This window comes from Dermacentor silvarum, chromosome 7 (genome assembly GCF_013339745.2).
Source record: "Dermacentor silvarum isolate Dsil-2018 chromosome 7, BIME_Dsil_1.4, whole genome shotgun sequence".
In the NCBI taxonomy this organism is placed as follows: Eukaryota; Metazoa; Arthropoda; class Arachnida; order Ixodida; family Ixodidae; genus Dermacentor; species Dermacentor silvarum.
In genome coordinates this window covers 89,346,364-89,490,542 of record NC_051160.1, presented here as the reverse complement: position 1 = coordinate 89,490,542, position 144,179 = coordinate 89,346,364, and the positions used below count along the sequence as shown (strand labels likewise).

At 47.2% G+C, this 144,179-nt stretch overlaps 3 protein-coding genes and 1 long non-coding RNA gene across 4 annotated transcripts in view; 2 read left to right on the top strand and 2 right to left on the bottom strand.

Annotated features, from left to right (window-relative positions):
• LOC119459009 (kinesin-like protein KIF20A) overlaps window positions 1–35,996 on the bottom strand; it is a 92,563-nt gene extending 56,567 nt beyond the window's left edge. Inside the window, exons 1-6 of the mRNA XM_049671544.1 lie at window positions 35,869–35,996; window positions 34,932–35,073; window positions 27,560–27,711; window positions 15,529–15,735; window positions 13,586–13,776; window positions 10,625–11,177 (exon numbers count right to left, since the gene is read on the bottom strand). Coding sequence (XP_049527501.1) covers window positions 10,625–11,177; window positions 13,586–13,776; window positions 15,529–15,735; window positions 27,560–27,711; window positions 34,932–35,049 — 1,221 coding nt within the window. The 5' untranslated portion in view covers window positions 35,050–35,073; window positions 35,869–35,996. The remainder of the gene's footprint in view (window positions 1–10,624; window positions 11,178–13,585; window positions 13,777–15,528; window positions 15,736–27,559; window positions 27,712–34,931; window positions 35,074–35,868) is intronic.
• A 35,450-nt stretch (window positions 35,997–71,446) lies between these two features.
• On the top strand, window positions 71,447–84,690 carry LOC125946859 (uncharacterized). Its single transcript, XR_007467933.1, has 3 exons — window positions 71,447–71,511; window positions 74,875–74,949; window positions 84,637–84,690. It is a non-coding gene; the product is annotated as an uncharacterized LOC125946859 (long non-coding RNA).
• A 4,155-nt stretch (window positions 84,691–88,845) lies between these two features.
• LOC119459008 (malate dehydrogenase, cytoplasmic-like) lies at window positions 88,846–121,709 on the bottom strand. The gene is made up of 8 exons (XM_037720856.2): window positions 121,692–121,709; window positions 120,210–120,311; window positions 113,073–113,169; window positions 110,262–110,437; window positions 106,362–106,484; window positions 103,818–103,994; window positions 91,835–91,948; window positions 88,846–89,205 (listed from the first exon to the last, which is right to left on the bottom strand). The coding sequence occupies exons 1-8, from the start codon at window positions 121,707–121,709 to the stop codon at window positions 88,993–88,995; spliced, it is 1,020 nt and encodes a 339-aa protein (XP_037576784.1). The 3' UTR covers window positions 88,846–88,992.
• A 10,483-nt stretch (window positions 121,710–132,192) lies between these two features.
• Window positions 132,193–140,201, top strand: LOC119459626 (NPC intracellular cholesterol transporter 1). Its single transcript, XM_037721309.2, has 2 exons — window positions 132,193–132,333; window positions 139,154–140,201. The coding sequence occupies exon 2, from the start codon at window positions 139,300–139,302 to the stop codon at window positions 139,978–139,980; it is 681 nt and encodes a 226-aa protein (XP_037577237.1). The 5' UTR covers window positions 132,193–132,333; window positions 139,154–139,299; the 3' UTR covers window positions 139,981–140,201.
• Window positions 140,202–144,179: the final 3,978 nt, after the last annotated feature.

Sequence of the window (144,179 nt, the reverse complement as noted above, 5' to 3'; positions counted from 1 at the left end):
CAACAACCACTATGGTATGAGGAAGCGCGATGTTGCGCGAGAGGATCAGGTCTGTGAGGGGAGCGACCACATATTCACCATCAGGGACCGGTGGGAACGGTGGCATAAGGACGTAGGTAGAAGCCTACGCGGGTAGTCGTAGAAACTCCATGGAACGTAGGCGACTGTGACTTGATGCGGCGTAATCAGGACACAATGGCAGTTCGAGCCGCAAAATGCCAGTAGAACAATCGATGAGGGCAGAGTGGGCGCTCAAGAAGTCAATACCAAGAATGACATCATGAGGGCAAGCGTCCAGAACAGCGAAAAGAACTGAAGTGTTGTGACCGGCAACAGTAACGCGGGCAGTGCACATACTAAGAACCGGTGTTCGGGTGCCGTCAGCTACTCGCACAGTAGGAGAGAAGGCAGGTGTCAGCACTTTGCGTAGGCGGCGTCGGAGCGTAGAACTAAGAACAGATATGTGGGCGCCAGTATCAATGAGAGCAGTAACGGGCACACCGTCGACGAGAACACCGAGCAAATTGCGTCTGGAAGTAGGGTTCAATAGAGGTTTTTCTGTCCTTGTCGTCAATGCAGCCTCACCTCCCGGAGCTGCACTGGCTAGTTTCCCGGGAGGTGGCCAGAGGAAGCCGGAGAAGGAGAGCGACGGCGTTGAGGGGAGCGCGACTGGTGAATTTGAGGGGACGGCGATCGGCTGGACCAGTGTCCTTGTGCGGCAACATCGGCGTAGGTCGATTCAGAGCGCGAAGACAGACGGTGAGGATCACGGGCCGGAAATTGGTCGTCGAGAAGAGGTGTGCTATAGTACTGGCCACGATCTTGGCGGCGGTCACTAGGGAAGCTTGGTCGGTAATTCCGACGATTGCGGCAGTGGCGTGAAATGTGGCCGACGCGAGAGCAAGAAAAACAGATTGGTCGGTCGTCAGGCGTCCTCCACTCAGAAGGGTTGCGGTAGCGGGGTGTGAACCGGGGAGCGGAAGCGGCAGCAGCAACAATTGGGGCGGTGTGGTGTTCAGTGGGAGGACCGGACGCGCACATGGGCGGAGGGGCGTAACTAGGGCGCTTGTGGAAATACGACGCCCATATTGGCAACCTCCTGACGTACGACGGCCTGAATGAGAGAGATTGTCGCCAAATGGTCGTGAGCAGGTGCCTGATAAGCGGCTGGAGCCATGGCTTCGAGCTCCTGGCGAACAATCCTGGCCAAGTTGTTAGGCGGCGAGAACGGAGGGGGCGTCACGGGATCATCGCACGAGGATGTCGCAGCTGTATTCGGGAGTCTGTTAAAGCGCTGAGTAATCCGCCTGCTTTTGGCTTGTTCAAACCGCCGGCATTCAGTGATAATGGAGTCAACCGTGGCGCAGTTCTTACACATGAGGATGTTGAAGGCATCGTCAGCTATGCCTTTCAACACGTGGCCAACCTTGTCCGTCTCTGGCATGTCTTTGTCAATGGTACGGCACAAGGCTAGTACGTCTTGAATGTAGGCGACGTACGACTCCGTGGACGTCTGAGCTCTGGCCGCCAGCTCGTGCCGGGCTGTCATTTGGCGCGCGGCCGATCGGCCAAACAGTGCACGCATCTTCTCCTTGCATAGGTCCAAACTTGTAAGTTCTTCTTCGTGCGTGTTAAACCACACCCGAGCCGTGCCCCGTAGGTAGAAAATGACGTTGGCAAGCATTAGAGTCTCATCCCACCTGTGGTGCTTGCTGACGCGCTCGTACAAGAGGAGCCAATCGTCGACGTCTTTGTTGTCCGTGCCGCAAAACGTGCCGGGGTCGAGGGGCTGCGAAAGGACCACGGTCGGCGGCGCCGCAGGCGCGGGCTGCGATGACTGCGTACTGTCTTCGGCCATGGAGGCGGGAGATCCAGACGCTGGCTCGCTGAAGACGCTGGCTCGCAAGAAGACGCTGGCTCGCGCTCACGGCTACTACGCCACATCGTTCTTCTTGTAGGTGGCGTCGTGAGTCTTCATACGCGGTGATTCGCATATTGTAAACAACCAGCGTAGTGGTTGCCGCGTTGAAACGAAGGTGTCTCAGCGGAACACAAAGAATCTTCTTAAGGAAATCAAGGTGTCCCAACAGAACTCCAAAGACGGACCCGTGCTTACGCATTTCTAACGAACCTGCGACAGACGATCCCAAATTTTATTTTAAGAAACATTACAGGCTGATATACCGGGTGTTCAAAATTAAGCTTTATGGTTTTCTTAAAATTAGGCACTGGGAGGCACTTGAAGACCACCTGCGCAAATAAGTTGTGTGGCCAGTGGGACACAAAGTGAGATTATAATTATCGCTGTCAGCAATCGAATGAACTAAAATTGAATAATTAACTTTTTATTGACTGCAGTAAGTGTGTATGTTTGCATTCAAAAGTTAGAGGCAGTCGTGTTTCTGCACAGTTTCACTTGGAAGAATTCTTCTAGCATGTCTATGCTCCCATATATCCAACTCCAAATTTTAATTGTCGTTCGCATGATTACGCATGCAAGAGAGTGAGGATCAGCGCAAAGCTCCTCCCTGATGTGACGCGGCTGTTGGGTGCAGCGTTTAGTCTGACAACGCGGCGGAGGCATTCGCAAAGATAATAACTGCCCCCATTCCCCTCACGGCTGGCGAAATAAAAAGAAATCGAAGAACCCGTAACCGCTGTCGTAACATGCGACCGCGCAGCTTGTAAAGATGGCGGCAGCTGCCATGCCGAGATAATGGCGCGAGCGGAGAAGCCGGAGGGCAGTGCGCGTGCGTAATGGTGACTAGACGACCGGGCATGGTCCTTGTTTGGGCTACGCAAATAAAGTGACTGCTGATTTCCAAGTATTGTAAGTTTTATTGAAATCAAAAGCAATAACTGCACCATCAACAGCAGAAACCTTTTTAGCTATGCTAACGAATATTTCATACTGCCTCTTTAACTTTGGTGCTGTCATGCACAAATCTCATGACAACACTTCACCCATCAAGATGTCAATGCCCTAAAAATGTTCAAAATGCCTCCCTTCCACAGCAACGCAAAGCATAAACCGCTCTCGCGTCGAGTCGATAATTCTGCGCAGTGCAATTGAAATTTGGAGTCGGATATCTCGGAGCACGAACACGCTAGAATAAGTCTTCCGACTGATACTGTGTAGAAACACGACTGCCTCTAAGTTTTCAATACAAACATACCCACTTACTGCAGTCGACAAAAATAATTGTTCAATTTTAGTTAATTGGGCTGCTGACAGTGATAATTATCATCTCGCTTTGTGGGCCCTGGACACATAACTTATTTGCACAGGTGGTCTTCGCGTGCCTCCCAGTGCCTAATTTTAAGAAAACCATAAAGCTTAGTTTTGAACAACCTGCATTATCAGGCACAGCCGCCAAGCACATGGCTGTATTGGGTAACGTCCTTTTCCTATAAGCTCGGAGAAACCGATACCTGGTTCTTCGCTATAGGGCTTCTTCCTCTTTCTGGGGTTTTACGTGCTAAAACCAGTTCTGATTATGAGACACGCCGTAGTGGAAGACTTCGGATTAACTTTGACCACCTGGGGTTCTTTAACGTGCACTACAACGCAAGCACACGGGCGTTTTTGCATTTCGCCTACATCGAAATGCGGCCGCCACGGCCGGGATGCGATCGCGCGATCTCGTGCTCAGCAGCGCAATGCCTGAACTGACTGAGCCACCACGGCAGGCTACAGGTGTTGCTCTAGCCGTATAAAACGCGGGTTTATCGTGAGCAGAAACGGTGAATTTCGGTAAATGATAAAGGCTACTATCATCATCATCATTGACAGAAGCTGACCCCCCCCCCCCCCCCCCCCTCAGAAAAAACCTGGATCCGCCCCTGATGGCATTGACCGCCCAAAGTGCCGGGGGCGACAACTATAACGTATTTTCTGTTTCCGCCAGCAAAAGTATGGCCCTTGAGATCCGTATTTGCTATATAAAGATGGTTTCGATGACGCGTTGTGGCCCTAAATTTGGTTTTGGCTCATAGATATTCCGTATATAAGGGTACGGCCACGCTAGCCGCAAAAAACGCGCGCGTCATGCAGCGAGCGGCAAGTTGCCGCGCGTCAGCGCCTTGCCGCGAGGACACCGTGGCACGCGCGTCTCGCCACGCGGCAGCGCGATAAGATCTGCGCTACGGTGTACCTGCGCTCTCCGAACGGGCGAGCAACACCGCGAGCGCTCGTTGTTTCATGCCGGAGACGACGATCGTCGATTGAAAACCCGGCGCGGACCGGCGGTACAGTGTACTAGAATGTTTTCTAGTTCACTATACCGGCGGCGTTCCGGTTGTGATGGCTCCGTGACGTCAACCTCGTCGCTCTTGATTGGTTCTTCATCTCGCGGCACGCGGAATTTGCCGCAGAACGCATTTAGCGCGGCATATCGCAAGACCCCCGATCCCTGCCGCTTTTGCCGCGCGCGGCATGACGCGCGTTTTTGCAGCGTGTTTTTGCCGCTAGCGTGGCCGTACCCTAAAGTCCAAGGGCGATAACGCAGTCGCCGCGCGCCGTATGCTGTATGTGCGAGTGAAAACGTGCGAGGGTAGCTGACTACCGCGTCTAAATCTCGCGCGCGCAAGAAAAGCAGGGAGGAAGCGCGCCTTCCGTTGCGCTCGAGGCACCGGCGAGGTAAAGATCAAGGGTCTTTACGGCGAGGGAGCGAGGGGGGAGGGATAGCGGGGCGGCGCGCGGTCGCGCAGGCCGTATCTTGAAAGCGATCTGCGTTGGGGCAGAGTGTAGGTGCGTCGGCGGCTCGTAGCTTTCTGCGTGCTATGTGTTCTCGGCGCTCAGTTTGCGTTCAACGGAAGCGATAGACAACAGCACGAAGGTCACTTCGCTCGCTTCTCCAGTGGCGCTTCCACACGCCGCCAGCGTTTGACAGCGCATGTCCGCGCTCATCGAGTCTGATGTGCCACAGCGTGTACCAGCGCGTCGGCAACGTCAGCTGGAAAAGGAGAGAGTGCCGGTTTGGCGAGCTAGGCCAGCTGCAGCAAGCGGCAGGATCAGATTTGAATGAAGGGAAGGGGAAAGGTCACGCCCGGGGCGGCAAGATCGCCGGGTCGAGGGATGCAGGGCCGCCTCGCACACGCACGCACGCACACGTGCGCTCGCTTCGCATTCCATCGAGGCGGAGAAGGTGCGTCCGGTTGCTGCTCGCGCAAAAATGACAAAATTTGGGGCGAAATCTCTAGGCGGTCGGAGGGGAAAATTCGTTATATCGAGGGGGTCTCCCGCTGCCACTTCGTTACGTAGAGGTCTCAAATACATGTGCTTCTATGGAGTAACGGCGGGGAATCGAAAAACTTCGTTATATCCCGGAATTCGTTATATGGGGGTTCGTTATAAGCAGGTTTAACTGTACTACCGAAAATACGACTATATAGTGCTATCGCAGACTATTGTCTGCTAATGCTCGGCCGCACCCGCGCGCATAGGAATGAAACATTGGCCACACAGCTTATCAGTGCCATTAGTTGTCAGGTCTCGCTAATTTCAGTTAGTTTTTAACACTGAAACAGCCTTGAACCACATGAAACTTAAGGTCAGACCACCACATGCACACATGCCAGTGCGCGCTCACTCCTGGCCGTTCCTGGCTAGATGCCTTGGCAGACATCGCTTCGTATTGAGCTATTGACGGCACTTCAAAATGCACAAGTTCGATGTGGCTACTATTCGTAGGTCAAGCTGGGACAGGAAAAAGGCAGTCCGCATCACGGTGTAAGAAGAACAGGTGATCTGACGACACGGCGACCGCTGCTGCGCAACGCGTCTCACTAATGGTGGAGTTTCACGTCTGCACCGCTGCACGGCAGCACACGTCAGGAGGCTGAAAAAGCGGGAAATTCGAATGTGTAAATAATTGTAACTGTGCGTAAAGCTCGTTCAAAATAATTAAAACTAATTTTTTTACTGTTTCTGTGTGCCACTATACTAATTGAAATCCCTCAGGCGCCGAAACAGACGATAATGTCTCCGGCATTGCGGTAGCGTCGCTGGATCTAGCAGACGGTGCTTGAAAATGCCTAGAAGCAGTCGCAGAAAAGTGGTGCGGGCACACGATAAGTTCTCTTTTCTTAATATTTTGCAAAGTTTGCTTTACCGTTGGGCAATCAGTCACCCTTGTTCTTGGTAAGCGCTTAATAAAGTGTTCCCGTGGTATACCTAATGGAAAAGGACGAATCCGTTTAATGGCAAGAAAGGGTAGAAGAGAGATTTGCCGTTTGAGCCGCGACGTTGCCTGGCGGAGACGGATCTAGCCTGATTATGGGCAAGAAGTGTTTCGTTCCAAACTGCAAGAGTGGATATGACTCGTGCAAAGACAAAGTATGTATGTTCAGTGTTCCTAAAGAGACGAGTCGACTGCAAGCATGGCGGGATGCCATACAACGTGAAGACCGAGTCCTGCGACCAGTGGACTACGTGTGCGAAAAGCACTTCGACCCAATGTACGTGTCAAAAACATGGACGGCAATGCACAACGGAGTTGTTTTAGCCAGCACGACCCGAAGAGCTTATCTAGCTAGAGATGCTGCGCCGAGTCATTTTCCGGCTACTTCACACTACACTTTCAAAGAACTGTGTTCCGTGACAACTGACGCCTGCGAAGCGCTCCCGAAAGAAAGAGCAATAGGCAGAAAGCACAAGCGAAAAAGAAGAAACAGAAAGCCAAATGTAGTGAATCACGAGTTACTAGAGCTAGCAACTGACGTGCCAATAGAAGACGGCCAGAACCAGAATAGCGAAGCCAACACAGAACAGACTCCAGCTGACGACAAGCGCAGATCAAAATTAACCTGAAGGCAGTGAACTACAAGAACCGCAGGCAAAAGTATATGTGATGCAAGAGACAAGAGCTCAAGAGACTTCTCGTGTGGACAAGGAAACGTTAGCCATAGCAGCTCAGCAGTCTACAAGACCTCACAAAATTCAGGACTTCAGTGCAGCATCACATGACGGTAACACCGACAACATCAACTTCAACACGCTCTTTGAAAATCCGTCTCGCCAGGAATAATGTCACAGCTGGGTATGTATATTCTACATCGATGGACTTCCTTTCTGTTGGTTTGCAAGTTGGTTTCATTTGTTTTTCTGCTGCCTTGTAATTTTGAATAAAAACAAGAAAAACGATCGGCGTCTTCTATCATAAATATTTTATTAAGGAGCATGCGTATAAGGATATATGCATGCAAGGTGCCGCATGCTTCGTAAGAAACAAACAGCCTTTAAATTGGTGCTTTATGGACCTAATACTATGCAAGGAGCCTGTATGGGAAACGCGCAAACTAAATTTTCATTGAGTCTACAGAACAATGATAGCACAGTTCACCACATTAAGCGAAAGTGCTTATATATACACTCAGGAGGGCATTGTACGCGGTACTCCCCTACGCACTGTTTTCGCATGAGAAATGAAAACGCGGACGCAGCGTATAGTGACGACAGATTGCAACTCGTCATCGAAACGTAACTTGCAAAATCAATTGTCAGCTGCTCCAACAAAAATGCGTACTGTTAGCGCCGCTTTGAGCGAAATATATGCTTTTGATTTAAAAATGCAGCAAGCCTAGCGACACTCTCAAATAACTCTAAGCTTTTGGGAAATTAAGATGATAACCTCAATATGAGAGCGTTAGCACTAACAGGCGCTCTGAAAAACGCTGGCTGAAACAGCTGAAACGCGCGCGCGCTCAGGGTATGTTTGCCCCCGGCCCCCATGCCCCGACGCCCAGCCTCCTAGTTGGCGTGCGCCACCTAGCGGCATCCCAACATTAGTTAGACACGCCGGGCGTTTCCGTCGGATCACCTGTTCTTCTTACACCGTGGTCCGCTCCGTGTAGCGCGGCCAGGCTGGAGCATACGAGTGCGAGCTTGCACTCAAGCCCTGTCATGCAAAGAGAAAACGCTGTGCATACGCACTATAGGTGCATGTAGCTACGGTCTGCTACGTAGCCTAGATACCACGGCTGCCACGGGCGAGTCTGCTCGCTGAGGAAAACTGCATTTAGCAAGTCGTAGGCGCCAAAGTTGGAACCACGTTCAGTTGCGGGCACGCCCCCCTTCGCCGTGCGAGGCACTGAAGGAGCGGGAACAGTGCAAAGGGGACCATCGGCAACCTTTTATTGCCAATAACTGCACTTCTGATGAATGCATTGAAGTATTTTTTTTTCTGGAATAGTCTGTTTTAACTTGAAATGCATTTATCGACTTCGATAAAAAGTGGTTTAGGGCCCCTTTAAGAAGTCTGTGTGCTTTACAGAAGCCTCAAGCTAACAAATAAATGGACAGATCTTATCTGCAATTTATTGTTTGTAGTGCTCACTGGATCTACTTTGTCGGTCGAAATTTCGTACTATAAAGGCCATGCATCTGGCGAGATGCCGACCCTGCAGACAAGCAAAAGGCTGAGGTGGAGGAAGGGGTGAAGCAGGCAAAGAGAGCTTTTGTTTTAAAGGAGGACACAGGTTCCGGGGAAAACATTGGATTTTAGCTTAGACAGATGACATTTTGAAATATTCAATCTGGTGCGCCGATTGCAAATGTGCCATTAGCTTTTTTAAATTTTGTGCAATAATTTTGGGAGACGAGCTGCAAGAAAAAAAAAAGCGAGAGCTAAAATTAAGCAGGTATGTTTCTGACTATCCAAATTCTTAAGTGGCAACAAAGCAAGCATGAATTTTTGTTGAATAATTTCTGCTAGATTTCTAAATTTTACCATGTTATAAATCGCTACTACTAGTATACCATAATGGTTATGCACCTTATGACTGGCATTCAGGCAAATAAAGAAATTATGTCATTTCACAGCCGGCCTGCATACCTTACCTTTAAAATATTTTGTTCCTTTTATATCAGGCCATATTGGCCAGCTGGCCAGTATATCAGGCCAGCTGCAGTAATGGTTTCTCTGTATGCCTCAGGAAATCAGCTGTGTCGAGGCCAGTACAGAAGTAAAGCAGCATGCTTGAATGTTAACACTTGTAAAAAAATGCAGCATAGAGCGCTCACCGAGATGGCAAATAAATTTATTATCGATCGTAAGCACATGTGCAGTCATTGCCATCAATCAAGATTTAAAAGACCCCCCCCCCCCCCCTCCTCTTAGAAAGAATGTCTGGATCCGTGCCTGATACCCGCCTAGACATGTCTACTGCTGGTATTTCTCGTGTTCCTAAAATGCGACTGTACAAGAATGTAACAAGTGGCTCACAGTAAAAAAGTAGAAAGTTAGATCAAAATTAGAATATGCTTCCTCCAACTGCGATCTTTCTAATGCCACATTAATAAGTGCCCTTTACTCTCTTGACATGCCCTTTACTCGCTCGTTAAATAGTCTAACTACTCTTGTTTTGCAAGTGCTTCAGTAATGAAAGTTGGCTTAAGCTTGCCGACACTTCAATGCTGCCGCAAATGCTCCCGTCTTAAACCTCTTTCGAAAGATTTATTACACTAACCCAGTTCTTAAAAATTACCTTTTTCTTGCCTCAATCTATGTTTCCTTGTGGAACAATTCCCAATTCAAGATGGAAGTTCCATCATGCCACACTAATATCTGCCATGCTTCTTTATTTCCACAAACACCAACTGGAACCACCTTTCTGCCTGCGTCACTGCAACCTATGCTACTGCCGCCTTCAGGAAGGCAATAAGCGATATATTTTGTTAACCACTCCACTCTGTTGAAGGCTCTGGCCACGAGAGTGTGTAAACAAATAAAAAAAATGTCACAGTTTCGCCCTAAGGGCGAAGCAATGAATGCGATAGCAACACAGCAATGCCATACGAAGTAAGGTGAGCGGCTTTGGTAGCAATATGAATTGTAGTAAACATGAGTTGATTAAGTAAGCAGGTGTGCTGCGCCGTAAGTAGACCGACATGAAGAGAGACTCGATGACCACGAGAAGGTGCCTGTGAAACGGTGGTGTTCATGAGAAGCGCTTCCCGTGGGCAGCGCGTGCGAAGGGACACACCTGTAGCGCTGCACTGCCGATCCGGGCAGCATTGCATGTGTAGCGTGCGTTGGAAAATGTGGCCCGACTATTACTAACTGAATGAACAAGCGTGGTGTGAGCGCGCACAAACAAACATGAATAGATCACACTGAATGACTGCAGACAACGACTGTCAAAACGCTGGCAGCAAGCAGCGGGCGAAGGTACGTGTGGTCTATCGCTTCAATGGAAACTGAGCGGCGAATGCACGGCGCATAAAGGTCAGAGCCGTGTGGAGATAAGCGACGGTGCGAGCGAGCGACGAGCGCGGTTGCTGGCAGAGTAGAAGTGCCCCCCCCCCCCCCCCCTCAGCTCCTTCCGGCGCTGGCTTCCCGCTTCCTTGCTTGCGCGTGGGAGATTGAGTGCGTTCGCTCTCCGTGATAGCGCGCGTCCCCGCACACTTCCGCTCGGGCATACGGCGCGCGGCGAAGATTTTATCTATAGGGAACCTGACGGCGACGGCGACGCCGACGGCAGAAATCCGGTTGAAGTGTCCATATAATTGCTATCGCAATAAAATAAAATAAATGAATGCTGCTTGATGTCAAGCAGTAAGCCCATGAAACGGTCAGAACTAAATCTCGGACCAGAATGTCGGCCCATGACAATGCAATCATACCTGGGTGAGCTTGCTCTCTCGAAAGGGCACGGGGGTCTTCTTGGATGCATCCTTGTTGTTACGCAGGCCCTCCAGGCAGCGGCCGAGCACCATCAGAGAATTGTTGATGCTGCCAGCTTCGCGCAGGCGCGACCCATCGGTGCCAGATTTGGATGGCCTCTCCGAACCCGCCAGGTCGCAAAGCATCAGCGTGCTGACGTGCCAGTTCTGGCTGCCGTGGTGCCCGTCCACCCCAGAGGCCACGAGCCGCACAGTGAAGACGCAGTGGCTGCGGCTCGAGCTGCGGTTCAGCTGCGTCTCGGCAAAGGTCTGGTTGTTGCGCGCCAGGCAGAGCAGCCGATGCGCCTCGTCGGCCGAATGCACAGGCACTTCGACGAGCCCGCGCACGAACGCTCGCTTGGCCCGGTCTTCGCCCAACTTGAGAATGGTGCGACGCTGGCCCCCTTTTATCTCAGTCGACGGGAGCAGCAAGTCGTAGATGCACTCGTTGTAAATTTCGTAAAACGAAAGCCACAGCATTACCTGTTGAAGACCCATGGGCGAAAAAAAAACACTGTTGATTAAAGAAAAGTTATACAGCAAAAGCATCCCATTCTAGGGTTTTCCATGCCACAACCATGATCTCATGAGGCATGCCATAGTGGGGGAGTCTGGGTTAAAAAAAACTGCGTAGAGCAACCCTATAATGACCTATAACTGACACTTCAAACACACTTTCCACAGTGGCTCAGACACGAGAGCGTTTGAACCCGTCATCCGTGTGCCAATGCTCCTCTCTTTGAAGTTCAGAACCGACCCAGAAGCTTGACGACATCACATCCAGGATGTTATGGTGCTTCCTCATATTTGGACCACTTTTATACAGCAAAAGCATCCCAAGGTTACGGGTTTATTCTTGTTTGCTTTCTAAAGGAATGCATTCTTGCACATTCATAAAGATTCTTAGCGCGGAGCACATGCTGTCTAAAGCAATGAAATATTGAGAGCTAGTAAGGCAACTATGAACTGGTGCCCATCTTTACAGAGATCCTAGCTTCCTCCGCCTCATGGCAAGACATTTGGCATACCAGCAGTATAGTACTCATCACTCTAGATCATCACTCTAGATCTAGATCATCACAACTACAGTTTTGTTTAAACAGACACTAAAGAGAAAAATTATTTGAGCTGCAATAGTAAATTATCCATCTACAATACCACTAAAGCCACTTGCAAGAAGAGGACTGAGTATGCCAGAAAAGCCAAGTGGCGATGTCACCCCTATTTCCCCACGCAAGCCCTCCGTGATGTCATCGCTGTTGATGACATCTGCTCGAACCTATAGTTAATCTTTTTTCTATCGGTAAAGATGGACTATACCATATAAACCCCTAGATTAACCTTATCACTACGGAAAAATAATGTAAGCTAACAAATGAGTGACCGTATTTTAAAGCTTTATTTCGTACTATTCGAGGAGATCACATGGAAAAGTTTGGCGACATAAAAAGCAATTTGAAACCAAAAAGCCTTTGCCCACCAGATGTGGACACAAGTTGCAAAAACATCTCGCAAGCTGCTCAGAGTTTTTTTTTTTTTGTAGCAGCTACCTCAGTCAACATATGGCGCCCTTTTTTTGGAAGCTTGGTAAATCATGATGCAATGCCATTTGAATGCCTCTAAACGCTTCACTCTGGAGTACTACGTGGCTTCAGAAAAAGCGTCCACAAATATGGGCACTTCTACGATACCGAAAAGGGCACTCCTACCAAGAAATGAGGGTTAGTAAGCCATAAACTTCAAGGATAAGGATTCCGAAATGAAACCTTGCCTTATATTCGAATAAGTACGGTAAAATAACTATTCTAGAAGAGCCAGAGGCTGGACCTGGAAAGCTGCAAGAACATCAACAGAGCCACAACAACCCAAATGCAGGAAAATATACTTTGAAATCTGCGACTTCACACTGACACACCACTGCCAAGGTTACAGCACAAAACTTAAAAGAAAAGAGAAACTGATCTCCATTCTCTTTTCTAATAACCAATTTCTTATCACAAATTTAATGAAAACAGATTTTTCGAATAATAATCTATCAGTCTGGACTGATTTAGCATTTTTCTTTAGTGTCGCCAATGTCGATGCCACTGCAGTAACAAACACCTGCGTGCACAAACAACACACGAAAGTTTACAAACAAGTGCAGACTCACAACTCTATTTTTTTAAAAGATGGTACAGTTAAACCTCTATATATTGAGGTCGATAGAATCGGCACATCACTTCGTTATATGGAAATTTTATATTGTAATTTGACCTTTTATGCTAATAAGCACAGCTGTCAACGGATTTACACGGAACAGGCTAATGTTTGCCGAATTATCGGGCAATCGAAAAAAAAATGCAGAGGGGAGCAAACGCTTCGTCTGCCCCTCGCGCTTCAACGCATCTCCGATACTCGAGGTTACTATGCGACCTCAACCGCTTTGACAGATTTATTCACAAGTAGCTGCATGCAATTAAAACATTTGTCCGTCTGTGTCTGCGGGAGTTTCTCTTTATTACCCCGGTATTCTTTCGCAGTGAGAGTGAAATTTCGGGACATTTAAATTGTGTAAGCACTTCGTTACATAGTGTTCTACGGACAAGAAGTTATAAAAAGTTACTTCGATATATCAAGAATTTCGTTCGACTGAAGTTCATTATATCGAGGTTTAACTGCACATATACACCCCAGCTATCGACAATGGGCATATGCAGAACTATTCAAATAAAGTTAAAAACAGCAGCAAATAGCAAGAGGTCCCGTATTGTTTAAAAAAGCGAATTTTTAGTCAGCGAGTGCAACATATGGCTCTCATTTTTTTTAGCACTTTCCTGCATCCGTCTTCTGTGCGTGCTGCCGCTCAACCAGCGAATAATCACCAGCTTTCGGTTCTCTTGAAACGCACCTGCGCTCTGTCGCCGTAGCTGCCATTGCTGCTATGCGACTGGGAACAGCGACCAATCGCTGTCATTGGCGGGCATATGGAAGGTGCTGAAGTCCGTAGCACTCCGGGCTCCCTTCTCGCCCAACAATTTGCTTTTCAGTGAGAGCACGGAGGCTTCCTCCTTAGCGGTGAGCGGGACAACGTCATCGAAGCAGTCGGGGCGCACTGGTGCCCCCTTGCACACCTGAGGGGAGAGAAAGGGAGAAAGTGGGAGACATTTACACACCGGCCAACCTGCGAACTTGAAAATTCCTAAATTTTTCAACGTTTGCCCTTAGCGCACACTGTTTGTTGGCAATCGTAATTAACTTTTATTAACAATGATTTACCTGTAGAGGCGCAGCACACAAACAGCAGTAAACTTGGAAAAGCACGAACTGGCAAGCAACACACCTGCTTTTTAGGTTGCAGCGACTTTTTCAGCGATGTTGTAGTTGCGGAGTTTTGCTTGCTTCAGAAACTTGTTTGAAAGAAGTTGCTTCAAGCAGCTACCCCTGTGGTGTCTGTTCACAAACTAGACTTCCATGGGTATGGTCAAAGACAGTGACAAGTGTTTTCGTAAACAAAAGTAATTTTTCACTAAACTTGACCATACATTTATAAAACCATATAGTACTGAGCCCGAATTCGTAAATTTTATGAATAATTCAGGGGAGTTCAAAGGTATGCATTTAAAAGATCGACAGACTCTGATGGGAGTTCGTACCTAAGCAACAAGAGGTCTGCGAGACACTGTAGTTGGAGGGATTTAGATTGACTGTGACCACCTAGGGTTCTTTACAATCAATGCTTGGCAAATGAGTTCCACGTCCCATTGGAATGTGGCTGGGAATGAAACCCATGACCTTGTGCTCAGCAACCGAGAGCCATAGCCTCCATAGTAGGTGGGAAGAAGAAACAAGTGCTCTACACAACATTAGCTCTCTGTTATGCACAAGGTGTCCACAAGGCCATTAACAGACCACTCATGGACAACTGCAGAGTAACAGCTTAGAGAATTCACAAGACAAGGAAATGCCAAGGACTGGACACTTGAGCGAGTTGGCATCGAGCTTGTCGTCCATTTATTACTTTGGTCCGTGCATTATCTGCGCAACCCACTCGACCTGCCTTCGCGGTCGAGGACAGTGGCCCTTGAACAATGTAATTTTGTGCCGCTGCAACACATGTCCTACAGTATTGGGTAGAGACTCCGGAGGAAAGATAGCTTTTCCTTCCCGTTGAATGTGAAGGTTATGGCTATGCATGCACCAATTAATGACCGTAATACAGGGGTTGCGGTATTGGCTCCTTACCACCCGCAAGTTGTTTTTCGTCCGTTTTCAATTCCCTTTAGCTCACTGCACACTTGGGTTAGAATTTAAAATAATTTCCTCTATGCTTTCCTTGGCTTCATTATCTGTTGGCCTGTAGAGAGAAAGTTTCTCTAGCACAATCTTTCGCACAAAGGGAATAACAGAAAGGGGCCAGTTGCTGCTGCAACTGGTAATTCACGTGATGCGAATGGTAATTGTGTGTGCAGCCAACTTTGCTGCGTGCCGACTGAAAGGCCAATGTCAAGCAGAAGTGATCGACAGCGGTTTAACAGCGAGAGTGAATGTTTGGACAAGGGGACTGACTCATCTTCAACACGCCTTTGAACGGTTCCCCTGTCAAAACATTGGCTATGCAAAGCGAACTGTCCCTGACTGTGGTTTGTTAAACTGAGCAATGGGACACATGCGAGAACACCGTCCGTGCACCCAACACCGCCACGCACTTTGACCCGACATGCAGCTCTAGTACTGCCTAAGAGGAGAGCAAGGTGGGTCCCCGCAACGGTGCCAGATGACTGGCACATTATATACATACAGCTGCGTAACTTAGACAAAAATAAACTGCTTTATTAATTAGTTCAATCCAACATGCTGCAATTAATGCGGTACACTTCACTGACCTGAGGCCCCAGCAGCCTGAACAGTCTGTCGAGTGTGCGAGGCACCACTCCTGGGTCGGTGGGTGGACCCTGCATGGTGTACGTCTTGCCCCCAGCGGTGGGACCGTACACAAAGAGCAACACGTTGGCTCCATTCACAAAGGCATCCAGGGGATCCCGCACCGCCTCCTGAAACAGCTGCTCCTGGCTGCTGCCCTCTGGAAACACCTGGGCACCCAGAAAAATGGGAAGGAAATGTGAAGACAGAACACAATGAGGAAACAAGGCCGACAGAAGAGGCTTATTAAAGTGAAAGCCTTATAAGGCTCATCGTCCGGTCGACCTTCAAAGTTCTTGAGCGAAAATGCGTCGACGACACGAAACATACAAAAACTATCATCATCAATGGCTCATACCACCTAAGCACTCGGCTGTTCACTGCGCACCGCGGAATAAGCAGCAAAATCGGAACGAAATTGGCTAAAAGTTGGTACGCAGCTGAAACTCGAAAGCTACCGCGAAGAACAAGGGTTGTTGCACGTGCGCGAGATTGCAAGTTAGTACCCCAAGTTCTGTGGTCTCCGAAATACAAGATTTCATCAATGAATTGTTGCATAAATGGGTGCCATCACTGCAATAATAGCACTACTGACACATTTTACGACTTGGCTTGGTGAAAAAAAAAAAAGAAAGCCTGGCACATGCAGACAGCAAAAGCATGGCCTTCGAGATCAGTTTCCCACTTAGAGGGAGCCGTCGCTAGGGCGTAGATTCGGACATCACCTATTATTGTAAACATAATTCAACGCTTTAAAAAACATGAACCGCAGGAACATCATCGGCTTCATAGACAAAATATTGCTTTCTTACAGCTAAAGCCGCACTTGTCTGCCTCCTACCAATGGCAGCGTATAATTGCTATCGCGCTCGCCTATCACTGTTTCCAGCATGTTTTGTGAGCATGACGACATCCTCAATGCAGATCATAAAATTCTGATAAAAATGTTCTACGGTGTTTTCTGCGTTACCAGTGTACGAAAACAAACAAACTACGGGTACCATGAAAACTGGTTGTCAGTCCCTTTAAAAATGCTGTTGCTTTGCTTTAGTGGTGCTGTGAAATGCTACGAGGACTCCTTTAGAGCAATTAAGGTACTACCCACGTCAAATTAAACGCAAACAGCGGAGTGTCTGGCCCAAGCATAACTGAAGGTATATAGTGCGCACCGTCCAGTCATCACCACTGACAGGTGCGCACATCCGGTTTGAGTGCATTGCACGATGATGCTCCCTCCTTTATGTACTGCGATATATTCGTTTCTGTTGTGGTCCTCTGGTATTCGGAAGTGAGACAAGAAGACTGTGCAGTAATGATGATGGTGCAAACTGTAGCATGCACTCTGCTGTTTGCGTTTCATTCAATGCCGATAGCACACATAGTTTCGCCGCACTGTGCGATAATACTCTAAACTGCTATATTTTAGCATCCATTTTCATTACTTTTTCTTTTCTCCAGAATAGAGAGACAGAGAAATAAACTTATTTTCTGAAACGGTAATTCGAGTCAGGACCCGGTTCACCCTAGGTGGGAGGATTCCTTATTACAGGAATCCTCTGGCTTGGGCTGCCTCCTTGGCCCATGCGACAAGACTGCGTTGGTCGTCCAGGTCATCAGAGGAAAGCTTCGCCTCCCACATTTCATTGGTGGCATTGAAGTGCGCCGAGTTTGGGTGCTCTTCAGCCTCTATGAGGCGTCCTTGGTTGGAGTCAGTCTTATTGAGCTCTTGAGCTGGGGTCTGGGGATGTGTCACGCAGTGGGCAATCCTGGACCATGTGTTGCAGGGTGTCTGGGAGGTCACAGTCGGTGCATGTGTACCAGTACTGCGTAGGATAGAGTCTGTGAATGATTACTCCGTGTACATAGGTGTTTGTCTGTAGGCGGCGGAGGATGACTCCTTCCTCTTTGCTCAGCTTCTTGAGTGGCGATGAGTACATTCTTCTGCTGAGTCGGTGGTGTTGCAGAAGCTCCGAGTACTTTAGGGCGATGTCATCAACGTTGGTGGCCGGCCTGGATGGCAGGAAAGCCCGGCTGTTATGTTCGCGGGAAGCGGCGTGTGCTGCCTTATTTCCTGTCTTGCCCCGATGGTCTGGAATCCAGTTGACGTGGGTGCCGGGGAGCGGGGTGCGTGCGATGCGATTTTAAGTATCTTGGAGTGCGGTTTCTGATATGCATCCTTTTTGATATGAAAGCTGCTGCTTGAAAATCAGTGAGGATTACTGCTACTTCAGGGCAAGTTCTTATCACCAGAGCGATTGCCGTTTCCTCTGCAGTCTCGGCGGCTCTTGCCCGAATGGTGACAGCGGCGAGTTCTTTGCCGTGGTGATCCGCGACTCTTAGGGCAAAGGCATTTCGTTTACTATACCGGGCAGCATCAGTTGCCCTCGTATCAGGGATTGTCACTCATTTCTTGCTGAGTGGGCGGATTCTCCTTCGTAGACGCACCTTATGGCAAGTCGGATGCATATTGTGCGGTTTATGCGCAGCGCTGATACACTCACGGAGTGCAGGCGGGATTCTTGCTTACTGGTCTGTTTCGGCAATGTAGCTTTCACTGCAGTTGAGGTAGCGCAAAACTTCACATCCGGTGAGTGTGAGCCGCTCTAGTTGGCCGATTTTACGAGTCTTGGAGAGCACTGCTCACGTATTGTGGACGCCGAACTTGAGGAGTTTCTCCATTGATGCCTTGGGTGGGAGGATAAAGGCTACTTTCATTGCTTTTCGAATAATGACATTGAGTTTCTTGATTTCAGCTGGCTTGAGTGTAAGGTAGGGAGTGCCGTAGGTGATACGGCTAGTTAGGAGGGCTTGAATTATTCTTAGTGTCTTCCTCCTAGAGTCAGCTTCTTTGGTTCGTCATCCTCTTGACGAGGTGCACAACTTGCGACAGTGTACGTTGGAGACGAGGAAGAGAGGCTACTCCAGGCTGCGGAGGTTGCAGACGCCCACTTTGCTGTTCGGTGTCAAAAAGCTGCTGATGTAGTTAAAGATCCGGGCTTCGCAGCCTGTACCTTCGAGGTTACGGAAGATGGCTTTGTGGCTCATGATCTCGAATGCGCTCTCTATGTTGATTGCCAGGATTGATGATTTGCGTCTGTGATCAAGGTAGTCTATCAAGTCTTCCTTGAGGAGCAGGAGTACGTCCTGCGTTGTCAAATGCTGTCGGAATCCGAACATGGTGTGCGGCAAGTATCCATTGTCCTCGAGGTATGGCGTTAACCGGTCGTGCACCATGTGCTTGAGGAGTTTACCCACGCAGGACGTGAGGGAGATGGGACGGAGGTTTTCAATGCGAAGGGGTTTGGGGATCATGGTGACCTCCGAATGCTTCCAGGCTGCTAGTAGGTCCTCCTTTTCCCAGCAATCATAGTACTGGAGCAGTGCTGTTGCGGCCAATTGCGGGAGGTTGCGTAGGAGCTTATTAGCGATTCTGTGCTTGCCGGGACTGGTGTTTCTAGCGAGTTTGGCTAAGGCTGCGTGGAGCTCTGCTTGCGTGAATGGTCGATCAAGGTTGGGTTTGGTGGGCCGTCGTACGTCTTGCCGCGCACCGACGAAGTGGGTTTGTCGCTGCCAAGTTTCTGCTGAAGTTCACGAAGGAGATCGTGCTCCGATCCAGCGTGGTTTTGGATTAGTCTGCACAGATCTTGCCTTTGTTGCGTTTTGGTGCAGTCGGTAGTTAGGAGAGCGCGTAGAAGGTGCCAGGTTTTCTTGGTGCCGAGTGTTCTTTGTAGGCTGTCACAAATAGTGTGCCAATTTTGCGTGATAAGTTGCTCCGCGTAATCTTGGGCTTGTATGGCGAGAAGGGCGATTCATTGCTTAAGTTTTTTATCGAGTTTCTGCCTCTTCCAACTCCTCAGGAGGCTTCTTTTGGCCTCCCAGAGATGAAGGATATGCGGTTCGATTGCGGGGCTGTTGATGCTTAGTTGGATGTTCTTGGTGTGGTGTTCTGCAGTGATGAGAAGGCCCTTGAGCCAATGGTCGATGTCGTCGATTGTTATATTACCACTGAGGTTGTCTCTGAAGGACTTCCAGTCTGTTAGTCGGGCAACTCTAGTCTTGGTCTGTTTCTGGTTGTGGGAGATGTCAAGTTGGAGAATGTGGTGGTCGCTTCCGAGTGCCTCCGAGAGTCGGCTCCACTCGGCCCAGACGACGTTCGATGTGAACGTTAGGTCCGGGTTTGTGTCCCTGGAGACACTGTTTCCGACTCTCGTGGCCTGTAACGGGTCGTTCCAGAGGGTCAGCCTGGGTTGTTTGGCAGTGTCGTGCATGCGGGCTCCCTTCTTGGTATTTGGATAAGCCCATGCTGTATGTGGGGCGTTGAAATCTCCCATGATGACAACTTGATGGCCTTTTGTGTTTCCCGAGTTCAGGAATAAAGTGGTCGAATTCCGGAAATTGGTTCTGAGGAGGGCTGTATATGCTGACAATAAAGAAGCTTTGCTGCGTTTTTATGTCTGGTAGGCTCTCCACTAGGGTGTGCGCGATGGGGATGTCTTCTATTTCATGTTCTTGCGTTGTGAGTTTTCCTGGTTAGGATGGCTGTGTGTTTATGTATGAGCGCTGTATTCTTGAAGTCGAATGTTGCGGGTGTTGGTTTCCTGTAGCGCAATGACATCGGGGTTGTCCTGTTTGATGAATTCTTGTAGGTTTGCATAGCAGGGGCGGAAGGACCGACAGTTCCATTGCCAGATGCGCAGGGGTTTTTGCGGGCTCTTTGTTGTGGTTTTAGGTGTCGCCATCATTGGCTCTTCAGTTTCACAGGAAGAATCACGGTTAGGCGAGATCGAGTGGGATGCATTGTGACTGTTCGTGCGAGCCTTCTTTCTGCCCTGCTCGGTGGCGTTGAGAAGGCTGTTGAGGTAGGACTTGGTGACGTAATTGTTCTTCGCATGCGCTATGAAGTTCTTGAGCTGGGCTGTTAGACCGGTCACCTGGCTTATGAGAGTGGCGACTTGATTTGTGAGGGAGGCGACTTGCGTGGTAAGGGTCGCAATCTTCTCGACGATAGGCTTGGTGATTTTTCCATCATGGCGAGGATGTTCTTTGTAAAGACATCCTCGAAAGCCAGGAGGTGCTTCTGAGCTCTAGCTTCGATCGCAGCATCAACTGCCTCAGTGGTTAGCGTTGTAGATGGCTGCTTGTTTCCATGTTCATATTATTTGCATCTTTGGAGTAGTCTGTATAAGAGGCTTGGTTGATTTTGCAGTTTGCTCTCGAGGGCTCTTGCGGCTAACGCTTCGGCGTAATTCCTGCGTTTTTGGGAAGGCGACCGCGATCTTGATCTTCACGTGGGTCTGCTACTTCTTGTGGTGCTACTGGTGGTGTTACTTGAGGCAGCGCCCAGTTCAGGGAAGTCGTCGCGGTTGGAGCTCCATCAACAGTCTCGTTCTTGGATCCTGTTTTGCCATTGCTGTCTTACTTGGTAAGGTGGTGGGTTAGGCTTGAGCTTTTTTTTTTGCAATTATTCCCGGCTGTTTTGTGTCCATCCCCGCAAATCTGGCACGTGGGTTGGCAGTCATGCTTTGAGGGTTGGTTTGTTTTGCCACATTTGTAACAGAAATTTGGGGTTGGTTTTGGGCAAATGTCTTGGTGATGTCCGAGGTTGCCACAGGTTCGACAATATTGAACTCTGCGGTAGGGCTTGCATCAGTAGTCGCCGCTATGACAAATGATGCTGTAGGGAAGGTGTGGGCCCTCAAAATAGATAACCGCTGCCGTAGACTGTCCAAGCATGCGGGCGTTGAGGACTGTATAGTGCGCTGGCATTCGGATTCCAACCATTAGCTCCGCACTGCAAGTCTCAGGCATGATGCCGTAGATAACAGCTTTGCCAACATCTTTGGGTAGACGCGAGTTGGCTTTCACATTGTAAAGGCTGCCTCCAAGCTGTATGCTGGTGATCTTGGCAAAGTTTTGAGCGTAGGTCTTGTTGGCTGTACTTGCAATAATGAGGTTTTCTTTTTGCAGTATACTGGTGGTTCTTCCGACTGCGTGAGTGACTGCGATGAGTGACCAATTGGCGAGTTCAAGGCCAGCTTGTGGGCGTCCAAAGGTGGGGGGGGGGCATTCTAGACTTGCACGACGCTAGCGGCGTGGCTGGCTGTTGTGTGGATTGGGTGACTGCGGGGGCCAGTGGCGCACCGACGGGGGGGGGGGGGGGGGGAATTCGGGGGTTGTAACCCCCCCCCCTGAGGCCGAGTTAACCCACCCTTTTATATAACCCCTTTTCTTTCCTTGCGCCTTTGAGTACTGCAGCTCAGATGTAAGAGGCGCAATCGTCTGCGAGTACACAAAAAGCGCATTTTTTGACAATTTCCCCGTGAAGAAATTGAAATTAGTGCTGTTTAGATGGTATTGGCAAACTGCTACCCCCCCCCCCCCTGGCAGAGATCCTGGGTGTGCTACTGGCGGGGGCTTTGATGTGCATGATTCCCTTGTGGCCTTTCCTATGTCAGCCATTGGTCATTGAGGTCTATGGTTTTTCCGCCGTTCTTGTCATAGGTCCAAGATCGCATGACGTTGGTTATTTCCGCCGAGTCTGTTTGCATTGCGTTTGTTTCTTCTTGTCATTCACTTGACTTCGTGCCTGTCGCAGGTGTTTCTTGGCCCATCTCAAGTATTGGCTGTCAGCCGCAGCGCCGGCGAACACTGAGCCTCTTCACCGGCACACAGTGCACGTACGGCACCTACTGCAGTGTTGCGCGTGTAGCTGCGAGCGCTGTTGGCCTCCTCTTCCGCGCCCCGTGTGGCTGTTGCACGTGCGACGGCGATTGTCCCCGGCAGGCCGGTGTGGTCTCGGGCGGCGTTAGGCTTAGCGAAGCAGGAGATGCTCGGTGAAGTTGAAGCATAAAACCTTTACGAAAAATGCACTCACTTTTAAAGTAGGTGCTATTCGCCGATTTCTTGTAGCTTGCCGGTTCTCGGTGTGAAATGAAAGGGGTGAGTAGCCTATTTCGTAGAAATGAGAGCAAGACGCAGGAAGGAGCCTATGTGAGGCACGTCAGTACTCCCATGACCCCTTAGTGGAGAGTCTCCAGAATAGAAACGAAAATATTGCAGTATAGGTGGAGCAACATTGCGGAGTACCGTCAAACCATATGTGTGCACCTGTAAAGGCACGGCTGATGACACAATGATGATGACTGGACAGTGTACGCTATACATATGTAGTTATGCTTCAGTCACATGCTAAACTGTTCGCATTTCATTGGACGCCGATAGTACATTGAACTGGTTCTTACTGTCCTACAACTATGCTTGTAATCATGTGAAACCTGCTACAAATCTGAGCCTGAGAAAGCCTGCCCAGGCCGAGCATGAAGCTGCTTCCAGAGCCAACGGAGGAGCCACACAACTGGAATTCTATCAGATTTAAATTACACACTCAGCTCAAAGGTAAAAGCACCTTTGAGTGCTCCAAATAAAACAAGGAAATGCATCCCGAGCACTCTTGCGGTAAATTGGTGCACGTGCATGCAGTGAAAATATTGTGCGAAGTGCTAGTAGCAGGCATCAAAATCCTTGTACTGGTTCGAATCAACTGGTAGGCAAGGCATTCTATTGATATCAGTACCTCAAGCCTCAATTGTTGAATTTACCAGCAACTTCGAAGACTAGAATAACTGCCGCCAAACTGACTATTGACCCTTTTCACGGAGCAGTTTTTTCTCGAGAAACGAGATAGCACTTGGGGCGGTGCACCATATGTCTGCGCACGAATACGAAACCATTACCGCTTCTACCTTGCTTCTGTGCGATCAGCTGTCGGAAATGCAACTGAGTTTTCGCCAACGTACTGTGCTCCAATCATGCTGGATTTAATCATGTAGATTGAAGACGTGTGTAGTAGTTGGCTGCTAAAATAGTGCCTGGGATATTAAGGAATGTAATGAATATGTGGGGCCAAGTTCGCGGACTGCTGCTGCAACTGTCCGTACATGTTTCCGGCACTTCGAGATGTGCGGCTTTCCTCGAGGATACACAAGTTTGCTCATCTACCAGTATTGTATTGCTAAAAGGGCTTCAGCCCCGGTACATCGGCAAGAGTGAGTACCGCTCGTTAAACAATGATAACGGGAGTAGCGCCACTTCCCGTCATAGTAGGTTTCGCACACAGTATCTACACACATCTACCCGAACCAGCGCAGAAACTTATGCCCACTCTTTCTCCAACATGTCAAGAATAAGTGAATTGGCGCACACTCGAATACATGTGCACTATATACGCACAATAAGTGAAGGTAATACACCGATAGTGCACGAGTGGTCGAAGCTGAATGTTTCGCGACGGTCCACAAGAGTAAGCTAGTTACTAGCGATAATACACATTTGCTACAAGGTACAGGATATAACAGATATAACGAAATTGACAAATTCCCGAAAAACTTCGTTATAAAGAGGATTTTGTTATATGCAGGTTCGGCACGAAAATTGGAAAAATAAACGCTTACCGTATGTACTATCGCCCCCAATACACTAAAGTTGCGATGAACACAAAAGTCCCAGTTTCGCCCAAAAGGCAAAGGTCTTTGCAATTGTGACAGCAAATTAGCAGACAGCTATACGAAGTAAGGATAGTACAGTCAAACCTCGTTAATACTTACCCGCTTAATGCGTAATTGCGGTTTAAACGTAGTCGCGAAGATTCCCCCACCCAGCCCACATTGAAACCCATGTATTGGCCTACCGCTTAAGCCGTAGTCGCTCATTGCGCACCAAACGGTTAGTGCGTACTATTTTTGTTGTTCTACACGCACAGGTACAAAATCGGCAAAATATCATGTGCGTAGACGTTCGATTCTCGAGTTGTGACGCCCGGACGACAGTCGCTAGCGATAGTGAACTTACAACATGGCCACCATGACGTATTTTCTGCCGATTGCCGCGCACAAAAGTATGGCCTTCGAGATAAGTTCCCGGTAACACGGAGAAGCGGCCGGTAGGGGGTGCGAATTCGCTGTCGCCGTTAAGGAGCCTCCATCGGAGTAGTAAAACCGCGCAGAAGCAAATTTTATTGCGATAGCAATTATATGGGCACTCAAAAGCAGATTTCTGCCGTCGGCGTCGCCGTGAGGTTCCGTATGACGTCAATGAAGATGAAATCGTCGCCGCGCGCCGAACGCTGTATGTGCGAGTGAAAGGGGGCGAGGGGCGCGCGCTTTCACGGGGAGTGAACGCACGGCGGAGAACAAACGCGCGTTCTGCGCCGTGCTGGCTTAAGGGCTGCAGAAGTAGGCGTCTCTTTCCTCCTTTACAATCACCTATATGTAGAGCAAACGCGCCTTCTTCCGACGCGTGAAAGGCCGGGGGGGGGGGGGTGAGGGAATGGAGGCGACGTTTAGCTGCGGCACCAAGTGCCTATTTATATCAGAGGCTCCGGCAACAGTCAGCAACGCCGCACACATTTTAAAAGAACGCGGGCAAAACGCCGACGGCGTCGACAACAGTTCTGTGTGTTGCCGGTGCTGCTGCATGTCCAAGTTTATACAGCTGATAAAGCTAATATCATTACTCCGTATAGCTCTCTACAAATTTGCTATCGCAATTGATGCTTCGCCTTTCAGGTGAAACTGCGACAACTTTTTTTATTGTTAAGCGCACTTGTGCCGTCCCCGTGCACGTCGCTTTGAGGTTCTGTGTAAAGTCCAAACACGGCAACATCGTCGCCGCGCGCCGTACCAACGTTTATAGATATCTTGTACTTGTACGCTCTTTCAAGTTTATAGATACTTTTTCAAAAAGTATCGATAAACGTTGCGCCGTACGCTGTGTGTGCGAGTGAAAGCTTGCGGGGGTCAGCCGACTCAATCTCGCGCGCGCGAGGGAAGCGAGAAAGGGAGGCGTTTATTTCCGCGGCGGCCACTGTATCTTGAAAGCGATCTGCGATGTGGAACAAGTGTGCGCCCGCGCGGGCTTATCTTCAAAGCGAACTGCAGGCAAGGTCAATATCTCGCGTTTCTCCGTCGAAGCACTCATCCTTCGAATGTCACACCAGGTGCTGGATGCGTGGACGCGTGTCATTTCGCACAAGCGCGAGGCGTCGGAAACGTAGAGCGAGCGACACGATGGCGTCGTATAGTGTCACCTTAGTGAAGTGAAGCGCAGTAACCAGAGAGTGACGCAGCCAGCGCGCTGAAAAAAAAAAAAAACTTTTCTTTTTCCTTCGGCAACATCAAAAGGAAAAGGAGAGTGCCGGCTTGATGGGCTGGGCCAGCTGCAGCAAGTGACGGGGTCAGGTTTGAATGAAGGGAAGGGGAAAGGTCACGCCCGCGGCGGCAAGATCGCCGAGTCGACGGATGGAGGCCCACCTCGCGCACGCTCGCACGCACGCACACGTGGGCTGGCTATTGCGCCGTGCATTCGAGCGCGCCAAGCGCGACGCTGCCGCTTCGCATTCCGTCGCGGCGGAGAAGGTGCTTCCGGTTCCTGCTCGCGCAAAAATGACACAATTTGGGGCGAAATCTCTAGGTTGTCGGCGGGGAAAATTCGTTATATCGGTGGGGTCTCCCGTTGCCACTTCGTTACGTAGAGGTTTCAAACACATGTGCTTCTATGGAGTCACGGCGGGGAATACAATAACTTAATTTTTTTGTTATATGGAGGTTCGTTATAAGCAGGTTTAACTGTATTACAATGTGCAGAACAGCTACGTTTCAAGCCTTGTGCACAGCAAGAACAAATCTACCGGAACTGAGCAGACATACGAGCAATTTGGCAGAAAATGATCAAGCCTTGTGCACAGCAAGAACAAATCTACCGGAACTGAGCAGACATACGAGCAATTTGGCAGAAAATGATCAGATAGTGACCGCACAGAGGAACCTTACCGAGTCATAAACGTGACAAGACGCTGCTTGAAAATATTTGCCCAGATAAAGAACGAAGACCAAAACACCATAATCCTGATTCAATTCATGAGCGGAAAGTTTGAATAGCTTCGAATACATATTTAGCCCCGCTTTTAGAGCAAGCACCATATATGCTGCTCGCGCCATTTGGACATAGCTTAATCAGCTCCGAAAACGCTTTTGCATCTTCTCTGAAACTGCGGCCAAAGCTTCGTGTCGTTCACCCAGTCACTGTCTACGATATCTCCCAAAACACAGGTTTGCTAAGCCTGTTACGTTCGGCAACCAGCGAGGGCGGCAAACTTGAAGTATCTCCCGATTGCCTGTGACAAATCGCTTCGGGAAGCTGAAAAGCGTCCCACGGGAAAAATCAGCGGCAACACCATGGATGGACACGTACAGGCAATGACAACGGTTACTAGACGGACGCCGACCACGACGTTCGGAGCAAGAAACTCTTGGAAAAGGGCCGCTTCTACAACACGGCCGCTCGACAGACCTGCTGGCCGCCAAGGTCGTTCCCCAAACGAACCCGTCGATGGCTGGCCCTTCCCTCCTTTCTGTGGGGGAGTGAGCAGTGCGTTCCCGAGGGCACTGCTCCGAATGTGTTCGGGGAACGAAGGCGCTGGGGGATTATGCGCACCCACGCCCTCAAGGCGGACCCTTCGGTGATTCTCAATGCTCCGATTGGAGGATGGTGAGACCGCAGCTTGGCCAGAGGGCTTTTAAGCGGACTTTTGCGGCTCTCTGGTGTGCTTCGATCCAGTCATGCTAGACTGATGAGATGTAACGTTATCATGTAAATGTTGTAAATAAACCCAGTACTCTTCGTTCTCAATGAGAACCTGTTCCTGCCTTCAACGTCTTCAGCGAGGATGAGGCGGACGACGGCATGGGCCAGCTACCCCTTTGGATATGCCCGACCCCAACTCTTACAAGCTGCACTGGCATCATACACATCCATTGTAAACACGGAGGCAACGGAGGCAGTTGAGGCAAGCAATGGACGCGTCACCACGTGATCAAACATGGCAGCGCCCACAGGATGGCCGTGAAAAGGGTCAATACTATTAAGCAACTTTACGCACAAATTTGTTCATGTGCAAACACATCATGCACTTTCGCATGCACTGGCTGCAAAACTCACCTTCGTAAAACTGAAACGTTTTTGATGCTGGTTTTCCAGGGTAGCAGTTGTGGTCACAACTGTCGTGTCATCACAGGGTTGGAACGCAGGATATGTAAATGTCCTGCCCCCAACTCTAGGTCGGAGACGGAGGTACACCTTCAGTGCCGAGCCTGCAAATAAAAGCAGTGTTCTCACTGCATGCACCAACTTGGAGCAGACGACTTAATGCAACACTTTATTATCCCTAAAAGCAATGCCCTCTCTCAACTAGATTATAAGTCTCATTGATGTGGCTGCACTTTCTGAACCAGTTTTTAAGAGTTACATGCGCAGTGCTGAACAACTTTACATCGAGCAACTGCACAGCGACACCAGTGTGCCTCATGACTATGTTGCCAATTGAGGATAAAAGTGCAGCCACAAACAAGATCTGTGTTGTGCAGTCAGTTCAGCCTTTTTGACAAATGCATATGTCACAAATGGGAGGGTATTGCCTTTATTGAAACAAATGTGGTGCTTCTACAAGTGAAGTGCAACGAAATGGTGGGTGTGGATGCTGCCTTTTCATCATTAAATGCATCTCAAGAGAAAGCTGTTAAATTGAAACCAATTTAGTGCATTAAATCCTTTACCAATGTACTCCGGCAGTGGTAAGGCATTGAACTTGTACCCTGCCTCCTTATGCCCTCTGGAGGGACTGTTGTAAGCATAGCAGGAAATATTGAAGAAATCAACTAATGCAGCTGCATGTTGTATGCTACCAAGAGCTTGCGTGTCGCCTGAACTGCAAGTCAAATCGAAGAGCACAGTGCAGGATGCGCTCACTGCACTGTCAAAATTAGAACAAAAGTGCTGCATTGGCTGAACTAGTGTAGGAAACACAGCCAAATCGAGAAGACTACATGCAAGTGACATTGCACTCGATATAAAATGACCAACTGGACAACAAAAATGAATATTAATGCATCGCTATGCACAATCAAGAAGCCCAAAGTGAAAAAAAAAGACACTCCAAGGAGCGCCAAGCAAATCTATGCTGCAACCATTTAGCAAGCACACACAAAAGTGCTTTTAAGCATCACTTCCCATCAATGAACCCTAACACCTAATGAGCTCCCAGGCACCTTCGCACGATCCTCCATTGGTGCAAACCCGCATTGCAGGCATCGCAAAGAAAGTGACTGTGCAGAAAATGGAAACAGCTTTATAGTATCCCATTGCGACACCAGACATCACCACCTGAGAACCCCAAGACCACGAGATGACAAGCACAAGCAGCCTCTCCAAGTGCTCCGCAGATCTTTGCTTACTCCAGGCTGCTACTCCAGTCATTTGACTAAAATCCTTTATTCAAGTACGTCAACTGTTGCAGCAACATTACGAAACCACCAAGAACCCCCCGTAGCGCACATGTGGCTCCTCGTCTCCATCCTCAGATCTTGCGCTGTTCCCACATCAAGAGCACCAAGAATGACCAGTCCAGCTCTGTGCAGCATTTCGGCTAATCAGCTACATGAATAGCACTGAATGCCACTGCTGGCATATCCTACCGCTTTCCATTAATGCCGGCGTGCAATTGTTATAACGCTCACGCATCACCATTTCCACCATACAACTTCGCGATTGCAGGTAAAAAATTGAAAAAAAGAAATGTTATAAAGCTTTTTCTGCGTTGCCACTACAGAATTGGACACAGACTGGTAAGTTTTCCATTGCACAGGTACTACAAAAATTGTGGTCAGTCCCTTCGCAAGGACCCGCAGTATGTCCAACAAACTGACACCTGAAGGGGAAAATGTGGGCATGCCGAAGAAAAAAATAAACTTAAGAATGTCTGGCGCTCCATAACTCCTCCTAGCACAAGAGGGAATAAAACACTTTTGTTCGAGTGCTCCAAGCTGTGTGAATTTCGCTTAAAAAGTTACGATTTAACTACATCGAGCATATTGCCACCTGTAGGTAGTGGGTCGAGGGCAAGAGTGGGTCGAGCCTTTATGAGCGGCAAGCGAACAACATGTCCGCTGCTGACATTTTCACGGCCATAGGAAGCAACGGTGACTGTCTGCGAGAACTCATCCGCTCTGTAGTGCGTGAAGAGTTGGAAAAGGCCGCCGTACCACCGCGCCCTACGGTAAGCTCCATAGCGAGCATTATTAAGGACGAACTGCACCAGGCGCTCCGTGACACCTTGCCTCCTGATAACGCTGCGGCAGTACCTCCTGAATACCCCCGGGCGACCTACGCGGAAGCGCTGAAGCGCCCTGCCTCCTCTCCGCCGCTGTTCGTTCGTGCTCCTCCTACGGTGTCAGTTCAGTCGGCGCAGCCGATACCGTACTACGTCGCTGGGTGTACACCGCCGCCCGTTGTTCATGCCGCTCCATTGGCCCATCGTTCGGAGCAAGCAGTTCACTACGTCGACGACAGACGCCCGTCCCCTCGGAAGTCGGATATTTGGCGCACACCTGATCATCGGCCTCTGTGTTTCCACTGCGGTGAAGCTGACCACTTGTACCGCCAGTGCCCATACCGGCGCCTTTGGATTCGCGGTTTTCCGCATACTCGCCGCCGCCCCGATACGGCCAGCGACCCCGGGACATTGAGGACTACCTCTCTCAGCAGCGCTTGCCACCGCCTGCCAGGCGGCAGTCGCGATCGCCGTCTCCGAGACGATTTACACCGCCGCCCCAGCGGTATTCTCCCGAGCGTTCGACTAGTCCCCGCCGGGAAAACTAACTGAGGCGATCTTTGGGGGCGAGGTCGCTGACGGACGAAGCGCTGAAGACCTCCGACGGACGCAGCTACGGAAACATAGCGATCCGACATCACCTGCAGCTGAACGGGACGACCGGCTTTCGCTCGATATACCGGTCACTATTGACGGTTATGCCGTTAGTGCTTTAGTGGACACCGGCGCAGACTACACGATACTAAGCGGTAAAATAGCAACGCAGCTGAAGAAAGTGATCACGCCCTGGCATAACTCGCAGATTCGGACGGCTGGCGGCCACGTCGTTACTCCGCTGGGCGCCTGCACGACTAGAGTTGATATTCAAGGATCTACATTCGTAGCGAGCTGCCTTGTCTTACGCGAATGCTCCCGCGACGTTATTTTGGGGGTTGACTTCCTGCAGGAGTACGGCGCGATTATCGATCTGCAAGAGCGTCGTATCACTTTCTCTGCCGAACGAGCAATCGACGTGCAAGACGGCCAACGGCGCGACGACGTACTTCGTGTTTCTGCAGAGAGTGTAACGCTTCCTCCACGAGCCAGTGTCCTCGTCGACGTCACATGCTGTGGCTTACGCGATGGCGAAGCGGTGGCCGAAAGTAACTTGGAACACCTACTGAAGCAAGGTGTTTGTGTGGCTCGCAGTGTTATACAGATTCGTGCTGGTCATTCGCAATTGCTTGTTACCAACTTTATAGCTACGAGCACCGACACCTGTTCCGCGGCACTTCGTTAGCGTTTGCAGACGCAGTAGCAAACGTTAACAACTGTTTCACGTCTGAAGTAGTGGAGACAACAGACACGTCTCTGGGCCATCTCGACATCAATTCTGAACTGTCCACCGATAGCCAGACAGCACTGCGCAAGCTCTTGCTTGAATTCAGGACCTGCTTCGCACATTCTTCCAAGGTACGCCAGACTTCCATCACTAAACACAGGATCATCACGTACGAAGACGCACGCCCGATACACCAGCAGCCTTACCGCGTGTCGGCAAAAGAACGCGAAGCCATACGTACGCAAGTCCGCGAGATGCTTGACGATGGCGTCATCGAACCTTCCAACAGCCCGTGGTCGTCTCCGGTCGTTCTTGTGAAAAAGAAAGACGGAACGCTACGCTTCTGTGTCGACTACCGCAAGCTCAACAACGTGACTAAAAAGGACGTGTACCCGCTGCCGCGTATCGACGACTCGTTAGATAGACTACGGCGTGCCCACTATTTTTCTTCTCTCGATTTAAAAAGCGGGTACTGGCAAATCGAGGTAGACGAACGCGACCGCGAGAAAACAGCCTTTGTGACTCCAGATGGGCTCTATGAATTTCGAGTGCTTCCTTTTGGCTTGTGTTCAGCCCCGGCTACTTTCCAGCGAATGACGGACACTGTCCTTACTGGACTGAAGTGGCAGGCCTGTCTTGTGTACCTGGATGATGTGGTCATCTTCTCTGAAACGTTCGAGCAGCATCTTCAACGCCTACGGAGTGTGCTAGAAGCCATCCGATCGGCAGACCTCACACTTAAGCCCGAAAAGTGCCACTTTGGTTATGAAGAGCTCAAGTTCCTCGGGCTTGTAGTAAGCGCCAAAGGGGTCCGACCCGATCCAGACAAGCTTGCCGCTGTGGCCGCGTTTCCAGCTCCTGCCGATAAGAAGGCCGTCCGGCGCTTCCTGGGTTTGTGCGCCAACTATCGCTGGTTTATTAAAGGCTTTTCGAAGATAGCGGTACCCCTGACACGCCTTACAAGGGACGATACGCCATTTGTGTGGCATAATGAGCAACAGGCGGCTTTTGCTGAATTACGACAGCGCCTTCAGTCAGCACCCGTTCTTGCACATTTTGACGATGATGCTGATACTGAGGTGCATACCGACGCCAGTAGCGTTGGCCTTGGCGCAGTGCTCGTCCAGCTTCAAGATGGAGTGGAAAGAGTTATAGCGTATGCCAGCCGCTCCCTGTCCCGTGCCGAGGCGAATTATTCGACTACGGAGAAAGAGTGCCTTGCGGTCGTGTGGGCGATCATCAAGTTTCGCCCCTATCTCTATGGTCGTCCCTTCAAAGTAGTGACGGACCACCATGCCCTCTGTTGGTTGGCAAGCATGCGCGACCCTTCAGGACGACTGGCACGGTGGAGCTTGCGGCTACAGGAATTTGACATCACCATCGTTTATAAGTCCGGCCGCAAGCATGAAGACGCTGACACGCTGTCCCGTGCACCCATTGATCCTGCCAGTCAGGAAACAGAGGATGATGACGGCTTCCTGGGCGCCATTAGTTCGTCGGACTTGAGCAGACGGCAGCGTGACGACGCTGATATTCGGCCGATCATCGATCATTTAGAGGGTCACGACACAACCATACCACGCCATCTGTCCCGCTCGCTGACGTCCTTCTGTCTGCGAGATAACGTGCTTTATAAGAAGAATGCTCGTTCGACCAGCCGTGCTTACCTCCTGGTGGTTCCAAGGGACATTCGCGACGACATCCTCTTCGCTTGCCATGATGAACCAACATCTGGTCATTTAGGCTTTTCACGAACACTCGCTAGAGTAAGCGAAATGTACTATTGGCCCGGGCTTTCGGCACGCGTCAAACAGTACGTTAAAGGCTGTCGTGAATGCCAGCGCCGCAAGACGCCATCCCTTAAACCGGCTCGCTTACTTCAGCCAATTGAAGCACCTCACACGCCTTTCGACCAAGTCGGAATGGACATTCTCGGACCGTTTCCTCTGTCTGCCGACGGCAACAAATGGGTGATCGTGGCGACTGATTATTTAACACGCTATGCTGAGACGCAGGCGATCCCACGAGCCACGGCCTCAGAGGTAGCGCAATTCTTCATGCGCCACATCGTCTTGCGTCACGGTGCTCCCTCTACTGTAATAACTGACAGAGGGACAGCATTCACAGCGCAGCTTATGGACGAGGTTTTTGAATTGAGCAACACCAGGCATCGCAAGACGACCGCGTACCATCCGCAGACCAACGGATTTACCGAGCGACTGAATAAGACGGTCACAGACATGCTCGCAATGTACATCGACGTTCAACACAAAACATGGGATCGGATCTTGCCTTACGTGACCTTCGCGTATAACACCGCCGTGCAAGAGACGACGCGCTTCACGCCCTTTCGCCTTCTCTACGGTTGCGAAGTCCAGACGATGCTGGACGCTATGCTGCCGTGTCAAGACGGTGGCCTATCGACAACTGACGCCGAGGAATTTGCAGAGCGTGCTGAAGAAGCTCGGCAGCTCGCGCGGCTGCATATCGGCCAGCAGCAGCACGCAGATGCACGACGCTACAATATCCGTCACAGGGACGTGTCCTACAACCCCGGGGACCAAGTTTGGGTGTGGACCCCCGTTCGCCGTCGTGGCCTCTGTGAAAAGCTGCTGAGCCGGTATTTCGGTCCGTATAAGGTGCTCCGCCGCGTCAGTGACGTAAACTACGAAGTAGTTCCGGACACATCATCGCAGACACGGAGTAGGACACAAAGACAACCGAGCTCAGACATAGTTCATGTTGTGCGCATGAAGCCGTACATTGCGCGTTCGTAACATTTTTTTGTTTGTTTCGTTTTTTCTCTCTCATTGCCTTCTTTGTTTCTATTTTTCATTTATCTTTGGGAGATTGCTTCTTCGTTCATTGACTGTGCCGGCGTGACGGCTACTTTTTCTTGTGTACTTTCGCTTTGCCTGCCTTCTTCTTCTTTGTCTTCTACGCTTATTTTTTTAGCATCGAGGCGATGCTTTTGTTCGAAAGGGGGGATAATGCCACCTGTAGGTAGTGGGTCGAGGGCAAGAGTGGGTCGAGCCCAAGAGAAGAAAGAAGACCGCGCGCTCCTTCTCGGCTCGAGCCAGCCCCGACGGTCGCGTCTTCCGAGAGTCAGCTGCTCTACGGGCTATTAAACCCTCACGGCTACATCTCGAGGCTCGTGACAATATCAGTCAAGAATGCAGAAAAGATTTTGAATTGCATTTCCTACTCTTGTGGAATTATTTGCTGCATGAATTTTGTTGCGAGGTGGCACACACAGGGAAACTCAAGAAATTACAGGGCTGTCTTGAAAACCAACAAGAGATCGAAATGATTTGCACGAAGAATTTACCAGCGAGTGGTTTCAGGCATGTGATAAAAAAACAAAACAAAATGATGGCAAGTGGACGAGATATAATTAGATCAAAGTGATGCTCCAATTTATCTCAGTCAACGTCCGAATAACCCACTCCTTGCTCAGCAACTTAGTTTTTCTAGCCTAAATACATATTCTGCCCCATCTGCTAGAAAGTATTTGTGCTGCATGACTGGCAGTGAGCACGGCCCACGACCTGCCTGCCACAAGTTGTAGAATAGCAAGCATTGAATCCTCCCGCCCACCTCAGTACTTAGTACTGCAATATTGTACTGGTATGCTGGGCTACCTTGGCCTACGAGCTCGTGTGGCACAAAGTGCCGTTTTTTACTTGACAATTGTCGGCACTGAATGTGTAGTCTCGTTTTATCTTCCTTGTGTAACATCGCTAAGTACCTACCAACGGACTTATAGGGGCACGGATTCCATCCAAGTCACCATTCAGTACACCTATCGTTATACTCCCATCTCTGAATCTGGACCAAGTGCCACATTAAACGAAGAAATTTTCTGGAGCAAAGTGAAGACTCACTCGCAGTAAGGTTGGAATCCAGCTGTTTACACACTGTCTCACCTGGGGGCTGAAGCTCTGTGCTTGCAGACTGCGCAGACTCCGCCGAGTCCTTGAAAGGTTTTTCTGGCCTTTCCATGGTTGTGCGAGTGCGTACTACAAGCTGCAAGATAGCATTTCAAGTATATGTAAGCATTAAGTTGTCGCTGTGCTGGCCAGTATCGCACTCTTGTGCACGGGACGGTAAAAAGCATATCTTGCGAGAAAATCGCCTGCAATACGAAAACTGGGGGGCCTATTTGAAGCGAATGTTTCTCTGCATCATCCCCAAACTTTGCGGGCGCAGGTTTCGCACGGTGTGCCGGTCTTGGAGAGAGTGTACAAACAGAGGCGCGGCCCGGGTCGCAGACGCGAGCTCCAACACGAACGAAATGCGGCCGAAGCATGTACCGGGTGTGCAAGACTCGGGAGATGCGCGTATCAGAGCACGAATGTCTTCGACAGTTGCGAAGCGCGGTTTGCAAACGCAAGCGAGAGCAAGTAAACGCGAAGCGGACCGGTGTGTTAATTTAACGAGAGTGTACGCTTGCTCGTAAACGCGAAGCCGTGCGGCGTCGACACGCGGTTACGAGAAAGTAGTTGAACCTGATCATTTCATTATGGGTGTAATCGAGTACTCTAGCAAGCACTGCCTGCCCTGTCAGCGCGCTAGGTGTTGGCTCGGCACAAGTTTACGTTGAGAGAGGCGTCTTTCGGTAAAAACGCGTCTGACTTCGTAGCGTATGCTAAAATGCTTGGAAATGGTCGCTAAACCAGAAGAGAGTTCCTCGCAGACACCGAAGTAAGCTTCGCTTAAACCCACAGCGCAAATGACCCGGGTTAAACCGACGAAAACAAGGGGGCGGTTAGGAACCGACAAGCACCACAACGGTTACGCCGAGAGTTGGAGACCACTTACTTGTACTCGGGGCGGCAGCGAATTCACTGTCGCAGGCAGTCTGTCTGGTCTGTCCAAGAAACGATAGTCACCTGAAGGCACACGTTAGCAGCGCACCGTGTGCCGACAACGTGTGCTACCACAGAGTCGCCAACCGTCATTTAAATCTCGAGCGTCTGGTTAACGGAACGCCACGTGACCTGCAGCGTTAAGTTTGATTGGTCCAATCTTTTTCTCTTTATGATTGGTCTTAAGAGCTGGGTGAAAGAAAAAAAAAATTTTTTATCTCTAGGCCACATATTGAATGCAAGTTAATAGCTAGCTACAATCAATAAATAAAAAAATAAACGAACATGGCATAAACGAATAATAATAAACGAACATGGCAGTAAAACGTGTTTTCGGCTCCCGCGATCCAGGGCACAAGATCATAGCCTTCGTGATTCGTTTCGTCATAGTAATAAAAGTTAATCTCGAAGGCTATATTTTGGTCTACTGCAGCTGCCAGAAGCACATAGATTGTATAATGGAAGTGTTTGTCTTCACCCGGTCGACGGAACGCAGGCGTTAGCAACGTTAGCAACGTTCGTTTCATAACCGCCGCGGCTGTCACTGGAACCATCAACGTTGCAGTCCCGTTTTTTGTCACGTGCCGCGCGTCGTCTGCTTCTGCTGCGATGCGTCGTTTGCTCCAACTACCCCAACTGGCATGAACCGCTTTATTACCAGTATTTTTTCGTTCGGGGCCATTCTAACTGTCCAATTTTTCGATTAATCATTTAATCACGATTAATCGGTTAATGGAGACGAATTAGAACAAATGATTGAGGACCTTAATCGAGAAAGGGTAAGAATTGGGTTTAAGATGAATATGCAGAAGACGAAGATAATGTTCAATAGCCTGACAAGGGAACAAGAATTCAGGATCGCCACTCAGCCTCTAGAGTCTGTAAAGGAGTACGTTTATCTAGGTCAATTACTCACAGGGGCCCTGATCACGAGAAAGAAATTTACAGAAGAATAAGATTGGGTTGGAGCGCATACGGCAGGCATTGCCAAATCCTGACTGGGAGCTTACCAGTGTCGCTGAAAAGAAAAGTGTACAATCATTGCATTCTACCGGTGCTAACATATGGGGCAGAAACTTGGAGGCTCGAGACAAAGAAGCAGAAACAAAGAACGAACAAAGAAGCAGAAACAAAGAAGCTCGAGAACAAGTTAAGGACCGCACAAAGAGCGATGGAACGAAAACTCTTAGGAGTAACGTAAAGAGACAGGAAGAGAGCGGTGTGGATCAGAGAACAAACGGGGACAGCCGATATTCTAGTTGACATTAAGCGGAAGAAATGGAGCTGGGCAGGCCATGTAATGCGTAGGATGGATAACTGGTGGACCATTAGGGTTACAGAGTGGATACCAAGAGAAGGGAAGCGCAGTCGAGGACGGCAGAAAACCAGGTGAGATGATTAAGTTAGGAAATTTGCAGGCGCAAGTTGGAATACGCTAGCGCAAGACAGGATTACTTGGAGATCACAGGGAGAGGCCTTCGTCCTGCAGTGGACATAAATATATGCTGAAGAAGAAGATGATGATGATGAATCGGTTAATGTTAATGATGATGATGATGATGAATCGGTTAATGCCACATGACCAAAAATAGGAAAGGAGGTATATGGTCATACTGCTGCATGCACGAGGCACTGCACATGACGGTCACCACCCTTGTTCGACTAAGATTCTTGGCACAACATACTGTTTTATGAGCCACTTGAGCGTGAAGCTACCTTCTCGTGAATTAGTGAAGGTTCACCTTGGTTTCTTTAGGTTACCAGTTAATTTCATTTGTTAAGTTGTGCATTATGATTGCTGTTGTATACCAAAGGCGCACCGATTTTGTCCACTTTTGTAGGTATGTGTGAAGCCATAAAATATATTGTTGTAGTGCCTGAGGTTGTCAATGAAGCAAGGCAGCTAATGTTCCGTGTTGCAGCCAGACTTAATAAAGCGAAGCTTTCTATGTCTCACTGATTCATCCGTGAGCGCCGAAAACGCACTGCAAGAAAGCCAACTTACAGATTGGGACTATCTGTGCATATGCGTACACAATAGAACAACGGCTGCTCATCTGCGCACACAATAGAACAAAGGCGCACGACATACGTAACGTAGAACAATACAGTTTACATTCGCAATTGTACCGATAAGAACTATATGAACTGGAACGCCGCGCTACCCGAGCGAACTGTATATATCTGCACTGCATTACGCGCGTCACGCAATGCATTCCCGGCCGGGTAGGCCGCGGGTGCAGCGCACGAGAGAAGAGGTTGCCGTACGCGAACGTAAGTGCGAGCGTGGTCGTGCCCGTAATGCCGAGCTATCCCGTGTATCGGCAACGGCAGAGCCTCTGACCCTCTACCACAGCGATCACAAAGCAGTTCTGTGGAAATGTAGAGTCGTCCGTGAAAGTGTGAGTGTGTGCGTGTAATCAACGGCTACATGATCTAAAATAAAGGCTATGCAACTTAACGACCCGCCGGGGTGGCTCAGTCAGCTAAGGCGTTGCGCTGCTGAGCACAAGGTTGCGGGATCGAATCCCGGCCCCGGCGGCCGCATTTCGATGGAGGCGAAATGCAAAAACGCCCGTGTGCTTGCGTTGTAGTGCACGTTAAAGAACCCCAGGTGGTCAAAATTAACCCGGAGCCCTCCACTACGGCGTGCCTCATAATCAGAACTGGTTTTGGCACGTAAAACCCAAGAAAGAAGAATGCAACTTAACGAAATGTATCTTCGTTCAACTTCAACGTTCAAAAAATTTGTCGCAGTTTCACCCGAAAGGCGAAGCACCAATTGCAATAGCAAATTAGTAGAGAGCTATACGGAGTAAGGATAGTAGTTTTATCAGCTGTATAAACTTGGACATGCAGCAGCACCAGCGATGCGCAGAACTGTTGTCGACGCCGTCGGCGTTTTGCCCGCATTCGCACCGAACGCGCGCGGCATTTTTATATAAATACGTATTTGGTGCCGCAGCTAAAAATCGCCTCCCCTCCCTCCCTCTCTCCCTCCCGTCCCCTCACAGTCTTTCGCGTGACGGAAAAAGTTGCGTTTGCTCTCTATATATGGAAAGGAGGAAAGAGACGTTTAATTCTGCAGCCCTTCAGCGAGCACGGCGCAGAACGGCGCAGAACGCGCGTTTGTTCTCCGACGTGCGTTCGCTCCCCGTGAAAGCGCGCGTCCCTCGCGCCCTTTCACTCGCACATACAGCGTCCCGAGCGCGGCGACGATTTCATCGCCGTTGACGTCATACGGAACCTCACGGCGACGTCGACGGCAGAAATCTGCTTTGGAGTGTCCATATAATTGCTATCGCAATAAAAATACAATCCTAAACAAGCAATCAAATCCCATATGCATCGCATCGGGTCGCTCAGGATATCGTGGGTTCCTTGCGTGGTCCTTGGCTTTGGACTTTGATTCAGTTTGCATGGGAGAAAGCTTTGCGTTCAACCATCTTTCTTTAAGAAAGGGGCTTCGATTTTTTGTTTTATATCAAGGCTACAGCGCTTTTGGTCTACGTGCTCGGTCTACGCACGCAGCGATCCGCTAGAAACTAGCGCTTAACAGCTCCGCTGTAAAACAGGCTAAGCGTAGGTTTCAGTTTCGAATTAGTATATCCATTGAGAATGTCATCCGGAGGGATATTCCTAAGTGCAAAAGCCCATTGGCATGGCTTCATTCATTCGTGGCAGTACATTCACGTTTGCGGTTGTGTGTTGCGACACCACGTACCCGAGCGCACCACCCTCTGGACCCTCCCGCGTTTAAACGTACGTGGACGGCTTAGCCGTGTCAGGAAAAAAAAAGATCCTGGGGGTTGAGCCAATGCTGAGTGCTTGGAGGCCTTTATGGCCCCCTGGCAGAGGCAACACACTCCTTTGGCCTCGGCTTCGCGCAGATGGCACCCCCGGACTGACCCACCCGGGGGAAATCGGTATAGTTGCCTTTTCCTGCACTTCTCTCCGATCTTCGTCTTCGTCTCTCACTTTCAATCTATCCTGTCTTCTTTCCACTTCCTTTTACTTCTAATTTCCCAGGGTTAACCTTGTGTGGGCAGCCAACCTTGGGTATACCATATTTGGTTGTTCCTGGCTTTTCCAGGTCCTGCAGCGTCTCCTCATTGGGCTCCATGGTAGGTGGCTGGCGTCGCTGCCGAAAAAATTCACCTATACTTATGGCTAAATCATTCCCCCGCATGGAGGAAGGAAAAAAACTGAGGAGGGGCCCTGACGTCCCTCTTTGTGAAGCGAAGTGACGGCGGAAGTTGGCGTTACTCTGCCATCTTGTAGTGGCAGATTGTCCTCTCGTGTTTGCATTTCTCGCGAAACCGCGCCGCGCTGCGCGTGACCGGGCTGCTTGGGCGCACGTGCTACGCAGCGATCCTAAATCAAATATGTAATCGCGATGTGTCGTCGCATTGCTGTTGTGGACGTCATGTTGAAAGAAGTTCGTAATGAACTTCGCAAATTCGACCGTGCGGTCGAATTCGCTGCTTTCGCTCCACCGGCACACCTGTGCAGGTGTGTATGGCCCTCGAAAGCGCTCTCCTCAAACGAACTCGTGCTGTCGCGAGTACTGCGAGAAACAAGTAACAGTTGAGCAACATGTGTTTTAATATGTCCAAAAGCAAGTTGTTACTGAACACAAAGTTCTAAAGGCAGGATTATGCATTCTTGCATAACGTTCTACGTTATCGTCGTAACTTGTCAAAAGAAGGAATGCTGCACTACTGTCACTGACCTGCAACGCGTTCATTGTACACACTCTCAAACACAGTGGTTTCGGTCTACAATGACACGTATATCATTCCGCCGAAGAAGGCAAAATTTCCCGCAGATATTTCTTAGTCCGTGGCCATTGCCTTGGCGCGGTACATTGCGTACAGCATTGCATGCGCATTCATCTCACGCGTTTGAGTTCCTTCAGTCCCACCCGGCCACAGCATCATCCGGGAGAGCACGGTCCAGATAAAACAGCGCAACAAAAGACTAACGCAAACCTGCCCACACGACGCCTTTGCCACAGTACGAAACATACGGCGCAACACGTGAGCGCACGCTCCATAACAAAGCCGCTATTGTGCCACGGCAACATAGCCGCTACACCGCAAAATCGTTAAAAAACAAAGAAAAATAACCATGACTACGTCACTATGACTACGTAACTTCCTCCACACTTTTCTCCTAGCACGCGGAGGGGTTAAGGCCTCTCCTCAGTTTTTTTCCTTCCTTCATGTTCCCCGGCTCCCTGATCGCCATCAGAAAAGAGGGTGCACCGAAGACGTCTTCCAGTTTTTTGGACGCCAAATACAGAACTTCTCTCGATTCCATGTCATTCACTCTGAAAAGCCAGACAGATCAGTACGAACAAATTCACATTTCCTTGTCTCAAAAGTCTTTGACTGATATTTTCGGTCCAGGCTATAAAGCATCCAGGATGGCAAGCGGTCATCCCGCCTTGGAGCTCCGTGATCTGAAACAATATGAGAAACTACCCAATCTAGTGTTATTTGGGGACGGCCAAGTGACAGTAACCCCGCACCGTACTATGAACACCACCCGTGGCGTTGTCTCAGATGATCATCTGTTAGAGCTGACTGAGGCTAAACTCTTGGAGGGCTTCAGTGAGCAGAATGTCACCAACGTTAAACGAATTAAGATGAGGCGTGAAGGGAAAGAAATCCAGACCAAGCACATAGTACTTTCGTTTCAAGTGTTCTGCCCGAGTCCATCGAGGTCGGGTACATCAAACTTCGAGTTAAGCCATACGTCCCAAATCCTCTTAGATGTTTCAAATGCGTAAGGCTCGGTCACAGTTCACAGAACTGTTGAGGCTGGCCGACTTGTGCCAATTGTAGTGACAATGAACATTCATCTGAAACATGCCAGAACACTCCACACTGTGTAAACGTTTGCGGTTCATTATTGGATGGATGATGAAGGCAATTCTTGCATTTTAGAGTCCTGAAGAATCGCATGGAAATATTCGCCAAACTTCGCATCATGGAGCCATCTCGCAATTCCAACAAAGAACGATGGTGGATGTGGCCGGTGTTGCCAAATGACTGCATTTTCAATATATCTCTATTGTTCGCATATATGCGCAAAAAAGTTATCACAGAGTGCTTATCTTCAGTGGCCATTAGCTGACGTCAGTTGCTACAGCTAGCGCATGAGTTAACTCCATAGCGCGCCATTAGGATGGTGACACCGTGAGGTGGGATGCTTTCTTAAAAGTGCAAACGAAGATTCTAAAGGAAAATGTGAGATGATCACAGTAATAACTAAGGCATTTGGCATGGGAATGTCCGAGCGCTGGATGTAATTATCGAATGTGGACAGACATTTATAATCCTAATGGCGCCTTCCACGAGTCCCAAGAAAAGTTCAATGGAGATTGTGCATTGAAAGGGCCAAACCCTTTAATTTGTACATGCAAGGGAACACAATAGGCAATTGATAACATTTGCTTAGATGTATCATGCCATATCAACAGGAACGAAACGAACTCCGTTAGACATAGGATGCAGCAAATTCAAGGACTAGATGAAGCTTCAAAGAAGTAACTGCATTTCATGTAGGATAGGAGTGAATGACCTTTGTGCGCAAGATCAGTGACAAAAAGACTCTGGCGTCTGGCGCTGTGTGGTGTGTACTGTGGCGCTGTGTCTGTCATCTGGCGCTGTGTGGTGTGTACTGCAAGCACATGCCACGGCAAGGAGGGAGCCAGCACCGTATCTACACCAGCGAGAACATCAATGCTGAAAATAAACATTTCATGTCCAATAGGATGCAGAAAATTGCTGCATCCTATACCTGCTTGAATGTATTTTGTCAGGACCCGGTGCTGTTTTCTTACCCGAACAGATCACTCTGTTTATTTCATTGAGCGTTAAAGGGACATTAAACGGTCTGTCTGAACTTCCCGTTGTCGGAAGCTTTTGTTTTTCTGCGGACTGTTTGTGTTTAAGAAATGTTGCGGAATAGCTTGCCGAGCTAGATATGGTCTAGAAGTGCTGGCCTAATATGTGTGCTTGTTCCTGCAGACTTGTTTGCGTGCCTGGAGTTGAGAGTACGGGGATCGTGTAGGGAGCATAGTCGCCCCTAAACTTGCGAACCTGATCCCACATTCTCTCGGATGTTATTGAACTGTTAATCGATGAGATATAGTTTTTCCATGAATTTCGTTTTGCTTGCCTACGGATATACCTCGCCTTTGCTTTCGCTTTATTGAAAGATAACAGATTATCTTGGGTTGGGTACGTCCGGAAGATACCCCACGCTTTGTTTTGAAATTTTTTAGCTTCTGTGCATTCGTTTGTCCACCAGGGTATTAGTTTTTTTTCTTAAGAATCCAGAAGATTGGGGAATAGCCTCTTCCGTCGCAGCAACTATGCAAGTTGTAATTCTCTCATTCGCTTCGTCTATGCTTAGGTCATCTAAGATCAGTTTATCTAGACTAGCTTTTTCGGTGAAGAGAGGCCAATTTGCAAGGTGAAGTTTCCAACGGGGTGGTCTAGAAGGTAGGATAGGTAGCTTGGATGTTGGTTTTATGATTGCAGGCAAATGGTCACTATACCATAAGGATTATCTATAATAATCCAGTGGAAATCACTATGCAGAGACGGAGAGCACAGTACTAGATTCAGACAGCTCGTAGCTCCTGTGCTTGGAGATCAGTAGGTTGCAGCACCGGCGTTTAAAAGGCATACGTCATTTGCTAGGATAAAATCTTCAAGTGTTTGTCCCCTGGTGTCGTTTGTTTTACTAACCCATAGCGTGTTATGTGCGTTAAAATCACCCGCTATTAAAAAAGGTTCAGGTAGCAGGTTTAAAATTAACTATAGGTCTCTTACTGTAAAATGTGATTGTGGTGGAATGTATAGCGAACATATGGTGATGTTTTTGTGCGCTAAAATGGTGACAGCAACGGCTTCTATGTGACTGTTAATGCCAACTTCTCTAGCTGCGATACCTGCCTGCAGAACAATGGCTACACCACCCGAAAGCCGGCTCGCCTCGGTACGGTCGCGCCGTACCACAGTGAAGCCTTTTAAAATATTTTTATGTTTTTCGCCTAGGTTTGTTTCCTGCAAGCACAAGGCCACAGGAGAGAAGTTACTTAGCATGTCTTTGATGTCACCTAAGTTGCGTAATAGTCCTCTGCAGTTCCAGTGGATAATAAAAGCCATTTTAAAACTTAAAGGTAAAAATGGCATTACGATTGAATAAGATATAAGGTGTTAGATGACATAGATGTGGAGAAGGCTAATACAAAGGAGCGATAACCTTTAGGTTATCGCTTTCTTAATTAGTGTGGTTATTGGGACTTTGTCCCTCTTTGCGCGCTCGAGAGAGCGCTTGTTCTTCGGCGTCGACGACACCGGGGTTTTTGCGTCGACCTCCATGGCTTTCTCAGAGGCGCTGGAGGATCGAGAGTTGGGCGCCGGGGCACGTGTCTCGGGCCGTGGAGTTCGATTGAGTTTAAGGCCTTGCGAGACTGGTGTCTGCGGGCCTTTCGAAGAGGATGGAGCAGCACTGGCTGCTGCGACCACGGGGGCGGGAGGGGTCACTGCGGGACCACTGTGCGTGGGCTCGGAGGACTCCCGAGGCCTCTGTGACGATGCCCCCACATGCGTCACATCGGCATAACTTCTTGAAAGGTAAGACAAACGCTTTCGTGCTTGAAAGAACGATATTTTTTCTTGAACAATTAGTGCAATTATTTCCTTTTCTTTCTTCCAGCAAGGGCAGGACCGCGAGTAAGCTGGATGGTCCCCTTTGCAGTTAACACAGTGTGGAGAAGAAGTGCAATTGTCAGATTGGTGGTCATTGGAGCTGTATTTAGCACAGGTTGTTTGTCCTCGGCATGCGTGGGAAGCATGTGCAAACCTTTGACATTTGAAACATCGTCTGGGGTTGGGGATATATGGTCTGACATTTACTTTTACGTATCCTGCATTCAGAGAGGTAGGCATTTCGCTTGCCCCAAGGTAAGTATAACATGTTTTGTCAGAATTTCTTGATCATTTCTGCGGGTGACAATTCTTTGTACTTTAGTCACGTTTTGTTCTTGGAAACCCTCCAGCAGTTCCTCATCACTCAAGCCAAGGAAGCCCTCCTCGGATATCACGCCCCTGCTTGTATTTAGTGTTCTGTGGGCTGAAATTGTAACTGTTGCATCGCCAATGCTGGTAAGTTCTGAAAGTTTTTGCACTTGATCTTTGTCATTTAATTCCAGGAGGAGGTCCCCGATAGACATTTTTGAGGCTTTGTATGTTGATCCAATGTTGTCTTTCAGGTACTTGGCCACCAGAAATGGTGAAAGCTTTCTTACGGGTATGTTATTTTCACTATGGTATTTGGGGAATGCTGGGGCGTTGTTCCGAAAGGAGAACTGAAACGTTGCTTCGGTGCGGCCTCTTTTCAGAGGCCGATCATAGAGAAGAGAGGTTTGCGCTACCATAAGAAAATGTTCGAGTTCGGCAACAGCGCCGACCGCCCACCACGGAGCCCAGCGAGGGGACGCGGCAGAGCTTGTACACAAGTCTGCGTGACGCCAGTCGTACGCCACTACTATAACCAAATATGGTGTACCCAAGGTAGGATAGCCACACATGGTTAACCCTTGCCGCCATGGAGAATGGAAGTAAATGGAAGAGAGCAGAAGACAGGAAAGGCCAAAAAGTGTGAGAGAGAGACAGGAAAAGGCGACTACCGATTTCTCCCGGGTGGGTCAGTCCGGTGGTGCCGTCTACGTGAAGCCGAGGCCAAAGGGGTGTGTGCCTCCGCCGAAGGGCCGTAAAGGTCCAAACACCCGGCACTGGCTCAACCCCCAGGATCCCCTTTTCCCCGGACACGGCTAAGCCGCACACGGTTAAGCGCGGGAGGGTCCAACCCTCGTGTGCTCGGGTACGTGGTGGCGCAGCTCACCAAACGCCTGCTGACGCAGACGCCCCTGCGGGGAGAAGAAAGAGGAGCATGATATGATTTAAGACATATAACAAGCAATTAGGAGTACTCAAAGCCTATAGTCCAGACCCGTTGCCTTTAAAAAAAAAGTCTAGTAAGGCCTGTATGGCCTGAAAATAGATTTAACATCTCGCCAAGGACCTAAAATAACGTCCCCCAACAACGGTGCGCTGTTGAGGCGCGTAAGATCATTGTTCAACTTTTGTCGCTATTCCACGTACTGAGGGCAGTCACACAGCACATGACCTATAGTCGCATTCACATTTCACAGCCCAGTCTGGAGACCGTGCGTCGCATTAGATGCACGTACCCGCGCGTTAACGCCACCCACAGCCTAAGTCTGTGCAGAAGACTGGCATGGCTGCACTGAATTTTATCACAATATGGACACTCTAGGCGCATTTCTTTCGTCGGCGCCGCCGTCGCCGTGACGTCCCGTATAAAGTCAAAGAGTGACAAAATCGTCGCAGGGCGCCGTATGCAGTATGCGCGAGTGAAAGCGTGCGAGGGTGAGCCGGTGATCGCGGCTCCATCTCGCGCACGCAAGGGAGCGAAACGGGAAGGAAGTGCGCCTTTATCCGTCGCCGCGTAAGAAGGGGGGGGGGGGGGGCGGGGGGCGTTCTACACCGGGCGGCCCCGGCTGCCGCGCGCGCCCTCCCGGGCCGCTGTCTCTTGAAAGCCACCTGCTTCGGGGACACAGTCCACCGTGCGCTGTGTTTACGCGGCTTAGTCCGTGTTGATGCGAGACGCAGCACGAAGGCCAATTCGCTCGAAGCCGCGCTTCCTCACTCCAGCGTTTTGACAGCGAGTTTCCGCGGTCATCGAGTGAGTTGGCTTGTGCGCGCGTGCCATGATTGTTGTGGATTTCGTTAGTATGCCTGTGTTTACAATTTTATACGGCCGCTAAAAATAATTTACTATCGCAATAGATGCTTCGCCTTTAGGGCGAAACTGCGACGTTTTTGCTGGTGGGTTAAATTTTATGCTAGGGTCCAATCTTTGGAGTCGTCTGTGGGGATTATTCGGATTGTCCCGGTGCTTCTCTGTCGCTTTTCGGACGACATCTGAGAGATAGGCAGTTAGCAACCGCTCTTGAAAAAGGAACTGCATGCAGTAGCTCTGGTTCTTAGAGTGCCTTCTCATCACCTGTAATAACTATGCCGTAAGAAGGTGCAGAGGCTGAGCTTGAATCTTGTAGAAAAGCTTCAGAAGAGGCTCGAAAATTCGTATGATGGGTAAATCACCTTGTATCTGGCTCTCTTCATATGAAGTCTAGACACATAACCCCAGTCTCGCTTTGTAAAACCTGTGCCCTTGTCCTACCCATGCATTTACTTCACAAGTGTCCTTGGTGCTCCCAGTCTCAAAGGTAACGCTTAAGCAATCTCTGATGCGGATGTCTGCTCCAAGGCTACAGTTACTAATTATAGTAGCTCCCGCATGGGATTTTGTAACTCTATAATTAACTGCACAAGCGCGTGCAGTACTATCAGCCTGGCATGGAGTCCATATGACATGTACACAACTTCACCTCTTATTTTTCTTCCTTCCTTCCTTCCTTCCTTCCTTCCTTCCTTCCTTCCTTCCTTCCTTCCTTCCTTCCTTCAAATTTCGTAAGCAGTACATAACCGGTAGTATGTTAGAGTAACAGAATGGGTGCCAGAAAAATTTAGCCTTGAAAGTAGGCAGGTAATTAGGTGTTGTGGGGAAATAAGTAAAAAACCAATCGCAGTTCATCGACTGAGTTGATCGAATGGTCCTGCATTTGGCAGGATTGAAACGAACTACAGCAGGGCATGGCAACCGTGGCAGCCTTCACAATATTGCAATCTCTGCATTAGATATATGTGTGTCCATACACACCATGACGTATGTTGATCCCTCCAGCTGTTTATTCAATAAAGCCAAGTTTGCGGTTCAGCACACACCTAGATTACTGTGTCCACATCATACATTGGCAAACTCACTCATGACTCTACTCACTCAGATCGACACGTGAGTCCGAGTGAGCCCAGCTGAGTATAACTTTGCCCAGATTGCATGAGAGATTTTGTCAAACCTATGGTGCATGTACGTTTGAAATTCAGGAGTGACACCAGCGCTTACGTCGACAAGCTTCTCACCAATTGACTATTGCAGAAGTAATCAAAGAGCTAGGAGATCGATACTCCTTGATGCACCGCATGGCGCGGGATAGCGCAGCGTGTGTGCTGCGAAGGCGTGGCTGGGTGCGCGTTTGAGAAATAAAAGGATTTGCGACCAACCCACGGATAATTTCCAATATGTCTTGCTCTAGTGTATTACTGCGATAGCAATGATATGGACACTCCAAGCGAATTTTCGCCGTCACCCTGACGTTCGGTTTAAAGTCCGAATGTTGCGATAAAAAGTGATAGTGGCCGGCGCATGTCCCTTGAAAGTGTGCTAGGGCTAGCCAAAACGGATGGCAGCTTTGTGCACGTCGTCTTTCCCCGTGATCTAGTGTGCACTAAGGTATAAACGAGCCTACGTCTCTTCTTGCCCGGCCGTGCCCGCTCATGGTTGTCCGCGCGTGGCGGAGCTGATACGCGGCCCGCCCGCCATACGTCCTTGGAAAGTATCTGCGGTGGGTGCAAAACTAGCAAGCCGAGATGGCTGGTGGCTTCATGAGCGCTAGAAGTCACGTTATCTAAATTTCGAGCGAAACAGCGACTTTTTTTAGAGGGACCAATATTTTGTGGCGCATGCGGCACGTACAGAAGGATGCAGCATTTTGGTGTAACAAAGTTTTGATGTAACAAAGTATAGTGCCGAATTTTACGTCTTAGTTACATCAATGTTAAAAAAAGAGTACTGAGTAAATCAGCTGGACGCTTGCAGCCCCCAACTTAACAACGAAATGATTTGCGAAAACGTAAAGTAGACTGTTGTATAAATCCCTGCCTGCAGAGATTCCTCAAGTTTTTCTTAATGTGTTGCCTCCGCGCAGCACACTGCGAAATTTGCTTTAAGAAAGCATTGAGATATCTCTTACAGCCAATTAAAAAAAATGTATCCTTCACTATATAGACGCACTTCCTAGGCTAAATAGCTACGACGGGCAGGAAACATACTGTTTCGCTAGGTGATTGACTCACCTACGCACTAAAGATGTACTGCTTCTACGCTTTGTAATAACGCACACCGACAGCAGACATTCTTGCTTGTTTAATTCTCATCGGAAAGGTAGACGTCGCATATACAGAGTGTCCCAACTATCATGCCCCAAGATTTAAAAGTATGTAAATGTCACGTAGCTGGACAGAATCATAGTCCCTTAATATTGAGGGACTATGGTGTATTACTGCTATAGTCCCTTAATATTGAGGGACTATGACAGAACCAAAGTAATGTTGTTTGCCGTCGCTTGGAGATGCTCAGATTATTTTTGCATTCCACCTAATTAGATAATTAGTCTTAATTAGTTAATCAAATTCTCAAATGTTATATAGTTAGATTAAAAATGTCCATGAAAAAACTGTAGAGCAACATGAAAAAATCCCGATACAGCTTTATGTTGCTCAATACGTGCTACACAACAGTGTTTTTCCTAGCGCGAAAGAAGCCCGCGAATACACGCAAAATTGCCGCACGACTAGCCGCTCGAGGCATTCGGCGTGTATTCCGGGGCTTCTTTCACACTCGGAAAAACTGAGAATCTCAGCTTTCCGGATCCTGGTCTCCAGCAAGCTCGCAGGGACCTAAATAATTCACGCCCTTCATATCAGGGTGAATTCGCGGTGCGTATCAGCTGTGACGCACAAAGCCTGGCATGCAGAGGGGACGAAATATCGCTGCTCTGAAGGTTCTACAGCTAGAATGCTGCCTACGTGCTTGCTTTCGTGCGTACTTGCCAATGTTCTAAGCAAGCGCAAAGGCTGCGAGATGGGCGCTGGTACTATTATGTCTCTCGTGCCTCAATGTCGACAGAAATACTGACGGCCGATCATCGAGTCGGGACCCTGCGTACATAGAAAATGAAATCAGTTTTTCAGCACTCGCGAAACCGCGAATGCTAGACAATGTCTCGGCCGCTAGGTGCACCAGATAAAAAGATAGGCAGAAAACATTGACAATGATTCTCAATGTAAGCAGTAGCCGAAATCTTCGAGAAATCGTTCGCATTATTAAAGGAGTGACGCGCTTGAAAGCGTATATTTGTTGCAGTCGTTGATATTTAGGCACCATTAGTTGTCTTATTACGTAACTAAACGCACCAGCCTAAGTGCCCTACAGCAAGCACGTCTCGGAGACATAGTGGCCGTACGAACTAATAGTTGAATGGACGAGCAAGCAAATGACAAAACGAACGTGCGTACGAATATACAAACGAGCAAACGACTTAACCAACGAGCTAATAACTAAACAAGCCAGAGAGCGACTAAACGAGCGAGTGAACGACTATAGCGAGTAAATGGCTAAACAAGCGACGGCTAAACAAGCGACGGCTAAACGAACCAGCGAATGAGCGGGCGACTGCACGTTTTCATTGCGAATGTTCCACTGTCGCATCAAACCTTAAGACAATTTAAAGCTTACGCGAATCAACACGTTCCTCTCTAAGACCTATGACGCTGTCGTTCGGCGATGAACGTGCCCCGTAACTCGGTTCGGGATAGCCAACTCGGTTTCGGGAGTGCCCTTGTATTCCAAATCCACCGGCCGACCGCTATGGACGAACACGAACGAAAGAGGCAAACATAGATATTCGCTCTAAAGAAGACTAGTAAGTAACCACAAAAGGCCGAGAGTTGGTTTCCTAAGATAATTTCTGATGCTCGAGCCTCAAATTTCGTGAAAAGGACTGTGCTGAATCTTTAAAAGTTTCGTGATAACGTTTTCGCACGCAGCCGCGATCGCGTGCCCGTGAATTCAAGCCAGGCGTACATAACGATTAAGCCCACAAAATACGACCACGTAGTGCTTAAATAAACAAAATACACGTCGCGTGGGCATTGTGTTAAAACGTGCAGATAAACGGCAACATGCCCACGGAACTGTGTCATATCTACTACGTTATGAACCGCATCAATTTACGCAAGCCTCGACACATACTGTACCATGAGAGACTCGCAAGCTACCTGGCATAGTTGTGTGGAGGATGCCGGTGTGAAGTTCTCCATCACAATTCGTTGAACCAACGTCTGTCTTCTTAACCCGTCGCGCTTACCGGACTGTATAGAGAAGAGCTTGTTGCCATCGCTGAATATATTCTGACAGGCGCAGCAGCTCATTGTGATGAATCGTCGCACTTGCCATAAGCTTTCGTTGAGGGCGTTCGCAAACAAACACAACGCCAGTGGCGCACCGACGGGGGGGGGGGGGGGGGGGGAGGGATTCGGAGGTTGGAACCCCTCCCCCCCCGGAGGCCGACTTAACCCCTACCCTTTTTTTTAACCCCTTTTCTTTCCTTACGCATTTGAGTACTGCAACCAAGATGTAAGACGCGCAATCGTCTGCACACTCGCAAAAAGCGCATTTTTTGACAATTTCCCGCGAAGAAATTGAAATTAGTGCTGTTTAGATGGTATTGGTAAAATGTCAACCCCCCCCCTGGCAGAGATCCTGGGTGCGCTACTGCACAACGCGCATGGAAGGGCAACGGCGCAAACATGCGCCCCTCGCCCGTCGGTCGACGCTGCTGAAGCATAAATGGTGGTTGAGCACGACTGTAAACAAACGAAGCCCGCGCGAGGTCACACGTGACACCAGTGGGCCAATAGTGACACGGCGTCGGCTTCGGCGAGGGCGCGCGAAGAGGAGGTGGCATTCTTCAAAGCGTGTCGCTAGTTTCCGAAGTGTCAGCGGCTTTACCACAGAGCGCCGACGGCGCGCTCCAGACAAGGCTGCTCACATCTGTACATCAGCACCTTATAAAGTACATGGAAATTTATGAATGACAGTATGACAGGTACACAGAGAAAAAAAATAATATATTGCATGCTGCCATCAATGTTCATGTCTCCATTTCATTGTGAATGTTTTTATCAGTGAATATGTGCTGTATATATAGTGAATGTCATAACATCACAAAAGCGAAGGGCAAGGCTCCTTGCTTTCTAAACTGACAAAGGCGCTTTTTATGTTTCACCGCGATGCACAAAATGTGCATTGCAGTGAAGCATACTAATAGTGGCAGAGGTGAACCTGGCATGTAAGGTATTAACGAAGAGAAGTTTTCAAAGCATCGTCCTATCCCGAAAACCTGCTTCGTTGAGATAGAGAGAACTTATTTGAAGAAAGGCAGAGAGGTCGGCCTGAGCTAGCGTGCTATAGCCTGCTACTCGATCTGCACAGTGGGAGGGGTGAACGGGGACGTAAAGGCTGGATGACGGGTGATGATGACTTAGAAGAAGGATGCGCAATGATGATGGCCAGTTCGGCGTTCTCATGGTTACCAACAAAATTCCATAAAGTCATTCAGAGGTGTCATCCGCCTTCCAGAGCATGGCTTGAGTGACGAATTCAATTAACTTCACAGAAATGCACAACGAAGAAGCTTGTTTGTGGGCTTCGTCTGCGTGAGCAGCACAGGTGCCAAGAAAGGTCTTTAAATTGTGTAAAGAGCCGCGATAAGCGGCCCCAGTACGGCGAGGACATGCACGGCGCTTTCAGCGGCCGGAGTCTGCAGACCACAGAGAATCACGCGCATTGATTCTAGTAGGTGCTTCAGCATTTTTCAACGCTTTCCTTGTCATTATTTTTGGCTCCTTGCTTGCCTTAGGGTCGTCGGCTTTACTAGCCCTAGCGTCCACTCTTTGACGTAGCGGAACACTACGGCATCATGTCGTGCCCGTGGGTCTACAGGGTAGCGAAAGCCACTCTTTGTGCCACCCAGGGGCGACGAATGTTCGCCTTGTACTCTCAGCCACCCTGAATTTGCAGTAGGCACAGTTATCGTCCTCGCTGCCAGCACAGGCAAAGGTTGTCAAGGCCCCTGCGCCCCGGAATGCAGTTCTTCTCAGGTCACTGAGTGGCGCTTGTTACGCGAGCGTTGTCTGTCTCGGCGAACAGACTGAGCACACTCTCTATGGGAAGGCTTGTCTCTAGCCATTTTTGGGAGAATGCCAACTTCCTATTGTATGCTCGGGCAATACTTCGACGTTGCTTCGTGAGAGCCAGGACAGTTGGGACATTTCAATGAAGGTCCCACCTGAATATCACGAGCGGCGATATTATGGAGCCCCCCCCCCCCCCCCCCCCCCCCCCCCCCCGCAATGCTGGCTAGTCACTTTATTTCTGCACACAGGGCTTACGTGGCCTATTTTGAGACACTTCCGACAACGCAGAGGCCTCTGGACGAATGATCGTTGGGAACATTCGTTGAAACAAGAACATTAGGTTTGTCGCTGACCAAAACCCTACACGCCCAATTCGCGTGAACCCTTCCCACTAATAGTATGCTTCACCACAATACACAAGTGTATTGCGACGGTTTAGCAGTGGTCGAATAGGCTAGTGCAAACGTTTCAACAAAGGAGCTTGCTTTTATCAGGGCAACTATTTTCCTTAGCAGTGTTCATATATGGGACCCTCCCTCACTCCCGTCGGAGGAGAATTACCTGGCAAGACTTAGGCAAAGCGACTTTCTGACAAGCCTTTGATAGTGGCAGTGGCGCACCGACGAGGGGGGGAGGGAGGCATTCGGGGGTTATAAGCCCCCCTGAGGCCGAGTTACCCCCCCCCCCCCCCCCCACGCGTCCAGCCCCATCAGTCCAACGTCTACCTTCAGTGCTCTGTTCACGTTGTCCTTACAATTCAGGAGGTGGCTTGAGGTCGAATTTTCCTGATTAACAAAAACAGTCTATCATTGTCTTGTATTTATTCAATCACTCTTAAGTTACATTGAATAAAACGCTGTAGAAATTAACATAGTCAGCATCCTTGGTGTCATTTTTATTATAATTATTAGGCCTTTTATTTGCTGTTGGATTCCTCTGGCTAAAGCAAGGACATTGCATTTTATGGAAAGTGCTTCCTCCCCCCCCCCCCCCCCCCCCCCGCACCACAAAATTTCACCACCCCACTGGCAGAGATCCTGGGTGCGCTACTGGATAGTGGCCGGCACGGAGTCAAATGTCCGACACGTTGCAAAATTTGATTTTGTAAAATTAGTTTTGCTGCAGTACAAATGTGTTATGTGGTGAGGCACACACAGTGTATTGCAGTGAAGCATACCAAAGGTAGAAAGGGGCCACTGGGCAACGCATTACGAGTTAAGCAAAAAAATATGCGTCAGACTCAACTGTCGACTCAACCGAACCAGCTAAACCGCGCGCTCAACTAATACGATGATAGTTTGCCAGGAGACCTCGCGCGTGTGCACTGAGCTCACACCACCGCCAACCACGAAGTGCGACGTCCGTCAAATCTAGAGCAAGGGTGCCTGGCCTTTGATGTGACCGGGCTAATAGGGAATATGCGAAATTGCCGGGACGTCTGGAAACTGTGAGCCGGATGTTTTGACTCGCCATCTTGGTGTTGTCGAGAGGCTGCGGCGTGCACTTGCAGTGGCAGTGGGGTTGTGCGTAGCATCTCGTGTTTCATTGCACTAATTTAGCCGCTTGTGGTGACCCTGCTGCCAAAAATGGCTCATCGGCTCCGCTTTCCAATTCCCGACTACGTTCTAGTTTCCATTCTAGTTCACATTAAGATAAATGATTAGGGCTGGGCATGCCATGTAATGCGTAGGCCAGATAAGCGGTGGACCATTAGAGTTACATAATGTCTGCCAAGGGAAGGGAAGCGCAGTCGAAGACGGCAAGCATTAGATGGGGTGATGAAATTAGGAAATTTGCAGGCGCAAGCCGGAATCAGCTAGCGAAAGACAGGAATAATTGGAGATCGCCGGTAGAGGCCTTCGTGCTGCTGCGGACATAAATATAGACTGACGATGATGATGATCGGTAGTGATGCGACCTTTCACGGGGGCTTCCATGACGTTAAAAATTGAATTATGCGGTTTCACGTGCCAAAACTACCATGTGATTATGAGGCACGCCATAGTGGGGGACTCTGGATTAATTTGGACCACCTGGGTTTCTTTAACGTGCACCTCAATGTAAGCACACGGGTGTTTTCTACATTTCGCCCCCATCGAAATGCGGCCGCCGTGGCCGGGATTCGATCCCGCGACTTCGTGCTCAGCAAGCCCAACACCATAACCACTCAGCAACCACGGCGGGTGCTTCCTGACTCCATAGGCTATCAATGAAACAAAGATGTTTCAATATAGTTGATTGTACATATTGTTAAGCATGATTTACCGGCGCCAAATAGAGTAGGTGTTTGTTCACTCTGTATACGCGTATATCTTCGTGTCGTCTAAATTTCGTGCTGCCAAATTATGTTTCACGACATTCATAGATTGTTGCAATGTTTGAACGCAGACAGCTGTTATATGGTGATTAACAGAAATGGCTTCATCGAAAGCGCTAGCGAACGAAATGCCAGGATGATAATTCTCAAGAGGTTCCCTACGCGAAAAAGAAAGCCGGGTATAGGCTGTATCATGGACGCAGCCGTAAAGTACTTGAAACGTCTTGTCAGTTCTGAAGAAGATATATGGACACTACGGGTACCTAAATGACGTAGCCAAATGCACAAGTTCATGCATTAGAAACCTTAAATTCCTAACTAGAGGAAAGCTAACGAAAGTGTACGCGCTCTGCAGACGGACACGTTCCAGAAAACAGGAGCGATTTACGCACCGGGCCTTAAATGACTGCCTGCGAAATGATTTAGCGTGCTACTTGGTACTGACAGCCGTATACGCTCAAAAACAAAAAGCGAGATTGATAGTGGGGTTCTTGTCGCCACTTCGTCCGTTAAAAAGAAATATTAATCATGGAAACAAATAAGGAAGAAGCAGGCGTGACTTACACAAAGCTAATAAACACTCGCAGTTCTGCACTCCGTGCGATGTACAAACAGAAGCGATCGGTGGCGAATGCCGCCTTTCGAGACATATATGTTGCAGAAAGAAGCATGCTCGCAACGAGGAAATCGGTGAAGACTGATGAGGATTGCTACTTGTTTTCTCTCCATACTTTATATGAAAGTAGAACTTCGCACTTGCCACGTCAATTCTCCAAGCTACACGGCAGGGTAATTCTGCTTTGTGAAACACACTGTAACAACAAGAAGCTTAGCCGTTTCGTAGAAAGTTCTGTCGTCTGATTGCTCGCATAAGTATGACTACGCAAATGACAGTTCTGCTGGTGACACTTCTGCTGTCACTTTCGGTAATTTGGTCGAGACCTCTGGACCCATGCTATTCACAGATGAGTACGACGTTTTCTGATCATTATACTGCACAATGCGTCCTGTTCTGTCTAGATGTACCCACTCGGCTTGTAGGCGAGGCACAGGTATAATTTTCTATATAATGGAATGTTTCATTCGTGTTTTTTGCCCGGCAATTGATGTTCACGGCCAATATACGATAGGTTGACATCTATCTCGTCGAAGTGTCTGAAAATATGTCTGCTGTGAGAAAGAATACTTTGTGGCACGCAAATTTTTCTACTGAAGTGGGAGACGTACTGAGTTTGGTTTTCTGAAAGACACTCCTGAACAGGTCCAGCAAGTTCTCACCCTGGTGAACAATTCCATAAAAATTCGTTGCAAAGCATGCATTAAGAGCTTGCCGAACTGGCCCGCGCGTGTGTTTTTTTTGTGTGTGTGAGTCTGCTCTTTCTGCGCGCTGGTTCTTTCTTTGGTTTCTGATCCCCCCCCCCCCCCCCCCCCCCCCCAAGAAATTATCCTGACAGGACAGATCGCTGGGGCTCAAACTTGTAGGGCATTAAAAACCGCAAACGAAATCTCTACCACGGAAGGACTAATAAAACGATTAGTGATAGACGTAACATTTACAGACAGAAAGATGTCAGTATGAACGAACAAGCGTGCAGCAGACACTTATATTGTGGTTAAAAGGAAGGTGTAGAGTCGAGCGCCTCGTGTACTGCGCAAGACCGACAGAATGGGTTCCAAGGGGAAGGAAGCGCACCTGAACTAGATTGTTTTTCAAGCGAAGCTTGTATTGGCTCACAAGTGTCCGCGGCGGCAGCGGCGGCGGTGGCGGTGGTGGCGGTGGTGGTCCGATTCTGACGATAGTGCAGAAAGGGTCCAAGCTCAACGGGACATACCCCCGTGGGCTCGGGGACCTTGAACTACTCTTGTCACACGTGGGACTCAAAGAAACACAATCGCTCAACATCACTTCAGTAGAAGCAAATATATCTCTATCGTAACAACTGTAGGTCGAACTTTGCAGTTGTCACGCTAATAATCACACATGATATTACAAATAAAAGGAAACAGCAAAAATGCATGGCTTTACTATATCTATAACAATGTGTGACACTAAAGTAAAACAGTAATAAAAAAAAAGAAACAGGTCGGCCTTCGTGCGTGTGAAGGGTTATTATGTTATGTGCTCCTATCTGAAGCCCCAATTATGAAAAATGTATCTGTAATTTCGTACCAAATGTCACACGCAGTTTCAGAGTAGAAACAGGTTCTTGCCTCGTTGCGCCGCTGGTGCAAAGCGATCGATGACTTTATGCTTGTCTATTGTCACATCACGATGAGCGCCGAGAAAGTCGAGACTGTTGAGCCTTTCTTTCCCTGCACCGTGACCTTTTCCAAATTTCTACTCGTCGGAGGGTAGAGAAAGAGCGCTCAGCAATCGTTACACTGAGTGGCAATTTAGCGAAGATTTGCAACGGGGTCCTTAGTTTGGATACAGTTCGGCATCACACTGCTCAAGAGCTTCCATAGCTGCTGGCGGCGGAAGAATGCCCTTCGCATTGCCGGGGTATCTCTTCATTTATATTTTTCTTTTAATCCCAACATGTTATATGTCCTATACCAATAAGCGTACAATATTTGTCTGCAAGTATATTAGGATTGTTCTTAGCAGTGACATCACTCACACTACTTTTGCAACTGCGTGCGCTAACGGTAAACATCGAGCGCTTCCTTCGGTAGCTGATGTTTGAGATCTTCAACAACAGACTGGATTATGGGAATGTATACTGCGGAACGGAAATACGAGTACGCGTTTATGGAAAGCACTTCTGACCACCTGGGGTTCTTTAATGTGCACCAAATTGTTTGCGCACGACCATTTTCGCATTTCGACCCAATCAAAGCGTGAAGGCCGCGGCGGGGAAATGAACCCGTGACCTTAACAGCGCAATGCCGTAGCCACTAGGCTACCGCAGCGGATCACCGTCGCTACGGCTTTGTGTATAAGGTGTTTACCGTTGTTAGAAGTGCTATGGCTTCGAAGCAAAGTGGGATAGGGTTAACGGCGTGTGGAGCGACAGCGGCAGCCGGCGGTGGCCATAGGGAAACCAGAGGGCGCTAGCAGGACGATGTTTTTACCTAAACTGGATACATGAGTCTAGGTAGCGTAGGTCTTGATCACTTTTAATCGTTGAATAAAAGCCTACCGACACAAGGGCCACTCGCAAAGTCCGGGCACTTCGTCCTCATCTATCTATCTATCTAATCTATCTATCTATCTATCTATCTATCTATCTATCTATCTATCTATCTATCTATCTATCTATCTATCTATCTATCTATCTATCTATCTATCTATCTATCTATCTATCTATCTATCTATCTATCTATCTATCTATCTATCTGTCTGTCTGTCTGTCTGTCTGTCTGTCTGTCTGTCTGTCTGTCTGTCTGTCTGTCTGTCTGTCTGTCTGTCTGTCTGTCTGTCTGTCTGTCTGTCTGTCTGTCTGTCTGTCTGTCTGTCTGTCTGTCTGTCTGTCTGTCTGTCTGTCTGTCTGTCTGTCTGTCTGTCTGTCTGTCTGTCTGTCTGTCTGTCTGTCTGTCTGTCTGTCTGTCTGTCTGTCTGTCTGTCTGTCTGTCTGTCTGTCTGTCTGTCTGTCTGTCTGTCTGTCTGTCTGTCTGTCTGTCTGTCTGTCTGTCTGTCTGTCTGTCTGTCTGTCTGTCTGTCTGTCTGTCTGTCTGTCTGTCTGTCTGTCTGTCTGTCTGTCTGTCTGTCTGTCTGTCTGTCTGTCTGTCTGTCTGTCTGTCTGTCTGTCTGTCTGTCTGTCTGTCTGTCTGTCTGTCTGTCTGTCTGTCTGTCTGTCTGTCTGTCTGTCTGTCTGTCTGTCTGTCTGTCTGTCTGTCTGTCTGTCTGTCTGTCTGTCTGTCTGTCTGTCTGTCTGTCTGTCTGTCTGTCTGTCTGTCTGTCTGTCTGTCTGTCTGTCTGTCTGTCTGTCTGTCTGTCTGTCTGTCTGTCTGTCTGTCTGTCTGTCTGTCTGTCTGTCTGTCTGTCTGTCTGTCTGTCTGTCTGTCTGTCTGTCTGTCTGTCTGTCTGTCTGTCTGTCTGTCTGTCTGTCTGTCTGTCTGTCTGTCTGTCTGTCTGTCTGTCTGTCTGTCTGTCTGTCTGTCTGTCTGTCTGTCTGTCTGTCTGTCTGTCTGTCTGTCTGTCTGTCTGTCTGTCTGTCTGTCTGTCTGTCTGTCTGTCTGTCTGTCTGTCTGTCTGTCTGTCTGTCTGTCTGTCTGTCTGTCTGTCTGTCTGTCTGTCTATCTATCTATCTATCTATCTATCTATCTTCTCGTTCATTACATAGCGAGGGCTCGAGTCCGGCAACATTGATGCCTTCAGGTAGTATACGTGGGTGTATTGACCCGTTGCCTTCACCCATAAAGATCATGTACTCGTGACCCCTGCGGCAGAAAGAATGTTCCACATCCGCTGCCATGGTTTGTGAGTGGTGGCGCTGGCTAACACTCCCAGGATTAGTTCTAGTTGTAAAACATAAATACCCCAGAAGAAAGTGGATGGGAAAACGGCTCCGTCGTAGCTCAATGGTAAGAGCATCGCACGCGTAATGTGTTGACGTGCGATCGTTCCCCACCTGCGGCCATTTGCAGCTATTTTCATTTCCATTATTTTTTTCGTTAAATCAATTAGTATGTACAAGTAATTTCCCCTATATGTTGACCTTAGTGTCACTGTTTGGTGGCTTCTTAAGATATATATATATATATATATATATATATATATATTTCAGCGGACACTAAAAAATTCTTGAAAGTTGCCTGTGGCAGATAGCACAATTCTAGTTCATGAGCTGGTCTACTCGAAGAGGTGGACATTACTTGCACAAGAAATTGAAATGCATAATCGAATAATTAAAAAAATCACTAATTAAAATTGCAACTAATTACCTGATGGCCCATATTGCAATTTACAAATTGTAGCCGTGGAGTTGGCAAGGCGGATCCACTTGGAACGCATTTTCGGGATGACACCAGTTTCGAGATATTAATTCCCGAACTTTGCGGAGAAATGCGTGGGTGTTTCAATTAGGTTCTTAACAAAACGTCGCTTTATGCATTGAAGCACAAGATTAACTGGAATGCCAATGCATTTCTCCGCAAAGCTCTGGAATTAGTATCTCGAAAACTGGTGTCATCCTGAGAAATAATTCTAAGTGGATCCGCCTTGCGAACTCCACGGCTACAATTTCTAAATTGCAATATGTGCCATCAGGTAATTAGTTATAAGCTTAATTAGTGAATTTTTGTTAATTAGTCTATTATGCATATCAACTTTTTGTGCAAGTAACGTTCTTCGAGTAGACCAGCTCATTAACTAGAATTGCGCTATCTGCCACAGGCAACTTTAAATAAATTTTCAAAGTGTTCGCTGAAACACCCTGTATATATATATAGCCCCGACATGCTTCACGAATGGCAGAAATCTCTGCAGCCATCTACGTTTTGTTGTATAATTTTCGAAAAATAGGCAAAGCTGGAGCAACGAAAGCAGCACGGAGGCTGATGAGGACGCCGGCCAAGCCGTGTGGACAAGCACTGCACGCGCTTCAGAGACGTGTGATAGCGCTCGCTGGCTTCAGGCCCCATATGATGCCATTCTTGATTTATTATTGAGACCAGGACTTGAAAGACGCGCCAGTGGTCTTGATAGCAACCATGTTGGTGAGCTTGAAATTTTAGCCAGAGAAAAGCTTGTAGGAATGAATCCTTCGTGACGGGTGATAGCTCGGTCACATACCACGGAACATTGTCAAAGGTGATGAAAAAGAAATAAAATTCTGAAGTTTCACGCTCAGAACTACGATATCATTATGATGCAGGCCATGGCGGGGGACTCCGGATTAATTTCGAGGAGTGCACCTGGGGTTTCTTGATGTGCGCGCATTGCACGGTGTGCGGAGTTTTTACATTTGCCCCCCCATCGAAATGAGGCGTCGTGCTTAGCAGCGCAACACCACGCCACCATGGCGTGTGTCAGAGGGTGGTATTCGTGACGCCTGATCAAGAGCAAGACGGAGAGGTTCACATGAGCGCGGCATACATCGCTCGGATATACACCTGTAACCACCACAGCAAACCTTGAGAAGAAATTCAGATCAAAATAGTTTGCGAGTCTACGGCCGCTTAACTCTTTCCCTACCATTTGGAAAACAGGTGTTTTATGTATGTTACGGCAGATGTTTTTTTGTGAAGGATCTACTGCAATAAATATTTAATGTAATACATAAACAGAAAGCAAAATGCATGCAGTTCTCATGCATAGAAGTTTTATTAACGAGATGTATGTCATAAAAAGATATAAATTGTTAAAATCAAGATTGTGCGATAAAATTGAACAAAGCTTGTAAAGACATGCTTGTATCTACTAAGAAAAAACGTTACGAAAATTATGAGATGTACAAAGTGTATTGCCGTCTATTAGGCACTATCTGCGATAAAATGAAAATTTTTTCATTGAACAGATATTTCGCTACAAATATTTCACTGCAAGCACTAGAGTTAGGCGTGCCAGGCTGCGGTCGCCGATGCTCCGGGCTGGTTCGCGTCGTCGTCGTCGCTTTCATACTCAAAGTCTGAAAAGTCAGCGTCCTCTGACTCGCTGCTATTCGATGTATCGATAAGATCAGCCGCAGAGGCAGCGGAATCGCGATATCTGCGATCTCCAGAAGCGCGCGCGCCGTTTCCGCAGTCGGATACTTTTGAAGCGAAAGCTTCGTTACGCTACCTCGGGCATCCGTCGGCGACTCAACAGCTTTCACATTGAGAGCTAGAGGTCAAACCACAAGAGAGAATTAAGGTGCGTTTATAGTCCGACGTTATCGGCACGCGGGCGAGCGTCATCAGACGCCGGGCGCGTCGGAGCGCATTGGTCGCGCGTCCGGTTACGTTGGCGGCGCCAGTACGTCGAACCATCGGTCGAACTATAGCCACTGTTCTCGCCAATGTGACATAACGTGTGTGCGCGTTCACGCTACGTCGGACCAAAGTTTTTTTTTTTTTTTTTTTTTTTTTTTTTAGAAGGCATTGGTCGGACTATATTGTAATCCGAGCCCCTGTAATCCAGCTCATTGGAGGCTGCGTGAGTGGAATCTAGACAGGTTGCATGTGCGGTTGCTTCAACCGGTGCAGGAGATCCACACAAGTCACAGGTGAATTCGCTGCGAGAGGTGGCACTCTCGTGTAATCCAAGCCGGTGATCTGGATCAAGGAAGCGCTGCCTGTGTCTAAACTCGCCCCCCGTCCACGTGGGACGCCGCGGGCAACACTGTAAAGTGGCTAAGAGGGCGAGGAAGCGAAACCAAGCCTTCGGGTTTGGGAATAGTACCGTAAGGTGACTATCGGGAGTTTCCTGATGCCAGGACTCAGGCCTCCTGTCACTGATGCGGTAGGCCCTCTGGTAGGGCCGGCGGTCAACCCTACCGCTTTAATACTAGGGGAGAGATGGCTTCCCAGCCAGAGGCCTGGTGTACAAGGGAATCACCAAGCTCGAGGACGCTACGGCGCCCGGCAGAGGTGCCTTTCACGGGAGGCATTCGGGGAGTTAACGCCCCCGCCAACTCGAGTACGTGGGTCGCCCACAACATGACCAACGAGGTGACAGTAGTAGGGTGGGCCGTCACGCTCGATGGGAGGACTTCGGTCCGACGATGACCCAACGTAAATGGGCACAGGACGTATAGCTCTGGCTAGCGACCCGGCCCTGGGAGGTGGCTCGGTAGGCCGGCATGCCTTGCTGCACCCAGTATGAGTGAAGGTCCTGGGAAGGGTGCCCGGCCCTGACTGAACCGTGTAAGGTTGGGGGGATACTGTTTGGCGGGCCAATACTTCTTGCACCGCAGCGATGGCTTAGCGGTAGAGCATCCGCCTTGTATGCGGGAGGTACCGAGTTCAAATCCCGGTGCCGCCGGGAACCCACTGGTTTTTCTCATGGGTAGAGATGTCCCCTGGCCTGGTGCTCGGCTGTCGTGGGGGTCCACATCTCGAAAGAGGGCCCAATAGAGATTTTAGCTGTTGTCTCTGGGCGCCTCTTATCCAACCACAGACGGCCTTGTAGACGAGCATCCGCCGCGGCTGTGGGAGGCAAGTGCTGCCGCCGGGTACCTACCGGTAAAATAGGTACAAGCGCGCTCCCGGCCTGGTGCTCGGCCATTATGGGACCTGAACGCTTGGAAAGGGGTGTTTGACCCCAACCCGAAGGTGCCCCCACCTCAATAGGTGCTTGGGGCGCCACATGGGAAATGACCGCCATGGGAGCGGCCCAGACACCACTTTTTTTCCGTGCTCACTTTGGTTTCGACGGGAATTCAGGGCGCAGGCTCCTTTCCCAAGCGTATCACCCCTGAAGGAATCCGAACGCCAGGCCGGGGTACGCTTGTACCCTTTTGAACCAGTGGGTGCCCGGCGGCGGTGGGAATCGAACCCACAGCCTCCCGCAGCCGAGGCGGGCGTTCTACCACTAGGCCACGGCTGCGGGCGTTCGAGGCCTTTACGGAGCCCTGAAAGGAGACATTGTCGCCGTTGCCCGAGTAGAGTTGAGGTCGACTGCGAGTTGCAACCAAGTCTCACTACTTTACTGATCACCGCAGTGTGTTTCAAAGCATAAAAATGATGAATAAGCTGTCCCTACGTGGGAGACGCCCACTACGCCCTAAGCGCGTCCTGCAGGAGCCAAATAAAGTTTGTCCAGTCCAATCCACTGTATTCATTGCAAACATGTCTGTATAGGCTCCGTACAGTGAACAGAGGGCGCTACAACCGAATACGGCAAAACGCCGTGCAGCGCCAATGATGGTAGGAATGTGAAACACTGAGACGGCCGCTCCGAGCCCCGCGGCAGCGTCTGAACGTGTCTCAACGTGCGCGTGACGTTCAAAATGTCGCGTGTGTTGTTTTGCGGCTTTAAGCCGATAAGCTGTATTGAAAATTACTTTCGTGCGCCTATACTCGACAAAGGACAAAGCTGTATGTGGCGGGCCACGTTTACGACGTGAAGGAGACCGACGGCGCCGACTTGAGGGCGCCGTCGGTCACTCTCAGCAAGGGAAACAAGTGTACGACGTTTCCTTGCAGGTAGGGAGAACATGCATGAATTTGTATATCAGCAAGTGGTTTTGACGCATAAGTGGAAGCGCACACGCTACCACGACTTATTGGAGGAAAATCTGCGGTGCAAGTTTAACGAAGACGAAGAACACACAAACAGGACGGGAGCTTGCGGCGCATTGCAACTAGCTCAAACCAAGATTATGCTACCGCGACGTTTTTTGAATGAGAACAGTCCCAAATCGACATTCGGTGATTACACGTCGTTTTTGCTACGTTGCCGGTGCGTGGTCAAAGAAATGTCCAACTGCAGCTCTGCTATTTACAGTATTTCGTTCATTTCGTGGCCGGACGTGCGCAGAAACGCATTTTTGCAAATATATGAATGAAGCGTTTCTACGTGTTGATTTTTCCTCTATTGGCTACTCCGCCGTTCACGAAGTGTTTGGAGCAGATCCTGCTCGTATGCTTTGGGATCCACGGCGAGCCGTCATTCTCGCCGAAGAAAAGGAGCATGATTGAGAATACTACGCAGTTCATACTGACGACACAGTGCCCTATGCATGCGGCCGCAAGCAAGAGCGCACATGCAGTAACCGAATGACTTCTGCACGAGACGGTAAACGAGGCAAACACGCCACAGAGCGCTGACGAGAGAGAGCAGTTTCACGGCGGGCGCCACTTGGTGAAGGCATTTGAAGTTGACATGTTACACGCATCATCACTACCCCCAAAATCAACGCAAACCGAGTTTACTTTCTTCGCTGAAAGTATCACAGAAAAACGCAATTTAGCAGTTAATTACCGGACTGCAAGCATGCAAGCAAATCAACAAAAATTCGCATGCAGCCTACAAGAGCATTTGATGCGCAAATTCGCGCGTAAGATTTCGCGCTACGCAAGCTTGCTGTGCAAAACGTGCTCCATACACTTCCAACCGCGCTAACACACAAATGCAGTTGCAGAACCTCAAGCAGCTAGACCTTAAAGCATATAGTTACATTGACACTAGGAAAACGCTGTTTTCACAATTACTTAACTCTTCGAACAGCAACAATCCATCTTTTTCGTCGTTCTTGCTCCCACGGGCGGCCAGGAAATCGGTGCAATTTCACGCCAGGCTGGCCTTCGTGGCTGTGGCAGTTTTTTACGCAGCAGTACCGGCACTTGTTCCTCTTCCTTTTCCGTACGCTTTCAGTCGATGGATTCGGATTAGTCGAGCTGAAGGATGACATTGTCTCAACGCCAGAAAAGACCGAACAGCCCCATCGACGCCGCGCCTACGAATACCCCTGCGCGCTTTGGCCGTCTCATTATTGTTGGCGGCGCTGCGACAGATGGCGCAGCAATCGCAGCAAACGTCACTGTACGGAGCCTATATCATTGCGAAACCACACCTAGGCCACAGCTCGACAATGGGCCTAGCCAGGGCAGTGAAGCTTTCGCTATCAACCAGGGTTAACCAAAGCTAAACCACACCAATTTTTGCGTTCTGCTTTGACGATCGCGAAACTTCTGAGCGCGTTAAAAAATTGGCGGGAAAAAAGCGAACTGCGTCGAAAACAAAAATGCAGTTTCTCCTCTTTCACGACGGATGGCGCAATGTGTCCGTGAGTGGCGCGGAAGCTCTCGAAAGCGGCGTTTCAAACCATCGATAGAGGCTAACAATGCCCAATGGGCGCGGTACGGAAAGAGTTAAGGCCCGGCCAGTACTAATGGCATCGTAGGAGCAGCCTTACGATCACTGAGAAAAAAAAATGTAGTTTCACCAGAAATTAAAGGCGAAGCATCAATTGCGATAGCAACTTAGTAGAGAGCTAGACGGAGTAAGGATAGTAGCTTTGTCAGCTGTATAAACTTGGACATGCAGCAGCACCAGCAACGCGCAGAACTGTTGTCGACGCCGTCGCCGTTTAGCCCGCGTTCGCACCGAACGCGTGAGGCGTTCGGTGCGAACACGGGCTGAGTAGGCAAGATTATTCCTCCTCAATGCTCCCGAATGCTAGCTCTTTTTAAGCATGTTTCATTAAATGATTGATGACGTTATTGTTATTTTTTGCAGACCCTCGAGACTTGGCAAAAGCTGGTAAAGAAGCTACAGATACATTTTTTGCTTGCAAGAGGGACATAATAAACATGGACATTAAGCCGTCGTTTATATACGTGAGTTCAAACGTCGAGCTTGCGCAAGTGTAACGGCACATGCTGGTGCACTGTATACGCGGACCATGCTTAGTACTCGCCACCTTGGAACACAAAACCAAGCTGACTAAAAGAAGCATCGTTAATCTGGGCTTCGTCAGCGTGTACAGGAAAGTGCATGGTCATTGCATGTCAAAAATCTACCACAGTAAGTTGTCTTGCCTCTCGAAAGCAGGATACCTTAAGCGCGCTCTAGTGTCGGTGGCCGAGTCCTTGCTGAAAAATTCGTCTTTGCATGACGGCATCCGAGCTCATTCTAACCAAGGTGACTGTAAAGGATTACCCGCTGTTACGTGCCTACATGCAATTCTGCACAACCTAGGAAAGTTATCCAGAAAGCGCTGTCATCACAGTCGTCTTTTCCGAGCCATACACAATATTGGCTGACCTTTGAAAAACTATCGATTACGTCGCAAGGCTGTGGCTTGACCCTTTCAGACGCCAATGAATACTGTTGACTGAAAACTTATTTTCACCGCATTTCTTGCATATTCATAATCATAAAAAGCATACAGCTGCTGAATAGATTAAGAATTTTGAATTCTTTAGCGAGTTTGCCAAGTTTACAGAGCATGGACTCTATGCTAAAGCTTACTGCAGGAACATTACATATTAGATCATCATATACTTCATGTCTAACAGGCTTGAAAAGCAGCCACCCAGCCACTCGAAGATGTTGTTGTTGGTGTTGCCTCAAAACATGGCTAGTACCCACGAGGGGGATTGGCCACACTGGATAAAATAAAACATGCACTTGAAGATTATGCCTGATACAACACACTGTGAAAAACAATGAAAGGAGTACACCCACTACATACAAGGTCATTGTAATTGTAATAAAGGCAATGTATATGCCTTTAATATCATATTGCATTGCTGTACGCACAGCAAAGGATGAGTACCTAACTAACGACCTTCCACAATTACTCAAGAACAATCCAACAAAGTTTTGGAAAACAAAAAGTTGTCACAGTTTCACCTGAAAGGCGAAGCATCAATTGCGATAGCAAATTTGTAGAGAGCTATACGGAGTAATGATAGTAGCGTTATCAGCTGTATAAACTTGGACATGCAGCAGCACCGGCAACACGCAGATCTGTTGTCGACGCCGTCGGCGTTTTGTCTACGTTCGCACAAAATGCGTGCGGCGTTGGTGACTGTTGCCGGAGCCTCTCATATAAATAGGCACTTGGTGCCGCAGCTAAACGTCGCCTCCATTCCCTCACCCCCCCCCCCCCCCCGGCCTTTCACGCGTCGGAAGAAGGCGCGTTTGCTCTACATATAGGTGATTGTAAAGGAGGAAAGAGACGCCTACTTCTGCAGCCCTTAAGGGAGCACGGCGCAGAACGCGCGTTTGTTCTCCGCCGTGCGTTCACTCCCCGTGAAAGTGCGCGTCCCTCACGCCCTTTCACTCGCACATACAGCGTTCGGCGGCGCGCGGCGACGATTTCATCTCTATTGACGTCATACGGAACCTCACGGCGACGGCGACGGCGACGCCGACGGCAGAAATCTGCTTTGGAGTGTCCATATAATTGCTATCGCAATAATAAACCCTAGTCAAGAGAGTAACCGCATTCTGTTACACAATGATATAACGCAATCGCTTTTTCTGAGAGTAAGTGTTCAACGCTTTTCAATTCCTTTTTCACGCTTGTCTTCAGAAGTGAGGATAGCTCAAATGTACCCTTTGTACATGATTTCGACTGCGATTACACGGCACCGATAAACATCACGGTAGAGGGTATTACTTCGCTAATCAACAACCTTAAAGTGGCTTCTTCTTGTGGCATTGATGGAATAAATTCTAAGATACTAAAAAATACCACTTCTATTTCAAGCGTCATCCTGTTCCACATATTCAGGCAGTCCTTGATGTCTGGTATGCTTCCCTTCGACTGGAAGATCGCAAAAGTGGTACCGATTTACAAAAATGGAAGTAAAACCTCATGTGAAAATTACAGGCCCATCTTGCTTACCTGCATTTGCTGCAAAATGCTCGAACACGCAATTGCTTCGCATATTTATAGACATCTCGAATAAAACAGCTTTTTTTTTCATGCAATCAACACGGTTTCAGAAAAGGCTTTTCGTGCGAGACACAATTACCCGAATGGACAACCGATATCCACCTTAACATGAATCACTACTTACAGACCGACTGCTTATTTCTTGACTTTTACGAGGCTTTTGATCGTGTTGCACATTGCCATCTCATATCGAAAGTTTCTGCGTTAAAATTGGACTCCTGTACATTTTCATGGCTACGTAACTTTTTGTCTAATCGAGAGCAATTTACATTTGTTAATGACTTCGATTCCCCCAAATCTAACGTCACTTCTGGTGTGCCGCAAGGAAGCGTCCTTCGTCCTCTGTTGTTTTTAATCTATATAAATAATTTGCCTAACCACATATCGTCTTGCATACAAATATTCGCCGATGATTGCATAATCTACCGCCATATAATCAACAATGATGATCACATAGCGCTCCAACAAGACCTAGATATCGTGAACCAGTGGTGTAATGACACTAAACGTCTCAAAGTGTGAAACAATGGCCTTCGCCCGTAAACCTGTTAATTCGCAGTTTATCTACCACATTAACAATAGTATTATAACACCGACTGCACAATATAAGCATATTGGCGTGCACCTTACACCTAACCTAACTTGGTCTGAATACACTACGTGTGTCTCCGCCAATGCATGCAAATCTCTGGGGTTATCGCGCCGGAACTTGCGCAGTGCTCCACCTGCCTTGCGTAAACTGGCTTATTTAACATTCGTACGACCCCAGCTTGAGTACGCGTCTCCCATTTGGTCACATCAGAAATGCCTAATTGACGCATTGGAAATAATTCAGAATAGGGCAAGTCGTTTCATTACTCATAATTACAGATCCCAGTTTAGCATAACGCACATCAAAGCCGAAATATCGTTCTAGTCGTTGAGTACTCGCCGTGATATTGCATTGCTGTCATTATTGCATAAATTCATTCACACTGACGGAATATTCATACCCAAGCTTGAAACACCACGTCTTCACATCACACAGATTGCACAATCATTTCAGCTATGCCCGCGTATATGGCGTGACGAAAGCGTTTAACTTTTCACCACTGCCTCGCGCTATCCGTCTCTGGAACAGCCTTCCGGATAGCATTGCGTCGCTCACAAATTATTACGCCCCTTTTTGCTGTAATTTGACGAAACATTTTTCTTCACATTGATAGGGGCCGTTAGCACATGGTTACTTGTCAAACCGATTACGTTTTCAATGCATTGTCATGCGTGTGCATGTGTTACTTTTTGTTTTTTATTCACTATTTCTTTTTGCTCGCTTTTTCAATATTATGCACTGTATTAGGTCCTTTTTAACTATTTAACATACAATGTAACTTTTTAAATTCTTGCTGTTTTTTTTACAGTGCTTATCTGTTCATTTTTCTTTCTTTTTTGAAGATCTGTCTGGTTTTTTGTTATATGCAAATTTCTTCGTTTTGTGCCAATGTTCGACTCCTTGTATCATCGATATTTTTAACCGATTGTAATGTATCGGAACATACGCCCCCCTTACCCTGTGCCTCTTGGTACGCCTGTGAGGTCTTTCTAAATGAAAAAATTAATAAATAAATACTCGCATCCAGCAAGTACACACAACCATCTATCTTCCAACTCGGTTTACTAAAACTCTTTGAGCCCGCTATTCAAACTTACAACACGATTCCTATCAGAACTGTTTCAAGATGTATGGAGCACATTGTAAGTACCATTGCTTTCATCAATGCTACTACTGTTGATGCACTTTCTTGGCATACACCATTGTGTACGCAGCGTCTCAAAGGGTAATAAGGCACAAAATACGCTTTGCGAGCTGTAGGCAGTGCGTGCTCGTCCCTGCATTACGTAGTACTTAAAACCGCGCTCGCCGAGATGGCAACGGCGCACCTTTTCTGCAGCCATTTCAATCATCCGTAGAGAACGTAGCCAGGAAAAGGGGCGTGGCCGCCTCTCTCTTGCCACCGCTGCGTTCGAAGCCAATAGCTGTCACGTGGAGGAAAGCATGAAAGGCTGGGAAAAATGGGGCGTGCTTAAGAAAATGTCTCGCATCGCGCATACCACGTAGAAAAACAATCGCTTCTCAGCCTTTCGGTCAAGATCAAAGTTAATAAATCACATTGTCACGTTGAACAGCATTTGACGCTTTGGCCGTGGATCGGCATTAGTCAAGAATTGCTTTGTATGCACCCATGTTCAATCTATACAATTTTTTTCTTTTGCTGAGCTTGCCCGTGCAATTTTCAAACTGGAAAGAGTAATGAGAACTCAGCTCAAAATTCATCTGTTCCTTCTGGCGGAAGGCGACACGGTGATAAATATGTGTCCATATACTTGCAGGCAGAAAGAAGAAATGTGGCAAAATAATTTTTTAAGGTTCCTAGCTTTTTCAACTAAAAAAAAAAAACGAAAACTTATCAAGAAATGAAGTCTACAAACGGGGTTGGCGCATGCGTCAGCACAAATGTATCGTCTGTCAATCATTATGTAAAACCGTTGTCTTGTCAACTGCCAATTCTCACAAAAAAACACAATACAACAAGTAATGTTCGCTCGACCAGCTCCAGCCACCAAATCCAATCAAACCATTTTGGGCGCAAGCCTGCGCACAAAACGCAAAAAAAGAATTGATATTGATGTTGACCTGGATGTATAATTTGTTTTTATTCATGTCCCTTCATTCGCAATGAGGACAATGATCTAGGGAAAGCGTATTAGAAAATATGCAAAATGAGTAGCAGAAATATACATCGTAATACAAAAGGCCGTTACGCACACTATATTTCACTCGAATGCTGTCGATAATTCTTGCTTTCTGGAAATGACGAAACTCTGTAGGTTGTACAGCAGATGAAAATATAATTTGCAGTGAAAGTGATAGAAACGTTCGGCTCGTTCGTTACATGATGTCTGTTCACTTCTTCTAACAGGAACTTGACCGTGCATGCGCCGTAGTACGACTATGTCATGCAGAAAATGAGGAGCATTGGAAGGTGAGTACCACATGCCGAATTTCCTGCTGCATATTATCGCATTTACTTCAGCTTTGCATATTGCATTTATTCGATTCTAACGCATCCTCGATCGTCACACGCACCATATATTACACGACAGGAAATTAAAAAAATGCTAAACGCTCAATTGTAACAGGCACCCGAGTAAGGCGTGCATTGAATGACAGTGTACTTTTTAGCAACTATGACGAAGTTTCGGCCGCCGTAGTACGGAAAAGGAGGGCCTTCGAAATCAGTTTTAATTTTAAGCTAAGGTCGGTGGAGATGCGATTTGTGCAGAAGCGATATGTGGTATCGAATAGCGACCAACTTCCTGCGCTGGCAGTAGCTTGCGGCACCCGCAGTACGACAAGCCCGGCCTTTGAGATTGGAAGGGAGGATTCGAGATCAGGATGCTGCATCTAGAGACCAGTATTTGTGTCGTAGTTCTGCGCACTTGTGTGTTTGTGATAGTGCGTGTGTGGTGAGCAGTGTTTTTTTTTACAACATAAACCAGGATCTACTTCTTTCGAACTTGTATCTGCCGCCTCGGCGATATATTTCATTGGACGGATGCATAGGCTGCGTAGTTGCACCCTCGTGGAGAACGGACAGGATTAAATATAGCAGTATGTGCATGCTAGCCCGAAGTGCCCACTTGTGCAGCTACTGCCCCTTGCGACGGCCGCAACTATTATGGTCGCTATACTGTGTCGGTTTGCAGAAGGCGCTCCGCTCTTCTTTCCTAGAGGAGATAATTTTAGTGTTACTGTCGGTTTGAGTTTACTTTCACCTTGAGTCCTTTTAAGTGATTTATTTATGACATCTGTGGACTTAATTATTTGCGCATCTCTATGCGAAAATGAGTAGACAAGGTGACAAGATCTCCTGACCACCATATAATAATAAAATAACGATAATAAAGTAAAATTTCCTTGTGACGTCGGAGTGCTTTTGATGTTGTGGGCGGTGGTTGGAATAGGTACCTGCCGAGAGCACTTTTAATAAAAACGTTCTTTGTGGCGAGGTCTTGTGGCCGGTGGATGTGTGGTGGTTGGACTTGGAGGAGTGAAAAAGTAGCGGAGGAGAAAGGCGAGAGGGAAGATAGCAATGCATGGTGACTGGTCGCCTCTGGCAAGGGCTTCAAAAATTGAGGGAAGGGGACGGCGCTGATTGGTTGGCTCAAGCGATGATGCCATCAGGCTGAGGTGGTGTAGTGGAGGCAGCACGGGCGCCGGGGTGGCCTGATGGACCAGCGCTAGGTCGGCCGCAGAAGCGGAGTGGATGCAAAAAACTTGTTAGCATGGATTTTTATAGTACCTGGGACCTGCGGGAGTTTTATGGGGCCTTATAAGTGTGGCTGCCTTTCGCGATCCCGAATTCGAATTTCAAGTCACCGAGCTTCAACCCTAATAGAAAGCTTGCTTGAGGGAATTCACGGCTGTATGTCACGTGATTGCCGTACAGTACGAGACAGTGTCTGTAACGCTACGGAGCGAGGGTGTACCTTTGCCAGCCCATGAGAGAAATTGCTCGGCGGAAATTGGCAGCACCTTCAAAAGGCTTGTAACCGCATTTTGGAATCACGTATTGAAGCCCAATTTCTAACTTTTACTCGCTGCGGCAATCTTCACAAGAGGGCGTTAAACGTTAAGTACAGAAACAGCATGCTGCTAAAGTGCTATTCGGAAGAAGCCCGCGACAGAACGATACCGAACAGAAAATAATGGGACCGGAAGGCTGAACACTTTGACAGTAAGTTTAACCGCAGTGCCCTACTGGTCGTAACCACATCAGGGTGTTTTATGACTCGGAGTTATGAAATTGAATGACCAATAATGAACTGTGCAGATACCATTGAACACGTTTTGTCAGCTTGCCACCGTATTTGTTGAGAGGCAAATCATAACGTGCTTACGCTGCAGCATAAGGCTGTGGATTCTAAAGCGGCACTGTAAATGACTCAGCTGCGAAGAATAGCTAACGGCTAGAGGATTGGTACCCTAAATGTAGTGGAACGCATAGAATAAAACCAAGAATAACTTTTAATGTTACTAAATATTTAAAATTTTTATAGTTTCTTAGCACGAAACACCAATTACAAACGCAGAAGCAACGTGAAAATAATAAACTTGATAAGGGTGAATTTCGTCGCAGCTGAAATAAATTGTTGCTGGAGGTTGTTAAACTGCAAGTTTCGCGAATGAAAAATTGGCACTGGTTCCCTCGAGACAACACCTCGCGTAAAACTGTAGTTCAGGGTCCAAATTCACAAAGATTTTCGTTCGTAAGTGTACACTCTTATTGGCTGGCTGTGTTCGCATATAATACGTCGGATATGTCTAGCGGCTGGCGCTCGCGGTAGGCGCTCTTACGACCTAGGAACAGTTTGGTGAATACGGGTCCAGTTCAGAATTGCTAAGCGTGTTCATTGAAGAGAGCTGTTAGTCAAGTATTTTGGCTGGCAGGTGTTTGTGAGGCTCGTGATGATAGTAGTGTCATGCAGGCCAAGTGTTCGGTCGCTATACAATATGACAATCTTGCCGCCACAATTGGAGTTGCTTCCGTGGTCATCCAAGCCACCCGCCTGCGTAGCTACCAAGACCAGCCTGGTGACATCATGTACCACCTTATCATCGTATATTCCGCCAGGAGAGGTAGATAAGAATCTACTGCTCCATATGGTAATATTTCTGAGTAATCATCTACGTATCTATGCGGACATCCTGTAAATTTGTTGCTTTTAATGGTCAAGGGCATTTGTCAAACTTTGAAACTTTATATTGCGGTTGTCACTGCTGTGTTCTCCTTGATAAGTATGTGCAGTATACAATACATGTTTGGTCATGCATTATATACAAGCGCGTGCGGTGTTCATCTTGTGTGCGGTTACATGCTGCGCCTTTATTTTCACCTTTTTTGTGCTTGTCCCCTTTGTGCCCTGCATTGCTGTAGCATGTTCCCAGGGGGTTGAGGGTTTTGAAAGCATCTCGAATTTTTTCTCATCCACTTAGGGTTTTGAAAGCACCTCACAGTTTTTTTCTCATCTACTTACATAGGCAAACGGCAAACAAAAAGCGACTGATTGATTGGAAAGAAAAGCAACCATTGAGAAGAAACATTAACCGGCCCTTGATTGCATCACCAATACCTTGAGGCTGACAAAAAAATTTAATATTTTAAGTGGTTGGCTAGCTAATCGCTGTTGAAAAAAATGCACGTGGTAAAGGACGAAATACACTTTTGCAAATTGAGCTTCTGAAAAGTTTTGCATTGCATTTTTGTAGTAAATTGTGCACTGTTAGGCTTCCTTGAATGCATGTCGTAGATATTGATTTTCTTATGGTTCCTGTGCTTTTGCAGAACAGGACTGCTTTCAAGAAAGCCATGGGTGACTGCATGCTCAAAGCGGGCAGCTACTATGACACTGTGCACCCGGTGAGAATGAAAAGGCCGACTCATACGATTTGTTGAGCAACATGTCAGGATCATGCAGCGTGGTGTAATACAGCCTGCTCATGACGCTTGGTGTAGCCTAGCGATTGCATTACGACGGCAGTTCCGCGTCTTTCTCTTTTCTTGTAGGATTAAGTAGAAGTACATGCACTATGCGTTGTTGCAAGGAGAACTCACAGCTAGTGTCCCTTAGTGGGAGAAATTGGAAACTGGGAATCTGTGACCTGGCTTTTTGGATGTAGGCAGACGTGAAATAAATGTGGTCGATCATGTGTGCACGAGCAAATAAGTTCTGATCGAGCAGAGGCAGATTATTACTTCATTTGCAAAGCCTCAGAAGTGCCTGTCTATACAAATTAGTAAGGTTATTTTCGCTGTGTGTTGTTGGAATGGCGTTTCTCGCACCAATTTCGCCGTTCACGTCAAGTTCCAACCTCGTGGCAGCGTAGACAAACTGGAAAGACAAACTGCTGCTCTACGAACAGGTCATGAAGCACTGCAAAAAAGATGATGACATCCACGGTGCGCTTTTACTTAGCTTTCGTGGTCAGGAGCTTATGACCGAATAGTAAGGGTTCACCTTCACGGACAAAAAGCCAAAGATCACCAATGTCACCGTGCTGTTCCATCAGCACTTCGAGAGGTAATTTAATACGAAGAATGGCCTGTTCATGTTGCGCAACATGTGACAATCGTATGGCGAAACATTTGAAGAAATAGTGGACGCGGTGAGGAGCAAGCCAACCAGGGTGCATAGGGTGATGCATGGAGTGGCATGATCTTTGAGCAGATTGTGCATGGCATTAACGATAACGCATTCAAAGAACTTTTCCTCCGCAAACTGTTAAGGAGCAGTGCATGACAGCACAGCTGTCGAAGACATACGTAAACCGAGAACGATAGTTCGCTGCGTATATGCCTAGATTCATGCAAGCTAAACAAGGCTATCCGGCGCCCCCGTGATCAGATACCATCTTTGGAAGCCGCATGCGTCTTCAATGTTCACACTACTTGGTCCCTCGCACGCCATTCATGACGTTAAGCCTGATGACGTCAGTTCTCGGATTTACTCATTCACAGCACCTTTTGGTCGCTATCGATTCCTGGTTATGCCTTTTAGCCTAAGGTCTGCACCCAAGTTGTTACAATACACAAGGAATCATGTGTTTGACTCAGAAGAGAACATAAATGCGTACTTCTACTATATATTGGTTGCCTCACCGCTCATATCCACTCACTTGAAAGCAATATGCCATGTACTGCAGAAAGCACGCTCTGCAAGCAGAAAATTCAACAAGGATAAGCTGAAGTTGGCAGTGTCAGAAGCGAAGTACCATAACGATGTGGTGAGTGCAGGCGGAATTAAAGCGAACACAGTAAAAGTTGAATCGATACAACCGTATCCCGTACCTGCCAACAGACAAGATCAGCAGCATTTTCTTGGGCTGGTGAATATTTTGACTAAGCTCGCACCATATTAGCCCAGCGAACGTATTCACTTAGACAGCTGTTGCGTAAGGACACCCTGGGAGTTTGGGACGCGAATACACAGAAGTGCTTCGAGGATTTGAAGATGTTGCTCTGAAAACCGCCCATCCTAACCTTCTTTAATGCAAAAGAGCATCCAACATTATCTGTCGATGCCATCTCATGTGCCTTGGGTCCAGTCCTTTTGTAGCAGGGTAAACCTCACGCTTCCGCATCGGCAACACTATCAAGTGCTCAGAAGAAGCACCCGCCGATAGAAAAGAAATTGCTGGCTATTATGAATGGTGCTGAGCACTTTTATTACTGCCTCTATGGGAAACCATATGTAGCCCAGTCTAATAACCCGCTCCTTGTAGGCCTTGTTAAGAAGTCAATTGATGCAGTCACACCCAAAGTGCTTCGGCTGCAGCAATGCTACAGTGAACGGGTGCATGTCCCAGGGAAAGAGCTTGTTGCAACAGACGCTCTCTCCAGAACCCCCTTGCCATTGGCCACTGCTAACACACAATCTGTAAACACCACATCTCATTCACTTTATCTTCTCTCTCACGCATCCAGTGAAACAGTGACCGCATCAAGATGTCGACAGAGGCTCATTCAACACTTAAACTCGAGATGGAGTACATACAAGATAGCTGGCCAGAGCGACAGAAAATGAATCTTTCAGCGCAGAGATTCTGGAACTGCAACGAAGAACTTCATGTGGCTGAATTACTGCTTTGTAAAGGTGTCCGCTTGGTCATTCTACAGGTTGCTTGCCCATCAGTCCTTGCAAAGCTTCATCCTGGGCATCGCAATATGTCCGCATGCAAAGTCAGAACCAGAGGGGTTGTTTAGTGGCCAGGGATGAATGAAGATATGAAAAACATGGTGAAACATTGTACTACATGTCAGCGTCACATGTCAGCTAAGCAATCGGGAACTACTGTCAGGTGTCCTACTATTGTCCTTATCATGGCAAAAGCGGAGAATGGACATCGCCCCCCTTAATGTGTTCGATCATCTGCTTGCAGTTCACTATTTCTCAAAGTACGTAGAAGTTGAAAGACAGCCATCGACATCTGGTGTCTACGCTCTGTTATTAGCGTCCTCAAAATATACGCGTGGTTCGCCATACCACATGAATTCAACTCGGACAACGGGTCTCCGTTTCATAGCAGCCAGCTTGCAAGCTTTCATGCCTCATAGTCATAGACATTAAGCATTGCCATTGGTCACCTCACTATTCCAGATTGAATACACAAGCAGAAATAGCAGTCACACAATGAAGAACACACTGTCTAAGACTCAGGAAGTAAGGGAGGAGTTGCACATGGCTGTCCTCAACTAAAGGGCAAATTCTAACGTCCGCACTGCCCTCTCCAGCAGAAGTGTTGGCGGGATGAAAGGTTCGCACCCTTATGCTAATGAACCCAACACTGGTGAAGCCAGGCTACCCTACTAAGGCCCATCATCATGGCATGCAAGCTCGTCAAGCTGAAGAACACATGCACAGTGACGCTGAAACCACTGGGATCTGTACAGCATATTTGAATCAGGTTCCCAATCAGTGAAAACTGGGTTATCACTGGTTGGGAACACAGGTGCTATCCCAGAACTGTGCTTATTCATCATGAAGAGAATTGAAGCAGGAACATATCGAAGAAGCCGTTTCGACATAAGAGCAGCCAGCTTGCTGCCCTGAGATGGCGCTATACCAGCTCGAGCCCAAAGATGTGCAGGTTATCTCTACACTGCCTTCAACACGGACACAAATGGTGCAGCACTAGGGACTGTGCCGCATGTTCTCGTGCATTGTGGTGCCAGCAGTAATGTTGAAGCTCATCCCACCCGTTCAGGACGTTCTGCCCGGCCTCCTACTCACATGACCTGATAAAATAAGCGAGAAAAAGGAGCGTGTTGTATACAGAGCTAGCAGCTCGTGCCCCCTAGCGAAATAACTTTAACATTGAGAGCCTGTGAACGAGAATTGATAGATGTAGCCGGACATGAAATTAACGTGGCTGTGTGTGCACGTGCAAATATGTTCTGATCGAGCAGAGACAGGCTGGCTAATATAACATCTGACATGCGTAACCTAACCACTTTGTGTTATCTAGCACGGATCACTTCCCGAGCCTACAGTTCTCGGATTCTTTTCGTGCATTACTTTCACCATAGAGAAAGAAAAAAAAGTTAAAGAGTGGACACTGCCATAGACCCCGGCGGCCCAATCGACTCTAGCGCACCTGGTGGTTGGTGAGAGCAACTGGCCTGCGCTTCCCGTTTCGGTTTCACTCGCGCGAATTTTGGATTACTGTGCGCAACCGACGTTTGGCTATGGCGAAAGTTAATGATTTCAGACCACTTTTCTCCGCCCAAATAGCAATGCTATTGTTTGTCGTTTTGATTTAGCGATTCCCTATTTGTTTTAGCTCAAAACTGTGCGTGCGAATTGAGGTCATGACGTAATCTTTATTTCGACTAAGTTATAATAGAAAGATATGCAGGTAATCATAATGCACTACGGCTTTATTCATCGCGCTTTTCTTTTGGAACAAGCGGTCAATCTATATATGAATCAAAGAGACAGAGTACCCGCAATGTTTTTATTCCAAGGCAAGGTAGAGGCTGAGCATATAAAAAGCACAAAATGAGAAGAACATCGCACAGAAATGCAAAGTAGACAACAAATGCATCTAGACTTACAAATAAATTCTAACAAATAGAGTGAGAACACAGACAACGCACACATCGCTAGAGTTGGCAGTAGCCGACAAGCTGGTGAAGAATGACGCACTGGGCAAGTGGGTAAGGATCTATATGGATCTATGGCAAAAACTCAGCGCACAAAGTTGATAAAGAAGGAAGAAGTGACGTATACACAGCAATAAAGTCCCGAGTCACGACTCGGGTTAACAGAAGTAATGCACAGAAAAGAAAAAGCGTACAGAAACCACACGACACAATATATCAGAAAAGCAAAAATACAGTGTGTTGGCTGTTCTTAAGAGCAACTTGCCCAAAATGAGAAAAAAAGCGAACTTGATGCTTCAACGTTGCCTGTTCGTCCTCGGAAAGGTAGGGCAGCTTGCCCACAATGTGAAAGACAGACTTTATGCTACAACACTCGCAGACCTGTTGCCCCTTCTTATGTGTCGCTCTCATCAAAAACTTAGAGCCCAAGTTACTTGCGTCTGGGCGTTGCTGTGACGCTTCCAAGTTGAAATAGATGGTAGTCATCACTTATCCAAAATTGTGGACCTTAATTGGTGCTAAAAAGCGGTATCAGAGGGCTAACAGCCGAAGAAAACCACTTTCGCTCATTATTTTTCAAAAAGGCTGCACACAGTGCATTATCACTGTCATTGTTGTTGCTGTGATTGGACGTTGTTGTGACCATTTGCTGTAGGGCACTCAGGCGTGGAGCTGTTGGAGGACACATCTTCTGGAGAGTCTTGTGAAGCTTGTTCAGTACCTCGGACACTGCTGTCGGAACAATCTTGCGAGCAGCCTGCGGAAGTCTCTATATCAATAGTCTGTTGAAGTGAACATAAGTGTTGAAGCAAACAGTAAACTCACCAGTCACACATGTTCCCTTTGGGACAACTGAGCGACTGCCCAAGGTTTCCTCCAGCAAGACGCAGTCAGCAGGAACTCCTTCACCAGCTACATGGGAGCTGCCACCTGTAGAGGTTTGGTCAACAGTCAACTCAGTTCGAAAAAAAAGACAAGTCGACACTGTACACACCCTGCTCCTCGGGGCACTTCAATGTGTGGGAGCCGCTTTTCGAAGCCTCTGCCGCAGACCCTAAAGAAAGGAAACAACAACAATTTGTCAGTAAGAGGCTTAACATAACAAAAACTGAAGCACATCCACACCTTGCAGTGCGGCTTCTGCAGTCATGTCCCAGTCACTACTTGAAGCGATGCTCAGAGAACCTGCATATATGTGTAGTTGGTACAAGTTACAAAGCTTGTAGCACAGGGAAATTTAAACCGCCCTTTCAAACGCATGAATTGGTAGGTGGAAGAAAAGAGAATGCATCAACAGAGAAACAAGCAATTTGTGGTTTGTGGAATTATCGACAGTGCCAGCTTTCTTTGATACGAGGTATATGTGTACATGTGCATGAAGGCTTCAAGTTAACGTTAAATAGCCCTTCAATGTATTTCAAAACAAGTTGCACAGGTCAATAGCATAAAAGAATGACAGGAATGTAAAGCTGTTAGGAAGGTATTAGCCCACAATTCACAAAATTTAAGACTTTCGAAGTGTTACTTCTACAGCGAGGTTTCTCCATCGGCTACAAATATCTTCCAGGTTAACTGTCACCACTGATTCAAAAGAAGTGGCTGTATCGCAGATAATTGAGTTTCTGTCAATCACTTACATGGTGCAATTGGTTGCACACTGGGAACAGCCATTCTTGTAAGCCTTGTGTGCCCAGGGTCCATGAAACTTTCAGCAGTAAAATGGTCGCTGCAAACCCTGTACGTTGGGTACAATAGCCTGGCCGGCTTACTCAGGAGATCATCTCGTCCGGCATACTGCATCCATGCTGTCATCCTGCATCGGCAATGAACTATCAGCTGAAGGCGAAGTGCTCGAACAGTGATTTTGTTATTGTTAGCCTCACTGAGCAAGCACGAAAAGTAACCTTGAAGACATGCAAACCATACAAAAGCTTTAGCGCACCTGCCGTCCCGTGGTATGCGGAAGAAACTCGTCCCTGGCTTCTTGTGGGTTCTGCCATTGTTCAAGCACCACGAAACACAGCAGTAGCTGCCGTAGCTTGGACCGCCGGACGGCATGGCATCAGCGCGGTCTGAAAATGTCAGTAAATGCACACCAGGATTTATTCGTGGTCCGAGGCTTCGGGAAACGCGTCGTGAAGCATGCGAGGCCCAGCGACCGCTCCTCAACAGGGAGTTTTCGAGTTTTCGAATAGCGAAAGCAAAGCTTGCGGGCGTAGCGTTGCGGGCTTCACTTAAGGGGAGCCCGCGAGCGTACGACGCGTTCGCCGCTACGCCGCAAGCTTTTCGTACGCTATTCGAAAACTCCCTAATGTTTCGCACCGAGCTCAGCGCACAGCACGCGTCGCCTCGGCTTGACGCCGTGCCCCAGTTTGCTATACTAGGGCGAAATCTTGTACGCGTTCTTGTACGCGTTCCACGATGGGACGGAGGCGTTCCGTTCCATCGAGCCGAACGCGATTCTGCATACGTTGCACAATGTTCACGTCTTGCCGCCGCATACAGCCGCAAACAGTTTTTTTAGCAAACCTCGCCGTCCTCACAAGCTCCAGAAAAAGATTACAACTGCGCGAATAAGACACCACGTAAGAAACACAGAAACGCCCACCCACACGAAGCGCAACGCGTGTGGGCGTGTTTATGTTTCTTACATGGCGTCTTATTCGCGCAGTTGTAACCTTTTTCTGATTCAATGACCCAACTAGCCCAACAACATGTAATTCAACAAGCTTCGCTTGAAAACGTACCTCACCTGCTGTCTCACACACGAAAACACCGAAGCAGCCGACGTTGACGAAACCTTCCCGCTGTCATGCCTATGGTCATGCCTGGGCTTGTCGCATGCTGGTATGGCGAGTACTCTCGGCGCGAAATCGTAGATGCTGCTTATGGCAGTGCGGCTGAACAAAAAAAAATGTCACAGTTTCGCCTTAAGGGCGAAGCAATGAATGCGATAGCAACACAGCAATGTCATACGAAGTAAGGTGAGCGGCTTTGGTAGCAATATGAATTGTAGTAAACATGAGCTTTAAGTAAGCAGGTGTGCTGCGGCGTAAGTAGACGGACATGAAGAGAGACTGGATGACCACGAGAAAGCGCGTGTGAAACAGTGGTGTTGATGAGAAGCGCTTCCCGTGGGCAGCGCGTGCGAAGGGACACACCGGTAGCGCTGCACTGCCGATCCGGGCAGCATTGCATGTGTAGCGTGCGTTGGAAAATGTGGCCCGACTATTACTAACTGAATGAACAAGCATGGTGTGAGCGCGCACAAACACGAATAGATCACACTGAATGACTGCAGACAACGACTGTCAAAACGGTGGCAGCAAGCATACGCCGCTGCGGGCGAATGTACGGCGCATAAAGGTCAGAGCCGTGTGGAGATAAGAGACGGTGCGCGCGAGCGACGAGTAAAGAGCGCGGTTGTTGGCAGAGAAGTGCGCCGCCCCCCCCCCCCCCCCCCCCCCCGCTCCCTCTGGCGCTCGCTTCCCGCTTCCTTGCTTGCGCGTGGGATATTGAGTGCCTTCGCTCTCCGTGATAGCACGCGTCCCCGCACGCTTCCGCTCGGGCATACGGCGCGCGGCGAAGATTTTATCTATAGGGAACCTCACGGCGACGACGACGGCGACGGCGACGGCAGAAATCCGGTTGAAGTGTCCATATAATTGCTATCGCAATAATAACCACGTAAGGTGCGTTGAATAAATTGTTTTTGTGTATAAATAACATGTCAAATATAGGCGCATAATTATTATTTTGTAAAAAAACATTCTGTTTAATTGATGATAACTTTTTGTTTTTCGCACTTGCGTCCTCTGGCGTTTGGTGAGAGCACTAGTTTGTTACGTGGTCGTGACGTACTTCCTGAGGCCAGATTTCGCGGAGTGTCCGCTCTTAACTTTTTTTTTTCTTTCTCTATGCTTTCACTGCCACGATGATTGTCTAGGTCCACTGTCTTGTGAATCCCAGGCACGTTAGGCGTTATGGGCCTCGATCGTGTGTTGTATATCGAACGGGATTTCCTAGGAGATTCTAGAGGTAATTTCTCTTATCGTTCAGGGCAGGACTCGCAAGAACATGCGTTCAGTGACAATTTGTGCAAAGTTCAGTCAATCTTTCTCAAGTTGCCAAGCATTTTTATTCTGATTGCTTTGGTGTTCTACATTCACTGTTACCCGTCAGCTTTAGCTTCGCAAAACCTACGAAATGCTGCTTGAAAGTACTTCTCGTAGAAAAACGTTAAGTGTTTCTCAACATCCGGGTTCATTGGTGATCATAGGTAGAGCGAGAGATAAATGCAATGCTAAGAATGACCAAAGCAAGAGGAAGACTAATTCTGATGTTTTTACGTATGTAGATAACTTCTCGTACATTGAATGTGTATTGTATGCTTTTTGGATATATGTGAAATCCCTATTTACCCCTCCCCACAATTTATTGATATTGTAACGTTATATGTGTTTTGTATTGGCCTTAACTATTAGTTTATTGTTATTTTTTAGCGCGTCCTTTCAATTGCTGTAGCTTTTATATCTATAGTGCACAAGGAAAATGGAAATACGCTTTGCTCCTTCCACCATAAAGTTCAGTATACCTAGAGATCTCGGGATATATATATATTTTCAAATATGCTTCTTAATACACACTGTTGAAATGTAGGTGGGGCTAACACGGACAAAAGTAGGAAACCAAACGCACAACACAAAAACCGTTCCTTACTTACGAATGAAATACCGTTCCTTACTTACGAAAAGCATAAAACATACGCCGTCCGGGAGCTGTACCTTTCGTGCCATCCACACATCTTCGTCAATGATGCTTCTATGTCCAGCCTAGTAATCTATACAATGGGTATTCAATGTGAAGCAGTAAATACATCCTATGAAATAATTTTAGCCGCTCAACAACTTTTAAGCGCTGCTATTCGGCCACGTAGATACAATAGTCGTGTCAATATTTTGTATAACATTTCTATCGTTTTTCTAGGCCAGTTATTATGAAATACTTATGTGTTTTGTAATTTTACAAACCCCTACTTTATTTGTCTTCACAGTGCTTGCGCCGTTTGAAACTTCGTGCCCCTAAGGCTTCACCGCCGTTATAGTGGTCTTTGTGGATGAAGGTAGTTGTAAAGGACCCTCGGATACCTTAAAAAACAAACCGGCTTCATTTTATTAAATAAAGACCGAGTCGCTAAAGTGGGGAACTATAAAAATTCCGACTGTAATAGTCGGCGTGCCCGCTTCCCAAAAAGGCAAATAATTATGACAGCAATATTGCAGTTCAAGCATATGCTACTAAACCTGAAATAACACTGTATGGTTCTTTTCATTGTAATTTAGAAATTGCAATTTTTTTTTGAAGTCCGGCTGCGCTTGCAACGAAACGCGCTCCTCTCTTTGAATAAATTTGACGCATGTAATCGTCTTTCTCTTTCTCTTGTAGGATTTCAAAGAGAAGTACAATGTTGTATTCGGAGAAATACTGGCCAAATTTAACGTGAGTGACGTTCGTTGAGCTTAAATATTCGGCTGATAATGTACCCGAAGGATCGCATAACAGGGTCGCGGCGTCACGTGGTATATCTGCCGCTTTGGGCAGGCTAACGTCATGTGCTTTTTTTTATGAAAGCAGCATTGTCAGGTCTGACAGTGGTTTATCATCCCGACAGGTACAAATAAATGAAAGAAGCTCGGAGAATGCAATCAAATAAGCCCTTCACCTGATAATTAATTTGGTAACACCTTGGGTTCAGGCTGTTTAGGAGGCCAAGCATTGTTCATAATTTGGCTTGCGACAGCCTCAGGCGGACTGTTCATTGGTGCGGAGACGAACGAGCTGTGTGTGGTCATTCGAATGTCTGTCGGGACTTGAGGCTTAGCCTTGGTGACTCATACGATCGATAACTTCCCTCCGCGCCCTCCTTCAACTTGCCAGCGTAGGCGCGTTGTTGTAAATCTTGGCTAGCACTATGACGCTTGTTCTTTGAATGATGCGCAATCAACCGCTGAACACGACTGCCAGAGCCGAAACTAGAATGCAAGCCACAAGGATTATTTTAGAAATTGCTTGCGAGAGGTTTTTGTGGTTTAGGCTGTAGAACGTAAGGCGCGGAACAACAGTATAGTATGTTCCGCTCTTCGACGATCCTCTTTGACGCCACCGTAAAGTACTGGATATGTGCATTTGCCGATCTTCCATTACGAAAGCGTATTTAAAATTTATCCGGGGCTGGGTGAGATCGAACCTGCACCATATATAATAAGATAATCTTAAAGTATTTCACACACGTGCATAGCGCGAACTTCGCGGTGACGGTGCCAGATGGCGCCGCGTGTCCAGGAGGTAGCGCGGGAGAAATTGTGTAATCCGTTCTTTGTTTATTCATAACCGCAATTGACGCCTTTTTATTTATATATTATTGTGTAACTTAGACCAAGTCCTGCTGCAGTTTCTAACTATGGGAATTCTGTCTGTATAACTTCTGCTGCATATATGTACCGCTAATGAAACAATGAGCCCAGCTTCATAAACGCCTCGCACACGATATGTCTATGCATTGGCAATGCGGTGTCTCACTACGTTGTTGCAAAGCCAATCCAGTTAACGTTGACATTCATCGTTACATGGGTTCTTCTGGAATTTTTTACGCCTCGACTATGCGTTATGCGTCCTACTTATGATAGTGTGTGAACATGCTTTAAATTAGCTTGACACAAAGAAGATGAAGTGGAAAGAAAATTTAAGGCTGTAAAGTTATCGTGTTTACTATAAAGTTTACTATGACTATGAGAGTACTGAATATTCTGGCTTCGTAACGTTCGTAACCTTTAAGGGTTACACTTTCTGTATGAACAATCTCAATTATTGGGCATATCGGACACCTGGCTAGTGGCTGCACGATGTACAGAGCGCTACAATTTGGTTACATTTCACGATTTTGCAATTTCTTTTATTTATGCATTCGGTTTATGCCACTGGATGTGGGCTCATTCTTGGTCAAACATGCAGGATGCGTACAGGCTGTTATGACACAATGGGGCACTAAATTTAGAAATGTAGTTGGATATGCGTCCTACTTTTCCGTGCGTTCACCTGTAATCACCATTCTGCTCTCGGCAAGCATCATACGTCACGTTGTCTTCGTGACGTCACTGCGCAGATGTCTCGCACTGTGTATCTTCTACCTATTGTGGCATTTGCATTTCATTATAGCTCGCGAGCCGTGTCGGGTATGAACGTTAATACTACATTAGATTAAAGTTGTAACATTTGAGGCAGATGAACAAACATTAATGAAGACATCCCTTTATTTTGGATGAAAATAAACACAGTTATACGCATCGCTGTTATTCGTATATGATTTAACTAAAGCTTCAGTTCGCATAAGATTTCTACGTGTGCGTTGGACCTCTGCAATTTTTTAAAACAATGAGTCTTCTTTTAGTCTATGTAACAGTCTAAACTAAAGTCATGCTTTGTGAACATTTTCTCGCCATTCTTGTTTCTAAAATTTTAATCAGCGTTGTAGCCAAATGCGTCGTTTTCTATAAGGGGCTTGTTCGTTTCGCGCTCGAGATTGTTAGTCATACCGAATGTATCTGTCGGGTTAAAACGAGTTTATATTGCCAGCCTCTACAGTAGAAAATGCAGATCGAAGGACTGCAGACAAAAGATGTCAGAGCCCTCAGCCCCTTTCAAAACATTTTAAGTAATTCATTCATACAGACGTTTCTTGTTCATTAAAAATGTATTTCATTTCAAAATTCTGAGAGTCCATCCCCCGCTTTAGAAGATGGTCATTGAAGTCCACCAAGCATTTTAACTTATAGGTTGCTTAAATCAGGAACGAATGGTACTTTGTAATGCAGTGAAAGAAAGACAAAGATAAATGATCTGCGAAAGATAGGGAGGTTAACCGGAATATATATATCCTGTTTGCTACCCTGCACTGGGGAAAGGGGAAACTGAAAGATAAAGAAGAAACGCACACACAGAGAATGACAGGGAGATGAAAAAAAAAACGCAAAGGAACGCGGGAGTGTCACAGTCATTCATCTAGGTCGCTCGACCGGAGGAACTTCAGCAGCGCCTTCGTAATTCAGTGAAAAATGCAATAAAACATTTTACGGAAAGTTCGTTGAGGCTTAGGCACAGTTCGACAGCGCCATAACTTGAATGCATGAGGTGACTACTTCTCTCATTTCGTGAGCATAAAGCTTTGGAGATCTGTTTGTTGCAATGAAAGGGAATTCTATATTTTGTTGCTTTTCAATTTAAACGAAGTTGCGCTTGAAGAGGAGCAACATTGTGCGAATACTTGCATATTTCACGTAGAAATGAGCAAAATAAAAGCTGACCTTAGGCAGTATAGAATGTTTGCTTGCCTTTTCTTTTACTAAAAATTGTCCAACTATTTCAGAACTGCTACAATTGGTCGAGTGACGTGAGGTACATCCTATTCGCCGTCAGGTGGTTCCGAAACCTGATGTCGGGGTGAATTCCGTATCCAGGAAGACAGTTCGGCGCAGCTCAAAATAAAGACCTCTAAAATGTTTTACTACTTGTGTGTTGTATTTATCGGCAGCTCTCTGGTATAAGTAGACGCTTTCCTGATAGAATAAACCAGCGATGTAGGCCACAATGGTGCTATAGAGTGAACACATTTGATTCACCTGCCGAAAAACACCACCAGTTGTGATGGTAATAAATGTGAGCCTTTCGGCACCGCAAACTTGTGTTTTCTGAGAGTATTCATATCTTTGAGCTGCGTTTTATTGCGATAGCAATTATACGGACACTCTGATCGGATTTCTGCCGTCGCTGTCGTCTTTGCCGTCGCCGTGAGGTTCTGTATAGAGTCCAAGGGCGATAAGATCGTCGCCGTGCGCCGTATGCTCTATGTGCGAGTGAAAGCACGGCGGAGAGCAAACGCGACGTCTTTCGTCTTGCGAAAGGCCGTGGGGGGATAGGAGGGAGGGAGGGGGGGGGCTACGTTGTGCTGCGGCACCAAGTGCGTATCTGCATGCGACCGGGCGCAAGGAAAACTGGCGGCTCAATCTCGCTCGCGAAAGGAGGAAAGCGGGAAGGCAGTGCGGGAGGGAGGGGGTGCGTAGATCACTGCACGGGCCTCATTTTTCGGCCCGGGCCCAGCCCAGGCCCGTGATACCAAGCCCGCGCCCGGCCCGGTCCCGGGTGCACATGACCGAAACCAGTCCGGCCCCAGCCCATGGTTCCAAGCCCGGACCCGGCCCGGGCCCGTGCGTTCATTACTAAACTTAGCCAGGGCGCGCGTATTCATGACCAGGCCAGGCCCGGGCCCGCTAGAGGATATTTGTTGTTGATGATGATTATTATTGATGCCTTGCGCATTGTAGAGGGCGATCAGACGGAAAATCTGGTGTGTACATGCATGGAAATGTTGCTTTGCCTGCGGTGGTAGCTCAGCGGTTAACCTGTTACGCTGTTAAACCCTAGGACGCGGGTGCGATATTCCCGCGGTGCATAGAGTGTCCATTTAATTGCTATTGCAATAACAGCAATTATAGCGGCCTCTCACTTCTACGCACTAGGGTACGATTGTGCTCAGTAGCCACAGCGCTGTTAGCAAACTTTTCGGGCGTGGCTGTCAGTACGTGCCACAGTATGCGCCGTCACTCAGGAATCCAGGGTCAGAGAGAGATTAAACAAAAGCCTCTTATGCTTGATAGTAGTTAAAGCGGCAAGTGACGAGACCCGGGTATAGAAGGAAACGATGAACGTCCAGAGCGTGCTGTGTAAGTATGCATTGGTTCTCGGCCCTCAGTCCTTGCAGATAGCTAGGGCTTCGTTTCGTTCGTCGACGAGCTCCTTTCCCGAGGCTTGGATCATTTTCCGGGCAAAGTCTGACAGCACTAGTCCGCCCACGACGTGCCAGCGACGGTGAGTATCGATCCGAACTGGGAAGCTGAAGACCACTCCGGCTGGGGCACCATACGAGCCATCGCTCATCACCGCCATGGACACCCACTCATCCTGCGAAGAAGACACGGGCGCCCGCTTGTCCCGTTTTAGGAACAGCCTTCTTTACAGAACTACGTTAATACAATAGTCAATGACGCCAAGGATACGTCAAGGGGAAATTAGCAATGGTTTTATTATGCTAGAATGACAAGGAAAAAAAGGAAATGAAAGTGGGCGAGAAACACAACTTGCCGCTGTACGCGGGAGCTGTGTGTTCGGCTCACACCACGCTGCAAGTAGTTTTTTTTTTTTCGTCCACTTCCATTTCCGTTACCTTATCATTCTTAAGTTGCAATTGAACACCGCATTTATTTTACCATATGCTTTTCTTGGCTTCAAGCAATTGCATTTAATTAAAATTAGAGCCCCTCGTTTATTCTTCAGTTTTCTTTCGTGCAGAGGCATCCTCCATGGGTTTGCTTTGACGCAGAAAAGCTGAATTCGGTTCGCTTGTTTTACCAACGCGCAACGGTGGTATTAGGAACGAGATGTTTGTAACAAGCGTAGAAAAGCTGCGACATTTATTCCACATCACGGCGAAGATCTGATACACTTGCAGACAATCGCTACTTATCCATAAAGACAAACTGTGTGTTTTCTTTTTTTTTCGCTAAACTTATGGGATATAAGGTGCCAAAACTGGCAAAGTGAATGTTGGCGGATGGCGTAGTAGAATCCGACGGACTAATTTTGGTCACCGGGAGTTCCTTTACGTACAGCTAATCCAAGTGGACGAGCATTCTCGCATATCGCCTGCATCGAAACGCAGCCGTCGCGGCAGCAAATCGGACCCACGGCCTCGTGTTTAACAGTAGAACGTCATAGCCACTGATCAACAGCGACAGGTACATTTTACTCATGAACAAATAAAAGTGCCATAACCAGTGATGACGAAAAAAAAGTTACGATACAACGATTCATCACAATCACCCAACGCAAATTGCACAGGTCGTAAGGAGAAAAGCACATATTCAAGATAAGTCGGTATTCAACTGGTCTTTGCTGAAGAACTGTATCGGAAAGCTTGAGCAGCAAAGCACATTGACAAATGAAGGAAGGCACGGCTCTATTGCATACCACCGACACCACTAACAAAGCTAGTTGTTGATACAATAGCAATAGCCTGTTCATGTACATAAGTTCTTTTTCTCGTTTTTAGGGGCGAAGCTCCTTAGGGTGTGGGTCTGTCCCTCCTCTGTAGTATGTAGTAGGTAGCCACGTCTACTTTTATGAAAAAAAATTATTCCGAAAGTTGTGTCCGTAGCGCGGAATCGAACCAGGGACCCCTCGCTTCCGATCGCGCGGCGCTAACCACTACGCCACGAAGCGCACATGGACGCACGCACCACGATGACAATAAATACCCAACATTAACGAAAGACTGCGCATTTCTAACGCGTTTGTGCTAGCGCGTTACGGCCCGTGTAAGAAGCTGGTGTAAGACACTGTGGCCTCTCCGCCTTACCCCCGTATTCATAAACGCTCCTCGACTTGACTTGCCACCGCCTTGGGCAGCGCGTTCGAAACGCGTTGAAGGCGTTGGCAAGTCAAGTTCAAGTCGAGGAGCGTTTATGAATACGGGGGTTATACTCTCTCAGCAGTCATGTGATGGCGTCGGCAAACGCGGTGCACGTTCCGGCATGTGTAAACGGCTGCGTAAGACGCTGTGGCCTCTCCCCCTTACTAGAGAGTACTGCACGTTTCTAACACGTTTGTGCTAGCGTCCCCTTAAGCGGGAGATGGCGCAATTATAATGAAGGGCGCTGTTATAAAATAGGAATGACGTCACATATGGCGCGTGTCATTGGTGTTCGATTCGTCGAACACCAATGTTCGATTCGCCCAGTCTCGCCGCACTAAATCGTTCGATTTAGTGCGGTGAGACTGGGCGAATTACACAGAAGATTCACGGTTTACCGATGATTCCCTCCGGAGCTTTGCCCACTCATCATCATTCACCCCGTGGATATGCGGTGTTTTTTTGTGTGAGACCAACAGACCAGGGTTGATATTACTTCCTACCAGCCTGTTTTTGCCTACAATAAGTCCCGAAACGATTACTTTCTCGACTCGCACTTCGAAGTTATTTTTGTGCAGCAACTCTATTTGCAGCTAGCCACTGCCCTGAGCCCATATTTTGGCGCCCAACGTGGGGCCACCTGGCTGATGCTGTTTAATGATTTGTATTAACTGTTTTTGCATGGAGTTGGAGCGGTAAAATTGGCACAAATTGTTTCTTGAAGTTACCAATTTCGGCAATCTTTGTCCAATCGCTGGTAAAAAACAAAGAGAAATTCTTTTAAACACGACAAATTTCCCTACCTTGGTTCGGTGATTGTCCAGAAGGGGCATCTAATATACGTTTGAACAAAGAAATCGAAGTTGGATTGTAGTTGAATTTTTCTCAGAAGAAACCCAAAACTCTTTCTGATGTGCGTTAAACCAGAAAAAATTGGAGGTGGATCCCAGTTGAATTTTTATTAAAAGAAACCAAAACTGACTGACCAAATAAATGCCAGCTTGAAGTCTGCTCATGCGATCATTCGGCAAAGTGAGGTATTAAAGTTTTAAAAGGCTGGTATGAGATTCCAAAGTTTTTTCTTCGTGTTTGCTATTGACTACAGATAGCACTTGCACTAACCTGAGGGGTTCCTTGCCACCAGTCGTGCAACTGATCTGCTGCTGCGCTGGCTGTAGTTATTCCGCTGGTGCGTTTGCGCGCGGCGAACACAGCAAAACCGCGTTCCTGCACTGTCTGCATATGGTAGGAAACAAAGACGGCGCCCCAATTGACATAAATTTAAACACACAGATTTAAAGGCACCAAATATGCATGGGTTCAAGAAATGACATCTCTAGCTAAATTCACGATGATGATGATGATGATGATATTCATGATTTCGTGGCATCCACTTTGAAACGGGACGGTGAAAAATAGTCACCTAGTCTGATGTATTTAATTAGGTATGTCATCCATGCTTTCATTCTAGCATTTTTGTAATGTTCTCTTTATTCTTTCTTCTTTCCAGAACCCTCTCTACCTACCTTGTATCGCTACCTATGCCTGCAACAGATCCGGTCGTATCAATCTCTTTCCTGCTTTTTTTCCCACCAATACTCTGAATGTATCTTGCTTATCTCGACTGTTGACCTGTTTATGCTTCCGTCCACTATAAATCCAAGCGCTTCTGGAAGGTGTCCATTGCCTACGGCTCTCACTGGATGAATCCCTTCGTATTCGTTTAGGATGTGCTCCAGATTTTTTCTGCAGCATACACATGCCTCAACTTGTTGCGAATATTTGCTCCGGTATGTTTTTTTTTTAGATAGGCAACCAGCTCGATCCTCGAATAGCAAGGGGCTGCCCTTTGTGTTATCGTACAGATTTGCCGTTCTAATTACATTCTTTGCATCCAATTCACTGTCTCTGTTTCTCTCACTTTCTTCGGATGACTCCTGGTTGTCTGTTTAAAACTTTCAATTAACCTGGTTGCCAAGTTTCTTGACCTCTTCCTCCATTCTGTGTCCATGATTTCAAGTACAGATACTTGTGTACGTTAGACCCCCAATAATTTTGATCCATGTTCCTGAGTCTTTCTTCAAAAATAATTTTTCTCTGCGCTTCTCTGACTTCAAAAGAGGCCCAACCCATGTCACTCTGCACTGCCTCATTTGTGGTATTACCGTGGGCTTCCAAAGCCAACCGGCCTACTGATATTTGGTTAACTTCCAAACCCGCCAATATATCCGATTTTAAGCATATAATGGCATTTGCGAATGTTAGCGCTGGCACCATTACTCTTTTCCAGATTCCACGCACCACCTCATACTTATTGTGGCCCCACAGTGCTCTGTGTTTCATTATTGCTGCATTCCGCTTCCCCTTTATTTTCAGATTATCTTGGTGGTTGCTTGAGTACCTTTTTCCTTCGTTTATGTGAACGCCGAGGTACTAATATTGCTCCACTATGGGTATTACTTGCTGTTGAATTGACACCATGAAGTTGCTGGTCTCTTCATTAAAGATCATAATTCCTGATTTCTCTGTGCTGAACTTAAGGCCTAGATTTGTCGCTGCATTCCCACAGATATTCGCAAGTATCCGTAAATCTTTTTTATTGTCCGCTAGTAGCACAATGTCGTCCACATACACCGGTCCGGGGACCTTCTATTTTTAATATTGCCATACAAAGCGTACGCGGTTGTCTCTATATACCTCGCTCAGCAGCCCTACTAAATCTTCTTGTATGCCTTCGTGCTTAAGAATTTCCCATAACAATTCCTTTTCTAAGTTGTCAGAAGCTCCTTTAATATCTAGAAATCATATCAATAAAAGTCCATTCTGAGCTACTGGAATCTCTATAGACTGAGTTAATACAAAAATCGTGTCCTCTAAACGTCTGCCTGGCCTGAACCCCTTCTGTAGTTCCCCCAGTACATCATTTTTCTCCACCTACTTGGACAGTTCTAATTTTATCGCTTCCATTGTCATTCTATAAATCACCGACGTTGCTGTAACTGATCTCCACAAGCTCGTCTTATCCTTATCACCTTTGCGTTTGTATATGAGCTTCATCTTGCTTTCACGCCATCCAACCGGAATTTTCTTGGTTCTAATCACTTACTCTATGGCATTGGTCAGCAGTGCCTTTATCTTTCGACCTTGGTTTTTGATTACCTGTATCGGGATTTCATCAGGTCCTGCGGCCATGCTATTAGGGACATTTTCTTCTGCTTTTTCCAGGAAAAGTTTCTACGCTAAATTTTGATCTCACAGGATTCTCTGTTGTTGCTAGATCTGTCTGAATCTGAACTACGTTTTCTTTCTTGCCTAAGTTATTCCCCATAACGTCTGTGATGCACCGCAGCGCATCGTATCCTTCGAAGATGTTACTGTCTTCACCCCCTAATGCCGTTTTCGAGTTTTTTGCTGGAGCTCTGAGTGCTTATACATTGTTTCAGAATCTTTCTGGGGTGCCTTTGGGTATTTTGCGAATGTTACGCATCCAACGTTCACTTGCGCATTTAATTTTCTCTTGCACGAGCTCACTTGCCACCCTTTTCTTTTCTCGGTATTTGTTCCATGTAATGAGCTCTTCTTTGTGCAATCTCAACTTTTAGGTTTCTCGATGATCCTAAAGGCCTGCTTACGCTATTCTATAGCTTGCATTATTTACTTGTTCCACTACTTACGTGGTTTCCTGTTTCCAATCGAACAATTGTTTTGCCGTGCCTGTATTATCTCCCGCTGCATAACGTCTACAAGTTCCTTATATTCCCAGACTGTTGTAGGGAACGCCTCCATTATCTTCTCTATGCTTTTTTTTGCGATCTCTGTTATCTGCTATTCACTCATTTTTATTAATCTTGATGCTATTGGTTCATGTTTTGTGCTAGTATCTCTCCCAAACTTTAAAAGTTAAATGTCTGTGATCGCTACCTAGGCTATTTAAGCGAAGCTATAAAGCTTCGCTTAAATAGCCTAGGTAGGCCTAGGCTCACAGGTGTCGGCGATGGTAGTGGTGGTGACGGTGGTGGTGTCACGCTAAAAAGTGGGCCAATCCTGGTGATAGTGCAGAAATAGTCCAAGCTCAATGGCACATACCCTTGTGGGCTCGGGGACCTGTAACGCGCCCTTGAACTACCCTTGTCACACGTGGGACCCACAGAGACAAAATCACCAACCCTTCCCCTGTCAAGAAAAGGGGGGGGGGGGGTAAGCGAAGCTTGTCGTCTGATTCTAGTGCGAGGGCTTCCGAAGCCCAGGCGAAACGTCAGCGAGGAGCCGCGGACCCCGAGTTTAAGGCAAACGAAGCGGAACGCCTGTGACAGTGTCGTCTTGCCACAAGCTTCGCTTACCCCCATTTTCTCGACAGGGAAAGGGCTCTGTTTTTCATGTTTGTGTATTATCATTTGGTCTAGTTCGTAGACAACTTCTGAGACTAAGGCGCAGTCGATTGATGACTGCGTGTTTTCGCATTGCCACGTTACTTGCCCATGACACGTGTTCTCCCTGTTAACTACTGTGAGGTTTTCTTCATCACACAGATCAAGCACTAAAGAACCATTGTAATCAGTATATCCGCGTAAATCCTCCATGTGTGCATTTGTATCTCCTACGTGGCCTGATTTGTATATCTACGTGGCCTGATTTCTTGAACGCATTATTATCGCTTCTAATGCAATCAGTGATTTTTTAAATTTATCTTTGTTATCACTACCTGTCCATAGGTAAGCTACTCCAAGCCCCGTCTTTATGCCTTCCCATGTACCGCTAATCCATAAATGCTCTTTACACGTTTCTTTTACCCTTTGCCACTTCATACCTCGCCTAATTAGCAAACCTACGTCTCCGCCTTTGCTCGACCCAGTTATTCTGTTGGACCTGTCCCATACAAAATTCTCAGGAACCCCGACTCACAAACGGTACTCTCATTTGTTTTTGTACCAAGACCCACTGACCAGGTAAACTTACGGTTTTTATCATGGTTCTATCAGTGCAGAATATTCGTATTTGGCTCCTGAAAGCACGACAGACGTTATTGCCTATATTGCCACGCGCTTGTGCCATTTTGCTCCCAGAAGAAGACGAGGACGGTCTAGTTCACGAGCTAGTGCCTTGGTTTTTTGTCGGTGCTGCGCTGCCCCTTCGACGACTCGGACTTATTTAACGGCCTCTCTTAGAAACCGCCAGTCTATTAAACGTGACATTTTTCTGGTGGAGGTGCTGGGTATTCTCGACCCATGCAACAGACCCCTCCTAGCAGCAGGAACGCTATATTGCTACTGGAGCTCACGCCTGTACACCGCGCCAGCCGGAGAATCCAGGGATTGGCCCCCGAGTTTGAGCCTTTACCTGAGAGGACAACGACAACGTCGGCACGTATGGATGCTACATCCGGTACTGCCACGACTAACCCTGCTACGGCTACTCCAGTACCTCCGGTACCTCCTCATTACACACTGCAAAAACCACGCGTGCCAAGTCCCTTCCATGGCGACCTTCTTGAAGACGTCGAAGACTGGCTGGCAGACTTCGAGCGCGTAGCTGAGTTCAGTGGATGGGACGACGAAGCGAAGCGCCGGAACGTTTACTCCAGTCTTTTGGATGGTGCTCGCACGTGGTTCCAGAACCGCGAAGGTGTCCTGACAACATGGCGTGAGTTCTGTCGCAGGCTCTTGGACCCCTACGCCAGCTCCGATCGCCGGGAACGAGCAGAATGGGCGTTCCAGTCTCGCATTCAGAAGCCTAATGAGAGTGTGACTATGTACGTGGAAGACATGGTGCGTCTTTTCAGGTGAGATGGCCCTACCATGCCGGAAGACAAGAAGCTGCATCACTTGATGCGAGGCGTGAAAGAGCAGCTTTTTGGTGGACTCATTCGTAGTCCGCCCAAAACGGTCACGGAATTTCTCACTGACGCCGTCGCCATGGAGAAGGCCCTGCACCAGCGCTCACTCCAATACGATCGGCAAGTGAATCTCACCTCTACTACTAGCAGCCTAGGACCTCTCACGACCGACGTCGAGTCGCTTCGCGAGATTATTCGAGCGGTAGTCCGCGACGAGCTGCGACAGCTGCATCAGGCGCAGCCGCCTTCAGCCAACTACATCGCTAGCGTCGTGCGTGATGAAGTGTAGCATGCGCTGGGCGCACCACGTGACGAAGCAGCACTTCAGGCCGTTCCACCAGTTCAGGCGTTCACAACTTCAAGCGAACCTCGACGCGCAACCTACGCTGACGTTTTAAGACGCACCGTACCGTCGCCGGCGACCACTACCATGAGCGATTACCAGCGTGCGACTTATGCCGACGCATTCGTGCCCCCTATCTCTGCACCAGCGCCGCTGCCTGCCGTCACCCCGTATGCGACGCTTCAGTCCGTGCAGGCGGTTCCTTATTTTGGAGAGGCCCGGCCAGCCGCGCGTAAATCGGACATTTGGCGCATGCCCGACCGACGACCGCTCTGTTACCACTGTAGGTGAGGCGGGTCATTTATACCGAGATTGCCAGTACCGCGGCCGTGGACTCCAAGGGTTTCCTGTCAATTCGCCCCCACCCCGTTTCGGACAACGGCCACCCGAGATTGAAGATTTTATCGCCCGACAGTGCACGCCACCGTCATCAAGGCGGCATTCGCCATCGCCGTCACCACGACCATCCTATTCGGGAGGTGCAAGTCGGATGTTGCAAGGACGCTCTCCGAGCCCTCGCCCGGAAAACTGACGTTAGCGACCTTTCGAGGCGAGGTCGCTGATACTCGACGTGCCGAAGACCTCCATTTGAAGCGACCTCAGGACGACGGAAACTTGACGACGCCGGTGTCTCAGGCGGGAGACAACTTTTCCATGAACATACCTGTGCTGATCGACGATCGAAATGTTACTGCCTTAATCGACACTGGCGCTGACTACTCGATTATCAGCGGAAAACTGGCAAGTCGTCTAAAGAAAGTTGTAACGCCTTGGATAGGGACGCACGTACGTACAGCTGGCGGACATGTCGTCAGACCGCTTGGTGTGTGCACTTCACGGGTGCAAATTCAAAATTCTACGTTTCCTATCAGCTCCCTTGTTCTCCGAGAATGCTCCCGTGAATAAATACTCGGAAAAGACTTTCTTCGAGAGTAGGGCGCCATCATTGACCTCCACCGACGTTGTATTTCTTTCTCTACAAAGAATGCGACGACACGAGACACCTGCCACCGCACAGCCGCTTTTCGAATTTCCGACGATAGCGTCACGATATCACCTCGTGCTGATTCCGGTAACGTCCGAGGGCACACGCGAAGGCGAAGTACTCGTAGAGGGCAACGTCTCGCTTCTGCTTACCCTCAGAATTAGCGTGGCTCGAGGAATCATTGACGTTAGGGATGGCCAAGCTGACGTCTTGATCACCAATTTCACAAATGAATACCGACACCTTTTCCGTGGCACTGCCGTCGCTTACGCTGAAGCCTGGGAGGACGTCATTGAGTGTTTCGCTTGTGGAGAAAGCGGCAGCGATAAAGAATACAGCACAGATATTGACATTAATAATGAGCTGTCGGAGGGCAATAAGGCGGCACTGCGGTGACTGTTGTATGAATTCAAGGACTGCTTCGCGCGATCGCCTAAAGTCAGTCAGACACCAATCACACAGCACAGGATAATTAATTACGACGATGCACGTCCTATTCACCAGCAGCCGTATCGTGTTTCGCAGAAAGAACGCGAAGCAATTCAAAGACAAGTCAAGGAGTTGATTGACGATGGCGTCATCCAGCCTTCAAACAGTCCGTGATCGTCACTGGTTGTCCTGGTAGAGAAGAAGGACGGCACTCTCCGCTTCTGTGTTGATTACAGAAAACTCAACAACGTCACAAGGAAAGACGTTTATCCGTTGCCGCTCATAGATGACTCTCTCGACCGGCTACGGCGAGCCATGTATTTTTGTTTCCTTGACTTGAAAAGTGGGTACTGGCAGATTGAGGTAGACGAGCGTGACCGGGAGAAAACAGCCTTTGTCACTCCGGATGGACTTTACGAGTTCCGAGTACTTCCGTTCGGGTTGTGCTCTGCTCCGGCAACCTTCCAACGGATGATGGACACGGTGCTCGCTGACCTAAAATGGCAAACCTGTCTCGTCTACCTGGATGATGTGGTCGTATTTTCAGGCAGCTTCTCCGGACATCTTAAGCGACTGCGGCAAGTGCTCGAGGCAATCCGATCGGCTAACCTCACGTTAAAGCCTAAGAAATGTCACTTCGGTTATGAAGAATTGAAGTTCCTTGGACATGTCGTGAGCGCGGAAAGCGTCCGGCCCGATCCCTAGAAAACTGCCGCTGTAGCTGCTTTTCCGACTCCTACCGACAAGAAAAGCGTTCGACGCTTCCTCGGACTGTGCACATACTACCGGCGCTTTATCTGAACCACTTACTCGTCTCACGCGAGACGACACGCCGTTCATCTGGAGCTCTGAACAAGAAGCAGTTTTCGCCGAGCTTCGACATCGCCTGTCATCGCCCCCTGTTCTCGGGCATTTCGACGAGGACGCCGAAACAGAAATTCATACTGACGCCAGTAACGTCGGTCTGGGTGCGGTGCTCGTACAACGGCAGGAGAACGGCGAAAGTGTCATAACTTACGCCAGCCGTACCCTTTCACGACCTGAGTGCAATTACACAACCACGGAGAAGGAGTGTCTTGCCGTCGTATGGCACTTGCCAAGTTTCGACCTTACCTCTATGGCCGCCCATTCAAGGTCGTGACGGATCATCACTCCTTATGCTGGCTGGAAAACCTAAGAAACCCTTCTGGACGACTGGCACGGTGGAGCCTGCGCCTGCAGGAATACGACGTGACCATCGTGCACAAGTCAGGACGCACACACGACGATGCCGACACATTGTCGCGCGCACCTGTTGAACCTGCCGATCAACACATCGAAGACGAGAGCGCTTTTCTCGGCGCCATAGGCGTGGCATACGTATCGACACGGCAGCGAGCAGACTGTGAATTACGACCTATAGTTGAACACCTAGAAGGCCGCAACGTCTCTCTGCCCCCGCAAATTGCCCGCGGTTTGGCGTCATTTTGTTTACGCCAGGGCGTCATATATAAGTAGAATTCTGCTGCCAGCAACAAAACCTATCTTTTGGTCATACCAGCAAAGCTTCGTGACGAAATCCTGTTCGCATTCCACGACGAGCCTGCGTCTGGCCACTTGGGTTTCACTCGAACTCTTGCTAGGGTACGGAAATCGTACTACTGGCCGATACTCGCCACTTGTGTTAAACGATACGTCCAAGCCGGCCGTGATTGCCAGCGGCGAAAGTCGCCGAATTTGAAGCCTGCGGGATGGATGAATCCTATCGAGCCGCCTCGAGGGCCCTTCGATCAAGTCGGCATGGATCTAATGGGCCCGTTTCCGTTGTCTACTTCCGGAAACAAGTGGATGATCATCGCCACAGACTATTTAACCCGCTATGTAGAAACAATGGCTCTTCCAAAAGGCACAGCTTCTGAGGTTGCACAGTTCTTCGTACAGAACATCGTACTACGTCATGGTGCCCCATCCCGTGTCATCACAGATCGAGGAGCTGCGTTTACGACAAGGCTGCTTGAAGAAGTTTTTCAACTGAGTTACACCACGCACCAAAAGAGACTGCCTATCACCCTCAAGCAAATGGCTTGACCGAAAGGCTTAACAAAACGATGACCGACGTGCTGTCGATGTACATAGATGTGCAGCACAAGACGTGGGACGAGATAGTACCGTACGTCACGTTTGCGTACAACACCGCTACGCCAGAGACCACACGCTTCACGCCGTTTTCTCTTGTTTACGGTCGTGAAGTTCAGACGATGTTAGAAGCCATGATGCCATGTGACAATTCTGACAATCGTGATGAAGACACCGAGCGCTTCGTGCAGCGTGCCGAGGAAGCACGCCAACTGGCTCGCGTGAACATCACAAAACAACAGTGTGTTGAAAAGCGACACTACAACCTCCGCCACCGACAAGTTGAGTACTAACCGGGTGACCAAGTGTTAGTTTGGACCCCCGTCCGCAGTAAAGACCTTTCGGAAAAGCTTCTTACTCGGTACTTCGGCCCTTACAAAGTGCTTCGGCGAGTGAGTGACCTCAGTTATGAAGTTCTTCCTGACGGCACCCAGCCAGCACGACGCCGACAACCACGGCCTGAGATTGTGCACGTCGTGCGGTTAAAACCATATTGCACACCTTAATAGTCGTGGTTTCCGGACCATTACGTTTCTTCTGGGACAAGTCTTTGTGCCCGTCAATGTTTTGTTTAGCATCGAATCGAAGCTCTTCTGGGAGGAGGGTACGGGAGAAAAATGTCACGTTTCTGGGAGAAAAATGTCACGTTTAATAGACAGGCGGCTTCTAAGAGAGGCCGTTAGGTAAGTCCGAGTCGTCGAAGGGGCAGCGCAGCACAGACGAAAGACCAAGGCGCTAGCTCGTGAACTAGACCGTCCTCGTCTTCTTCTGGGAGCAAAATGGCACAAGCGTGTGGCAATATATTGTGGGTTGCTGTGCGATACACTGCAACACGAGTCGCAATGCGGAGTTGCCTTTGAAGGGAGAAAACAGGCAAGTGTCTTACCTGTACCAGTGGAGCAAAGCCGCGAACAAGTGCTTGCACCTTTCGGAGGCTCACTATGCACAAACACTTCCCTTTCTTAACCGCCGGCTCGCTTGGAAGGCTCTCTGTCTCTATAAAAGACTGATGCGGCTCGCTCGCTAGGCAGACCGCTTTTTTTGAATTTTGGCCCAGGATATCAACGCTAGATGATCGACGGCACCTCAGTCTTGCCGAGCGGCTACACAAAACTGTGAGTTTCAAATAACATTCGTTCTTCGTGGTTTACACTCAGCGTGATCAATGTGTTCACACACAAAAGAAAAAAAAAATCAGTACCCTGCTAAGACCATGGCAGACGATCCTAGTGCTTTGTATAAGATAGGCAAAGGGCACTACATAGCTGAACAAGATTTTTTCAAGAGGAATTGAAGAGATTTGATGTGGAAAATATAAGCTATCACTGTGGGTGAATGCTTTATTGAAATATGAAACCCTGTGAAGCGCCCTCTATGCTTTCTCGAACACACCACAACGCGGTAGCTCGTGCACGCTCGTGATGATAGGACGATTGTCACTATTTGTTTCGGCATTTCATGTTGACGTAGAAGCGAGCGAGGAGCTCTATATGGCTGTTGTCGACCTAGCAACAAAATGCCATTTGCAGAGGCGTCAGGGCTCAGTTGCATAGTTATCGCTGTCTAGATGGACTTAGAGCAACGAAATAGAGGAAAAAAAGTGGACATCTATGAGAAATAAAGAAAACTACCCTCAGAAGATAACATTGCTATAACCCGTTGAGTCACGGTGTACACGTTGGCGTTACGCGTCTACCCGCGCTCTTGCTCGGGGCGGTGCCGCCGCCTACGAGCAGAAAAGAGAAGTACTGCATTATGACACTAACGCGCACCGACAGTGAACGCTTCGGTGGTCTCAGCACTACGACGCCTCGATGCCAGCATTCGAAGGGACGCTGGCATCAAGAAGCACTACCAACGCCACCTAGGTGGCGTTCACCGTACTCAGCACAGCGGAGCGTGGCCTCCGCAATTAGCTCTGAAAATGTTTCTGAAGTTGATCGCGGAGGCTGCAATTACGACGCGCTGTACGCGCTGATTTGACTCGGTGACGATTCAGTTATGTGCTTTGTCTTGCGCGTTGTATTAGTGTGTCAGTTACGTGCTTCGTCTTTCGCGTTGTGCTAGCGTGTGCAGCGTAGTGCAGCTTCCATATGCACGACGGTTGCTCATGGTCATCGACGTTGGTAGTCGTGATGGAGGAGACGTGCCACCAGGCGTCAGCGTGGGTGCATCAACGCCTAAGGGCGCTTTAGCCATTTTTTGCCATATTTTCTCTCAGTTGATGGCAAGAAATACGCCTTGCATATTATAGGCTTCGGGCAAAACAAACACTCTGGTTATCTAAAGTGGCTTCAGTTCACTTCCGAGTATAGCGCATCGCTCCAGATGGCCAGTCTGCTAAAGGCACTACCATGTTCGACGGGATGTTTGACCTGACATGTTCCGTCGGTAATGGTGAAAGAGTGATTTTTCATGCCTCATAACGCTTGCAGAAAACAAATTAATTGGGCATGCCCTTTTAGCTAAGGATTCAATTCTTTTAATGATGAGCTGAAGTCTGGCATGTTTCACAATAAAAATACATTTAATTGCGCTGTCATTATGACGCTTCACTAGATAATGTAGGAAGCATCATCTATACAGCATTTGCTTGCCTCAAATCAGATCTCCAGCACCTTGGCATAACAATAAGTGAATTTCACACGTTTATTGACAGGTTATTAGAATTCGTGACTCAAGTGAGTAAAACAGCGGATATCGGTGGCAATCGGAACACTTCATAAGGTTAAAACAACGCAGTCGATTTGGATTCGACTTTTGCCATTGCGCTAGGTATATTCAGCAATACTACATACACATTTCTCCAGGTAATTTGAAAATTTTAGATGTTAAGTGCTTCCTGCCTTGATATCCTGAAAACCTGAAAACCTGGGCGACCCAGCACACCCGTGAGGCGGCGGCGAGGCAGGCCCTCGACGTCCGTTTATGATGGCCGTGCTTAGGCGGGGGGGGGGGGGGGGGGGGGAGGGGCTCTCAAGCTGTTTTCTGGCATTTTCTCTGCCTCTGTCATATTATATATCCCCACAAAGCCTAAACACCATCCCACATCAAAGACAATTAAAACAGCGTGTTCACGGTTATTTGTGGCCATGAAGCTATGTTTATTGGTACAAGGGAAACAATGAAATCTTATTAAGTAAACAATAATTAGTAGGGTAATTACTTAATTTTTAATTTATTTGCTGTACTATCACGACTGTAAACTTCCTCCAGCCCATCAAAAACCCTATTACGGGCTCTAGTTTAGGTCATTAGCACATAAATTTGAATTTTTAGACATCAAATTCAGCGCATCAAACATGATACGTTGGGCGTTGTGGGGATACATGTGGAAACTCAATAAACTGAATAAACTATGCAGCATGGAGTGACGGACGAAAAGACGAAAATGACCCACGGTAATGAATTCTCCTTGCAGGTAGGCTTCGTCCTTGAGAGCTTCGGTGACCTTCACTGTCTCGTCCTGCATTTTCACCTTCGCGTAACTGGCGTCCGGGAACAGAGTAGACGAGTGATTCCCCCAGACGATCACGTTCCGCACGTCCCCAGGCGACACCTTTAGCTTCTGGGCAATCTGCAATAGCGTTGAAACATTGTCAACGTTTAGCAACGCGCCCAGACGAAGTTTCAAGAACGAATAGGCGACGCAGACCGGCACTCACTTTCAGCAAAACTGAAAGTCGGCGCCTGTTTATCTCGCCTATTCGTTCTTGCCTTTCGCCTTTTCCGGCTGTTAAACGTTCACTATGATCCAGAATCAGCCATGTAAAATCATCATCATCATCAGCCTATATTTATGTCCACTGCAGGACGAAGTCCTCTCACAGCGATCTCCAATTACCCCTGTACTGGGCTAGCTAATTCCAACTTGTAACTGGAAATTTCCTAATTTCATCACCCCATCTAATTTTATGCCTTCCGCGTCTGCGCATCCCATTCCTTTGGCACCCATTCTGCAACTCCTATGGTTCACTGCTGGTCTACCCTACGCATTACATAGCCTACGCAGATCATTTTTTTTCTCTTAATGCCAACTAGAATATCCGCTATCGCCATTTGCTCTCCGATTCGCACCGCTATCTTCCTGTCTCTTAACGTTAGGCCTAGCATTTTGCGTTCCATCGCTCTTTGCGTGGCCCTTAACTTGTTCTCGAGCTCCTTTGTTAACCTCCAAGTTTCTGCCCCCTATGTTAGCATAGGTAGAATGCCATGATTGTACACTTTGCTTTTCAACGACAGCGGTAAGCTCCCAGTCAGGATTTGACAATGCCTGACGTATGCACTCTAGCCCAATTTTATTCTTCGGCAAATTTAGGTGTAAAATCATCATCATCAGCCTATATTTATGTCCACTGCAGGACGAAGGCCTCTCCCTGCGATCTCCAATTACACCTGTCTTGCGCTAGCGTATTCCAACTTGCGCCTGCAAATTTCCTAACTTCATCATCCCATCTGGTTTTCTGCCGACCTCGACTGCGCTTCCCTTCTCTTGGTATCCATTCTGTAACCATAATGGTCCACCGGTTATCCATCTACGCATTACATGGCCTGCTAAGCTCCATTTCTTCCGCTTAATGTCAACTAGAATATCGGCTATCCCCGTTTGGTCTCTGATCCACACCGCTCTCTTCCTGTCTCTTAACGTTACTCCTAAGATTTTTCTTTCCAATGCAATGATTGTACATTTTTCTTTTCAACGATAGTGGTAAGCTCCCAGTCAGGATTTGGAAATGCCTGCCGTATGCGCTCCAACCCAAGTTTATTTTTCTGTAAATTTCTTTCTCATGATCAGGGCCCCCTGTGAGTAATTGACCTAGATAAACGTACTCCTTTACAGACTCTAGAGGCTGACTGTCGATCCTGAATTCTTGTTCCCTTGCCAGGCTATTGAACATTATCTTTCTCTTCTGCATATTTATCTTCAAACCAATTCTTACACTTTCTCGATTAAGGTCCTCAATCATTTGTTGTAATTCATCTCCATTGTTGCTGAATAGGACAATGTCATCTGCAAACCGAAGGTTGTTGAGATATTCACTGTTGATCCTCACTCCTAAGCCTTCCCAGTCGAAGAGCTTGAACACTTCTTCTAAGCATGCAGTGAATAGCATTGGAGAGATTTTGTCTCCTTGCCTGACCCAATTCTTGATAGCTAACTTTCTACTTTTCTTGTGGAGAACCAAGGTGACTGTGTTATCCTTGTAGATATTTGCTAAGATATTCACGTATACCTCCTGTACTCCTTGATTACGCAATGCCTCTATGACTGCTGGTATCTCTACTGAATCAAATGCCTTTTCATAATCTATGAAAGCCATATAGAGAGGTTGATTGTACTCCGCAGATTTCTAGATTACCTGATTGATGACATGGATATCGATTGATGACATGGATGACATGATTGATGGACATGGATGACAGGTGTAAAATATCGAGCCCTAATTCATATCCTCTCATTCTCCTCGCTCATTTCTTGGACGTTGTTTCCCGATGTCTATTTACAGCTCGTTGGTGTGGCTGTATACAGCCCACCACGAAGCCATAAATAAGCGTCGGGATACAATGTCGAACTATATAGGAACAATGGAAACAATAAATAAGCAACGGAAACGATTCAGCCCACCACCAAGTTGTAATTAAGCGTCGGGAAACAATGTCCAAGAAATAGCCCGCAAACAAACCATAAAAAACTCACGGAAAACAATGTTTACAAGTTTATACGGCCGATAAAACTAATATCCTTACTTCGTATAGATGTCTACTAATTTGCTATCGCAATCGATGCTTCGCCTTTCGGGCGACACTGCGACTTGTTGGAAGCCTAAGTGATTATTCAAGTGATAGTCTTCATCGTAAAAGAAAATAATTCTTGGTCCAGTACTGTAGCATCACAACATACGCATCATGCACTTGTAAAGGTGCATGATTAAGCGGTGCTTACCTGGAATCTAGCCCTATTGTGGTCGATGCGCGTCAAAGCTGAGAAGTTCTCCTTGGGTATGGACGGCGCGTACCTGGAGCAGATGAGCGCGATAGTGTTCGGCGGGCTGCAGACTACCAGCACCTGCGCAACGGGTCCGTACTCAATTGCAATCAGACTAACCACGGTCAAATGCATTCAGTTAAACATCATAACAAGCAATAGCTACCGCACCAACTGGAAACTACCTGCACGCTACCGGTATTCTTAAAAAAAATATCGTTACGTATATATTGTTACCGGACACTGTCAAAGAAGAAATAAGGACAGCGCTGAAGACGACGAAGCATAGTGATGCGCGAACTTCGCCCACTATCTTAATTGTATATTCCACTCAACAATTATAAATACCCGGTAAATGTACTTGTCTCCCTCGTCTGTCCGCCACATTTTGGCTGAGGTGCGGGCTGTTCTGGGCACAAGACCTTATTATACAGCGGTCACTGTTTGGCTACATCTGCGATGGGCACTCAAGACGAGAATGTTTCCGTCATTTCAACTACGTTGCCTAGCGCCATCCTGGCATAACAGCGATATAAAGGCAACTTTTTCGGCACCGACAGCACTGATGCTAAAGACTGGACACGACTCATATAGCTAACTTGATCTGCTACCTGAAGGGCACGGCACAGGTCTGGTTTCAGACCCGTTAGGAAGTACTCACCAGCGGGGCTCTCTGCAAAAGCAAAGCTTCGGGAGTTATTCGGCAAGCCTGTTGGTCGGAAGCGTGCAGAGCGGAAAGACCTTGCATCGCGCTTTCAGACTGGCACCAAGTCCTACCTCTGACATACATACAAGATGTGCTGGCTGTTTTCCGCAAATTTGATGAGGAGATGCCGAAAACTAAAAGGAGAACTCCGGCTATTTTTTTTTACCATGCCAGGGTAATGAAAATTTTATGTTCCCGAGACCCTCCTGTCACGTGTCTGGTAGTAGAGTTGCTCCCCAAATTCGAAAATAATTTCAAATAGGCAAAAAAGCCTGAAACCGAAACCGAAACTTCGCCGAGCAGTCGAGCGAAGCCCTTCGTGTGATGTGAACTGTGGCACGCCAGTACGGTAGGCACGGTGGTGTGGCTGCCGGTGAAAGCTGTCAAAAACTTCAGTATTACTTTTTCTAGTCCTTTCGAAAAACTGTAGGATGGAAGTTAGTGGTAGTATGATCGGCTTGGAACTGCATCTCAGTTGTGGGAAACCAAACCCGCGCACGTTTCCCTGTCGGGGCAATTATCTTCATCCCGAAGAGGCGGTTATGATCTTCCTGGAAACTGTACCTCTCAAATGTGGGAAACAAGCCCGAGCGTCTTTCCCGTGACGAGATAATCCCCTTCATCCCCGAGAAAGCGTCACACCTCTACGACCTGAGCAGACGAAAAAGGCGAGCTACCAAAGGAGAGGACCCGAGGGGGAGGGGGTCGTCAACTTGACCACCCGACAGAGGACTGACACTTCCACAAGTTCCCCGAAGGAGACATCGGCTACCACAAGACCACGAGGAGTTATTTAAGGCCGTCCTGGCCCCCTTGTTAGGCAGAACCTCTCGAGACTCGGATAGAGTCCAAACCATGTACCAATGAAGTGAATACAATATTTTTATTTTTCATCATCACGATGCCCGCCTTCATCGTCGTCTCCTGATTCTTGCGGTGACGACCCACCTCACCTGGTCGAGATTATATCAGTGGATAATTGAACAAATAATTCCTCTCAACCTTCTTATAGACTGCTGTTATGTGCATTGTATTTCGCGAGGAAAAACACGTGCTAAAAGGTAAGTGCTAAATATCTGCATCAGGCATAGAAAAATTGTGGGAATTACTTATTTGACTGGCTGTATCTGGATTCCTGATACGTCTACCGATTTACTGTTGTGCAACGAGGTGAAAAGAAAAGAAACCAGTTCACTCTGTGTTACTTGGTCTAGGATAATGGTGTCCACATTGTAAAATGTTTTAACTGGAGTGCAATAATTCAGTATGAAGATGCTGGGCAGGATAGAACATCCTTAAAGCATTGAGTGCAGCAGACTGGGAAACAATCGCACCATAGTCCAGGCGTGAACTATGGAGCGGGAAAGAAAATTATAGGCATAATTGTCCACTTTCCCTCCACTGGCTCCATCAAAAGTTTCAGTTATACATGATGATGAAGACGATGGTGATGATGATATCTATTTACATCTGTGGAACGGGGTGGCGAAAAATAGTCATGCATCCTGCGTTAGCGAATCTTGTTTTGCTACATCAACCACCACCTCCCCCTTTAAGTTCACCCCTGTATGAATGCCATCTTTAAAAGGACACTAAAGAGAAACAGGTAGTTCAGCTGGAATAAAAGAGGGACCTTCAGGAATGCATGCAGTTTTTGTTGGGTGCAAAAATATGAGTTATTAGCGGAGAAATTCGTAAACAAAGGCCAAATACCTCTTCCTCAATTTATCTCATCCTAGATTTGGCACTGAAGCAGTGTCGTCACAGGTTTCATTGCTCTCAGCGAATCAGAATGCTCTATGATACGTCACCGCTTTCGTAAATGGCTGAAGCGCTGGCTGCATCATGGCTGCATGGCCGCTGCGTTTGCGTTCGCCGCGATGGATACCGTTGCTGCCGCTGAACCTTGCAACGAAGAGCTCGCCAGGGAAGCAGGACTGCATTTCAGCGATATTCAGTGAAACGGAGCGCGCAATGATCCTCCGTGCTCGAGCGGTAGGTGTTTCTGCGTGCGATGGCGGTGAGCCGCCAGCCGCGCCGGCGGAAAGCAGAGCCTCGTTTTCGTCGACGGAACGCGTGGCGTCCGGTCCGCCAGGCGACGATGTTCGCGACAGAACAAGCGTAGAACGTTGCACACGTACTCGGTATGGTTTTTTCGTGGCTTCATTTAATGACATTCAGCACTCACCGAGCCGCCAGTTTGCTGCTGCAGGGGCACCTGTAGGGGATTTTATGAAGGCCGCATTAGGGGAACAGCTGCTCGAGAAAGGACTGGCCTCTGAGGCACGTCAAGATACTTTCCGAGGGCAGGATTATAAACATAATCCGAGGGCGAGAAATGCAGAGAGCACACCATCGGTTTCTCTGGCTCTTTTGCCGTTTTATCATCGGCAGAGAACTGAGCCATTGCGAACGCCGGGGAGCCGGGGCTCATCGCGCGGCACCACATGAAAGGACACGGTCGGGTCAACACTGCCGCTGCCCCTGAGCAAGCGCCTTGGGCCGTTTATACAGCCCTCAACACTACACACAAGAGGCATTTTCGGGCTGTTTCCCGCAAAGTCAACGTTTTTGGAGCCACGCAACACGCACCCAAACACTGTAGAGGGGAACAGGCGCACGCGATGATGCGTGGAGCAAAAACGCAACTACGAAACTATCACGACCGGATGTAACGCCATGCAATTTTTCTTATTTATTTAATTTTGCACTAAACTTGTACCTCCTCGCTTGAAACGGTTTAGAAAGTTCGCAAATGCTGTTTATGTACGTTTAAGGTGTATTTCATTTCGCGTTTTATTAACAGCGATAAATCGCTCTCGACCAATCGTGACCGGCCTGCGTTTGTGATCTCCGACGTCATGCACGAACGTGTAGTGCGGGAAATTTGAAGGGGCGTCAGCACCTATCCTTCAGTTTTTCGCTATTTTCTCGCTTATTAAACATCTGTTTGCCGTACGACTGTGATTGTGAAAGGATAATCTACCATTAAAGCTCAACTTCCGGTTTCTCTTTAGTGTCCCTTTAAAGATAAGCTTGCAATTTTTTGTGGCTCTACGTACGACGCACACTCATGTGACTCTGGGGAAGCTGATGTTCTAAAGTTTAGAACATCAGCTCAGTCATGGAATGTGCTCACGGTGGTCGCTCACCTTCACGGTCTTCTTGGCGTACAGGTTGAGGCAGCGCCCGTGGCTCTCGTAGATCTTGGCGTTCGGAGTCAGGAGATCCTTGCGCGTCTGGCCTTGTTTCAAGGGATATGAGGCTAACAAGATGGCTGCGTCAATGCCAGTGAAGGCAAGCTTTTCGTCATCTGTGGCCACGACATCTAAGTACGTCGGGGAAAAATGAAGGTTCATCATTATCGTGGTATGTACGTATGTATGCACTGATTGGTAATGCAAAAAAAAAATGTTTTAAGCGTATTTGAACCCTACAATGCCCAATGTATCTTGTATGTTGCGCTAAGTTTGATGCCTCAAAATGTTGATTCAAGCACGGGAAACCTAATCCAATGCCCATAGTTGTGTTATTCATATGCTGGAATATCAGCTGTACCCAGATTAGCAAACCAGTAACTAATTATTTAATTTGTACAATAGTTAGCTATAACTGAAAAAAATATTTCTTTTATTTTCTTTTTTTACAAATAGACGTCGACAGTGTTTTTCCTATTTGGCTCACGTATAACTGTGTTTGGGCCTTACAGGGCTAAGTGCAAAAAAAAAAAAAGTTGTCGCAGTTTCACCTGAAAGGCGAAGCATCAATTGCGATAGCAAACTTCTAGAGAACTATACGGAGTAATGATATTAGCTTTATCAGCTGTATAAACTTGGACATGCAGCAGCATCGGCAACACGCAGAACTGTTGTCGACGCCATCGGCGTTTTGCCCGCGTTAGCTCAAAATGCGTGCGGCGTTGGTGACTGTTGCCGGAGCCTCTGATATAAATAGGTACTTGCTGCCGCAGCTAAACGTTGCATCCCTTCCCTCCCCCCCCTCCCCCACGGCCTCTCGCGCGTCTGAAGAAGGCGCGTTTGCTCTACATATATGGTGATTGTAAAGGAGAAAAGAGACGCCTACTTCTGCATCCCTTAAGCGAGCACGGCGCAGAACGCGCGTTTGTTCTCCGCCGTGCGTTCACTCCCCGTGAAAGACGCGCCCCTCGCGCCCTTTCACTCGCACATACAGCGTTCGGCGCGCGGCGACGATTTCATCTCCAAATGACGTCATACGGAACCTCACGGCGACGGCGACGCCGACGGCAGAAATCTGCTTTTGAGTGTCCATATAATTGCTATCGCAATAAAAAGACACATTAATTCAAAGCAGAAATTACAGTGACTATTGGCCACTGCGCTGTATGCAGCTGTATTTTCTTGTGCCTGAAGGTGCTGGCATGCCTGCCGTGAAAGAAGCGGAATGGCAATTTGTGTTTTCTAGTCATGGTATTTTGCACATAAAGGACACATTTTTGTCACCGGCTTATATATATATATATATATATATATATATATATATATATTGGGCGTTTATTACGCACGTCTTCTTCATCTGTATATTATCATCATCATCCTACGTTGCGCGATCCTCATCAGTTATGTGTGATCATCATCATCATCGGGTGTGTGCTTTTGCTGGTTCGCTCCCAAGTACTCGGGCCGAATAAACGTCGTGCCAACAGAGACGTCATAATATATATAAATAAATGGTGCCATGGTAGATCAATGGGTAAGAGCATCGCATGCGTAAAACAAGGACGTGGGTTCGAATTCCATGTGCGACTGGTAGTTTTTTCGTATACTTTCATTTTCCACTGTTTGTCATTTCTACATTTGAAATGAGACAACTAATCTAACCTATGCATTTCTTTCTGTCTGTTGACTTGATATGAGTATGATTACTAAAAATCATGAGGCCCATCGGTTACTCTTCTTGTTGGTGTATATATGTATATCTGCATATATACGGTCCTTCCTTCTACCGCCTGGATATATTTTCAGTAAAGATTTTGTTACAATTTCTTTTTTCCCTTGTTGTTGGTAAGTAAACACCACCGCTAGATTTCGGCTTGCCTGGGCCCACTGAAGCTGTCTTAAACCCTTTCCAGAAATTTGTACTTCTCGTCTCGAAAAACGATATTGAAAAACGATAGCGCAATTTTCTCTGTCTTTTTTTATTGCGATAGCAATTATATGGACACTCAAAAGCAGATTTCTGCCGTCGGCGTCGCCGTTGCCGTCGCCGTCGCGGTGAGGTTCCGTATGACGTCAATGGAGATGAAATCGTTGCCGCGCGCAGCCGAACGCTGTATGTGCGAGTGAAAGGGCGCGAGGGACGCGCGCTTTCACGGGAGTGAACGCACGGCGGAGAGAGAGAGAGACAACTTTATTCGTCAGAGTGGGGAGCTAGTTCATGGGCTCCTCAGGAAGGCCAGATGGCCGCCAGTCACGGCGGAGAACAAACGCGCGTTCTGCGCTGTCCTCTTAAGGGCTGCAGAAGTAGGCGTCTCTTTCCTCCTCTACAATCACCATATATGTAGAGTAAACGTACCTTCTTCCGACGCGGGAAAGGCTGTGGGGGAGGGGGGGGGGAGGGGCAGGGAAGGGAGGCGACGTTTAGCTGAAGCACCAAGTGCCTATATATATCGGAGGCTCCGGCAACAGTCACCAACGCCGCACGCATTTTGAGCGAACGCGGGCAAAAGGCCAGCGGCGTCGACAACAGTTCTGCGTGTTGCCGGTGCTGCTGCATGTCCAAGTTTATGCAGCTGATAAAGCTGCTATCATTACTCCGTATAGCTCTCTTCAAATTTGCTATCGCAATTGATGCTTCGCCTTTCAGGTGAAACTGCGACAACTTTTTTCTACATTTGCGCGCTATGCTTCCGCCGTTATGATACTAAGCTGAATATGAAAGGCAGTATAGTATTATTTTGCTCGTCAGAAACGGAAAAGGCTCACTTTTCAGCAAGGGGAACGCGCAGTCCTGAAGCTCCATGACAATACCATTGAGGATTTCCATCATCTGCGGGATGTCTAGAAGGTTCAGGATCACAGGCTGCGAAATACGAGTCCTTGACAATATAGTAGAATCAAGAATGGGTAAAGAAAAAAAAACGAACAAAAAAGAAACAAGAAAGAACATTAGAGTGGACGGAGGGGGCGCCAAGCACTGTAGAAACAAGGAGAGCAGGACGGTAGGTTTTAGAGCATTGTTATTACGTGACATAACCTTGGCAGTAGCGCAAATCGAAATGAGTAAAGGAAGAAATTAAAAACAAGTATTCAACAAGGACGCTTCATGATATAACAACTGGCCTAAACCGCCACCCTTGTGAACTTTATTTCTGCAATATACAAATTTACTACCAACTCTCATTTACAAAAAGGAGACACGACTAACGCTTGACGACCCAGCGTTTTTTAGTGCGCGTCTCTCCCTGTGCGCGCGCGCGCGCGCGTGTGTGTGCGTTCTGCTACTATAATAGCATGCCGGAAAAAAGCTCTTTAGAAGTGTGAGGGTACCGGACCGACGCCAGATGGCGTGGAGTCGCAGGCACGAACAGTAGGCAACTGTGTAGAGTAGCTGGCACGGGACGGTAGGAACGGTGTGTAGCGGGCAGGGAGAACATGGAAGGCGTGCGTGCGTGCTCGGCATGCTGGGAGCGCACGACAACGAAATGAGTTAGTGAAGTAATCGGCGGAGCAAGCCGCGTGCGGTGCGGCGGGACGGAACGCAGACTGCGTGTGCGTGCGTGCGCCGAGGATTTCCCGAAATAAAGAACGTACTTGACCGGAGCCTTCATGTCTCTGCCTCCTCGTGCGAAATCAGAAAAGAAGTTCATTACTTTATGACTGCCTTGTGCAGGTACGTCAAGGTCTTCTTACCAACGGGAAAAATTAGCACCTTCCGTGAATATATTTCAGTCATTTAGAACATTTCCATTTTGTCGCCACAATACCCCCCTCCCTCCACCCCATCCCTTTCTACTTTCCGTTGTAAAGTATGATCTTCCTTAATGTCTAATACGTGGGCTTAATATTGACTTTTGTTCGCGTAGCCAACAATATATAATGATGTGTGCAATGTATAATGGCATATGATTGAGCAATCTGCAGATTACAACCAACCAATGTATGTAGATTGCGTAGATACGAAAAGAGGTTTGACTTATTAGTGATACCAGCAGTCATAGAGGCATAGCGTAGTGAAGGAGTACAAGAATCATGCGTCAATATCTTAGCAAATTCTATAAATTTCCACAGCCACCGGAATTTTTCATGGAAACAGCGGAAAAAATACCGATCAAGAAAATTGGCCGCATATCTGCTTGCTTTGTTGCAAATTGCGTTGGAAGGCGATAGTCTTCTGCCACCCCTGATACGTAACATCCTCTCTTTTCCCTCCGTCCAACCCCTCACGCTCTTCCCCTCCCCTCTCAATCCTCCCATGATGGATGGAATGGAAGATTCGCTGAATTCAATTCAAATTTTACGCGTTCGCGCTGCTCTCGCGCCATCTGTTGGTACCTTCTATTACTGTTGGCTTAAAGCCGGCTACGGATCATCGGCTTCAGTCGGCTTGTTTTTAACGCGTAGCGTCTCTTCGACATCATTTCTGAAGCGTTGATTTTTTTTCATTTGCAGCGTTTCTTCCGAAGCCTGGTAACAGCCGTATTCCTTAAAGCGGTTGTCGACTTAGTCTCTCTCTTTCTGTGTTTCTCTTTATTTCTCTCTCTCTTTCTTTAAATGTCTGTCTCTCTCTCGCTCTCATTTTCTGTTTATGTTGCCCATAGCAAGTTCCGTTACAATCGGTGGTACAACGCAATCATTTGGTTACCATAAACGCTTGTTCTACAAGCGTGCATGTTTGGCCTGAAGACTTATTTGGAAGAAAAATAATTTTTGTACCTTGGGGGACTCACTGTTACATTTGTCGGAAGCCAGAAACGATCGAGCATGTATTCCTAAATGGTTGGGAAGCATTTTTCTTCTGGGATATCTTATCAACGTACTCTAAAAAAAAAAGACCTACTTGTCGACTCTTTCGGTATATGATTTTTGCCAGTTGAAAATAAGGTTGGTATTCCATTTGGCCTCATTTGGCCTCCACAGCAATTGGCAATCTAGCATGGCAGGTCGGAACGCTGACATAGACGAGAAATCGATAAGGCTATATTTCAAGGAAAGCATAAATAGAATTATAACTGTGTACCAGCTTCAAACCCAAGCGCCTGAATGGCTCCCAAGAGTTGAAACATTGTTAAACATGCCCGAATATAAATGGGATAGCGCAAAGCCAGTTACCCGAGACTGTTCCCTCGAATGTATCTGTTTGTGCAATTGTGCTGTTCAATGTGGCAATAAAGAAAAAAAAAGCCTGTTTACGACGCTCGCCTTCGGACCGTGGGTAGCCGGGTTCGAATCCCGCCTCACCAAGAAAGTTTATTTATTGCTCTCGCTCTCTGTCTGTATCTTTTTCTTTCTCTCTCTGCACCTTCTCTCCTCATGCTTGGTTTTGGCCGGGCGGTTGAATCGAGTGACAAAGTTTTTCGCGTTTAGGTAGCCCAAGAAAGACATAATCTCGCCAATGTTATTCACTGTATGCTTGGAAGGAGTATTCATGTTGTTGGACTGGGAAGGCTTAGCAATGACGATTAACGAGGAACATTTCAGCAACTTGCGTTTTGCAGATGACATTGTCCTGTTTAGCAATGATGAAGGCGACTTGCGACGAATGATTGAAGATCTTAGCCGAGAAAGTGCAATAGAATGCCTGAAGATTAACATGCTGAAGACTAAGATAATGTTCACTAGCTTGGCAAGAGAACATCATGTCCCATCGCATGACTTTATTTTCTTAAATATTACTGGATAGGGTATTACATCGGGGTTGTTTACAAAATTGTCACGTGGTGTTAGTCAGGCAAAAAGGTCATCAGTTACATTCTCCAGAAAACTTGATGGGCAGGTGATTTAAGTGACTTTGGAAAGAAAGGCCATTCCATTCTGATGCCGCGCGTGAAAAAACGAACGAGGAGAATGCAACAGTACGAGCACGTGAGTGTGGAAGTTGAAGTTCAGGGCCGGTGCGATGAGATACGCGTGCCGAGGCTGAGATATTAAGATGGGATAGTGAGAGAACGGTAAAAGAACATGTGGAAGAAAGACAGTGTGGCAATAAGCCACCAGAGAGAAAGATGCGATAAACCGTACTTTGCCTTTAATGATGACACGCTTACATGGTAGTGATGAGGTGAATGAATGAATCTAGCTGAGCGGTTTTGAGATGCTTCTAGAGCGTTGGTGAAGCAAGGGGTTGGTGTGAGCTCCAAATGGCGGATGCATACTCAATGTTTGACCTAATTAGAGTGATTTATACGCTAGGTGTATTACATTTTCGGGGGCAATAAGGCGTAGGTTGCGTTTAAAGAAACATGGCGTTTTATTGGCAGATGAGATTGTGCTAGTTATATGCATACTCCAGGACTAGTCACTACACAACGTTGCACCGAAAGCTTTGAATGAGTTAATGGCTTGCACCGAAACGTCAGACATTGAGTACAAGACAATTAAGGGGGTTAAAGCGGCGGGAGAAGGATACAGATTTGAACTTATTAGAGTTGAATGTCATTAGCCATTTGTTGCACAAGTTTATCACGTGGTCAAGGACAGTCGTAGCACTTGTTGGTCAGAGGCGCTATGGACGGTGCGATAGATGACGCAGTAGTTGGCAAACATGCGGATGTGGGAGGATACGTGCAGAGGCACATCGTTAATATGTATTAAGAACAGAAGGAGCCAGAGGACGGATCTTTGCGGGACACCTGACGTGTGTGGGAGGGAATTATAGTTGTGGTTGTTATTAAAACGATTTGGGAACGGTTGGCTAGACATTCTTGAACCATGCAAGAATGTCAGGATGTATATTCACGAGACTAAGCTTTAGCATCACTCGTGGGTGTGGAATTTTATCAAATGCACTTGCGAAATCTAAAAAATGGCGTCCGTCGGCAGGTTGCAATCGAGATTAGCGTGCAAGTTCTGAAGAAAGGTAGCCACGGCTTTCACACCAAAATCTCTCGTGAAATCCATCCTATCGAGACCAAGAATTTGTGATTGACAGTCAGCCCCTAAGATATGTTCAAGAGTACGTTTATCCAGATCCCTTAGTCATATGAGACCCCGATACCGAGAAAGAAATCTATGGAAATGGGTTGGGGCGTATAAGGCAGGCATTATCAAATCTTGAGTGGTCGCTTTCCGCTGTTCTCCAAAAAAGTATACAATGGTTGCATGCTACATATGGGGTTTTAACTTTGAGGTCAACAAATAAACTTCAGAAGAACTTAAGGATCGCGCAACGACTGATGGAACGAAAAACATTAAGCGTAACGTCAAGTGAGAGGACGACAGCGGTGTCAATTAGAGTGCAAGCTGTGGTATCCTATATTATAGTTGACATTATGAGAAAGAAATGAAGTGGGCCCAGACATTTGATGAGTACAGTAGATAACCAATGTTCTATTAGAGTTACAGAATGGATGCCAAAGGAAGAGAAGTACTGCGGTGGACGGCAAAGAAATACAGTAGGTGGTGTAGGCATAAGAAGTACAGTTGGCATAAGAAGCTGTCAGCTGGCGCAAAACAGGGATAATCGGAGATCGTGGGGAAAGGTCTTCGTCATGCAGCGGACGTGAATTAAATTAATATTATTATTATGAAGATGGTATTACTGACACAACCACAAATGTGGATTGTTTCGCGGTGATACTCCGAGTCCCAGCCACAGCGGAGCTGGAACGTTATGTTCCAGCCCGGCCATGCCACGGTGATGCTGCGAGCACCAGGGAAGATATTTTGTGGACTCACCATTATTTTGTGCAACGTACTTTGATTTTAAGCATAAAAGGCTTAAGAAAAAGAAAAACATCAGTCAGACCCGAATGTCCCGGGAATTTAAATTGTTTGTTAGCCAACGTTCTTCCTGTCTGATGTCTTCCTTACACCTTAAACATTTCTGAAGTGTTAAGTAGTTTTAAGGAAGACATCGGAAAAAGAGGACAGGCGCTGGGCCTCAGCCTTTTTAATGCGATTAACATTATTTCAATGCTTCACGAACTCTCCGGAATGTTTGTTTCTATGTCTCTAACCGTTTTTCCACAAACGTTGGCCACTGGGTAATTCATGGTGTAATGGGTAGAGCATCGAACCTCTGTGCTGAAGGAGCTGTGCTCAAAACCAACGGTTGGCCAACGTGGGTCATCGTCTATTTGAGACTGGGTATGTGCCACTCTCCAGAAAAAAAAGAGAGAGAAAAAAAAACCTCTTTCCCGCCAACTTGGTTTACTGGGTATGTACCGCTCTTCATAGAGAAAAAAAATGTTTAAAATGATTCTGGTGATGGACAGAATCGAGTTGACGTCATGTGAATTGATATTCAGACAGGTGCCATGCGCGGACTTCACGGCGGAGACGCCTGATGGCCCAACGTGACCAGAGGGATGCGCGAGATAGAAGCGCCCCGCTGCATACGCACTTCATACATGACGTGTGTCGGCGGTGAAAATGCGGAGTGTGGCTACATTGCTTCAATGCTCGTCGCATTAACGTCGACATTCACCCAGGGATATGTTCTGCTGGAGGAGGAGGAATGAACGTTCATTGTTAGAAACTGCGAAAAAGTGTTCTTTCTTCGCCCTAGGTGGGCGGCTCTCTCAGTCCAGAAAGCCGTTGGCTAATGCCGCAGCCCGGGCCCGGTCCACCAGACTTCGCTGATCCTCCAGGCTCTGTGCCGTTAACACTGCCGCCCACGTTTCTTCGATGGCTTGCAGCGGTTCTGAGGCTTCATCTTGACTGTTTTTCTCGCGGTGTGGGCACGCCAACACCATGTGTTGGAGGGTGTCTGGTACATCACAATATCGGCATAGATATGAGAATTTAGTGGGGTGCATAAGGTGCATGACAATTCCATGGACATATGTATTCGTTTGTAGTCTGCGGAGGGCGGTGGCTTCTTCCTTGCTTAATTTTGGATGTGGTAAAGGATATGGTCTTCTTTCGAGTCGGTAATGCTGCAGTATTACGGTGTAGTTGATGGGAATGTCCTCCACCCTCGTCGATTTCCGGATCCCGTGCGGCAGGAAATCCCGGCTGGTATGCTCTCGGGAGAACATGTGCTGCTTCGTTTCCTGTCAGGTGTTCGTGGCCTGGGGTCCATAGGACGTAGGTTTCGGGTAGTTCTTGGCATCTTGTTAGCTCTTTTAGAATTTGCACGGCTGCGGAAGAGATTCGGCCTTTTTGTAAGTTTCTACATGCCGTTGGCGAGTCGCTGTAGATGATTGCTGTGTCCTTGCATGCGACGATGTCGAGGATGATGGCCACTTCCTCCACCGTTTCTGGATTTCTGGCCGGTATGGTGGCAGCGACTAGCTCATTCCCTTTGTTGTTGGTCACAGTAATTGAGTAGGCTCTTCTATCTGGGTATTTTGCCGCATCTGTATATCTCGTCTTCGGGTTCCTTGAATATTTCTTGCTTAGCGCTCGAACTCTTGCTTGTCTTCTGTCTTTGTGGCGTGTTGCATGCATGTTTCGAGGTATTGGAGCGACTGAGATAGACTCACGGAGAAGTGGCGGCAATCGGGCTTTCACGTCTGAGTCTGCTATAAAGTTTTCGCTGTATGCGAGTTTGCGAAGTACTGCTCTTCCTGTTTGAGTCAGCTTAAGGCGTTCCAGCTGGCTGGCCCTGTGCGCTTCACTCATTTCTTCCCAGGTGTTATGGAGGCTAAGTTTGAGTAGTGTCGTGGTTGAGGTCATACTGGGAAGTCCTAGTGCGCTCTTGATTGCCCTTCTGATGAGGATGTTGAGTTTCTCAATTTCAGCTGCTGGGATTGTTTCTTTTTTCAGCGTAAGTTCAAAGTCTGGCAGTTGGCTTGAATTATTCTGTATATCTTTTTAAAACGTTCGGAATGACTGCGCATCACTCGCGGTGAACAAGATGGCCCGCCTTTAGGCGTTATAATGGCAGCTGCTTTGTGAAGTACTTTAGTACTGAATATTGCTACTCAATGCTGTTAAACGTAACGGAATCCAACTCACCTGCTTCTCACCAAACACGTAGCCCTTGGCAATGAGGGGCGCCAGTGAGTAGGCGATCTGACCTGCGGCACCGGTGATGAGCACCCGGACAGGATCTTTGGTCTGTGCGGAGAAATAGTTGTACAGTCAACCACAAAAGTTTACGGACCACGGGATCTCGGAAAAACTTCAATTCTCGAGCAGAATATAGCAGTAGCCAGTAAAACTGTACACGACAACGTTGTTAGCATAATCTAGTCGAGGCCCGAAATTGAAATATCAGGCTGCGTTGTGAGTCTGTGGAGATATTCATCTTTCTCTCAGATTTCATTGTCCTTAATATTTTGCGGTTGAATGTAGAAGGCACTTTCACATCAGTCTTTCAATGAATGTTCTCGTTCAGACGTCTTCACTTGACGCTTCACTTCAATTAACTTTGATTCTCCTCGCAATTTGCATACCAAGGACCTTCAAATAAAGAAGTCAGGCTTCTTTAGGAAGGCGGTATACTAGCCGAGTGTACAGCGCAAGTGCCGCGCTCGGTGCGGCTTCTGCTGTTTATTGGGGCATTCAGCGGACACGACAGTATAGTGAGCAGTAGTGCCCCGTCTGCACAAGGCCCTACGTTGATAACGTAATAGCGTAATGTCACATTTCCTAGAGCGCGCTTAAAATGCGGAATCTTCTCATCCGGAGAGCCTAAAAAATTTCCAAGTTGAATATTTTTTACCAAAATACTTTTTAGGGGGACTGACAACCGAGACCTATGGCACGCTTTTTTTTCCGGTCCGAGTGTCCAATCATGCAGTGGTAAAGCAGGAAACGCCGTGGAACATTTCTTATAAGAATTTTTCGATCAGCAGGGAGGGTGTAGTCGTTCACATGGAAGCATGCTGGAAACAGTGGTAGGTGAGCGCGACAGCGATTATATGCCGGCATTGGTGGGGAGCAGACGACAAGTGCGACAGTAGCTGTGGGAAAGTATTATTTTGTTTAACAAGCCGATGTTTCTGCTAGTCACGTTTTCCGCAGTGTTAAGTTATTTCTACAATAATAGCTACGTTCTTTCCTGGTTTCCTGTCCGCCATCTTCGGTCGTTAACAAGTCAAAGGTGTTTTTTTTTTTGGTTCTCGAAAGCGATACGATGCTTTCACACGTGATACGCAGTTAAGCGTGTTGCCGTATATAGCCACGCGAAGGCTTTTGATTTCCCAAGCATGTTGCCTCTCGAAGACCTGAGCGAGCTGAAACGAAGAATTTCAGCTTCGCATGCAAGCTCACATTTTCGCACGCGTACAATAGCATTCATGGGCGCGCGCCGCCATGCACTGAGGGAAGCGAGCGCTGTTCGTTAGTGTGGAATTCCTTTATTTCTTAACACGCATAGAAAATGAAGCGCGAACGCGTCATAATATACAAACTGCAATTTTAGGCAATAAGTATGTGGTACCTAATAGCAGCCGAATTACGTAAGTAATCTCTCATTTACTAAATTCGAAGTACCAAGGCCTTTACCGCCATTTCGCGCAACGTACTGGTTTTTGAGACTTTCTTTGAAGCTGAAGTTGAATTTATTTTCATCGGTAGGTAGTACACGTAAAAAAAAAAAAAAAAAACAAGTGAAGTATAACTGCACAGTCGGTGGTCCCGAAGTAAAAACTGTCGGAGGGGACCTCCTAACAGGAAACCAATGGTGGTTAGTACAATTGTGGCAACAGTAGTAGGCTACATCATACAAAGGTTGCGTTCATCATCAACAGCAAAACAAAACATAAAATTATAATTCCTACCTAAATAGCGAACAGCGGGCTCAATTCGAATATCGATACAAATTATGGCTTTTCATTTACATCACCGTCTCACAACACATTCTCCCCAACAGTCGGTCTCTTTAATTATTTCGGTGGCTGAAACACAGAATCAGTGCGTATATCACAAGCTGCGATCATGGCGGCAGATATATAGCGCAGAACGCATCACCTGCCGAGGCGGAGATCTCGCACAAGTTCCAAGTCATGTGAAACAAACCGTTTAGCAAGAAACTGGGGCTGTTGAGTGTAATAAATGTTTCGAATGCGACTAAGGAACTTATTATAATGTCTTTCAGTGTTCGTGAGTTTAGTGTCGTTTTTGTACTGGGTTCCCTTCGGATATATTGCCACGGTGAAGAAGCGGACAGTGGCGCAACTGCAGTCGCGAAACTAACTCGTTATTTGGTGAAATGTCACCCAGAAGCAATTAACACTCAAGCACAAAGACAGCGGCGGGCACAGTCGTCCGTCATCGCAATCCGATCTACGGGTCAAGAGCGCCGGCTAATCATACAAGATTCATCGTACATTCCAGCGTGACCGCTCGTGCTCGAGGAAGTTCGATGCAGAATGCACACCAATATTCGCCTCGCACACGCAATCTATTTAGACGAGGTTCTTGCGCTGTATAACCGCGGCGACAACACTCGAGAAATTTCATGATACCAAAAAAAAAAGGATCGTCTTGCGCCGAGCTATAACTCCGTAACAATTGTTAGCCAGTGAAAATCTAAAGGGAAGTTGCAGAAGTCTACGAAAACTCCACAGCCAAGTCATATTTAATACTACCGGTGAACGCATTTTTCAGCGAAACTGAAATTAAAATTAAATTGTGCGGTTTAACGTCCCGGAACTGCAGAGTTGGTATTGAGGGACGCCGTATCGGAGGACGCTGGCATAATTACGACCACCAGGCACATCTGGAAGAAGTCCTGGCTCCTCGCATGCTTAGCCATGTATATATACGCAAACAGATATCACAGTGATTTGGGTGCACCTTTATTAAGGTTCCTGACGATAAAAAGGAGGGCCTTCTCAGTCAGTCCCATTCCATCTTGTAATTGATCTCTTTAAATTGTGCGCGTGGATCATATGGGACGGATTGCGTCGAGCTAGAAACACACTAGGCATCTCTTTGTCCCTGCTGATAACCTGAACATTTACTTACGTCTCTTTGTCACTGCTGATAACCGGACCATTTACTTATGCCCTTTAAAGTGAAGCTTTATTTGCCTACCCTCCCGTGTTCAGTGGGACTGCTGTCGACCGGTCAGTGTCTCGGCGGATACGTTTGTCGATATATATATATATATATATATATATATATATACATGCGAAGGTTCGTCCTCCAACTACCTAATAGACGTAAACTAGGTGCTTCGTCTGGCCAGCTGGACTGCAGCTTCAGCCACGGCCCATTCGTGAAAACAAATGCGCTTGTTTTCATCGAGCGGTCGTGTCTCAGCCTTGCAGGTCTCTTGCAGTGTCCGCGACAGCTACAGCTCGGTCTACAAGTGAGCAGCGGCCATTGCTTCCAGCGCACCACACTCTCGATTGCCAGTCACGCCGCAGCCGTTCATGAAGGATCCTGTGTCTAATATGGGAGCAGTTGCTGGTCGGCGCTCATCTGATCACTGAACATCTCGCACAGTGTGATGAGACGTGTGAGTGATCGGTGGTTGCTCTAGACATATTTGCTGCCGTTCCGCAACTCGGGCTTCAGGCTCAGCACCTGAAGACCCTGTGAACTGCCCAAAGTATTTCACCCTTGCGAAAGCAGCAAACAGTATATGCTGTGGCTATGAATAGGTACAAAGGGCACAAGAATGAAAGTGCTTAGAGGTGCCGGGATACAGACAGACTAGCCGACATACTGCGAATGGTAGGTTATGGACAATACCTTCCACAGACCAGCCTAATTATTCAGTTCTTCGCGAAGAAAGCCTCCGCATTCATTTACCTATAATAGGCCATACCACAGCCCGAGCAGTCAAAACAAAGCAAAAAAAAAAAGTCGTGGCCCCACACGCTAATTCTGTAGTATTCACCATGAACGGGTATAGGATGAGGCGCGATACTAACTCGAAGGTTCGAATATGCAACGTCCACAAAGCCCGCGATCCGCAGCTTCTCAGGCTGGTCGTTATCGTTGAGACAGTGGCTATGTATGCTTCTCATCTGCTTCGTATTATTATTAACTTCAGACAATTATGGCCTACGATGCGCTTCGCGACCAGAACCAGTGCCACTTAGCGTCAGTGAATACATGTGGCGCGAAAAATTCGGCGTCGCAGACATTAATCTTCGACGCATTTCCTCAACCGCCTTCGATGACGATTCCAAAGGACAGTCCAGAACTCCTGATTAATTAATGTCTGTACGTCGGTAACAGTTTTCATTTATGAGGAGTTTACACGTCTTTGCAGGCGCTTACAGGCTTTGTTCCTTCTGCAAGTGAGCAGGAAACACAATCGAAAAGTCCGGCTCAGAGTTGTAGCACTGGTGTGATCAGAGATGGTTCACTTTCAGGCTCTGATTTCGGTGTGTTGGTCTTTGCGTCAGGGCTTACATTCTTCATATTTCCAGAAATTTTGAAAGCAGAGGCCTGGGAGTTTTGTTTGTGACATGCACTATACTCTCCTTTATAGCAGCTCGCAATTGCTTTCGTGATTTGCGCGTGAACCGCACTTTTGTTTGTGAATGTGGGCTGCCAGTCCAGGTTCTTAGCGGCATGATATTTTCCGAGGTGGCTGTCTTCCCGTGGTTTAATTTTCTTCATTTGGCGCTGGCCCACTGACTCACTGGCGTTGCTGTGAAGCCTTAAGTCAAGTTAAATTTATTGCAACAGTCATGTTGGAATTAAATGGTGACAGTATTACAGCTGGAGGTCCCAGAGTTTTGAAAAAAAAACTGTCAGGGGGACCTCCTATGAATACATAAATAGGGTTATTATACAAAAAACAGCAAACAAGTATGGTCACGTGCGCAATAATAATAACAATAATAATAATAATAATAATTAGGTAAGTTGATCATCTATAACGTTGTCAGTAACATTGCCCCGGAAACGATTACGCACTGTTCATTCATTTATTATTTCATTTATCATTGCACAAAATGCATACATTTGAATCCGAAATCAGTGTAGGACGGTATGAATTCTTTCGAATTCATGAATTCTTTTGGTCATGAGGTAATTTTCATGAATCCTTGTGGTGACGACTGTTTCTTGCAACACCTACAGGATATTTGGGAAGCGCATCCGCTTAGGCACGGCTGAATGATGTACACTGTCACTCCTATTTGACACTTCTTTTAGAGCAAAAACTATATATACTCCATGTTTCGCAAGGTCATACATCGCGTCGCAATGACCTTGAGCCGCCGTAGCGCAATTCAGGCAGGCGTGACGTCACGCCACGTGATCCGCTGCCTCGCCGCTGCGGTACCACGTGACTAGACGAGGGTTTAACGGCTGCTTCGCCGGCGCTTGGTCACTCAGTCTCGCCATGGATGGCGTGCCGGCTGGGCTGTCTGTGCTTGTGCTTCAGCGCAAGCGACAGGCTGAATCCAATCATCCAGTAGATATCGCTAGACGGCAGGCTGCGAAATCTCAAGCAAAGGCAAAGTTGGTTGCAAAGGGAGGTCAGATTCGCACGTTATAGAGAAGCTTACCAAGCGCGGAAGCATGAAATAATGAAACCTTGTGTGCATAGTCTTTGCGAAACCAAGCCAAACAGACCCTTCGCTCGTGATCACTAGGTTTACAGGTGTTAAACCTCAACCAATTTTTTGGCACTCACACATCTACCTTTTAGGCGTTGTTTTGGTGATGTCGTGGCTCAGTCATCACTGTTATTTTTCTCGTGAACTGTAATAGAAGCGGTAGCTCAGAGTGGCTTCAACACGAAACTCTTCAACGGTGCCTGAAAACCGACTATAAGGTGGTGATTTTAAAGAATGCTTGAAAACTTCAGGCCTTTCTCCAGAAATCATCGCCATCACGTGCCCGTTTATATTCTCATGACGCATTTGTGATCAGGGTGCACAAAGATAACTCTGTATAACAACTATTTCTTCTCTTCTGTACTACTATGTTTTCTTAAGTGTAGCGCATTACGTTGTATGTATACTTAACCCTGTGTGCCACATTTTACGTAATTCCTCAAAAAGGATTTTTCTGCGGAAAATAAACTGAATTGAATCACGTGTATCACTACACAAATGCTTGTCTTATCGGAAAGTATAACTTTTAGTTTAATAAAAGGCCCCTAATTTTCTGTTGGAAAATATTTTCTACCGCGCATTTTTTTAGGTAACGGGTAACGAGGCACAAGAATTGTCAGCACACATCATTCGGCAGGACATGTTTCAAATATGGTGGTAAGCATGGTCTTAAGAACATACTTTGCTGCACGACCAACTCCGACTTTCATTTTACAATTCGCAATGTTTTTAGTAATTCCTTTTTCCCCCGAATTTTTACTAATTGCGTTGTTGTGAAATTATGTCGCTGTGACATGTTCGAAGTAAGACGAACTGGTTGAATGAAATGGCCCAAACTCAAGGCCACGTCTGAGAAAAGCTCTTGGTCTACGCTGCCTAATGCTTACTGTACAAGGTGGCGTGAAACCGGTAGAACCAGGGACACCGAAATCGGACATGGCTCTGTACGGACGGGGTCTGCGGCGACACTTGCGCAGCTTAAGGTGAACCCTGGACAAGGACAGCGGCGGAGCCGAGGAACACGGCCACCATTCAGGATGGGCATAATGATGACGATGACGATATTTAAGCGGGGCAAGTACCCACAATGAAAAATAGAAAAATAGACTAGACAAATATTTAAAAAGAGAAAAGACAAACGAATAGCGTGTACTTAATTAGACAGAACACAGGTATGGACAGTTACATTTAAAATTGATAGGCGGTGACAGACCGAACGATAGTTCGTAATGATGATCACGATGTTTCAGAACCCTGGCACATTCCCACTACGGAAGATAATCGAATAATCGTTGTCCTCTGAATCTACTTCGCTTAGTCATCACTCTTAATTAGCTTAGTCATCAACTTAATTCGTTTACTCATCCTCTTAATTCGCTTACTCGTCCTCTTAATTCGATTAGTCTAATTCACTTAGTCGTCCTCGTAGTTCGCTCATTCATCCTCTGAATTCGCATAATCATCCTCTTTAATTCGCTTACTGATCCTCTTAATTTGCTTACTCATCCTCTTATTTCGCTTACACAACCTCTCGTTTCGCTTAATCATCCTCTTAATCTACTTCGCTTAGTCATCCCTCTTAATTCGCTGACTCATCCTCTTAATTTGCTTACTCATCAGCTTAATTCGCGTTATTAGCAATCTTATTTGGCTTAGTCATCCACTTAATTATCTGCATCATCCATCTTTATCATCCATCTTACTTGCTTACGGGGGTATGAATCACTGATTATGATAGTTGTACATTCCGTGTTGTCGACGCGTTTTCACTCAAGAACGTTGAAGGTCGACTGAACAATGAGACAAGGTATTCGCGTCAATTATCTTCGTATCTCCAAGTGACGGCAAACATTACCTTCGTTCTGTACAGCTATGTGGAATTTGCATATTTTAAAATCTTGGTGCATGATAATTGGGACACCCTGTATCATCATCATCAGCCTATATTTATGTCCCCTGTCTTGCGCTAGCTGATTCCCAATTTCCCCCTGTAAATTTCTTAAATTCATCACACACGCACACATACAGATTTACAACTTTAACAGCTTCCCGCACTTCACACATATACACTTTTTTCCACTTTCACACTCCTATGCTAACGCATTAAAATGCAACCATCAAGAGCACAGGTTTGAGGCACATTGTTTTACCTTTCCGAAGCACGATATGATTCCACTGCGCTACGGAATCAAACTGTACAGCAGATTTTAGTCTTCTCGGGTTGCACGTTGACCATGTGGGTACGTCATTCTGTGGAGATAAGGCTTAGCGTAGATTTTAACCATGTGGTCATTGGATGGCACTGAGTACCACTGCATGACTCACAATAAACAAACAAAACGGTCACCAACAGTTGTAACCATCCTCGTCCTTTGAAAAAATTCATGACCGTTATGCGCTGGGAATGATGTTGGGATATCAGCAAGGCGAACTACCCAAAAGAGCTGGACTACGATAAAAAAAAATGATTCACCATCACGGCCCTGCGAAAGTGGATCTCCAGCGGACAACCGCCACTACAACTGCTGAGGGGGGTACTCTTTATAAATACGACAGCATTATATGGCCCATGAAGCGAAAAATCCGGCGCTAACAGTTTAGATATGCTTCGATCCAGGCTAAAGAGTCGTTTTCCAGAATTGCTTTTAGTTTGATAAGTAGCTTACGGTGCGAAACGCAGTCAAATTCTTTTTAGAAATCTAAGAATAAGATATCAATTTGGCTCTGTTTGTCTAAACTGATGGCAAGGTCGTGAACCAATTCGAGCAGTTGCGTGACTGTCGACAAACCGCGTCGGAAACCATGCTGACGACTACCTATTAAGCAATTGCTTTCTATGAACACAGAAATGTGCTTGAATATTATGTTTTCCAGTACTTTAACACACGCGCATAACGACGATATAGGTCTGTACACAGATGGCATGGACTGGTTTGCCGATTTCGGTAAGGGAGTTATTTTGGCGTGACGTCAGTCATGGGGGAGTTCTGCTCCAGCAAGGGATTGGTGAAATATTAGATTCAGGTACTTGGAGCACCATTCTGCGTATCTGACTAAAAGTGCGGTTGGTATGTTGTCGATTCCACTGGATTTCTTATCATGTAACTTGAGCAAAAGGAAAAACATGCCCTCCTCTTTTATGTGTACATTGTGAATTGGCGGTAATTCACTGAATGAAAGAAACTCAGGGTATGTACCGTGATCACTAGTAAAAAGCGAGCGGAATTATTCATTAAGTACGCATGCAATTTCTGAGCTATCAGTCACAGCAATGTTGTTTATAACAAGATTAGGTAATGGTTTTTTTTTCTTTAGTAGAAGATACATACGAAATTTCGCCGGGGATGAAGAAAGAACATGTTTAGTTGCACATTGTGGTAGTAAGCTTTGGCGCCGGCAATATAATATTTCAGCTGTAATCTCAGTGCGAAAATCTGATTGCTTGCGGATGCTACTTTAGGTCTCTTGAATTTTTGTTTTGATTTTCTCAGTCTTCGTCCCATACGTAATAGTCCCATCAAGGGGTTTTTGTTCTGAGTTACTCTCCGCTTATGTAGCGCAAAGTCTTCAACACATTTTATCACAAGGTTCATAAAAATACTCCACAGGTGATAAACTAAATTCCTACCTGACTCATAGAGGGAGACAAAGTGTGTAAATGAATTGCCTAGTACATCTAGTACGTCAACATCGCTTGCACAAGAAAATACAGGCACACATGATTTGCCTTTTTTGATTTTACAGACATAATTTATTTGCATTCTGAGGCATAGAATCTTATGGTCTGATATGCCCTCAAGGGTATGCATAGTAAGATTACGGTGTACTACCCTGTGTTTGACCAAGAATAGATCTACGACCGATTGTATGGTACTTTGAACACGAGTGGGTACTTTAACCAGTTGCGTTAAATCATGAAACATCATAACGTCAAGAATAGGTAAAGCATCACTTGAGAGCGCATAAGGAAAATCATTGTCCCAGACAACATGGGGAACGTTAAGGTCTCCGACAAGCATTAAATTACAGGAGTGATTTCTATAAGACAATAAGAAGTTATTAAGTCCTTCGTAGATCTGTTTTGTCGGGACTCGGGGGCCCATAGAAACCTCCAATTATCAAAACACATTCTTTCAAGATGATTTTGGCGGCCACACATTCTATTCCTGCCATGTCCGGCAGTCGAAATACCTGTAACGAGACTTTGAACATAATCGCCACTCCACCATCACGCGAATCTCTGTCATTTCTGTGGATGCTGTAACCCGGGGATACAACTTCAAAGTCATTAATGAATTTTTGAATTATGCGCGATCACTATACCCTCTAAATCAGTGGTTTTGTTAGCAATGCTGCCAGCGTTTACATTTAGGCAAGTACCGCCACCTCGGGGAGCAGGAGGAAACATGACACGCGCGACGGGGCCGCCACGCCAGAAGAGCGGAAGGAAACTAGGCACGCTAGCGCTTGGAACAACGACAAAGGAGGGCGGTGCGAGCGTACACACTGGCCGACGCTGGTCTCACAGCGGCGAATCTTTGATAAACCCTTATTATCTACCTGAGAGTCTATTGATTTTGAAAATTCTGCCTATTGATAACTCATCTACAGAAAAGGCATATCCAAGTGATGAAACGTATAAGCTTTTGCATATAATGAAGAGACATTGCATCAAATTCGGGAGCTGAGTGTTTGCTCACGCAGATCTGTTGACGGACACAAAAAATGCATAGAACCCTAGCGATAGACAGCTTCGCTGTAATAAGAAAAAGAGCTTGGTGGCGCTAAAGTCCCTAGATTTCCTGGTCTTTTTTAAGTAGCGACATGTACTCCGTCGGCCGCCATTATCTTCCTAGATCGCATGCGACCGTCAACTGCCGCTACTGTCTACGCTGCTCGCAGCAGCGTGCAAATGACTGCGGGGGAATAGCGTTAGGAAGAACATGGCTGCGGGAAAGAGCACCGCCCAATGAGATTCGTCGGCGATGCTTCAAAGCTTGTCGCTACTTAAAGAAAGCAAAAATATCTACGGACTTTAGGTGGCGCAACCCACCATCCCGTTTTAAAGGCAACAATCATAGCCTCCATCCATCCATCCGTCCGTCCGTCCGTCCGTCCGTCCGTCCGTCCGTCCATCCATCCAGCCATCCATATGGTATTTCTTCTCAAAGATTTTAGATGCCTTTTAGTTTCGGCATCATGCATCGGTAATTTAGATTGTGATCATGTGCGCTAGTGTTATATGCGTTTACCGTAATAAAGTTCAGCTAGAAGTCGGCGCTTGTCTTTGTTGTTCCTTTCCGTTCTGTGCCAGCAGCTGCGCTGTGCACACATCATAGATTACCAACTAGCCCGGTCTTACACCTTGCTTCAATTTAACAGATACGAACGATCACCGAATTTGAAGATTGGAATCACTTTGACCATTCTCTAGTCATTAGAGATACTTCCTGTCGGCAGTGTCGACAAAAAGCGCGTCCAACGTACCAATCACGGTTAGCAGAATGGAATGGAAAATCTTTATTGAGGAATGATAAAAAACAATGGTCCTTCGTGCTCCAGAATCGCGGCGCTTTACAACAAATATCAGGTGTGCATTCAAACAAACACCAAAACTAATCTTAGGAATCGGAGCCGCCGAGCAACTCAGTTCTCAATAATATATCGCAAATGTCTATGTGCCACATCACGTTGAGGTTACTCCGGGCAATATCTTTGGAGCAAGCTGCCTAAGCCATATCATTAGCCTTGTGTGGCACGAAGATAGACGTCAAATATCTTGTGAATAAACTTTACACCACAATAAAAGTGGATTAAGAAGTTCGACGAAATAAACGCTCACCTCGATTTGTTGCCAGATCATGAGAAAAATCTTTGATATGCTGTCAGAAACTGCACGCACATTTTTTACCCTTTATTATTGCCGGTCTTGTGTCATTCTAATGCAAGAAATAATAATTTACCGCTCCAGTGACACAATGTGGACATGGAAGTGTCGTAGACTGTTTCGAACGTAGGAAACACAATCAAGTCTCTAGCTACTATCGCGAATAATTGCCGTAGCAGTCCAAATCTAAGAACTTTCCTGCATGAAGGTTTAAACTTCCTAGCGCGCGTTACCTGCATCCCTCTCTAAAATTGCGTCTAAGCACATCGTTTAAGGCAAAGCACGCGCAGAAAAACATGTATAGAGCGTTTCTGCTTCGTGTACACTGCTAGATTCCAGGCAATTGGTCGTAACACTGACTTTGAGGAAAGACCAATTGTACAACGGCTGTGTCCACCGCGAGTTGCGAATTCCGTGTCATGACAATGCGCAAGCGATTTCGTAACACCGTCGAAAGACGCATGTTTACGACTGGAAACATCGAATGTACCGCGGAGCAGCTGCGCACTTGACGCGGAAAGACAAAGTGAAAGGGCGGTGAGAAAACACAACACCATTCTCTGCGAGGAGAAAGTATCCAGCTCGCTGTGACTACGCGGAAGTTGTCAGTAGGGGTTTCTAAATACAGGACAATAATATTACCGCAGGGGCAACGAATTCATCGTGTAAGTTTAGTTTGCTTGCACTGCAAGCTCTGTTAACCGTGGCATGTACACTTCAGGTCAGTGGAGACCATTTTACCTGATATGAAGGCGAGCGCTGCGTTTAAGCAGAGCAAATGAAGCGTCACGCATAATTCCTTGACAGGCTAAGCAAGTGAAAGCAAGCGATCAGGTTTCGGACAGTTAGGAAGGAAGGCTGATGAGGTTCAACTTTCTGAACACAAACAATTGTTTGCTTTAGGCTAACTTCTCGAGCATTATTCTGCGACAGCGGTTCACGCTGTCGCCTTTAGTGCTTTTTTTTTCTTCTTTTTTTAGCGATGCTTAAACATCTTACTAGGTATGTAAATGCTATGTGAAATTTTCGCAATGCGGTAAACTTAGGCATTCTTGCACATTGCCTACTCTGCAGTTAGCGGACTCTCCATGCAGCACGCAAAGTGGGAGCACCATATAAGCTCGGACAAATAGCCTGATGTGTTGAAGATATTTGTTACTGCACTGATTGATTCAAATTGGTTGCCTAAGAGTTAGGAGGGATGTCGGTCTGAGAAATACTACGGGTTTGCGCCAATAATGAGCACGCTAGCCACTATTTTATGCCAGGGCGCCGTAGTTTAGCCCTCTGAGAGATCACTATAGTTCGCAGTCCATGAGTTATTGACTTCCAAGATGGAATTTGCGAGGTTGAACTTGATATATACAGTTCTTTTTGAACAAAATGGCTTGACCTACGCTTGCTCTGGCCTGCTACTCTGTACTTAAAAAGGTTAATTGTTAAGAGAAGTGATGAGTGGTGATGATGAAGATGAGGAAGTACGTGTATGCGAGTAGACAGCGTTGCATCATCTCTGAAGCAGTTCTATTGAAAAAAAAAGTGTTTATATTCTGGGGTTTTAAGTGCCAAAACCAAAGTCCGATTATTAGGCACGCTGTATTGGGGGGCTACCGATTTATTTTGCCCACCTTTGGTTCTTTAGAGTGACCTAAATCTAAGTAGACGAGCACTTTTGCATTTCGCCCCCATCGAAATTTGGCTGCTGCAGCCACTTTGAGTCCGCGACCTCGAGCTCAACAGGGCAACGTCATAGCAACTGAGCTACCACAACAGGTGTATTTGTACCAGTGGCTTGTATGGCTAGAGCTTTCTTATTACTCACGTCTGTGGAAGCCGATAAAGAAGATGAAGGGCGCTTAAGCTTCGCATTTAAGAGTAGAACGCGATAGCATTCAAACTTCCCTGACTGCTTCTTACGCTTCCCGCCAACTGTAGCATATGTAACAGTAATGTTTACCAGGAAACGCTGACGGCGAACGCTATGCACGAAGGCGATCTTTCTGGTAGAAACGCGGCCTCTTGCGTGGGCCGGTCCTGGAGATAGTGCACAGCCGTGCCCAAAAAAAAAACAACAACAACATTAATTTTAGGTTTCTGTGTTTGTTTCGCACTTTTAACATTCAGTCTTATTGATAAGATTTAACATAAAATGCATGCGCTGTCGGTGCTTTGTTCTATGACATTTGTGTGTGGGTTATAATTCTCAAAATTGCGAGGAATAACTTTGTCAAAAATTTAAGGCAAGGTATGAGCCACTTTAGTGATAGAATGGTGTGGCAATATATAAACGGCATATATATACCGCATGCCATATAGGGAGGCGTGGCATATACATACATAGCTGAATATATTATTTTATGGGAATTATGCGAATATAAATATATGGGAATTTTCGCTCACAGGACGCCGGCGCCGGACGCTGATACCGGATTTTCTGCGACACGGGGCCCTTAACGCTATCGCGTTAAAACATTTAGGAAGGCCCCTAGCATGTCAATAAGCGTGTAATGCGTATCAAGTTTTCAACGACACTCTCGCTTCTTACCGATCTTCTTGATCAGCGGCCATTACTGACTTACAGACAAGTTCAAAATGAAGGGATTGCAAAGTTTATTAAGGCGGAAGCCTTAGATGGCTCGGGTCGAAAAATACGATCTCGGGCGTTATGGCGCCAAAATTCATGGCGCCACCATGTGTTGGTGTCACCATGGTGCCACCGGCAAAGATCGTGGGTTCGAGTGCCTTAAGCATGATAGATGTGCCTTTAGTACCTTAACTAAGATAGAGTTAATTAAGACATTAAAGTATTTAACGCATCTGCACTAGCACGTGCCATTATTCAATGGAATGACCTCCCTCATGATGCATTCATGATCACGCAGGCAGTTCGAAATAAAATACTAACCATGCATGACTGTGTTTGTTAACCATATGATCCATTGAAATCATGTTTATACATTATATAATGACAGCATGTTGGCCCGTTAATATATTCATTATACATACTAAGTGTCTTATTATTACAGTGTTACACCTATGTTATATCTCACATTTTTCCATTGTATAACACTTGGTTTTTGAATTTCTTTTTGTTTTTGTGTTGTTGCTAAAATTTATTGTATAGTCCCCCTTACATAATAATCCTACGTGGAGCCTTTGAGGTATTTGTAAATAAATAAAAAAAATAAAAATTCGAACCCACGACCATTGGTGGGAGTCGAACCCACCATTTTGGTGTTGATTAAGGCAAAGTTAATTGAGGCATAGTTAATTAAGATAGAGTTAATTGAGGACACTCGAACCCACGACCTTTGGTGGGACTCGAACCCCATTTGGTGCGAGAACACAAGAAACGGGAAGTAACAACGCATTCGAATGATTCATGAATCCACCACGCCACATGGTGCCACCGTCGAAGGTCACGGGTTCGAGTGCCTTAATTAACTCTACCTTAAATAAGAAAGAGTTAATTAGGGCACTCGAACCCACGACCTTTGGTGAGAGAAAAGTAATAGGAAGGAACAACGCATTCGAATGAGAATGTCAAGTAATTTAATGAATATCTCGTGAGCGCGCAGGCTTTCGCCTTCATCCTCTTTAGCGTATGCTAAAGCGACTGTCAACTTTTTTTGTTGCTGGCACAATCATGCCTTCTAATTCGCACTTGAAAGTGCGAAAGTACATTATAAATTATTGAAATTACTGACCGCTTCAGAGTGCGTTTTTTCCCGTAAGTACGCTGATGCATGCATGCATATCAGTTTATATAACAACTAAGATAACATATCCCAACTGATGCCAGTAAAGATGCTCGAGAAAATTGTGAATCAAGATGACAATGCTGTGCAAACTGAATGAACCGTTTCTACGGCAAACAAATTTTTGCTTCAATAACAATGAAGGGCTTCTAAACACAGTACACTTGCGTGACACTGAGGATGACAGCGCAAATTTAGCGCCGCTGTTCTTTCGAGCAGTTGCATTAAAAAATTTCAGTTGCGTTCAGTTCCGTTCACTTTCAGTTGCCACTCACTTTAAAACGTTGCGTGGTTTAATGTACCACTTGCTCGAGAAACGTTAAATAAAGGCCGCACTTGACGCACATACGTTTGACTTCCTGAGCACGTCAGCCGTACTTTCCTTCTAATTTTCACTAAATTTCACCTCGAGGGCTTTACAGTTATTGCGCTTATATCGTTCTGAAGCGCGTGTACAGGTAATTTACTGCAAAGGCCGTAGTTAACTCAAACACTCTGATTTTTTTCCTACAGAAGACCCACAATAAACTGCCGTTTAATTCCATGATACATAAACAAGGTGGTTCGTTCAGTTCACCAAGGGCACCACGGGCGCATCGTTTAACGCATAAAAATCAGTACAGAAACGTTCCTGTGATGAGCATCACCGTCGGCGGCGGCGTAGCCGAGTGAACGAGCACATATGAAAGCGAACACGGATCGCAGCGGGGGATGAAAGACGCGAGGAGGAAAGCGGAGAGGAGGGTGCAGCGGAACCATGAGGCGGAAAGCGGAGGAGGGTGTGGCGAAAGCGTGAGAAGAAACGCGTAGTGCTGCGACGATGACTAAGCGATGGCGCCAGAATAGCGCGCGTCCTCTGGTCCATAGGTTTGCCGCCGGCGGCCGCTGTGAATCGCGCCTACGCGTCACCCACGCGCTGGCTATCGCGATCTCTAGATTAGCCAGACAGTCGCGCCACACTTCGCTCCATTTGCCACGTGCCGCGCGAGATAGATTGTCCGCGCCAGGGAATTTATCGCGAAATGGAAACACGCATACAACGGCACTGAAATTTCGCATTAGGGAGTATCGGAATCGTCGCTGAACTTTTTTTGTTTTTTGCAAATATAAGATTTAGGCAAGAAAGTTTAGCGTTGCGTCCCATTGCCGCCAAGCTTGAACTCGGGGTGACGTAGAGCTCTCTCGGAACACTTGGAAGCATGATATAACAGCTGTAACACGCTTTCGGGCACTTGCTAAATAAATCTTTACAAAGGCTGTAATTAAACCGCACACATTTCATCGTGCAGGCATATTGGCCGTAATCGTTCCCGATATCCATAAATTTGGTATCAATAGAAGTTGTTCTTTCGGAACAGTTTTCGAACAGTTGGACACCGTTCTCTAAACACACGTATATTGCTATGGCATGCTTGCATACGCAATTTACTGCAAATGTCGTATTTCGCCCATAATGTTCGCATCACCCTTGTTGTTGCCCATATTTTGTTTAGTTCACAGACGCCATCGGGAAAACCTAATACATGCCTCCTGAAATGCACTAGAATAGACAGCAAACAGAGATTCCTCAATTAGTTGCAAAGTTCATAATTAAGGCAGAAACGTTAAAATTTTACCGCGTATTATACATAACGTACATTCCCTTATAGCCAACTGTGAAAATGATGTGCATAACTGTTCTTTCGGCCTACCGGTAATCGTAACGAATAACAACCGTATCACGCTTCTCAGTGCTTGCTGGAGGATTGTTTTAAAGAAATGGGCTGCAATATATTCAGAAGCGTCTAACATCGCATACACCTTGGTCATCATTTTCTCTCCAATCTCACAAAATCTGTGGCAGCTGCAGTTTTCTAATGACAGCGGTCTAATTTTCGCATCGTTCGTAAGGTACAGTTGTAATGAGCTTAAGCGCTTAAATATGACATTTACTGCACAAGTGCATTTTTATGCACGCACTTTCACCTTCGCCTACACATGTTCGATAACTTTACTCGTATTTTCACTGAATAGAAAGAATGTGCATTATTGAGATCACCCTAGACACTTTTATTAACTGTTCCAAACCTAGTATAACGCATGAAAATACACAGAAAATGTGTATTCATAAATTACTTGTAACAATCATAATTAAGCTAACGAACGTTAAACGCCGTTGAAAACTCCTTTGCTATAAGGGCGTCATTACGACAAAAACACCCATTTTGCGCGCTTATAATATTTAAGGATGTATTGGGAACACCTTCTAAAGGATCTAGGCTCTGTGAATCTTTTATTTTGCTAATGCATCATCATTACTTATAGTATTACTTCCCAATTTATAGCAATTTTTCTTTTTCAATGGCTAAATATGCAATTAGCCTGTATTTCGCTCACTAGAACGCTCGAAGGGAGAACAAATTTCGCAAATGCGCGGAGATGAACATTAATTCATGCAAACCACGCAGGCGTTCATGATCGTATCATTTTATGCCACTATAAAGCCGAATAGAATAGCTCTCAATAGGTCTCGCTATGCGAGCATTGCATTGTGCAATTCGTTTCTTTCCTGCTTCTTGTCGTTATGTGTCGCGAAGTGCATGCAATGAGCGTTGTTACCTTTTTTGAGGAGGCAATTGCTATGATGTCATATTCATACCTTAATATTGTGGCGTACATCTTAAAAATTTAAATATATTTGCTTGCTCATTGAATAGTGTGAAAATAGATTCTAAGTTGCCCCTGCTTTATATATACAATAAACTTTCAGCAGCGCATTTTGTTCATGCAAACAAAGCGAAGTGATGAAGTATACCCGGGAAGATACGCTTTAAAAACCTATGCGATTAAGGCCAAAATTGAGTTACAATATTTATCATCATCGTGCTCCGAGTACAGTGCCATACACGGTTAAAGGAAACATTGAAACGTGTGCCTCTCACTTTGCTACCACCCTAGCTACAAGTGGCTGCGGAAGGGCCAAGACCCTGTACGGGTGTGTCGAAAGGAGTCACAGATACCAACCACAAGTTATCTGCTGCAAATCCAGTTGATTGTACTCTTGCCAGGGAGAAAAATTCGCATATACACTACGCTCAAGTGTTTAAAGTAGTAGACCCCTGCCTTCATTTTTTCCCTTAAAGCTGTTGTTTGTGCTTTCGTTCCGGTCACGTCGCCAAGACTGAATGCATGAAGTCTAAATATCATTCTTGCCAGGAACAATTACAGAGGAGAATTCATTACCCCGAATTTCCCCGCTTTTAAGTACCACTGTATTCTGTATTTAAGTAATGTATCGTGAATGTATTCCTGTACAAAATCCCCTGCTTGGACTCATTGTCCGCAGCAGTGTATAAATAAAATGAAAAAGGAAGTTCCTGACAGTGAAGAACCAGTGCACAGAGTCAAAGAATTAAGTCCGCACAAGATTGATTACAATTTCTCTCCTGCGACAAAATTACACCTTATTGGAAATTTTAAAAGTATTATGGTACCCAAAGTCTAATTTCGCAAATTACGTCCTTAATTAGGGTGCTCCTCTATACAAAAACAACCTCATTGAGGGGTGTATATGTCTGAGTTAGCAAGACATAAAACTTATTTATGTACGTCACTTTTTAGCAAGTTTTTTTTTCCAAAAACGTTGCTACCGCCGAATACCTAAAATGTGTGATAGGCCTTTGACCAGCGTATTACATGGTACACCATTTCAGATACAAACCTGCATCAGAAGGATTAGGTGATGACATGCAGCACGTATCTAGCTAATGATATTTTGAGCTTACGCGTGTGTGTTATGTGCAGGTCGAGCCAAACTGGGTCATCTAATTCGCTACGGGCCAAGTGCGCATGTTGCAAGAGGAATTCGAAGAGTCCCAGTCGTATAAAAGGAGTAGGCGGCGGGCTTCACTGGTACATACTTGAGGACTTCGTCACGAGCACGCATCCCAATGTCGAGCAGTTGGCTTTTCATCGGTGTCAGCGCCACGCTGGTTTTGTCCGCGTTGGCTCACTGCGTCACCTACGGCCACTGCGGCAAGGACAAGGGTTCCGGGAAGCATCTGCCATGCGCCCTGAAGCGTGATCCAGTCATCATGGAAGATAAACTTCTCTTGAACGCGTGTCCCGCACTGCTCAACTCCAAGGGCAAGGCGGCGCCTGTCTGCTGCGACGCTAAGCAGGCGGAGACATTCAAATCTCAGTTCAAAAGCCTCATCAATATCGGTGTTCACAGAGACAGCACGTGCTTCCGTAACTTCCAGAACATCGTCTGCCAGGCGTTCTGCTCGCCGAACCAGTCTCAATTCGTCGCCATCTTCGGAAACAGCACCAAGGAAGGACACAAACCATCGGCTACAGATATTGTTTACGCGGTGGAAAGAAGTTTTGCCGAGGCAGTTTACGCATCCTGCAAGGACGTCCGCACTCGAATTTTTGGCACTAAGCTGATGAAGTACATGTGCGGAAGGTACGGCTCCAGCGACTGCTCACCTCAGCGCTTCCTCGACTTTGTGGGCGCCGTACGTTCAGAGGGTGGCCACTCGCCGCTCAAAATCCGCTACGTAATCGCGGAGACCAGTATTAAGGTAAATAACAAGACGCTGGAGCCCTTCAAACCAGAGGTCATGTGATTGAGCCGAAAGCTGGTGCACGCGGCAGGCGACTGCACCGGCTCACGTTTGCAAAATAAATTGCGAGACTCGAAACGGCAGAAACTGTAACGACTGGTTACGTTTTCAATGTGAAGCATTTCTTAGCCTAGTCGGAGCCGAGGTCAAACGTGAGCCCGTTCAAGGTCACAGAGTTTGTCGCCGATTTTCACCCACTCGCTGGCGGCTCCTTCTTGCTGCACGACCCGCTCGCACGCCGCTACTGGCTTGACATTGTCTTGCTCCACTTGCCGGTACGGGCGTGCGCGCCACAAATAGACGGGGCTCGGTTGCGCTAGCTGCGCTATGTTGTGCGTAGGCCTCTGCTTGCAGACACCACAATGGGTCCTCGAAAGTATCAAGCGGAAGTGGAGCGTAAGAGTGCAAAGGCTCTGCGGAGACTACAGAAGTATGCGATGCGTACTGAAGTGGCGAGGCAGGAGGCGAAGCGACGATCCGACGAGACACGCGCGACCATGGAGCGCGAGCAGGAAGAGAAGCGACGCGTGGCCGAAGAACAGCGGCAGGCCAAACGAACGAGCGCTGAACAGACCACAGAGACCGAGCGGCGACGATTGGAGGAGTGCCATTTGGGGGACGCAGACGGCGTACTTTCAAAAGCACTTGGTCGAAGACGAATTTGGCGCTGCGTGTAACGTCTGCGACCGCCTCTGGCTCCGATCGTACGTCGTCGGGGTGTTGCAGCCCGCGTATGTGCCGTTCCTCGTGCGAGTGTTTCCCCCGGAAAGACGTGAGTTCGTTCGGGCTTTGCGCCACGCGCAGGAGAGAAATGCTTCACATTGACCTATATAATCATCGAGGAACGTTCCTGCAGTAATTCTTTTTCGCTCTCTGATTACTTTGAATTCCTCCGAAGTGAATTCCTCGCAGGTCTTCAGTCTTCCTTCGCAGACCGCGGCTACAATGCGCATCACTTCCCATAGCTCACTTATTGAATGCGGTAAATGAAACCTGACCATGGTCTTAACACCGTATGCGGCAGGAGTGGTCTCAAGAGGAAATTATTCCGGAAGTTCCCCACTACGGCATGGCTCATAATCAAATCAGTGCTTTTGGCACGTAACACCCCAGAATTCAATTAAGTTCAATTGGAATATGTTATCGGCCACCAGAGAGCACAGATGCGTTCACGTCTTATTGCACGAAAATCTTAGCGAACCCACTTCGAAATTTCCAGGGACAACATACACTTGAATGGCGATTTTAATTACTCCGAAATTGACTGGGCCAACCTAACGTCACCTTGCCAAACTCCTACGGTTTCGTTGGGCTTACACTAGACTTTTCCCTAGTGGAAATGGTTCATAAAACCACCCGTGGCAATATTAATATTCTAGACCTCGTTTTCACATCCATCCGACAAATAATTGCATCAGTTTGTTTGATGCCTGGTTTTAGGGATCATCTACTCGTTAACCATACATTATAACTATCTTTATACAAACGCACTTCGACACCTAAGCGCATATTTAATTATAAGAAGGCTGATTTCACTGCAATCTACCTAGTTTTTAGAGAATTTCTACAGCTCGTTCATTCGTAACTTTTCTTCTGGAGCTATTGAGGAAAACTGGAAACTCTTTAAGGAAACACTAATGAAGCTTACACATGCTCTTATTCCGCTAATTTACTTCCGGAGACATAGTTAAAACCATGGTATCGTAGGACGCTACGCTCATTAAAAAAATAAAATGAAACGCCTGTTCAAAACTACTAAGCCGCAAGGAGCCCCCGTCCGAAGAGGAGTCCGAAAAATAATACTGCAGTAATACTCGTTTCATATTGTAGTCACATTGCAGTAACATTCCAAGACGGTACCCGAGCGCCTATTTCAGAAGAATCCTCAGTTGATTTTAATAATTTCTTTATTTCGATGTTCACACGGCGAGGATTACTCTACCATTCCTGCAATTTTATATGTAAACTACAGGCATATGGCGCCAATAAAGATTGATGCCTCCGGCACCTCATCTCTAATTAAGAACCTAAAGCTGTCTACCTGAGCCAGCGTTGACGGTATTAAAAATTGTCGCAGTTTCACCCGAAAGGCGAAGCATCAATTGCGATAGCAAATTAGTAGAGAGCTATACGGAGTAAGGATAGTAGTTTTATTAGCTGTATAAACTTGGACATGCAGCAGCACCAGCAACGCGCAGAACTGTTGTCGACGCCGTCGCCGTTTTGCCCGCGTTCGCATCGAACGCGCGCGGCGTTTTTATATAAAAACGCATTTGGTGCCGCAGCTAAACGTCGCCTCCCTCCGTCCCTCCCGTCCCCCCACAGCCTTTCGTGCGACGGAAAAAGTCGCGTTTGCTCTCTATATACGAAGAGGAGGAAAGAGATGCTTAATTCTGCAGCCCTTCAGGGAGCACGGCGCAGAATGCGCGTTTGCTCTCCGACGGGCGTTCGCTCCCCGTGAAAGCGCACGTCCCTCGCGCCCTTTCACTCGCACATACAGCGTCCGGAGCGCGGCGACGATATCATCGCAGTTGACGTCATACGGAACCTCACGGCGACGGCGACGACGACGGCAGAAATCCGCTTTGGAGTGTCCATATAATTGCTATCGCAATAATAATAAAATTTTAAAGCGTACAGTGACATAATCAGCCCACATGTTTTCACGCATTTTTGAGCAGTTCTTATCACCAGGGGAAGTACCATGTGACTGGAAAGTCGGGAAAATAATTCCGATCTTAAGTCCGGTGCAAGGTAAGTGATTACCGACCATTATTAACAAGCATTCTATGCAAACTACTAGAGCATGTCATAGCACCTAATATTAGGCAGCACTTAGAAGGTGTGTGTGTGAAAACTTTTATTTACAAAAGTCCTGAGGCCCGTGCTGCATAATATTAGACGCTTAAATTTTAGATTAAGGAGTTCCGTATCGTCGGTGAACTTTTTTCACACCCCCCTCACGCAATACTCCAATTGGAGCCTGTGAGGCACGTGTACAAGTAAATAAATTTAAAAAAAAGTTGTCGCAGTTTCACCTGAAAGGCGAAGCATCAATTGCGATAGCGAATTTGTAGAGAGCTATACGGAGTAATGATATTAGCTTTATCAGCTGTATAAACTTGGACATGCAGCAGCACCGGCAACGCGCAGAACTGTTGTCGACGCCGTCGGCGTTTTGCCCGCGTTCGCTCAAAATGCGTGCGGCGTTGGTGACTGTTGCCGGAGCCTCTGATATAAATAGGCACTTGGTGCCGCAGCTAAACGTCGCCTCCCTTCCCTCCCCCCTCCCCCCTCCCCCACGGCCTCTCGCGCGTCGGAAGAAGGCGCGTTTGCTCTACTTATATGGTGATTGTAAAGGAGGAAAGAGACGCCTACTTCTGCAGCCCTTAAGGAAGCACGGCGCCGAACGCGCGTTTGTTCTCTGCCGTGCGTTCACTCCCCGTGAAAGAGCGCGTCCCTCGCGCCCTTTCACTCGCACATACAGCGTTCGGCGGCGCGCGGCGACGATTTCATCTCCATTGACGTCATACGGAACCTCACGGCGACGGCGACGGCAGAAATCCGCTTTTGAGTGTCCATATAATTGCTATCGCAATAAAAGTTATGCGGTTTTACGTGCCAAAACCACGATCTGATTATGAGGCACGCCGTAGTGGGGGACTTCGGAGTAATTTGGACCACCGAGGGTTCTTTAACGTGCACCTAAATCTAAGTATACGGGTGTTTTCGCATTTCGCCCCCATCGAAATGCGGCCGCCGTGACCGGGATTCGATCCCGCGACCACGTGCTTAGCAGCCCAACACCAAAGCCACTAAGCAACCACGGCGGGCAAATAAATAAATAAATATATAAATAAGAAGTTAGAAATGAGACTGTGTTAAGTATATTTGTTTAAGGCCATCAATTGGCAACAGTAACGATTTACGTTGATATGAACTATTTTGTGCATTTCGCTGCAGATCACTTTTGCGCAGTCTGCACGGTGCACCTGATTATGGCCAGTTGGACACGTGTCTACCAAATGGCTGATGCCATGTGGGGGGCGTGGACTTAAGTGGCCTCTGTAATCATCAGCAGTTCTTCATCATAAAAGCATCGCTTTCAAGCCACCGTGTTTTCACTATGCAGCAATGACGACCTACGTTCGCTTCGACTCATTTTCTGGAATTCACTAGAAGTTGGTGCAAGCAGATTTCTT

Excerpts from the sequence above, each read along its gene's own strand:
- LOC119459626 (XM_037721309.2), top strand. The coding sequence starts at position 139,300 with ATGTCGAGCAGTTGGCTTTTCATCGGTGTCAGCGCCACGCTGGTTTTG.
- LOC119459008 (XM_037720856.2), bottom strand. Across the intron at positions 113,170-120,209 it reads ACGTGTTTGGTGAGAAGCAG|CCTGTGATCCTGAACCTTCT; the intron begins GTGAGTTGGATT and ends CGTATTTCGCAG. Across the intron at positions 106,485-110,261 it reads ACGCCAAGAAGACCGTGAAG|GTGCTGGTAGTCTGCAGCCC; the intron begins GTGAGCGACCAC and ends CCCGTTGCGCAG.